Source organism: Mobula birostris, chromosome 1 (genome assembly GCF_030028105.1).
Source record: "Mobula birostris isolate sMobBir1 chromosome 1, sMobBir1.hap1, whole genome shotgun sequence".
Classification (NCBI taxonomy): domain Eukaryota; kingdom Metazoa; phylum Chordata; class Chondrichthyes; order Myliobatiformes; family Myliobatidae; genus Mobula; species Mobula birostris.
Genome location: NC_092370.1, coordinates 204369096 through 204490991, shown reverse-complemented (window position 1 = coordinate 204490991; position 121896 = coordinate 204369096). Strand labels below are relative to the sequence as shown.

At 41.1% G+C, this 121896-nt stretch overlaps 1 protein-coding gene across 1 annotated transcript; it reads right to left on the bottom strand.

Moving 5' to 3' along the window:
* Positions 1-1017: 1017 nt before the first annotated feature.
* On the bottom strand, positions 1018-104824 carry LOC140203413 (uncharacterized). Its single transcript, XM_072269477.1, has 8 exons — positions 104737-104824; positions 72721-72773; positions 71670-71774; positions 66636-66743; positions 66348-66504; positions 57704-57870; positions 15166-31456; positions 1018-3172 (listed from the first exon to the last, which is right to left on the bottom strand). Exons 4-8 carry the CDS (start codon positions 66648-66650, stop codon positions 2202-2204), a joined length of 17601 nt encoding a protein of 5866 aa, XP_072125578.1. The 5' UTR covers positions 66651-66743; positions 71670-71774; positions 72721-72773; positions 104737-104824; the 3' UTR covers positions 1018-2201.
* Positions 104825-121896: the final 17072 nt, after the last annotated feature.

The window sequence follows — 121896 nt, the reverse complement described above, 5'->3', positions numbered from 1 at the left end:
TGGCCTTCATAAATCAATGTATTGAGTACAGGAGTTGCAATGTTATGTTGAAATTGTATAAGATGTTGGTAAGGCCAGAGTTGGAGTGTTGTATCCAGTTTTGGTCACCTACCTACAGGAAAGATGTAAATGAGATTGAAAGAGTGCAGAGAAACTTTACAAAAATAGTGCAGGGAGTCGAGAACCTGAGTTATAAGGAAAGGTTGAATAGGTTACGATTTTATCCCCCAGAATGTAGAAGATTGAGGGGATATTTTATAGAGGTAAACAAAATTATGAAGGGTTTAGATAGGGTAAATACAAACAGGCTTTTTCCACTGAGGTTGGGTGAGACTACAAATAGAAGTCATGGGTTAAGGGTGAAAGGTGAAATATTTAAGGAGAACATGAGTGAGAACTTCTTCACTCAGAGGATGGTAAGAGTGTGGAACAAGCTGCCAGTGCAAGTGGTGGATGCAGGGTCGATTTCAATATTTAAGAGAAATTTGGATAGGTACATGGATGGGAGGTGTATGGTCTGGGTGCAGGTTGATGGAACTAGGCAGATTAATGGTTCTGCAAATACTAGATAGGCTGAAGGGTCTGTTTCTGTGGTGTAGTGCTCTATGACTATGATTCTTTGACTTGATTTTGCAAAATGCACATTGCTGTCCTGCTGTTAATTTTTATTCCACACTACGAATAATTAGGGTTTGCAATTTAACAAGATTATACTGGATGAAGAAGGTAATTTGGTTATCTCAGTAATCAATCTTGAAATATTTTAACATTGGCCCACTATAACATCAAATTGTCCTCAAGGTAATTCTCAAGCTACTGTAGCTACTATTTCATATGGTGATGATTCTTTGTAGTTTTCCTTATTTGAACTTGCATCCCCTAGTTACACTTCTGGATTACAGTGTAATACACCAAATTAACATTCTTTCACATTATAAATGATGTTTGTCATTTTAAAACAAATGATTACTGTTTGAAATTGAAGAGTTTTCAGATTGTATGTTTATACATCTGATTTATTGATGACACATATACAGAGTTGGCAGATGCATTAACTTTCAGCTAACCTAACAAAACAAAAGTACTATTTCAAATGGGTAATACCTTAAAGTAATCATGGTATATATCAGCAGCTGTTTCAGAATACAAATTGTCAGTGAACTATATTTACAGCAAAAATATTCACACAAATTTTAAAACATATTCAGGATTTCAGTAGAAGAACAAATTAGCTTACTATCCATTGAGCTCCACTGATATGTTGACATTAATCACTTGGAATATACTGTGCATGTATAGTCTTTTAGACAATTTTGTTGATTGGATATGATTCATCTGCATGCATTTGAAATAATTTATGATGCTAATTAATATAAGTGCTTGAGTTCAATTACATGAAATCCAATATAAACATTTCAGAATGATTGTGAAAAGCTGGGTAGTGTAATGGATTAGACATTGATTTTTCAAGACAAAAACATAGGCCGAATACCTCTGGGATAAAAATATTCACAAAATTGCTACTAAAATTATTTGAATTGTTAATATTCATTACAAAGTTCTAGTCTGGATTAAGATGAAAACATACAATACTAGTGCAATGTGATGTATGTTTCTACTTGCTGATGCAAAGTGATTCAAAGGAACTTTAACTGTGTATTTGACGATATTTTATATATGTTGCCTTAGTTATAAAAAAAATTATAAAATATATTCTGACTGACTGCAGGTGACTATTCTGAAAGGGTCATATAATGTAATGTCAACAAATGTAAACTGATTGATGATATGTGGTGTGAAATGAAGCTTAGGAAGTAGGAAGTTTTTTTTTTACATTTAAACCAAAAACAGCATTGGAGCAACCTGTACATAAATGTGTAAAATAATGTACAATTTAAATTCAGATCTTAAAGAGAGTTCTATTATATGTGAGCCTGTGATTTTTAACAATAGATGCTGTGTGCAATGTCCTTATTGTTCTGCAGAATATATATTTTGCTAAGAATAATCAAGTAATATTTGATTAAATGCAGAAAACAGTAGATGAATACATTGTAAAAGCATCATTTCACAATTATAAACAAAACTGTAAATATATATCTTGCTCCTTGGTTACAGAATTGTTAATCTGTGTTGTCTCAGATTCAGATACAGAGAAGGCAACTGAAGGAACTTGGGATGTTTAATATAACTGCTTTTCTTCACTCTGATTTTTTTTCCATCTTTCTCTGGAAAACAGTGGATGACCCTTCAGTAGGTGCTGCTTCTAGAACAGTGTCTTCATGTATTTCAGGATTCTCAGGTAAGGTTACCGCAGTTTTGGTAAAATTCTTAGAGAAGGAGTGGCTTTTGAGAGATTCAGTACATTCTGATTTAGATGACTGGAAATCAGCCAGGAATGAAGAATATTCGTTAGTAACGTTTTCTTGTCCAGAAGACTCACTGGCAGCACATTCTTGAATGCTGTATTTCTTAGTGGTATTAGTGGAATGTTCTTTTGGATACATTTGCGATGAATTTTCAGAATATGAATATTCTGATAGTTTGGGAGCTTGAAAAATTTGTGGCTTGTCTGTACTTTGTTCCTTGAACGTTTTTGTTATTTTACTTTCAGTCAAAGTAGTTTGAAGAATTCCAGTTGACGTCTGATAGGTTTGATCTTGGCTTTGATGAGGACTTTCAGACAAGGGCATTTTTCTTGACTTGGATGACTTTATATTCATTGTGAAATCACCTGACTCAAGCAAAGCAAGCTCAGTTCTGGCAGTTGATGTTACTACTTGGCTGGACTTTTTCACATGCTCATCTGTTATGACATCAACATTTTTGCACTTAGTTACCATTTGACCACTGTCATCAGCTGCAACTATATTTTCAACACTTTCATCAACTGCTGCTTTATTTGTAGACTGATGACCATGAGTTGTCATTTCAGTAGATTTGAGACCAAGTTTATGTGCTTCAACACCTAGCACTGTAGCTTCATGTGAAGCTTGTTTCTCTCCATCGGTATTGTGCTCTTTTTTCCATGGTGATGAAAAGCTAATTTTCGGAAATTTAAACCAACTTGCCTTTTCTTTTGGTGTGGAACTATCTTTTGTTTTTAATGCAACATTTGTCAGGGAAACTTCAGGTATAGCTTTATTCAGACCTTCACTCATCTTCCCCAGAACTGAAACATAAAAGTAATAAGAAAAAGGAACATCTGAGAATTCAAATATCACTTTACGCAATCCAATATCATCTCTAAACTTCTCTGCCTTTGTCTTGTCAATGTTCATTTCAACCTAATGTGGTTATCAAAATGCTTCGATTTAAGAGGAATAAATATTTTGCACAAAGAGTTGATGGTATCTGGATTGAGCTGCCAGAGAAGGAACAGAAACAACATTTAACAACCAACTGAACAGTAACTTGAATGAGCAAGTCACTGAGCACTATGAATTTAATACAGGCAAATGGGCTTAATATAAATTGGCATGATGGCTGACACTGAGGTTGTGAACCAAGTTCTATGACTATGACTTCAAAAATGTACATGCATTAAAACATCTAAATTGTTCATATGGACACAAGCATCTTTATATAGTTTAATTTCAATTGTGCATGCTGTGCTTTCATCTTAGGTGTTTTCATATTTAATCAGGTGAGTTTATAGTCTAGCAATTGATGGCAGCTCTTGACTCATAAAGTGAGTGAGTCCTTTGATGACTACAAAAAGATTAAGAATATACTTCAGAGAAATCAAGAGGACAAAGAAAGGGTATGAGATGGACCTGGCGGGCAAGATTAAGGAAAATTACAAAATGTTCTGTAGGTGTATTAATGGTAAAAGGGTGGCTAGGGAAAAAAATAGGTTCCCTTCAAGATCAGCAAGTCTGCTATAACTGGCGCACCAGTTGTGTGTTGGAGAACAGGGCAGGTTCAGGCATAAAAGGAAGGAACTGCCTAGCGGAGCAGTCATCAAAGGAGCGGTCATCCATGGAGTGGTCTGAGTCAGAGTGGTAGGGCTTTGGCTCATTCGGGCTTCGACGAGGTAAGTAGGTAAGTGGACTTCATTTTTTCCTTGCATTTTTTGAGGAATAGAGAAGCATGTCTATAGGGTCAGTGCTTTGCTCTGGGTGTCAGATGTGGGAATCCTGGGAATTTCCAGTCTCCCAGAGGGTCACATCTGCACCAGGTGCACCGAGATGCAGCTCCTGAGAGAGCATGTTAGGGATCTGGAGCTGCGACTTGATGACCTACAGCTTATTAGGGAAAATGAGCAGGGAGATAGATAGGAGGTACAGGGAGTTAGTCACCCTGAGGCTAGAGGAGTTAGACAAGTGGGTGACTGTCAAGGAAGGGAAGGGAAGAGCTCAGATAGTAGAGACCACCCCTTTAGCCATCCCCCTCAGTAATCGTTATCCTGTTTTGGATGCTTTGGGGGGGGAGGTGACCTGACAGAGGATGACCACAGCGACTGGGTCTCTGGCACTGAGCCTAGTTCCATGGTGCAGAAGGGAGAGAAGAAGATGAGGATTGCAGTAGTCATAGGGGATTCCATAGTGAGGGGAACAGACATGAGGTTCTGTCAGTCTGATGGAGATAGCCCCATGGTGTGTTGCCTCCCAGGTGTCAGGGTACGGGATGTCTCGGATCAGGTGCGAAGTATTCTGAAGGGAGATGGTGACCAGCCAGAAGCCTTGATACACGTTGGTACCAATGACATTGGTAGGAAAAGGGAGGAGATCCTAAAGAGAGAATTCAGGGAGTTGGGTAGGAAGCTGAAAAGCAGGACCTCCAGGGTAGTAATGTCAGGATGGCTGCCAGTGCCACATGCTAATGAGCACAAGAATAGCATGATCAGGCATATTAATGAGTGGCTGAGAGACAGGTGCATGGGGCAGGGCATCAGATTCATGGATCACTGAGGCCTCTTCTGGGGGAGGTACGACCTGTACAAAGAGGATGGGTTATACCTGAACCCAAAGGGGTCCAATATCCTAGCAGGCAGGTTTAATAGAGCTATTAGGGAGGGCTTAAACTAATTTGGCAGGAGAATGGGAACCGGATTGATAAGACTGAGGAAGGGGGAAACTGAAATAAATCAGAAGTAGCGTGCAACAGAGATGATAGAAAGAGCAGGCAGGAGATGCGGCTTAATCACAGACAGTGGGATGGTTTACAGGGCAATCGAGGTATGATGCAGTTAAAACAGAAAGCAACAAATACCAGACTGGAAGTGTTATATTTGAATGCACATAGCATAAGAAATAAAATGGATGATCTCGAAATTCAGCTACAGATTGGCAAGTATGACGTTGTGGCCATCTCTGAAACTTGGCTAAAGGATGGCTGCCATTGGGAGCTGAATGTCCAAGGATATACGGTGTATCAGAAAGATAGGTTAGTAGGCAATGGGGGTGGTGTGGCCCTGTGTATAATATTAAATTATTAGAAAGGGATGACATAGGATCGGAAGGTGTAGAGTCTCTATGGGTTGAGTTTAGAAATGGCAAGGGTAAAAGGACCCTAATAGCAGCTGTATACAGACCTCCAAACAGCAGCTGGGATGTGGATTACAAATTACAGCAGGAGATAGAAAAAGCGTGTCAGGAGGGCGATGTCATGATAATTGTTGTGGATTTTAACGTGAAAGTGGATTGGGAAAACCAGGCCAGTACTGGACCTCAAGAGAGAGAGTTTGTAGAATGTCTAAGGGATGGCTTTTTAGAACAACTTGTTATTGAACCCATTAGGGGATCGGCTGTGCTGAATTGGGTGTTGTGCAATGATCTGGAGGTGATAAGAGAGCTTAAGGTTAAGGTACCCTTAGGGAACGGTGATCACAATATGATCGAGTTCACTTTGAAATTTGAGAGGGAGAAACTGAATTCCAATGTGTTGGTATTTCAGTGGAATAAGAGGAAGTACAATGGCATGAGAGGGGAGCTGGGCAAGGTTGAGGAGGAGAAGATGGCACGCGGCCTCTCCGGTGATGATGTCTGTTATCTGTCAAGTAGGGGACCGTGCACAATTCTGATTTGATGGCGACAGACGTCAGAGTACGGAGGAACATCTGGAAAACTTCTGAAATGCCCGCTTCGCTGCCGCTGCTATTGTGTGGTAGCCAGAATTTCCGGAGCAGAAGGCCCCAGAATCCTCGGCTTTGTTTGTTTCAGCGGCTGGGGCGAGGTCAAAGGCGCTTGGCAGAGGATGGCACTTGGGAGGCTGTATCGGAGGGGCTGGTCGGAGGCTCGAAGTTTTCGGACGGGTGGACTCAGTGTCGGCTGTGGTCAGCTGCTTCCCAGGCATCGGCAAGTTGACGGTGCCTGGAGGGTTATGGCAGGGAGTTTCTCCTTTTTGCCACCTGCTATCAGGGACTCGGGAGTCGATCGACTCGGGGACCTTGAGACATTTTTTACCATGCCCATGGTCTGTTCTTTATCAAATTATAGTATTGTTTTGCACTGCTGTAACTATACGTTATAATTACATGGTTCTGTCAGTGTTAGTCTTGGTTTGTCCTGTTTTCTGTGCTATCACTCCGGAGAAACATTGTATCATTTCTTAATGCATGTATGCATTTCTAAATGACAATAAAAGAGGACTGAGTGTTCTCATAATCTAAATCTAAAGAGACACTAGCAGGAAGGACAGCAGAGCAGCAATGGCTGGAGTTTCTTCAAAAAATGAGAGAAGTGCAAGACAGATATAATCCAAATAAGAAGAAATTTTCGAATGGAAGAAGGAAACTACCATGGCTGACAAGTGAAGTCAGAGCCAAAGTAAGAGCAAAAGAGAGGGCATACAAGGAAGCCAAAGCTAGTAGGAAAATATAGAGGACTGGGAAGCTTTTAAAAACTTGCAGAAGGAAACTAAAAAGATCATTAGGAAGGAAAAGATGAATTATGAAAAGAAGATGGCGACTAATATCAAAGAAGATACTAAAAGCTTTTTTAAGTATATAAAGGGTAAAAGAGAGTTGAGGGTAGCTATAGGACCAATAGAAAATGACGCTGGAGTTTGGACTTGATGCTGCAGGACACTATACAATGGTTGTATCATTTGTTGTTGAAGCCACACTTGGAGTACTGTGGATGGTTTTGGTCACCCTGTTATAGGAAAGATGTGGTTAAGCTGAAAAGTGTGCTGAAAAGCTTTATGATGATGTTTCCAGGACTAAAAGGCCTGAGTTAGAGGTGTCAACTATATCTTTTTTTAAAATTACGCTGCCTGACTTGCTGATTTCATTTAGCAGTTTGCTTTTTGTTCCACACCCCAGTTCCTAGTCTCTTGGGTCTCTCTATATTCTGTTCTAAACCCTCTTTACCTATACCATTTTAAAACCTGAATGTGGTTGTTTCATTTATTTAAACTCGCAATAAACTCCAAATGCTGGAATCTGGGGCAACATACAAGGGGCTAGAGGAACTCTGCAAGTCAAGCAACATCTTTGCACAGGAATGGATATTCATTGCTTTTGAAGCAAGACACTTCATCTGAACGTCTGGTCCAGATAGACTCTCAAAGTCCAAATTGTCCGTGCTGACCAAGTTGCCCCATTCAAGCTAGTCCCATTTGACAGTATTAATTCCATAAGCTTCTAAAGCATTTCAATCCATGTATCTGTCCAATTGTCTTTTAAAAATAGCAACTGTATCTGCCTCAATCACTTCCTCTGTCAGCTGATCCCATATAGATACCACACTTAGTGTAAAATTTTGCCCTTCTGGTTCCTCTTAAATCTTTCTCATTTTAAACCTTAAACCTATGCCATCTAGTTCTGATTCCCCAACCCTGGGAAGAAGACTGGGTGCATCCACCCTATCTGTGGCTCTGGATTTTATACACTTTTATAAGAACACCTTCGAGTCTCCTATACTCTAAGTAACAAAGTCCTAGTCTGGCCAACTTTTCTCTATAGTTCAGTGCCTCAAGCCTTGGCAACATCCTTGTAAATTTTTTTCTGTACTCTTTCCATAGCAGGATGACCAAAACTGAACATAATACTCCGAGTGAGGCCTCACCAGCATCCTACACAACTGCACCATCTTCTCAAAATTTTTATATTCAATGCCCTGAGTTAGGAAGGCCAACATGCCAAAAGCTTCTTCATCACCTTGCCCCTCTGTAATTTCACTTTTAGTGAACCATATAAATGTACTACAAGTTCCCTCTGTTGTACAGTACTATCCACAGCCCTGCCATTCACTCTAAAAGTCTTACTTTGAATGAACTTTACAAAATGCAAAACCTCACACTTACTTGAATTAAACTCCATTTGCTATTCCTCAGCCTACTTAGCCAGCTTGAAAAAAAAAATCCCTTTATAATTTTTGATCACCTTCTTTGTCCACTATACCATTTCTTTTAGATGAAGGGTCTTGACACAAAACGTCGACTGTCCATTTCCGTCCATAGATACTGCCTGACCAGCTGAGTTCCTCTAGCATTTTTGTGTGTTATTCCCTTTAGTTCATCAGTACTAGGATTCTTAATATCAATATAAGTGTCTGGGGGAAAAAACAGTGTGTTCTGTAGTATTCTTTGAATGTTGCTTGTATTTTGCCAATATCAAATTTTCTGTTACAGGCCACTAATCCAGTTTCTCCCCATTTGGAGGGGGGGCGGTGGTGGTGGTGGCTGTGCGTGTATGCAATTTTAATTGAAAGTTAAACTCAGGTGTTTCAATAATGTACAAAGCGGGATAGAGGTGTTGTATTTCAAATTGACCGTTACGGAGAGAATAGATGGATGGTGGAGAGAAAAAAATCTACGTTGAAGAGTGATATCAACATTCACCATAAATTGATTGATTGGTAGCCCTGTGATGAAACATCTTTCTTAACTTCAGGTAAGTTAAATTGGTCTGGACACGTAGTGCACAGTAAAAGTGTTATCACACATTAACTGACTGTATTCATAATAGTTCCATGTTATAAAACCATTACTGTATATAAGTCTCAATCACTTCAGCAAGACTTCATTACCCATAATGTCATTTCCAACTGTGCTTCTTTGGAATTCAACATAGTTAATCAATAAATACTTTGATAAAAATAATATAAATAAGCCAGTTTTTAAATCTGCAGACAAATCATCGCAAACTCCACATTGTCAACACTGTCCGCATCAGAAACTGGAAAAGGGAATGTGTTTGTGTACAATCATGAAATGTACTTATATGCTAATGAAGTAGAGGGTGACAACCTTTCATGCGCACCTTAATTCCTTGGTTCGCTAGTAGCAAAAGATGTGTGCATGCATACACGCACACACTTTAGCCGGAACATTGATTGCTACCTGTGTCACATGCTAGTGAGGCCAAAACTAGGAAAATTATACAGTTTAATACATGGCAAAGAAGTTGGTGTAGGAGGGAGGGCATAACATTTTTGGATCTATGGGCTCTCCTCCAAGGAAGGTAGGACAGAAGGGACAGTTTGCACCTGAACTGTAGGGGGACTAATATCCTAGTGGGAAGGTTTGTTAATGCTGCACAGTGGGGTTTAAACTAGAGTTGCAGGGGGGTGGGAATCAAGTACCAGAACAGTTAGTGGAGTGGTTGTGGAGGCAGATGTCAGCAAGACCTCAGACAAAGTCAGGAATCAAAAGGTTGAGCATGGTGCGACTAGTGTCCTGTGCTGTGTATAGTTCAATGCAAGATGTATCATGGGAAAGGTGGATGAGCTCAAGACATGAATAAACACCTGGAATTATGACATTGTAGCCATTCATGAGACTTGGTTGCAGAAGGGGCAGGACTGGCAGCTCAATATTCTGGGGCTCTGTTGTTTTAGATGTGACAGAATGGGAGGGATTAAACGAGGAGGGCTGGCATTACTAGTCACAGCAGTATTCTGTCAGGACAGACTGGAGAACTCGACCAGTGAGGCATTGTAGGTGGAACTGAGAAATAAGAAAGACATGACCACGTTAATGGAGCTATATTACAGTCCACCCAACAGTCCAAGAGATTTAGAGGAACAAATTTGTAAAGAGATCTCAGACTGTTGCAAGAAACATAAGGTTGTTATAGTAGGTGATTTTAACTTTTCACATATTGACTGGGAATCCCATACTGTAAGAGGACTAGATGTGATAGAGTTTGTCAAATGTACTCAGGGAAGTTTCCTTCATCAGCATGTAGAAGTCTCAATGAAAGAGAGTGTGATACTGGATCTGCTATTAAGTGACAGAAGTTTATGTAGGGGAACACTTTGCATCTAGTAACTACAATACTATTAGTTTCAAAGTGAATATGCAAAAAGATAGGTCTGGTCTATGAGTTGAGATTCTAAATTGGAGAAAGGCCAGTTTTGATGGTATCAAAAATGATTTGGCAAGTGTGGATTGGGATAGGCTGTTTTCTGGTAAAGGGGTACTTGGAAAGTGGGAGGCCTTCAAAAATGAAATTTTGAGAGTATAAAGCTTATCTGCGCAAGTCAGAATAAAAGGTAAAGTTAACAAATACAAGGAACCTCGGTTTTCAAGAGATAATGAGGTCCTGGTTAAGAGAAAAAAGAACGTGCACAGGAGGTATAGGGAAGTAGGAACAAATAAGGTGCTTATGGAGTACAAGAAATGCAAGAGAACACTTAAGAAAGAAATCAGGAAGGCTAAAAGAAGGCATGAAGTTGCTCTAGCGGACAAGGTGAAGGATAATCTTAAGGGATTCTACAGGTATGTTAAGAGCAAAAGGATTGCAAGGGATAAAGTTGCTCCTCTGGAAGAATAAAATAGTATTCCATGTGTGGAGCAAGACAGATAGAGAAGATCATAAATGCATTCTTTGCATCTGTATTTACTCGAGAAATGGATAGAGTCGATAGAAGTGAGGCAAAGCAGCATCAACTTCATGAACCCTGTACAGATTATAGAGGAGGAGATGTTTGCTATCTTGAGGCAAATCAGGGTGGACAGTCCCCAGGGCCTGACAAGGTGTTCCTTTGGACCCTACAAGAAGCAAGTGCAGAAATTGGTGGGACCCTTACAGAGATATTTTAAAAAGCCTTAGTAACAGGAGAGGTACCGGAGGATTGCAGGGTAGCCCATGTTAATTGGAGGTTAGCCAATGGAAAACCAGGAAGTTATAAGCTGGTCAGTCTGATGTCAATTATGGGAACGTTATTGGAAGGTATACTAAGGGACCATATATATAAGTATCTAAATAGACATGGTCTGATTAAAGATAGTCAGCATGGCTTTGTGCGTGGTAGATCATGTCTAAGCAATCTTACAGAGTTTTTCAAGGAAGTTACAAGGAAAGAGGATGAGGGCAAGGCAGTGAATGTTGTCTACATGGACTTTAGCACAAGGGAGCTTGATTTCAATGTTTAAAAGAAGTTTGGATAGGTACATGGATAGTAGGAGTATGGAAGGTTATGATCCCCGTGCAAATCAATGGGAGTAGGCAGTCTAAATGGTTTTAGCATGGGCCATCTGGGCTGAAGGTCCTGTTTCTGGGTTGTAGTTCTCTATGACTCTAAACCTTGTTGGTAGAAACCATAGAAACTACAGCACAGAAACAGGCCTTTTGGCCCTTCTCGGCTGTGCGGAACCATTTTCTGCCTAGTCCCACTGACCTGCACACGGACCATATCCCTCCATACACCTCCCATCCATGTATCTGTCCAATTTATTCTTAAATGTTAAAAAAGAACCCGCATTTACCACCTCATCTGGCAGCTCATTCCATACTCGAAATTAAGAAACTGCAAGGGAAAAAGCCCCTAATGGGAATTATATACAGGCCTCTGAACAGTTGCCAGGATGTGGGATACAAATTAAAATGTGAATAGAAAAAGCATGTAAAAGGGCAATGTTGTGACCATCATGGTGGATTTCAATATGACGGTAATTAGGGAAAATCAGGTTGGTGCTGGATCCCAAGAGAAGAAATTTATAGAATACCAATGAGCTTACCAAGCTTTTAAGAGAAGCTTGTGGTTGAGCCCATGAGGGAAAAGATAAGTCTGGATTGGGTTTTGTGTAATGAACCAAATTTAATTAGAAAGCTTATGATAAAGGAACCCTTGAGAAGCAATGATCATAATATACCAGAATTCACACTACAGATTAAGAGGGAGAAGCTAAAATCAGATGTATCGGTATTACAGCTGAGTAAAGGTAACTACAGAGGCATCAGAGAGGAGCTAGCCAAATTTGATTGGAAGGGAACACAGACAGGGATGGACGGTAGAGCAGCAAATGTTAGAGTTTCTGGGAATATTTTGGAAGACTCAGGATTGGTTCTTTCCAAAACAGAAGAAGCATTATAAAGCAAGGGTTCGCAACCTGGGGTCCATGGATCCCTTGGTCAATGGTAAGGCTCCATGGCATAAAAATGGTTGGGAACCTTTCTAAAGTGAGTGTAAGGTAACCGTGGCTGAAAAGAGAAGCCAAAGACAGCATGAAAGCAAAAGTGAGGGCATGGAATATAACAAAAATTAATGGGAAGCTTTTAAAAACCAACAGAAGACAACTATAACAAAGGTTTTTTTTCAAATGTATAAAGTGGAAGCAGTGGACATCAGACCACTGGAAAATGACACTGTAGAGGCAGTAACAATGATCAATGAAATGGTGGACAAACTGAATAAGTATTTTGTGTCAGTCCTCACTGTGGAAGAGACTAACAGCATGTCAGAAATTTGGGAGTGTTGGGACGGAAGTGAGTTTAGTCACTAATACTAAGGAGACAGTGCTTGAAGGCACATGATAAAATAGACTGAAGTCTGTATGGTTTCTTAAGGGGAAATCTTGCCTTACAAATCTGTTGGAACTCTTTGAGGAAATACCAGGCAGGATAGACAAAGGAATGTTAATGGATGTTGCTTGCTTGGATTTTCAGAAGACCTTTGACAAGATGCCAAACACAAGGCTATTAAACATGGTATACAACAAAGATACCAGCATAAGGCAAGGATATCAGATACTGGCAGAAGGCAAAGAATGGGAATTAAGGGGGGATCTTTTCTGGTTGGCTACCAGTGACTACTGGTGAACCGCTGTGTTCAGTATAGGGTCTGCTATTTTCCACATTGTATGCTAATGATCTAGATGATGCAAGTGATGGCTTTTTGACCAAGTTTGCAAATTATGCAAAGATGGGAAGCTTATGTTGAGGAAGCAGGGAGTCTGCAGAAGGACTTGGACTGAGAATGGGCAAAGAGGTGGCATATGGAATCCAGTGCAGAGAAGTGTTGGGTTATGCACTTTGGAAGAAGGAATAAATGCATCAACTATTTTCTAAATAGAGAAGGGAGGGTGAATTCAGAAATTGAAGGTGCAAAGGGACTTGGGAGATCTAGTGCAGGATTCCCTAAAGATTAACTTGCAGGGTTGAATCATTAGTAAGGGAGGCAAATGCATTCATTAGCATTCATTTCAAGATGACTAGAATATTAAAGCATGAATGCAATGCTGAAATATTGGTCAGACCACATTTGGAGTATTGTGAGCTGTTTTGGATCCAATATAAACACAAAATAATCTGCAGATGCTGTGATCAAAGCAACACTTTCAGTACGCTGGATGAACTCAGCAGGTTGGGCAGCATCAGTTAGAAACGATGAGTCGACGTTTCGGGCTAGAACCCTTCGTCAGGACTGAAGAATGAAAGATGGGGAAGGATTTGAAGAATGCTTGTAGCTTCAGTTGAAAGACCAGTAATTTGAAAGACAAATGGGTGGGGATTAATGCGGTGGATCCAGCACATTATCCTCCGCAACTTCCACTACCTTCAACAGGACCCCACCACTAAGCACATCTTTCCCTCTCCACCCCTCTCCACTTTCTGCAGGGATCGATCCCTCTGCGACTCCCTTATCCACACGTCCATCCCCACTGATCTCCCACCCGGCACTTATCCCTGTAAGCGTAAGTGCTACACCTGTCCCTACACCTCATCTCTTGCAGCCATTCAGGGCCCCAAACAGTCCTTCCAGGTGAGACAACACTTCACTTGTGAGTCTTTTAGGGTCATTAATTGCATCCGGTGCTCCCGGTGTGGCCTCCTCTACATCGGTGAAACCCGACGCAGATTGGGGGACTGCTTCGTCGAGCACCTCCGCTCCGTCCGCCACAACAGACAGGATCTCCCGGTAGCCACCCACTTCAACTCTGCTTCCCATTCCCATTCAGATATGTCCATACATGGCTTCCTCTACTGCCATGATGAGGCTAAACTCAGGTTGGATTAGCAACACCTCATATACCATCTAGGTAGTCTCCAGCCCCTTGGTATGAACATAGAATTCTCCAACTTCCGGCAATTCCCTCCCCCTCCCTTCCTCTATCCCTATTTCACTCTGCCCCCTCCCCCAGCTCCCGCATGGTTCCGCTTCCTTCTTCTACTACCCATTGTTTTCAGGGCTATGACGTCACTGCTTCCCCTCCCCCACCCCTTTGTCTTTCAAATTACTAGTCTTTCAACTGAAGCTACAAGCATGCTTCAAATCCTTCCCCATCTTTCACTCTTCAGACTTGACGAAGGGTTCCGGCCCGAAACGTCGACTCATCGTTTCTAACTGATACTGCCCGACCTGCTGAGTTCATCCAGCGTACTGAAAGTGTTGCTTGGATCCAATATGAAAGGATGTGCTGGCATTAGAAAGGGTGGAGAGTTGGTTTTCACGAATGATCCTCAAAATGAAAGTGTTAACATATGAGGAACATTTGATGGCTCTGGGCCTGTACTCACTGGAGTTTAGAAGAATGAGGTGGGAGCTTATTGATCCCACCAGATATTGAACGGCAAAGCCAGAGTGGATGTGGAGATGATGTTTAAAATAGTGGCATTGTCTAAGAAGAGATGGCACAGCCTGAAAATACTGCAGAAGGATGTCCCTTTAAAGCAGAGAAAAGGAGGGATTTCCTTAACCAGAGGATTGTGAACCTTTGGATTTCTTTCCCACAGATGGCACTGGAGAACATTTAAAGTGACAGTTGTTGGTTTGAAAGGGTATAAAAGCTTACGAGGAAAAGGCAAGGGAATAGGATTCAGAGATAAAATAAATCAGCCATGACAGAAAAGTGGATCGCATTTAATAGGCTGAATGGCCTAATTCTGCAACTACGTCTTATAGTATTAATTCCAATGTTCCATTATGAACCGCTGTGTCTATGGTTGGTAATTCGACTGCAAATTTAAAAATTAGATTATATGAATATCAGTACCTGGTTCTCTGGCAGAATCTGAGTCCTGTAAGGGTGAAACAACTTCCTTTGGTGTTGTAAAGCCAAAGTCCACATCTGGAAATGTAAATGTAGAAACTCCAGATGCTTGCATTTTAACTTCTGGCATTTTCAAGTGATCTCCATTCACTGTGTTAACATCTATTGAATCAGTATCCACACTCAGTCTTGCTGCTTCAACATTAAGGCCTGGGCTTTTGAAGCCCACTGGCAAACTTGTAATCTCACTTGTTGTTGCAATATCAGAGGGAATAATTCCAAATTCTGACAATTTAAATTTCGCAATTTTTATTTTTCCTCTGCTTCCTTCATCTTCCTCAACAGCGCTGTCGAGACAAGCTTCAGATTGCGGCGGCAAGATTTCAACAGTTTCACGTTTAACATTCAAAACAGGTGATATTGCAACAGGTGCAGAACTTTCAACAGGCTTTGTCATTGAAACATTTATCTCTGGCTTTTTCACATCCATATCCACCTCTGGACCTTTAAATTTGGGAAGAGATATTCCAAATGAAGGCATTTTCATGGATGGCATTTTAAACTCACCACCATGACTTTTCATCTTCCCATCAGCGGATTCAATATCCACATCTATTTCAGGTGCCTGGATGTCGGTACAAATGGCTTGAAGGTCCTTTGACATTTCTGGTAAGGAAACATCAACATCAGGCTTCTCTATAGCAACATCAATGTCAAATTTACCTTCCACCTTCGAGAGAGATACATCTATTGATGGCTTTTCAATCTTTGGCATTTTTAGACTGACTTCCGGACCCTCCACATGTATACCTCCGACACCAGTTTCACCTTCTAACTTGCCTGGTTGTATATCGCCTTCTGGAATTTTAATATCAGCATCAAGTTTTGGGAGAGTAATATCAGTTTTAGGCAAGCTGACATCAAGACTCATTTTTGGAGATTTAATATCAGGTGCAGAAACTCCAAATTTTGGGAACTTCATTTTCCCTCTTTTGCGTTCAATATCCACTTGCGATGAATCTACATCAACTTCACACTCTGGAGCGGACACTTCAGGCATTTTGCCCTCTATCTCCACTTCAGGCTTTATCATTGAAACATCAATTTCTGACTTTTTTGCGTCCATATCCACCTCTGGATGTTTGAATTTGGGAAGAGATATTCCAAATGATGGCATTTTCATGGATGGCATTCTAAATTTATCACCATGACTTTTGATCTTCCCATCAGCAGATTCAATATCCACATCTATTTCAGGTGCCTGGATGTCAGTACTAATGGCTTGAAGATCCTTTGACATTTCTGGTAAAGAAACATCAACATCAGGCTTCTCTACGGCCACATCAATGTCAACTTTACCTTCCACCTTTGGGAGAGATACATCTATTGATGGCTTTTCAATCTTTGGCATTTTTAGGCTGACTTCTGGACCCTCCACATGTATAACTCTGACACCAGTTTCACCTTCTAACTTGCCTGGTTGTATATCGCCTTCTGGAATTTTAATATCAGCATCAAGTTTTGGGAGAGTAATATCAGTTTTAGGCAAGCTGAAATCAAGACTCATTTTTGGAGATTTAATATCAGGTGCAGAAATTCCAAATTTTGGGACCTTCATTTTCCCTCTTTTGCCTTCAATATCCACTTGCAATGAATCTACATCAACTTCACACTCTGGAGCAGAGACCTCAGGTATTTTGCCCTCGATCTCCACTTCAGGCTTTGTCATTGAAACATCTATGTCTGGCTTTTTTATGTCCATATCCACCTCTGGACCTTTGAATTTGGGAAGAGATATTCCAAATGGTGGCATTTTCATGGATGGTATTTTAAACTTACCACCATGACTTTTGATCTTCCCATCAGCGGCTTCAATATCCACATCTATTTCAGGTGCCTGGATGTCAGTACTAATGGCTTGTAGATCCGTTGACATTTCTGGAACTGAAACCTCAACATCAGGCTTCTCTACGGCCACATCAATTTCAACTTTACCTTCCACCTTCGGGAGAGATACATCTATCGATGGCTTTTCAATCTTTGGCATTTTTAGGCTGACTTCTGGACCCTCCACATGTATACTTCCGACACCAATTTCACCTTCTACCTTGCCTGGTTGTATATCAGCTTCTGGCATTTCAATATCAGCATCAGGTTTTGGGAGAGTAATATCAGTTTTAGGCAAGCTGACATTACGACTCATTTTCGGAGCTTTAATATCAGGTGCAGAAATTCCAAATTTTGGGACTTTCATTTTTCCTCCTTTGACTTCAATATCCACTTGCAATGAATCTACATCAACTTCACATTCTGGAGCGGAGACTTCAGGCATTTTGCCCTCTATCTCCACTTCAGGCTTTGTCATTGAAACATCTATGTATGGCTTTTTCGCGTCCATATCCACCTCTGGACCTTTGAATTTGGAAAGAGATATTCCAAATGATGGCATTTTCATGGATGGCATTTTAAATTTACCACCATGACTTTTCATCTTCAAATCGGCAGATTCAATATCCACATCTATTTCAGGTGCCTGGATGTCAGTACTAATGGCTTGAAGGTCCTTTGACATTTCTGGTAAAGAAACACCAACATCAGGCTTCTCTACGGCCACATCAATGTCAACTTTACCTTCCACCTTCGGGAGAGATACATCTATTGATGGCTTTTCAACCTTTCGCTTTTTTAGACTGACTTCTGGTCCCTGCACATGTATACCTCCGACACCAATTTCACCTTCTACCTTGCCTGGTTGTATATCAGCTTCTGGCATTTCAATATCAGCATCAGGTTTTGGGAGAGTAATATCAGTTTCAGGCAAGCTGACATTAAGACTCGTTTCTGGAGCTTTAATATCAGGTGCAGAAATTCCAAATTTTGGCACCTTAAATTTTGGGACCTTCATTTTCCCTCTTTTGCCTTCAATATCCACTTGCAATGAATCTACATCAACTTCACACTCTGGAGCGGAGACTTCAGGCATTTTGCCTTCTATCTCCACTTCAGGCTTTGTCATTGAAACATCTGTGTCTGGCTTTTTAACGTCCATATCTACCTCTGGACCTTTAAATTTGGGAAGAGATATTCCAAATGATGGCATTTTCATGGATGGCATTTTAAACTTACCACCATGACTTTTCATCTTCCCATCGGCAGATTCAATATCCACATGTATTTCAGGTGCCTGGATGTCAGTACTAATGGCTTGTAGATCCATTGACATTTCTGGAACTGAAACATCAACATCAGGCTTCTCTACGGCCACATCAATGTCAACTTTACCTTCCACCTTCGGGAGAGATACATCTATCGATGGCTTTTCAATCTTTGGCATTTTTAGGCTGACTTCTGGACCCTCCACATGTATACCTCCGACACCAATTTCACCTTCTAACTTGCCTGTTTGTATATCGCCTTCTGGAATTTTAATATCAGCATCAGGTTTTGGGAGAGTAATATCAGTTTTAGGCAAGCTGACATCAAGACTCATTTTTGGAGCTTTAATATCAGGTGCAGAAATTTCAAATTTTGGGACCTTCATTTTCCCTCTTTTGACTTCAATATCCACTTGCAATGAATCTACATCAACTTCACACTCTGGAGCGGAGACTTCAGGCATTTTGCCCTCTATCTCCACTTCAGGCTTTGTCATTGAAACATCTATGTATGGCTTTTTCGCGTCCATATCCACCTCTGGACCTTTGAATTTGGGAAGAGGTATTCCAAATGATGGCATTTTCATGGATGGCATTTTAAACTTACCACCATGACTTTTGATCTTCCCATCAGCGGCTTCAATATCCACATCTATTTCAGGTGCCTGGATGTCAGTACTAATGGCTTGTAGATCCGTTGACATTTCTGGAACTGAAACCTCAACATCAGGCTTCTCTACGGCCACATCAATGTCAACCTTACCTTCCACCTTCGGGAGAGATACATCTATCGATGGCTTTTCAATCTTTGGCATTTTTAGGCTTACTTCTGGACCCTCCACATGTATACCTCCGACACCAATTTCACCTTCTAACTTGCCTGGTTGTATATCAGCTTCTGGCATTTCAATATCAGCATCAGGTTTTAGGAGAGTAATATCAGTTTTAGGCAAGCTGACATCAAGACTCATTTTCGGAGCTTTAATATCAGGTGCAGAAGTTCCAAATTTTGGCATCTTAAATTTTGGGACCTTCATTTTCCCTCTTTTACCTTCAATATCCACTTGCAATGAATCTACATCAACCTCACACTCTGGAGCGGAGACTTCAGGTATTTTACCCTCTATCTCCACTTCAGGCTTTATCATTGAAACATCTATGTCTGGCTTTTTTACGTCCATATCCACCTCTGGACCTTTGAATATGGGAAGAGATATTCCAAATGATGGCATTTTCATGGATGGCTTTTTAAATTTACCACCATGACTTTTCATCTTCCCATCAGCAGATTCAATATCCACATCTATTTCAGGTGCCTGGATGTCAGTACTAATGGCTTGAAAGTCCTTTGACATTTCTGGTAAAGAAACATCAACATCAGGCTTTTCTACGGCTATATCAATGTCAACCTTACCTTCCACCTTCGGGAGAGAAACATCTATTGATGGCTTTTCAATCTTTGGCATTTTTAGACTGACTTCAGGACCCTCCACATGTATACTTCCGACACCAATTTCACCTTCTAACTTGCCTGGTTGTATATCGCCTTCTGGAATTTTAATATCAGCATCAGGTTTTGGGAGAGTAATATCAGTTTTAGGCAAGCTGACATCAAGACTCATTTTCGGTGTTTTAATATCAGGTGCAGAAATTCCAAATTTAGGCACTTTCATTTTTCCTCTTTTGCCTTCAATATCCACTTGCAATGAACCCACATCAAGTTCACACTCAGGAGCGGACACTTCAGGCATTTTGCCCTCGATCTCCACTTCAGGCTTTCTCATTGAAACATCTATGTCTGGCTTTTTTACGTCCATATCCACCTCTGGACCTTTGAATTTGGGAAGAGATATTCCAAATGATGGCATTTTCATGGATGGCATTTTAAACTTACCACCATGACTTTTGATCTTCCCATCAGCGGCTTCAATATCCACACCTATTTCAGGTGCCTGGATGTCAGTACTAATGGCTTGTAGATCCGTTGACATTTCTGGAACTGAAACATCAACATCAGGCTTCTCTACGGCCACATCAATGTCAACTTTACCTTCCACCTTTGGGAGAGATACATCTATCGATGGCTTTTCAATCTTTGGCTTTTTTAGACTGACTTCCGGACCCTGCACATGTATACCTCCGACACCAATTTCACCTTCTAACTTGCCTGGTTGTATATCGCCTTCTCGAATTTTAATATCAGCATCAGGTTTTGGGAGAGTAATATCAGTTTTAGGCAAGCTGACATCAAGACTCATTTTCGGTGTTTTAATATCAGGTGCAGAAATTCCAAATTTTGGCACTTTCATTTTTCCTCTTTTGCCTTCAATATCCACTTGCAATGAATCCACATCAAGTTCACACTCAGGAGCGGACAAATCACGCATTTTGCCCTTGATCTCCACTTCAGGCTTTGTCATTGAAACATCTATGTCTGGCTTTTTCGCGTCCATATCCACCTCTGGACCTTTGAATTTGGGTAGAGATATTCCAAATGATGGCATTTTCATGGATGGCATTCTAAATTTACCACCATGACTTTTCGTTTTCCCATCAGCAGATTCAATATCCACGTCTATTTCAGGTGCCTGGATGTCAGTACTAATGGCTTGAAGGTCCTTTGACATTTCTGGTAAAGAAACATCAACACCAGGCTTTTCTACGGCTACATCAATGTCAACTTTACCTTCCACCTTTGGAAGAGATACATCTGTTGATGGCTTTTCAATCTTTGGCATTTTTAGACTGACTTCTGGACCCTCCACATGTATACCTCCAACACCAATTTCACCTTCTAACTTGCCTAGTTGTATATCGCCTTCTGGAATTTTAATATCAGCATCAAGTTTTGGGAGAGTAATATCAGTTTTAGGCAAGCTGACATCAAGACTCATTTTCGGAGCTTTAATATCAAGTGCAGAAGTTCCAAATTTTGGCACCTTAAATTTTGGGACCTTCATTTTCCCTCTTTTACCTTCAATATCCACTTGCAATGAATCTACATCAACTTCACACTCCGGAGCGGAGACTTCAGGCATTTTGCCCTCTATCTCCACTTCATGCTTTGTCATTGAAACATCTATGTCTGGCTTTTTTACGTCCATATCCACCTCTGGACCTTTGAATTTGGGAAGAGATATTCCAAATGATGGCATTTTCATGGATGGCATTTTAAATTTACCACCATGACTTTTCATCTTCCCATCAGCAGATTCAATATCCACATCTATTTCAGGTGCCTGGATGTCAGTACTAATGGCTTGAAGGTCCTTTGACATTTCTGGAACTGAAACCTCAACATCAGGCTTCTCTACGGCCACATCAATGTCAACCTTACCTTCCACCTTCGGGAGAGATACATCTATCGATGGCTTTTCAATCTTTGGCATTTTTAGGCTTACTTCTGGACCCTCCACATGTATACCTCCGACACCAATTTCACCTTCTAACTTGCCTGGTTGTATATCAGCTTCTGGCATTTCAATATCAGCATCAGGTTTTGGGAGAGTAATATCAGTTTTAGGCAAGCTGACATCAAGACTCATTTTCAGAACTTTAGTATCAGGTGCAGAAGTTCCAAATTTTGGCATCTTAAATTTTGGGACCTTCATTTTCCCTCTTTTACCTTCAATATCCACTTGCAATGAATCTACATCAACTTCACACTCTGGAGCGGAGACTTCAGGTATTTTACCCTCTATCTCCACTTCAGGCTTTGTCATTGAAACATCTATGTCTGGCTTTTTTACGTCCATATCCACCTCTGGACCTTTGAATTTGGGAAGAGATATTCCAAATGATGGCATTTTCATGGATGGCATTTTAAATTTACCAGCATGACTTTTCACCTTCCCATCAGCAGATTCAATATCCACATCTATTTCAGGTGCCTGGATGTCAGTACTAATGGCTTGAAGGTCCTTTGACATTTCTGGAACTGAAACCTCAACATCAGGCTTCTCTACGGCCACATCAATGTCAACCTTACCTTCCACCTTCGGGAGAGATACATCTATCGATGGCTTTTCAATCTTTGGCATTTTTAGGCTTACTTCTGGACCCTCCACATGTATACCTCCGACACCAATTTCACCTTCTAACTTGCCTGGTTGTATATCAGCTTCTGGCATTTCAATATCAGCATCAGGTTTTGGGAGAGTAATATCAGTTTTAGGCAAGCTGACATCAAGACTCATTTTCAGAACTTTAGTATCAGGTGCAGAAGTTCCAAATTTTGGCATCTTAAATTTTGGGACCTTCATTTTCCCTCTTTTACCTTCAATATCCACTTGCAATGAATCTACATCAACCTCACACTCTGGAGCGGAGACTTCAGGTATTTTACCCTCTATCTCCACTTCAGGCTTTGTCATTGAAACATCTATGTCTGGCTTTTTTACGTCCATATCCACCTCTGGACCTTTGAATTTGGGAAGAGATATTCCAAATGATGGCATTTTCATGGATGGCATTTTAAATTTACCACCATGACTTTTCATCTTCCCATCAGCAGATTCAATATCCACATCTATTTCAGGTGCCTGGATGTCAGTACTAATGGCTTGAAGGTCCTTTGACATTTCTGGAACTGAAACCTCAACATCAGGCTTCTCTACGGCCACATCAATGTCAACCTTACCTTCCACCTTCGGGAGAGATACATCTATCGATGGCTTTTCAATCTTTGGCATTTTTAGGCTTACTTCTGGACCCTCCACATGTATACCTCCGACACCAATTTCACCTTCTAACTTGCCTGGTTGTATATCAGCTTCTGGCATTTCAATATCAGCATCAGGTTTTGGGAGAGTAATATCAGTTTTAGGCAAGCTGACATCAAGACTCATTTTCGGAACTTTAGTATCAGGTGCAGAAGTTCCAAATTTTGGCATCTTAAATTTTGGGACCTTCATTTTCCCTCTTTTACCTTCAATATCCACTTGCAATGAATCTACATCAACTTCACACTCTGGAGCGGAGACTTCAGGTATTTTACCCTCTATCTCCACTTCAGGCTTTGTTATTGAAACATCTATGTCTGGCTTTTTTACGTCCATATCCACCTCTGGACCTTTGAATTTGGGAAGAGATATTCCAAATGATGGCATTTTCATGGACGGCATTTTAAATTTACCACCATGACTTTTCATCTTCCCATCAGCAGATTCAATATCCACATCTATTTCAGGTGCCTGGATGTCAGTACTAATGGCTTGAAGGTCCTTTGACATTTCTGGTAAAGAAACATCAACATCAGACTTTTCTACAGCTACATCAATGCCAACTTTACCGTCCACCTTCGGGAGAGATACATCTGTTGATGGCTTTTCAATCTTTGGCATTTTTAGACTGACTTCAGGATCCTCCACATGTATACTTCCGACACCAATTTCACCTTCTAACTTGCCTGGTTGTATATCGCCTTCTGGAATTTTAATATCAGCATCAGGTTTTGGGAGAGTAATATCAGTTTTAGGCAAGCTGACATCAAGACTCATTTTCGGAGCTTTAATATCAGGTGCAGAAGTTCCAAATTTTGGCATCTTAAATTTTGGGACCTTCATTTTCCCTCTTTTACCTTCAATATCCACTTGCAATGAATCTACATCAACTTCACACTCTGGAGCGGAGACTTCAGGTATTTTACCCTCTATCTCCACTTCAGGCTTTGTCATTGAAACATCTATGTCTGGCTTTTGTACGTCCATATCCACCTCTGGACCTTTGAATTTGGGAAGAGATATTCCAAATGATGGCATTTTCATGGATGGCATTTTAAATTTACCACCATGACTTTTCATCTTCCCATCAGCAGATTCAATATCCACAGCTATTTCAGGTGCCTGGATGTCAGTACTAATGGCTTGAAGGTCTTTTGACATTTCTGGTAAAGAAACATCAACATCAGACTTTTCTACAGCTACATCAATGCCAACTTTACCGTCCACCTTCGGGAGAGATACATCTGTTGATGGCTTTTCAATCTTTGGCATTTTTAGACTGACTTCAGGATCCTCCACATGTATACTTCCGACACCAATTTCACCTTCTAACTTGCCTGGTTGTATATCGCCTTCTGGAATTTTAATATCAGCATCAGGTTTTGGGAGAGTAATATCAGTTTTAGGCAAGCTGACATCAAGACTCATTTTCGGTGTTTTAATATCAGGTGCAGAAATTCCAAATTTTGGCACTTTCATTTTTCCTCTTTTGCCTTCAATATCCACTTGCAATGAACCCACATCAAGTTCACACTCAGGAGCAGACACTTCAGGCATTTTGCCCTCGATCTCCACTTCAGGCTTTCTCATTGAAACATCTATGTCTGGCTTTTTTGCGTCCATATCCACCTCTGGACCTTTGAATTTGGGAAGAGATATTCCAAATGATGGCATTTTCATGGATGGCATTTTAAATTTACCACCATGACTTTTCATCTTCCCATCAGCAGATTCAATATCCACATCTATTTCAGGTGCCTGGATGTCAGTACTAATGGCTTGAAAGTCCTTTGACATTTCTGGTAAAGAAACGTCAACATCAGGCTTTTCTACGGCTATATCAATGTCAACCTTACCTTCCACGTTCAGGAGAGAAACATCTATTGATGGCTTTTCAATCTTTGGCATTTTTAGACTGACTTCAGGACCCTCCACATGTATACCTCCGACACCAATTTCACCTTCTAACTTGTCTGGTTGTATATCGCCTTCTCCAATTTTAATATCAGCATCAGGTTTTGGGAGAGTAATATCAGTTTTAGGCAAGCTGACATCAACACTCATTTTCGGAGCTTTAATATCAGGTGCAGAAATTCCAAATTTTGGCACCTTAAATTTTGGGACCTTCATTTTCCCTCTTTTGCCTTCAATATCCACTTGCAATGAATCTACATCAACTTCACACTCTGGAGCGGAGACTTCAGGCATTTTGCCCTCTATCTCCACTTCAGGCTTTGTCATTGAAACATTTATGTCTGGCTTTTTTACGTCCATATCCACCTCTGGACCTTTGAATTTGGGAAGAGATATTCCAAATGATGGCATTTTCATGGATGGCATTTTAAACTTACCACCATGACTTTTGATCTTCCCATCAGCGGCTTCAATATCCACACCTATTTGAGGTGCCTGGGTGTCAGTACTAATGGCTTGTAGATCCGTTGACATTTCTGGAACTGAAACATCAACATCAGGCTTCTCTACAGCCACATCAATGTCAACTTTACCTTCCACCTTCGGGAGAGATACATCTATTGGCTTTTCAATCTTTGGCTTTTTTAGACTGACTTCCGGACCCTGCACATGTATACCTCCGACACCAATTTCACCTTCTAACTTGCCTGGTTGTATATCGCCTTCTGGAATTTTAATATCAGCATCAGTTTTTGGGAGAGTAATATCAGTTTTAGGCAAGCTGACATCAAGACTCATTTTCGGTGTTTTAATATCAGGTGCAGAAATTCCAAATTTTGGCACTTTCATTTTTCCTCTTTTGCCTTCAATATCCACTTGCAATGAATCCACATCAAGTTCACACTCAGGAGCGGACACTTCAGGCATTTTGCCCTCGATCTCCACTTCAGGCTTTGTCATTGAAACATCTATGTCTGGCTTTTTCGCGTCCATATCCACCTCTGGACCTTTGAATTTGGGTAGAGATATTCCAAATGATGGCATTTTCATGGATGGCATTCTAAATTTACCACCATGACTTTTCGTTTTCCCATCAGCAGATTCAATATCCACGTCTATTTCAGGTGCCTGGATGTCAGTACTAATGGCTTGAAGGTCCTTTGACATTTCTGGTAAAGAAACATCAACATCAGGCTTTTCTACGGCTACATCAATGTCAACTTTACCTTCCACCTTTGGAAGAGATACATCTGTTGATGGCTTTTCAATCTTTGGCATTTTTAGACTGACTTCTGGACCCTCCACATGTATACCTCCGACACCAATTTCACCTTCTAACTTGCCTAGTTGTATATCGCCTTCTGGAATTTTAATATCAGCATCAAGTTTTGGGAGAGTAATATCAGTTTTAGGCAAGCTGACATCAAGACTCATTTTCGGAGCTTTAATATCAGGTGCAGAAGTTCCAAATTTTGGCACCTTAAATTTTGGGACCTTCATTTTCCCTCTTTTACCTTCAATATCCACTTGCAATGAATCTACATCAACTTCACACTCTGGAGCGGAGACTTCAGGCATTTTGCCCTCTATCTCCACTTCATGCTTTGTCATTGAAACATCTATGTCTGGCTTTTTTACGTCCATATCCACCTCTGGACCTTTGAATTTGGGAAGAGATATTCCAAATGATGGCATTTTCATGGATGGCATTTTAAACTTACCACCATGACTTTTGATCTTCCCATCAGCGGCTTCAATATCCACATCTATTTCAGGTGCCTGGATGTCAGTACTAATGGCTTGTAGATCCGTTGACATTTCTGGAACTGAAACCTCAACATCAGGCTTCTCTACGGCCACATCAATGTCAACTTTACCTTCCACCTTCGGGAGAGATACATCTATCGATGGCTTTTCAATCTTTGGCATTTTTAGGCTTACTTCTGGACCCTCCACATGTATACCTCCGACACCAATTTCACCTTCTAACTTGCCTGGTTGTATATCAGCTTCTGGCATTTCAATATCAGCATCAGGTTTTGGGAGAGTAATATCAGTTTTAGGCAAGCTGACATCAAGACTCATTTTCGGAGCTTTAATATCAGGTGCAGAAATTCCAAATTTTGGCACCTTAAATTTTGGGACCTTCATTTTCCCTCTTTTGCCTTCAATATCCACTTGCAATGAATCTACATCAACTTCACACTCTGGAGCGGAGACTTCAGGCATTTTGCCCTCTATCTCCACTTCAGGCTTTGTCATTGAAACATTTATGTCTGGCTTTTTTACGTCCATATCCACCTCTGGACCTTTGAATTTGGGAAGAGATATTCCAAATGATGGCATTTTCATGGATGGCATTTTAAACTTACCACCATGACTTTTGATCTTCCCATCAGCAGATTCAATATCAACATCTATTTCAGGTGCCTGGATGTCAGTACTAATGGCTTGAAAGTCCTTTGACATTTCTGGTAAAGAAACATCAACATCAGGCTTTTCTACGGCTATATCAATGTCAACCTTACCTTCCACCTTCGGGAGAGAAACATCTATTGATGGCTTTTCAATCTTTGGCATTTTTAGACTGACTTCAGGACCCTCCACATGTATACCTCCGACACCAATTTCACCTTCTAACTTGCCTGGTTGTTTATCGCCTTCTGGAATTTTAATATCAGCATCAGGTTTTGGGAGAGTAATATCAGTTTTAGGCAAGCTGACATCAAGACTCATTTTCGGTGTTTTAATGTCAGGTGCAGAAATTCCAAATTTTGGCACTTTCATTTTTCCTCTTTTGCCTTCAATATCCACTTGCAATGAACCCACATCAAGTTCACACTCAGGAGCGGACACTTCAGGCATTTTGCCCTCGATCTCCACTTCAGGCTTTCTCATTGAAACATCTATGTCTGGCTTTTTCGCGTCCATGTCCACCTCTGGACCTTTGAATTTGGGAAGAGATATTCCAAATGATGGCATTTTCATGGATGGCATTTTAAATTTACCACCATGACTTTTCATCTTCCCATCAGCAGATTCAATATCCACATCTATTTCAGGTGCCTGGATGTCAGTGGTAATGGCTTGAAAGTCCTTTGACATTTCTGGTAAAGAAACATCAACATCAGGCTTTTCTACGGCTATATCAATGTCAACCTTACCTTCCACCTTCGGGAGAGAAACATCTATTGATGGCTTTTCAATCTTTGGCATTTTTAGACTGACTTCAGGACCCTCCACATGTATACCTCCGACACCAATTTCACCTTCTAACTTGCCTGGTTGTATATCGCCTTCTGGAATTTTAATATCAGCATCAGGTTTTGGGAGAGTAATATCAGTTTTAGGCAAGCTGACATCAAGACTCATTTTCGGAGCTTTAATATCAGGTGCAGAAATTCCAAATTTTGACACCTTAAATTTTGGGACCTTCATTTTCCCTCTTTTGCCTTCAATATCCACTTGCAATGAATCTACATCAACTTCACACTCTGGAGCGGAGACTTCAGGCATTTTGCCCTCTATCTCCACTTCAGGCTTTGTCATTGAAACATTTATGTCTGGCTTTTTTACGTCCATATCCACCTCTGGACCTTTGAATTTGGGAAGAGATATTCCAAATGATGGCATTTTCATGGATGGCATTTTAAACTTACCACCATGACTTTTGATCTTCCCATCAGCAGCTTCAATATCCACACCTATTTCAGGTGCCTGGATGTCAGTACTAATGGCTTGTAGATCCGTTGACATTTCTGGAACTGAAACATCAACATCAGGCTTCTCTACGGCCACATCAATGTCAACTTTACCTTCCACCTTTGGGAGAGATACATCTATTGATGGCTTTTCAATCTTTGGCTTTTTTAGACTGACTTCCGGACCCTGCACATGTATACCTCCGACACCAATTTCACCTTCTAACTTGCCTGGTTGTATATCGCCTTCTCGAATTTTAATATCAGCATCAGGTTTTGGGAGAGTAATATCAGTTTTAGGCAAGCTGACATCAAGACTCATTTTCGGTGTTTTAATATCAGGTGTAGAAATTCCAAATTTTGGCACTTTCATTTTTCCTCTTTTGCCTTCAATATCCACTTGCAATGAATCCACATCAAGTTCACACTCAGGAGCGGACACTTCAGGCATTTTGCCCTCGATCTCCACTTCAGGCTTTGTCATTGAAACATCTATGTCTGGCTTTTTCGCGTCCATATCCACCTCTGGACCTTTGAATTTGGGTAGAGATATTCCAAATGATGGCATTTTCATGGATGGCATTTTAAACTTACCACCCTGACGTTTGGTCTTACCGTCGGTGGATTCAATATCCACATCTATTTCAGGTGCCTGGATTTCAGCACGAATGGCTTGAAGGTCCTTTGACATTTCTGGTAAAGAAACATCAATATCAGGCTTCTCTACGGCTGCATCTTTCTCAATTTTACCTTCCACCTTCGGAAGAGATACATCTATTGATGGCTTTTCAACCTTTGGCATTTTTAGACTGCCTTCTGGACCCTCCATATTTATACCTCTGACACCAGTTTCACCTTCTGACTTCGCTGGTTGTAAATTGGCTTCTGGAATTTTAATATCAATGTTAGGTTTTGGGTGCGAAATATCAACTTTTGGCAAGCTGCATTCAAGACTCATTTTTGGTGCTTTAATATCATTTGCAGAAATTCCAAGTTTTCGCCCTTTAAATTTGGGGAGCTTTGTAATCCCTTTTTTGCCTTCAGTATCTAGTTGTGGTGCATCTATATCAAGTTCACACTTTGGAGCAGCTATCTCAAGCATTTTTCCCTCTATCTCCATGTCAGTGTCTTTCTGTGAATTGACTAATTTTGGCTTTTTTCCATCTATGTCACTTTCTGGACCTTTGAATTTGGGAATAGAAACCCCAAAGGTTTGTGATTTCATGACTGGCTTTTTGAACTGATCATCATGGCTTTTCATCTTCATGTCATCTGATTCAATGTCTACATCTATTGTTGGAGCCTTCTGATCCATTGATGTTTCTTTTATTGAAATTTCATATTTGGGCTTCTCTATTCCTCCATCGACATCAAGTTTACCTCTCTGCTTTAGCTCTGCCTCAGCTTTTGGGAAGGAAATGCCTTGTTTGGTCTGACTGATATTAAGGCTTCTATTTGGAGTTCCAATATCAGGTGCAGATATTGCCATTTTTGGTCCTTCATGAATGTCAGATAGCTTGGCTTCAATGTTTGTATCCATTTGTTGAGATGGGGAAATTTGATATTTCTGGCTTTTGTTTTTTGATGTTTTTGATTTACTCCCTTTTTTGAGGTGTTTGCCTGAAATTGCTTTTGAGTTCACTGGATGGTTACTACTTTCTGTCATGAGCTCACTGTCCTTGATTTCACCTTGATTGTTGCTCACGGATATTGCACTGTCATTTTGCTTTATCATGATATTCTGTTCCGGTACAATAGTTTGTTGCGCATTTGGTCCACTCTTTTGCTCATTCAACTTGTGTCGTACTTTTTTTTCTTCCATTAATGTAACAGTATATTCACTGCTTGCATGTGTCATGTCATCTTTGATTAGACTGACATCAATGGCAAGAGTAGAAGATGTGGACTCAGTTTGAGAGTTTTTATCTTTTGTTTCATTCATTTCCTGTTCTTTAATTTTCTGCTGCTTTTCAACCTTGGCTGTTTTGTTTTGTATTTCAAAAGCTTGCATTGAAATGTCAGTAACTTCCTTGCTTGTGCTTGTATCATACTCCTTTGGTAATGGTAAAATATCATCAGCCTTTACATCTGTAATGCTTTGTGAAATATCCTGTAGCATTGCTTGAGAACATGTTCTTTCCTCTGGTAATTGATATGCTGTATTCTGTGTTGTTAGAATTGGTTCAGGAAGTACAAATTTAGCTATTTTGAGTTTAGGTATTTTCGCTTTAGATTCACTATTAATATTATCATATTCCATTTGTTCACTCTGATTAGCCAGCAATTGTTTAGTTTGAGTTGTGGTTATCATTATGGTGTTTGATTTTTCTTGTGTACCATGTACATTTGTTTGCAAATTGGCACATTCCACAACAGTGGAATCCTTCATTCCAATCAAAATTTCGTGCTTTACGTCTTCACAAGCTTCTTTGTTCTCTGTGTTTATATCTTTTGTACCCATATGTGGTAATTTTATTTTCCTTCTTGTTTTTTTCGCTTTCTGTGGGCTTTGTACTGGTTTTAAATGGGTTTTGATATCTGTGCCTGTAGCAGTGACATCATCCTGAACATGTTCTCCTGGCTCTGATAAGCTGTGAGATCTGACCAGTTTTTGTGTCTTTGATTTTTTAAAAGCTGGGAATTTGGGGCAGGAAAAGGTGATATCAGGTACATCCGTCTTCTTTGTCTTCCCCTTCTTGATGGTTTGTTGAATTTGTGGTCCTTTTGTATTCAATTCTTCGGCAATACCTCTTGCTTTTGATTTACTTCCATACAGTTTTATGAAAAAGTCTTCATCAGGCCCCTGAGGGAAGATATGGGTAGTTATTTTAAAGGTACTGAATATAAAACTTAGCTGATTTATAAGAAGACAATAAGTATTGCCACCTTTTAATAATTTTATATCTTTTAAATTATTCAATAGAATGTAAATAGCCATTTTTTCCTCAACTGTAACAAAGAAGTATCCATAAGTTTTACAATTTTGTAATGCATGTTTGTGCATTATATGTTATTTTTCCTGACTTGCCCTAATTATTGATAACAGAGTGTACAAACATGTAAGGAAAAGGAAGTAAAATATATGATCAGGAGTAAGTATGAAATATCATTGAGCCTTTTTTCGTGTCTAATATGAGCATAATTGTTCTGATCTATTACCTTCTACTGGCCAATTTCATTTTCCTGCTGAATTGTCCTTGATTCCCCTATGGACTAAAATTTTATCTTACCCTTAGCAACTGAGCAATTAATAGATTTACAACCCTCTGCGATAAGTTATTAGTCCTCATCACAATTTTATCTGGTTGACCTTTAATCTTGAAAATGTATTTCCTAATTTCAGACACAGGTAGGTTTCCTCTGGGTGATCTGATTTCCTCTCACAGTCCAAAGGCGTAGTAGTTAGTAGTGTTGCATAATTAATTTTTAAGTAATATTGTAAATATGTTGTTGATTAAGCATTGTTTGTTTAAAATAATTCATTATGGGTTATATGTAAAAGTATGCAAATTGCATCTGTCATGATGCTACCACATGATACATGCATGCCTTACAAAGTAAAAAAAAATGAAGTTAGACTCACATTATGTTTTATACTCACATTATGTCCATGTTTTCCTGCCAATTAGTTTTATGTTTTGGATTTACAAAACGTAACAGTGACAATGAGAAAGTTTTAAACAAATCTGGGGTGACTACTGTTATGTTTGTACAACTACATATCAATAAATAAAGGGACATACACAGAGGTGATGTTAACTTGTATATTCACTTTGCAGAGAAAGCCACAAATCAATGCACGTAAGTTATCGGTTGATAATTAGTGCTAAGGGGAGTTTTTGCACTAAAAGAAAGAGATCTGTACACAACAACTACCTACCTGTTGAAGTGCAGCAAGATATTCAAGTTTTTAAAAAGCGCATTGAGAAAGAGTTGAGTTAAAAAATACACCGCATGTTTCTTTTTCTTTGGAGAAAAACAGTGAGTGTCAGGTGATAATATTCTTAAAAAAAAAGCAGAGATAGCTGGCTACTTTGGAAAGATTTATTCCACAAAAGGTAACTGGAATATGTATACTGAGCAGTTTGAGCAATATTTCAAAGCAAATGGAATAGCTAATGAGAAACAGGTACAAGTTTTGCTGAGTGCATTGGGTGGAAAAGCATACAGTTTGACTCCTCCAACCAAACCAGACAAAATGAGTTTTACTGATATCTTGAAAGTAATGCAAGAACACTTAGAACTGAAACCATTATTGATTGCAGAATGCTTTTGGTTTCATAAATGGAATCAAAAAGAAGGGGAGTCCATTTTAACATACATGGCAGAATTGAAGATATTGTCTAAGCATTGTCAGTTCAATAATGGGCTTAATGATACACTGAGAGACCATTTGGTTTGTGGAATCTTACAAGAAAGAATTCAAACTGACTCCTAACTGAAGCACAACTTGTTACAGTGGGGGGGGCATAGGGAGCAAGGGTGGACCCAAATGCAAGACACATCTTGTGAGGTTAAATAAATTGAGTTTATTGTTTGATACCAGGAGAGCAAAGCAGAAGCAGGAATAGCGAACTGGACAAGGACTCAGGACTATGACTAGGCTGGGACAAGGGTCTGGGCTAGGACTCGGAATCGGATCCCAGAACTAGAGGCGACATGAAGAGGCTACGGTATGGACTCCGAGCCAGAGACTGGGCAAGGACCCAGTACCTGGGTCATGCCCCGGGCTCGGACCCCAGAACCAGGCGTGGACATGACATGGACTAGGGAGAGGAGGAACATGGCAAAACAGAGCCTTGGTCTCGGGAGAGCAGGTACATGGAACCATGGACACATACACAGAACACAGAGTCCGAAGCCCTCCTTGGGAACAGGACATAGGGCCGGGGACTCACACACAGAACAGAGAGCTGGGACCCCTCCTTGGGTACAGGACATAGGGCCGGGACTCATGACCCCCCGCAGGGCAATGGCAAGATGGCCTGACTTACCCCACGGAGGCGAGGACAAGACACGACAGGACATGACCCCCCACAGGGCAACGGCAAGACGGCCTGACTTACCCCACGGAGGCCAGGACAAGACAAGACAAGACATGACCCCCCGCGGAGCAACGGCAAGAAGGCCAGACTTCCCCCACGGAGGCGAGGACAAGACAAGACCAACACGAAAGAACACCAGACAGTACCTATCTAGCTCCGGCGATAGAACTAGACCGAGGTGCAGGCGAGGGCTGCAGACGAGGGCTAGAGGTGAGAGGGGCAGAGAAGGGATTCAGACGGGGGGGGGGGGTAGGACAGGAATCACAGACCGCCAGGGCCAGGACTTGACTCAGAATTTGGATGCCGCCAGGGATGGGATTTGACTCGGAACTTGGATGCTGCCGGGGCCAGGACTTGACTCGGTACTTGGAACAGTAGACAGCGGTTCTTGATTCCCTCCGGCGGGTTAACTGACGGACCCAGCTCGGTGAGGAAACTTTGCAGGCTTGCTTTGGCGAGGTAACTTGACAGGGTTGCTCCGGTGAGGAAAGGCGAATTACCGGCACTCACTTCCAGCGGAGACTAGGCTTGCTCTGGCCAGATGACATTGGCACGCCGTACCTTTGGTGACTTTGCAGACGCTCCCGCGCCGAACAGCTGAAAGCCGGAGACTATAAACTACCAGTTCAGCCGAGAGTAAATTGCCTCTAATCACCAAGGCCGAGGGACAGGGGAAAACAGGGAACCAAAGGAAACAGAGAGTCAAGGGTTCGGATCGTAACATAAACAAAGTAAATTTAAAGAGACCCCGATCCGGACCATGACACAACTTACATTTAAAAGAGCAGTGGAAATAGTTCTTTGTAGCAAAACAAGAGCAAAAGAAATCATGAGGTAGTGTTCTTGGTTCATTGTCCATTCAGAAATCTGATGGCAGAGGGGAAGAAGCTATTCTTGAAATGTTGAGTGTGTGTCTTCAGGCTACAGTACCCGCTCCTTGATGGCAGCAATGAGAAGAGGGCATGTCCTGGTTGATGGCGGTACTTAATGATGCATGACACCTTTTGAAAGTGCCTTTGATGCTGGGGAGGCAAGTGCCATTGATGGAGCTGTCAGAGCTTACAACTTGCTGCTGCTTCTTCCAATTCTGTGCAATGGCTCTTCCATACAAGATGGTAATGCAACCAGTTAGAATGCTGTCCACCATACAATTTACAAGTCTTCAGTGAAATACCAAGTCTCCTTAAACTCCTAATGAAATAAAGCCACTGTCATGCCTTCATTGTAATTGCACAAATATGTTGGATCCAGGATAGATCTTAAGTGATATTAATATCCAGGAACTTGAAACTGATCACTCTTTTCATTGCTGATCCCTTGAAGATGACTGGTGCATGTTCCCTTGACTTTCCCTTCCTGAAGTCCACAATCAATTCCTTGGTCCTACTTGACATGAAGTGCAAGGCTGTTGTTGCAACACCACCTCGCTCCTGTACTTCTGGGAGTCCACTTTTTTTCCCTCCACATTTTATACCTCACTGATGTTCCTTAAGGTTGCTATAGCCGGGGGTGGTAATGGGAACAAGCTCCCACTACCTATTAAATGCTCCCAATGGCATGTGCCTCAAACAACCAAGTCCAGCTCCTGGCCTTCATGTGTGGCTTAGCTACTAAGGCCGACAGAACCATTTTACTGACAGGAGAAGGGGCAAAGGTGGGTTGCTGGTGCCTTAAAACCAGTCACTTCAGGCAGATAGGGCTCGTCAGGCGTGGTTGACAGCTCATCAAGGAGAAGGAAAACTCTGATCTCAAACCTCTGCTGCCTTGTGGCTTTACCTATTAATGGGAATAGCTTTGGGAGTAAACTCCAAGGGAAAAATCTGGAGCTGGAATCCCTAAGGCAGTCCTACATTGAGTTCAAAGCTGACTGGCAACTCCTGCAACACTGCTGGTACCAAACTGTATCAGTCTCTGCCATTCCTTTAGGTTCATCAGATGCGTGGAGAGGGGGAGCTTGTTACTTGGGCAACAGCCTGCTCTCCGCATCATTCTGCCCAAGCTTGCATATCTAAATGGCTAGGACGCAATATCCATGGTTAACTCCGACCGATGGAGACCTCAGGTAGACAGATGTTATGTCACATCAAACAGGAATGAATACCACTTCACATGTGGTGTTCTCAACCCTATTTTGAATGAAAGTACCAAATTTATACTGATTCTCACCAACACTGAGGAAGAAAGAAGCATACTTGAGGTTTAAGAAACAAGGATCAAACAGGGCTCTAGAGAGCATTCTTAAGAAAAGACATAGGAGAGCTATAAGGGAGGATGAGAAAGCTTTGGTGAGAAGGATTAAGGAAAAACCCAAGGCATTTTACATGTACATGAAGAACAAAAGGATAACTATAGTGAGGGTAGGACCGATCAGGAGTGAAAGAGGAAATAAGTGCCTGGAGTCAGAGGAGAAATGGGAGGTCCTTAATGAATACTTAGCTTCAGCATTCACCAGTGAGAGGGACATTGACAAATGCGAGGACAGTGTAAAGCAGGCTGATAAATTGGAATATGTCAATGATAAGAAAGAGGATGTGCTGGAACTTCTGAAAATAGGAGGATAGGTAAGTTCCTCCAGCATTTTACATGTGTTGCTTTGGATTTTCAGCATCTGCGGACTTTCTCATGTTTGGGACAGGTAAATCCCTAGGGCGGACAGGATATAACCTAAGTTACTACAGGAGAAGAGATTGCTCCGCCTTTGATGATAATCTTTGCATCCTCACTGGCCAGAAGAGTAGTACCAGAAGATTGGAAGATGACAAATGTTACTCCTTTGTTCAGGAAAGGTATTAGGAATAATCCTGCAAATTATAGACAGTGAGCATTAGAGTCATAGAAAAGTACAGCAAATTGGTCCTTCCGCCCATCTAGTCAGTGCGGAACCATTTAAACTGTCTACTCCCATTGATCAACACCGGGACCGTAGCCCTCCATACCCCTACCATCCATGTATCTGTCCAAACTTCTCTTAAACTTTGAAGTTTAGCTTGCATGCACCACTTGTGCTGGCAGCTTGTTCCATACTCTGATGACCCTCTGAGTGAAGAAGATTCCCCTCATGTTTCCCTTAAACTTTTCACCTTTCACCCTTAGTCCATAACCTCTGGTTGTAGTCCCACCTGATCTCAGTGGAAAAAGCTTGCTTGCATTCACCCTATCTCTATCCCTCATAATTTTGTACATCTCTGTCAAATCTCCCCTCAATCTTCTACGTTCCAAGGAATGAAGTCCTATTCTATTTAATCTTTCCTTATAACTCAGGTCCTCCAAACCCTGCAACATCCTTGTAAATTCTCTCTGTACTCTTTCAATGCTATTTACATTTTTCTTGCAGGCAGGTGACCAAAACTACACAATACTTAAAATTAGGCCTCACCAATGTCTTGTGCAATTTCAACATAATATCTTATCTCCCGTATTCAATACTTTGATTTACAAATGCCAATGTGCCGAAAGCTTTCTTTATGACTCTATCTACCTGTGACACCACTTTCAATGAATTATGGACATGTATTCCCACATTTCTTTGGTCCACCACACTCCTCAGTGCCCTGCTGTTCAGTGTATAAGACCTACCCTGGTTGGTCCTACCTAGCTGCAACACTTGTCTCTATCAAATTCCAACTGTCCATTTTTTCAGTTGGTCCAGATCCCACTGCAAGCCATTATAGCCTTCCTCCCTGTCCACTACACCCCCAAACATTCACAAATTTGCTGATCTAGTTAACCGCATTATCATCCAGATCATTAACATAGATGACAAACAACAATGGACCTAGCACCGATCACTGTGGCACTCCACTAGTCACAGGCCTCCAGTCAGAGAAATAATCATCTACTACCTCTCTCTCTGGTTTCTCCCACAAAGCCATTCTCAAATCCAAATGCGACGGAACCTTCTTGACCAATCTGCCATGTGGGACCTTGTCAAATGCTTTGCTAAAGTCCATGTAGACAACATCCACTGCCTTGCTTTCATCAACTTTCCTGGTAACTTCCTCAAAAAAGCTCCATAAGACTGGTTAGACACAATCTACCACCCATGAAGCCATGCTGTCTATCCTTAATCAGTCCATGTCTATCCAAATACTTATATATCCTGTCCTTTAGAATACCTTCCAATAACTTTCCCACTACTAGTGGCAGGATCACTAGCCTATAATTTTCTGGTATATTCTTAGAGACTTTCTTGAACAGCAGAACAGCATTAGCTATCCTCCAGTCCTCTGGTACTTCACCTGTTGCTAAGAATTATTTAAATATCTCTGCTAGGGCTCTGACAATTTCTGCACTTGCCTCCTTCAGGGTTGAAGGGAACCCTGGGGACAAACTCCCTGGGGATTTATCCACCCTAATTTGACTCAGGACAGCAAATACCTTCCTCTTTTGCAATCTGTATGGGGTCCGTGAAGTTGATGCTGCTTTGCCTGACTTCTATAGACTCTGTGTCTGTCTCCTGAGTAAATACAGATACAAAATATTCATTTAAGATCTTCCCTATCTCTTTTGACTCCACACATGGATTACCATTCTGATCTTTCAGAGGACCAATTTTGTTCCTTGAAATCCTTTTGCTCTTAACATTTCTGCTGAATTCTGTAGGGTTCTCCTTCACCTTGTCTGCTAAGTCAACCTCATGCTGCCTTTTAGCCCTCTTGATTTCCTGAAGTGTTCTCTTACATTTCTTGTACTCCATAGTGCCTCATTTGTTCCTACCTGCCTATACCTGCTATGCACCTCCTTTTTTTTTCTTAACCAGGGCCTAAATATCTCTTGAAAATGAAGGTTCCCCACTCCTCTTATTTTTATCTTTTATTCTGACAGGCACATACAAGCTTTGTACTCTCAAAATTTCATTTTTGAAGGCCTCCCATTTACCAAGTACACCTTTGCTAGAAAACAGCCTGTACCATCCACTCTTGCCGGATCATTTCCAATACCATCAAAATTGGCTTTTCTCCAATCTAAAATCTCAACCCATGGACCAGACCTATCTTTTTGCATATTTACTTTGAAGCTAATGGCATTGTGATCACTAGATGCAAAGTGTTATCCTACACAAACTTCTGTCACCTGCCCTGTCTCAATCCCTAATAGCAGATCAAGTATTTCACATTCTCTTGTTGGGACTTCTATGTACTGATTAAGGAAACTATCCTGAACAATCTGCCATACCCTATCCCATCTAGTCCTTTTAGAATATGGGAGTCCCAGTAAATATGGTATTTTGCCTCCCAGGTGCCAGGGTTCGGGATGTTTCTGACTGCATCCACGATATCCTGAAGTGGGAAGGAGAACAGTCAGAGATTGTGCTACATATTGATACCAATGATACAGGTAGGAAAAGGGAGGAGGTCCTGAAAACAGACTGCAGGGAAATAGGAAGGAAGTTGGGAAGCAGGACCACAAAGGTAGTAATCTCGGGATTACTGCCTGTGGCACGTGACAGTGAGTATAGGAATAGAGTGAGGCAGAGGATAAATGCGTGGCTGAGGGATTGGAGCAGGGGACAGAGATTCAGATTTCTGGATCATTGCGACCTCTTCTGGGGCAGGAGTGACCTGTACAAAAAGGATGGGTTGCACTTGAATCCCAGGGGGACCAATATCCTGGCAGGGAGGTTTGCTAAGGCTATTGGGGAGAGTTTAAACTAGCATTGCGGGGTGGGGGTGGGGGGGAACCAAACTGAAGAGACGGAGGAAGAGGCAGTTGGCTCACAAATAGAGAAAGCTTGGAGACAGTGCGAGAGGGAGGATAGGCAGGTGATAGAGAAGGGACGCGCTCAGACCGATGGTTTGAGATGTGTCTATTTTAATGCAAGGAGTATTATGAACAAAGTGGATGAGCTTAGGGTGTGGATCGGTACTTGGAGCTATGATGTTGTGGCCATTACAGAGACTTGGATGGCTCAGAGGCAGGGATGGTTACTTCGAGTGCCAGGCTTTAGATATTTCAGAAAGGAGAGGGAGCAAGGCAAAAGAGGTGGGGGTGTGGCACTGTTGATCAGAGATAGTGCCATGGCTGCAGAAAAAGAGGAAGACATGGAGGGACTGTCTACGGAGTCTCTGTGAGTGGGAGTTAGGAACAGGAAGGGGTCAATAACCCTACTGGGTTTTTTTTTTATGGACCACCCGATAGTAATAGGGACATCAAGGAGCAGATAGGGAGACAGATTCTGGAAAGATGTAATAATAACAGGGTGGTTGTGATGGGAAATTTTAATTTCCCAAATATTGATTGGCATCTCCCTAGAGCGAGGGGTTTAGGTGTGGTGGAGTTTGTTAGGTGTGTTCAGGAAGGTTCCTTGACACAATATGTGGATAAACCTACAAGAGGAGAGGCTGTATTTGATCTGGTATTGGGAAATGAACCTGGTCAGGTGTCAGATCTCACAGTGGGAGAGCATTTTGGAGATAGTGATCAGAATTCTATCTCCTTTACCATAGCATTGGAGAGGGATAGGAACAGACAAGTTAGGAAAGCGTTTAATTGGAGTAAGGGGAAATATGAGGTTATCAGGCAGGAACTTGGAAGCATAAATTGGGAACAGATGTTCTCAGGGAAATGTATGGAAGAAATGTGGCAAATGTTCAAAGGATATTTGTGTGGAGTTCTGCATAGGTACACTCCAATGAGACAGGGAAAGCATGGTAGGGTACAGGAACTGTGGTGTACAAAGGCTGTTGTAAATCTAGTCAAGAAGAAAAGAACTTATGAAAGGTTCAAAAAACTAGGTAATGATAGAGATCTAGAAGATTATAAGGCTAGCAGGAAGGAATTTAAGAATGAAATTTGGAGAGCCAGAACGGGCCATGAGAAGGCCTTGGCAGATAGTATTAAGGAAAACCCCAAGGCATTCCAAAAGTATGTGAAGAGCAAGAGGATAAGATAAGAGAGAATAGGGCCAATCAAGTGTGACAGTGGAAAAGTGGGTATAGAACCAGAGGAGATAACAAAGGTACTTAATGAGTACGTTGCTTCAGTATTCACTACAGAAAATGATCTTGGCGATTGTAGGGATGATTTTCAGTGGACTGAAAAGCTTGAACATGTAGATATTAAGAAAGAGGATGTGCTGGAGCTTTTGGAAAGCATCAAGTTGGATAAGTCAGCGGGACTGGACAAGATGTAACCCAGGCTACTGTGGGAGGCGAGGAAGAAGATTGCTGAGCCTCTGGTGATGATTTTTGCATCATCAATGGGGATGGGAGAGGTTCTAGAGGATTGGAGGGTTGCGGATCTTGTTCCCTTATTCAAAAAAGGGAGTAGAGATAGCCCAGGAAATTATAGACAGTAAGTCTTACCTCAGTGGTTGGTAAGTTGATGGAGAAGATCCTGAGAGGCAGGATTTATGAACACTTGGAGAGGTGTAATATGATTAGGAATAGTCAGCATGGCTTTGTGAAAGACAGGTCATGCCTTACAAACCTGATTGATTTTTTTGAGGATGTGACTAAACACATTAATGAAGGTAGAGCAGTAGATGTAGTGTATATGGATTTCAGCAAGGCATTTGACTAGGTACCCCATGTAAGGCTTATTGAGAAAGTAAGGAGGCATGGGATCCAAAGGGACGTTGCTTTGTGGATCCAGAACTGGCTTGCCCACAGAAGGCAAAGTGCTTGTTGTATTCTGCATGGAGGTCAGTGACCAGTGGTGTGCCTCAGGGATCTGTTCTGGGACTCCTACTCTTCGTGATTTTTATAAATGACCCGGATGAGGAAGTGGAGGGATGGGTTAGTAAATTTGCTGATGACACAAAGGTTGGGGGTATTGTAGATGGTGTGGAGGGCTGTCAGAGGTTACAGCGGGACATTGATAGGATGAAAAACTGGGCTGAGAAGGAGCAGATGGAGTTAATTTTGGTAGGTCAAATATGATGGCGGAATATAGTATTAGTGGTAAGACTCTTGGCAGTGTGGAGGATCAGAGAGATCTTGGGGTCCGAGTCCATAGGACAGTCAAAGTTACTGTGCAGGTTAACTCTGTGGTTAAGAAAGCATACAGTGCATTGGCCTTCATCAATCATAGGATTGAGTTTAGGAGCCAAGAGGTAATGTTGCAGCTATATAGGACCCTGATCAAACCCCACTTGGAGTACTGTGCTCAATTCTGGTTGCCTCAATACAGGAAGGATGTGGAAACCATAGAAACGGGCAAAGGAGATTTACAAGGATGTTGCCTGGATTGGGGAGCATGCCTTTTGAGAATAGGTTGAGTGAACTCAGCCTTTTTTCCTTGGAGCGACGGAGGATGAGAGGTGACCTGATAGAGGTGTATAAGATGATGAGAGGCATTGGTTGTGTGGATAGTCAGATGCTTTTTCCCAGGGCTGAAATGGCTAGCACAAGAGGACACAGTTTTAAGGTGCTTGGAAGTAGGTACAGAGATGTCAGGGGTAAGTTTTTTACACAGAGAGTGGTGAGTGCGTGGAATGGGCTGCCAGCAACAGTGGTGGAGGCGTATGCGATAGGGTCTTTTAAGAGACTCCTGGACAGATACATGGAGCTCAGAAAAATAGAGGGCTATGAGTAATCTGAGGTAATTTCTAAGGTAAGGACATGTTCGGCACAGCTTTGTGGGCTGAAGGGCGTGTATTGTGCTGTCGGTTTTCTATGTTTGTATGTTTCTAATATGTGGAAAGTTAAAATCAGCTGCTATAACAGCCTATTTCTTGCAACAGTCTGCGATCTCTCTACAGATTTGTTCCTCTAGATCCCTTGGACTGTTGGGTGGTCTGTATTATAGCCTTATTAATGTGGTCATAGCTTTCTTATTTCTAAGTTTCACACATAACACCTCACCAAACGAGATCTCCATTCTGTCCTAACTGAGCACTGCTGTGACATTTTTCTCTGATTATTAACACCACCTATCCTCCTTTAATCCCTCCCACACTGTCATGTGTAAAACAATGGAACCCCACAATACTGAACAGCCAGTCCTGCCCCTCCTGTAACTAAGTCTCACTAGTGCCAACAATATTATAATTCCAGGTGTTGATCCATGCCCTGAGCTCATCTGCCTTTCCAACAATACTTCTTGCATTGGAATATACACAGCTCAGAATACTAGTAGCACCATGCTCAACTTTTATACTTTATACTTTATTGTCACCAGACAATTGATACTAGAACGTACAATCATCACAGCGATATTTGAGTCTGCGCTTTCCACTCCCTAGAGTACAGATCGATAGTAAATATTAAAAATTTAAATTATAAATCATAAATAGAAAATGGAAAGTAAGGTAGTGCAAAAAAAACCGAGAGGCAGGTCCAGATATTTGGAGGGTACAGCCCAGATCCGGGTCAGGATCCATTCAGCAGTCTTATCACAGTTGGAAAGAAGCTGTTCCCAAATCTGGCCGTATGAGTTTTCAAGCTCCTGAGCCTTCTCCCGGAGGGAAGAGGGACGAAAAGTGTGTTGGCTGGGTGGGTCATGTCCTTGATATCCTGGCAGCGCTGCTCCGACAGCATGCGGTGTAAAGTGAGTCCAAGGACGGAAGAATAGTTTGTGTGATGTGCTGCGCTGTGTTCACAATCTTCTGAAGCTTCTTCCGGTCTTGGACAGGACAACTTCCATATCAGGTTGTGATGCGTTCTACGGTGCATCTATAAAAATTAGTGAGGGTTTTAGGGGACGGGCCAAATTTCTTTAGTTTTCTCGGGAAGTAAAGGCGCTGGTGTGCCTTCTCGGCAGTGGATTCTGCTTGTTTGGACCAAGTCAGGTCATTTGTGATATTGACCCCAAGGAACTTAAAGCTTTTGACCTGTTCCACTTGCGCACCACCGATGTAAATTGGGTCGTGCGGTCCGCTACTCCTTCTGAAGTCAACAACCAATTCCTTCGTCTTGCTGATGTTGAGGGATAGGTTATTGTCTTCGCACCATGCCACCAGGTTCTTAATTTCCTCTCTGTACTCAAACTCATCATTACCCAAGATACAGCCTACAATTGTTGTGTCATCAGCAAACTTATATATTGAGTTCGATGGAAACTTGGCTACACAATCATGGGTGTACAGTGAGTACAGCAGGGGGCTGAGTACACAGCCTTGTGGGGCACCGGTGCTCAGAGTGATTGTAGAGGAAGTTTGTCCCCTATTTTTACAGCCTGGGTCCTGTCTGTGAGGAAGTTGAAGATCCAGCTGCAGACTTGAGTGCTAAGTCCCAGGTTCCGGAGCTTAGGAATCAGTTTATTTGGAATGATAGTATTAAAGGCAGAGCTGTAGTCAAGGAAAAGGAGCCTTATGTATGCGTCTTTATTCTCCAGGTGTTCTAAGGAGGAATGTAGAGCCAGAGAGATGGCATCTGCCGTTGACCTGTTGCTCTGGTAGGCGAATTGCAAAGCGTCGAGGTTGACCGGTAGGCTGTGGTTGATGTGTGCCATAACCAATCGCTCGAAGCATTTCATAGCAATTGATGTCAGAGCCACAGGTCGATAGTCATTCAGGCATGCCACCCTGCTCTTCTTCGGCACCGGGATTATCATTGCCTTCTTAAAACACAAGGGGATCTTAGACTGAAGCCAGGAGCAGTTGAAGATGTCAGCAAACGCTCCAGCTAGCTCGTTTGCACAGGCCCGGCGAACCCGTCCTAACTTTTGATTCATGACTTTGTCTGAGGTCTTAATAACATCTGACTCCACAACCTCTACACTAACTATTTTACATACACTGTAAAAGAGAGGTGAAAGTGGATACTGGATCACTGGAAAACAATGCTGGCAAGGTAGTAATGGGGGACAACAAAATACCAGATGAACTGAATAGGTATCTTGCATCAGTCTTCTCTGTGAAAGACACTAGCGGTATGGTGTAAGTTTCAGCGGTATGGTGTAAGTTCCAGCAGTCAGGGGTTATGAAGTGTGTGAAATTACCATAACTAGAGAGAAAGTCCTTGGGGAACTGAAAGTCTGAAGGTAGATAAGTCACCTGGACCAGATGGTGTACACCCGAGAGTTCCGAAAGGGGTTACTGAAAAGATCGTGGAGGCATTCGTAATGATTTTTCAAGAATCACTAGATCCTGAAATAGTTCCATAAGACTGGTAAGTTGCAAATGTCACTCCACTCTACAAGAAGGGAGAGAGGCAGAAGAAAGGAATGTATAGGCCAGTTATTCTGACCTCAGTGGCTGGGAAGATGTTGGAGTCGATTGTTAAGGATGAGGTCTCAGAGTACTTGGAGGCACATGATAGAATAGGCCATAGTCAGCATGGCTTCCTCAGGGAAAATCTTGCCTGACAAGTCTGTTGAAATTCTTTGAAGAAATAACAAGTAGGATAGACAAGGAGAATCAGATGATGTGTACTTAGATTTTCCGAAGGCCTTTGACAAGTTGCCACACAAGAGGCTGCTTAGCAAGCTACGAGCCCATGGCAGACATCCCACCCTGCAAAAACTCATTTCAAGGGGGTAGCACCGTCAATTTGCGGGAGACTCCCGGAACTTCCGGGAGAGGTGGGACATCTGCCATGGTAGTACAGAAAAGATTCTAGCATGGATAAAGCAGTGGTTGATTGGTAGGGGGCAAAGAGTGGGAATAAAGGGAGCCTTTTCTGGTTGGCTGCTGCTGACTAGTGGTATTCCACAGGGTTCTGTGTCGGGTCCGATTCTTTTTACATAATATGTCAATGATTTGGATAATAGAATGGATGCTTTTGTTACAACATTTGCTGATGATATGAAGATAGGTGGAGGGTCGGGTAGTTTTCAGGAAGTAGAGAGGCTACCGAAGGACTTAGACAGATTAGTTAAATGGGCAACGAAATGGCAGATGGAATACGGTGTCAGGAAATGTATGGTCATGCACTTTAGGTGAAAAAATGAAAGGGTTAGCTAGTTTCTAAATGGAAAGAAAATACAAAAAGAGATGCAAAAGGACTTGGAAGTCCATGTGCAAGAGTCCCTAAAGGTTAATTTGTAAGTTGATTCTGTGATGGGGAAGGCAAGTGCAATGTTAGCATTCATTTCAAGAGGAATAGAATATAAAAGTAAGGATGTAACTTTATAAAGATATGGTGAGGCCTCACTGGGAGTATTGTGAGCAGGTTTGGGCCCCTCATCTTTAAAAAGAGACGTGCTGAAAATGGAGAGGGTTCAAAGGAGATTCCCGAAAATGATTCCAGGATTGAATGGTTTGTCATCTGAAGAGAGGTTTTGATGGCTCTAGGCCTGTATTCACAAGAATTCAGAAGAATTAGGGGTGACTAAATTCAGCTTAATGATTAAATTTGGCTTTTTTGACACTGATCAACAGAAAAAGACTTTTTCATGTCAAGGTGAAAACAAATCTCTACAAAGTGATCTAAATTAATTACAAATATAAAACACAATATAATTGATTGCATAAGTATTCACCCCCTTTAATATGACACACCAAATCATCACTGCTGCAGACAATTGGTTTTAGAAATCACATCTTAGTTAAATGGTTATCACCTGTGTGCAGTCATGTTTCAATAGATTGTAATAAAAATACACCTGTATCTGGAAGGTTCACCCGCTGCTAAGTCAGTATCCTGGCAAAACTATACATGAAGATACAGGAACTCTCCAAACAACTCCATGAAAGGATTATTGAAAAGTACAAGTCAGGAGATGGATACAAGAAAATTTCAGTCACTGAATATTCCTTGGGTACAGTTAAGTCAATCATCAAGAAATGGAAAGAATATGGCACAGCTGTAAATCTGCCTAGAGCAGGCCATCCTCAAAAACGGAGTGACCATGCAAGAAGGGGACTCGTGAGGTACGCTACCAGGAGACCTATGGCAACCCTAGAGTTTCGAGCTTCAGTGTCTGAGATGGGAGAGACTACACATACAGTAACTTCTGCCCATGTGCTTCACCAGTCACAGATTTATGGGAGAGTGGTAAAGAGAAAGCACTGCTGAAAAAAAAACTCACATTAAATCTCAGCTAGGATTTGCCAGAAGGCATATGGGGGGACTCTGAAGTCAGCTGGAAGAGGGTTCCAGTGTCTGATGAAACCAAAATTGAGATTTATAGCTATCAGTCTAAACACTAACATCACACATCATCAAAAACACACCATCCCTACTGTAAAGCATGGTGGTGGGTGCATCATGCTGTGGGAATGAATACAGGAAAATACAGGGAAATCCTGGAGGAAAACCTGATGCAGTCTGCAAGAAATCTACAATTTGGGAGATTTGTTTTCTAGCAGGATAATGACCCTAAGCATAAAGCCAAAGCTACACGGGCATGGCTTAAAAACAACGAAGTTAATGTCCTGGTGTGGCTGTCAGAATCCAGATCTCAATCCAGCTGAGAATTTTTGACCGGACCTGAAAAGGGCTGTTCACTCACGATCCCCATGCAACCTGACAGAGCTTGAGCAGTTTTGTAAAGAAGAATGGGGAAGAATTGCAGTATCCAGGTTTGCAAAGCTGATAGAGACCTGTATACACAGACTCAAGGCTTTAATTGCTCCCAAAGGTGCATCTACTAAATATTGACTTGAAGGGGGTGAGTAATTATGCAATTAATTATCTTGTGTTAAACAATTGTAATAAATTTAGATCAATTTGTAGGAATTTGTTTTCACTTTGACATGAAAGAGTTTTTCCTGTTGATCAGTGTCCAAAAAAGCCAAGTTAAATCCACTGTGATTCATTGTTGTGAAACAATAAAACATGAAATCTAAAGGGGTGAATACTTTATATAAATTTATAGGCACTATATATTTAAGGCAGGGGTTGATAGATTCTTGATTGGTCAGGACTTGAAAGGATATGGGGAGAAGGCAGGAGACTGGGGCTGCGAGGAAAATTGGATCAATCACAATGAAATGGTGGAGCAGACTTGATGGGCCAAATAGCTTAATTCTGCTCCTATATCTTATGGTCTTATAATGGCACTCTGGTTCCCATCTGTCTGTAACTATAGTTTAAACCCCACCATGCAGCACTAGTAAACTTTCTTTCTAGGATATTAGTTTCCTTCCAGTTCAGGTGCAAATTTTCTCTTCTGTCCAGGTCCCAGCTTGCCTGGAAGAGAGCCCAGTGATCCAAAAATTTTATGTCCTCCCTCCTACACCAACTCCTTAGCCACATATTAAACTGTATAATCTTCCTATTTCTGGCCTCACTTGCAAGTGGTATGGGTAGCTATCCTGTGATCACAACCCTGGAGGTCCTGCCGTTTTTTAACTTAGCACCTAACTCTCTGAACTCATTTGCAGAAGCTCGCCCCTCTTCCTATCTGTGTCATTGGTACCTTCATGGACATGACTTCTGGCTTTTCACCCTCTGACTTAAGAATGCTGAGGACTTGATCTGAGATGTCTTCAATCCTGACACCTGGGAGGGAACACACTATGGGGGAATCTCATTCTTGTCCGCAGGACCTACTCTCTGTTCCCCTAACTAACAAATCTCCTATCAACACAGCTCACCTCTTTTCCCCCCACCCCTTTGCTTCTGAGTTGCAGAGCCAGAATCAGTGCCAGAGACATGACCAGAGTGATTTTCCTCTGTTAAGTCATCTCTCCCAACAGTACCCTCAACCTGATGTTGAGGGAGATGGCCACAGCGGTACTCTACACTGGCTGTTTAACCCATTCCCCTTCCTGACTGTCACCCAGTTTCCTGTGTCCTGCACCCTGTGTGTAACTATCTCTCTATATGTCCTATCTATCACTCCTCAGCCTCCCAAATGATCTGGAGTTCATCCAGTTTCAGCTCCAACTCATTAACATGGTGCGTTAGAAGCTGCGGCTGGATGGACCTTGCAGGTTTAGGACACTGAAGGTCTCCCTGCCTTCCCACATTCCACAAGAAGAGCATTCCACTATCCTGCCTGGCATTTCTTCTGTTCTAACTGAGCAAATATAAAGAAAGTTAATGGTGGGCTAACTATTGGAGTGGATTCTTAGAGACAGGATTTATGAGCATTTGGAGAAGCATAGAATGATTAGGGATAATCAGCATAGCTTTGTGAGGGCAGGTTATACCACATAAGCCTGATCAAATTCTTTGAGGTGGTGACAAAACCAGTTGACCAATGTAGAGCAGTGGATGGACCATATAGACTTTAGTAAGACATTTGACAACGTTCGCCATGGTAGGGTCATTTAGAAATTCATGAGGTGGGGGATCCAGGGAAACTTGGCTGTGTGGGTTTAGAATTGGTTTACCCATAGAAGCCAGAGGGTGGCAATAGATGGAGAGCATTCTTCCTGAAGGTCAGTAACCATTGATGTTCTGCAGGGATCTGTTCTGAAATCGCTGTTCTTTGTGGGGTTTTTTTAAATGAATGACTTGGATGAGAAAATGGAAGGGTTGGTTAGTAAATCTACAGAAGACACAAAGTTGATGGTGTTGTGGATAGTCTCGAAATTTGTCATAGGTTACAATAGGATATTGATCAAATGCAGAGTTAGACTGAGAAATGGCTGATGCATTTCAATCTGGAAAGGTATGAAGTGATCCACATTGGAAGGTTGAACTTGAAGGCAGAGTACGTACAGGGTTAATGGCAGGATTTTAGTAGTATGGAGGAACAGAGGGATCTTGGTATCCATGTCCATAGATCTCGCAAAGTTGGTTTAAAAAGGCATGTGGTGCATTGGCTTTCATTGGTCAGGGGATTGAGTTCAAAAGCCATGAGGTAATGTTGCTGCTTTATAAAACTCTGCTTACTCTACACTTGGAGTATTGTCACAAACGTGAGAAAGTCTGCAGATGCTGGAAATCCAAAGCAACACAGACAAAGTACTGGAGGAGCTCAGCAGGCCAGGCAGTATCTATGGAAAAGAGTAAACAGTCAATGTTTCGGGCCAAGACCCTTCATGGGGACTGGAAAGAGGAGAAGTCTATCAATGTTCCATTGTAACCTATGACCACTTTCTACATTATCCCCAATACCATCAATTTTGTGTCATCTGCAGAACTTACTAACCCTCCATTTCGCCATCCAAGTCATTCATAAGACTTCTCTTCCCTTCCAGTCCTGATAAATAGTCTCGGCCCAAAACATCGATTGTTTACTGTTTTCCATAGATACTATCTGGCTGCTGAGTTCCTCCAGCATTTTGTGCTTGGAGTATTGCGTCAGTTCTTGTCTGCTCATTATAGGAAGGATGTGGAAACTTTAGCAAGGGTGAAGAGGCGATTTCCCAGAATGATGACTTGATTAGAGAGCACACCTTATGAAGATAGGTTGAGAGAGCTAGGGCCTTTCTCTTTTGAGTGAAGAAGGATGGGGGGGGGGGTGTTTTTATAGAGGTGTATAGGATGATAAGTGATATAGATACAGAGGACAAGCATAGACTTTTTTTTCTCTGGTGGAAATGGCTAATACAAGGGAGCAAAATTTTAAGGTGATTGGAGGAAAATAAAGGGGTAGGTTATTTTATACAGAGAGCAGTGGGTGCATGGAATACGCTGCCAGGGAGATGTCAGAGTCAGACACATTAGGGACATTTAAGAGATTCTTAGATAGGTAAATGGATGGAAAAAAAATAAAGGCCTATGTGGGAGGTAAGGGTTGGATTGATCTTAAAGTAGTTTAAAAGGTCAGCACACCATTGTGGGTTGAAGGGTCTGTACTGTTCTGTATTTTTAACACTGTCAATTTTTGGCTGTTAAGATAATCACAGGATGTGTCTGTCACAATGGCGGGGCATTGGGAGCAAGGGTGGACCCAAATGCAAGACACATCTTGTGAGGTTACTTAGGTTTAGTTTATTGTACGATACCAGGAGAGCAAGACAGAAGCAGGAATAGCGAACAGGATAAGGACCCAGGACTTCGACTAGGCTGGGACCAAGGGTCTGAGCTTGGACTCGGAATCAGCTCCCAGAACTAGAGGAGACATGAAGAAGCTAGGGTATGGACTCCGACCCCAAGACTGGGCAAGGACCCAGTACCTGGGTCTTGCCTCGGGCTCGGACCCCAGAAGCAGGCATAGACATGACATGGGCTAGGGCGAGGAGGAACATGGAAAACAGAGCCTCGGTCTCGGGAAAGCAGGTACATGCAACCATGGACACATACACAGAACAGAGAGCTGGGACCCCTCCTTGGGTACAGGACATAGGGCCGGGACTCATGACCCTCCGCGGGGCAACAGAAAGACGACCTGACTTACCCCACGGAGGCAAGGACAGGACAAGACAAGACACAACTCCCCGTGGGGCACAGCAAGACGGCCAGACTTACCCCATGGAGGCGAGGACAAGACAAGACAAGACCAGCACGAATGAACACCAGACAGTACCTATCTAGCTCTGGTGATGGAACTAGACCGAAATGCAGGCAGGGGCTGCAGACGAGGGCTAGAGGCGAGAGGGGCAGAGAAGGGATTCAGACAAGGGGGTAGGACAGGAATCACAGACCGCCAGGGCCAGGACTTGACTCAGAACCGGGAAGCCGCCAGGTACAGGACTTGACATGGTACTTGAACGCCGCCAGGGCCAGGACTTGACATGGTACTTGAACACCGCCAGGGACAGGACTTGACATGGTACTTGAATGCTGCCGGGGCCAGGACTTGACATGGTACTTGAATGCAGGCCGGAGCCAGGACTTGACTTGGAGCCTCTGGGAACAGTAGACAGCGGTTCTTGATTCCCTCCGGCGGGTTAACTGACGGACCCACCTCAGTAAGGAAACTTTGCAGGCTCGCTTTGGTGAGGTAACTTGACAAGGTTGGTCCGGTGAGGAAAGGCGAATTACTGGCACTCGCTTCGGGCGGAAACTAGGCTTGCTCCGGCTAGATGACATTGGCACGCCGTGACTTTGCAGACGCTCCCACGCCGAACGGCTCAAAGCCGGAGACTATAAACTACTGGTTCAGCCGAGTGCTAATTGCCTCTAATCACTGAAGTCGAGGGACACGGGAAAACAGGGAATCAACGGTCTGAATCGTAACATAAACAGGGTAAACTTAAAGGGACCCCGATCTGGACCATGACAGTGCCCTACCTCAACAACATTAATGCTAAGTGCAGGGAACTCTGAAATGAACTGGAGAAGGGAGGCTTGGACATTTTTACGTAGTCAGCTGCTGTCAGAAAAAACGTAAGCAAACGTCCCCTGCAGACAGAAACAGGTGAATTGATTATGGGGAGCAAGGACATGGCAGACCAATTGAATAATTACTTTGGTTCTGTCTTCACTAAGGAGGACATAAATAATCTTCCAGAAATAGTAGGGGACAGAGGGTCCAGTGAGATGGGGGAACTGAGCGAAATACATGTTAGTAGGGAAGTGGTGTTAGGTAAATTGAAGGGATTGAAGGCAGATAAATCCCCAGGGCCAGATGGTCTGCATCCCAGGGTGCTTAAGGAAGTAGCCCAAGAAATAGTGGATGCATTAGTGATAATTTTTCGAAACTCATTAGATTCTGGACTAGTTCCTGAGGATTGGAGGGTGGCTAATGTAACTCCACTTTTTAAAAAAGGAGGGAGAGAGAAACCGGGGAATTATAGACCGGTTAGCCTAACGTCGGTGGTGGGGAAACTGCTGGAGTCAGTTATCAAGGATGTGATAGCAGCACATTTGGAAAGCGGTGAAATGATCGGACAAAGTCAGCATGGATTTGTGAAAGGAAAATCATGTCTGACGAATCTCATAGAATTTTTTGAGGATGTAACTAGTAGAGTGGATAGGGGAGAACCAGTGGATGTGGTATATTTGGATTTTCAGAAGGCTTTTGACAAGGTCCCACACAGGAGATTAGTGTGCAAACTTAAAGCACACGGTATTGCGGGTAAGGTATTGGTGTGGGTGGAGAGTTGGTTAGCAGACAGGAAGCAAAGAGTGGGAATAAACGGGACCTTTTCAGAATGGCAGGCGGTGACTAGTGGGGTACCGCAAGGCTCAGTGCTGGGACCTCAGTTGTTTACAATATATATTAATGACTTGGATGAGGGAATTAAATGCAGCATCTCCAAGTTTGCGGATGACACGAAGCTGGGTGGCAGTGTTAGCTGTGAGGAGGATGCTAAGAGGATGCAGGGTGACTTGGATAGGTTGGGTGAGTGGGCAAATTCATGGCAGATGCAATTTAATGTGGATAAATGTGAAGTTATCCACTTTGGTGGCAAAAATAGGAAAACAGATTATTATCTGAATGGTGGCCGATTAGGAAAAGGGGAGGTGCAACGAGACCTGGGTGTCATTATACACCAGTCATTGAAAGTAGGCATGCAGGTACAGCAGGCGGTGAAAAAGGCGAATGGTATGCTGGCATTTATAGCGAGAGGATTCGAGTACAGGAGCAAGGAGGTACTACTGCAGTTGTACAAGGCCTTGGTGAGACCACACCTGGAGTATTGTGTGCAGTTTTGGTCCCCTAATCTGAGGAAAGACATCCTTGCCATAGAGGGAGTACAAAGAAGGTTCACCAGATTGATTCCTGGGATGGCAGGACTTTCATATGAAGAAAGACTGGATGAACTGGGCTTGTACTCGTTGGAATTTAGAAGATTGAGGGGGGATCTGATTGAAATGTATAAGATCCTAAAGGGATTGGACAGGCTAGATGCAGGAAGATTGTTCCCGATGTTGGGGAAGTTCAGAACGAGGGGCCACAGTTTGAGGATAGAGGGGAAGCCTTTTAGGACCGAGATTAGGAAAAACTTCTTCACACAGAGAGTGGTGAATCTGTGGAATTCTCTGCCACAGGAAACAGTTGAGGCCAGTTCATTGGCTATATTTAAGAGGGAGTTAGATATGGCCCTTGTGGCTACGGGGGTCAGGGGGTATGGAGGGAAGGCTGGGGCGGGGCTCTGAGTTGGATGATCAGCCATGATCATAATAAATGGCGGTGCAGGCTCGAAGGGCCGAATGGCCTACTCCTGCACCTATTTTCTATGTATATTTCTATGTATGTTTCTATGTAAATATCAGTGGACAACTAGCCACCTCTCTGCTGCATTAACAAGGAATATACATTATGTTTTAGAACAAATCAAGGCAATGGCATAAAAAGCTGCAAGTTTCCTTTACTGCATAGATATGGAAAACTAAATGAAATCCTCGGTGAACTTTATTTTTTGTTAAAAGAAAACTAGGCACTGAATAGAACCTATATACAGCAGCAGTAATCAATTTCACTACTAAATGTGGATAATTGAAAATCCAGAGATCTCCAGTAATTGCTTCAATCACAAGGTGATATTTTGCAAGAGAAATAGGTCTTCAGTCCACATTTATTCTGGAATTCTGTCAGCAAAATACTAATTATTTTAAGCAGTAATTTTTGGAACGCATCTACTTGTATTGCTTAATTTGGATAACAAATATGCAGATGAAGGAATGCAGATCGTCAAATAATGACATAACAGCTTTGTCAAATTGGACTGCATGTGCATGTTTAACACAGTAAATCTAACACATTCTTTTGAAATCAAACCCCCTTCAGCTGAGAGTCAAAGTCTAACATCCGGAACATGTTGTAAACTTTAGGGGGTCCCTTGTGCTAGTCACAGGAAAAATACAGAAACTGCTGGAAACATTGAACAGATCACATAACATCAACAAACAGGGAACATAGGAATCAGAAGCTGGAGCGAGATGCTCCACTATTCAGCAAGATCATTGGTGATATGATAGTAACTTGCTTATCAAGAATCTAACTGCCTCTGTCTTAAAATAGCCAAAGACTGTTTTCACTCCCCTTTGAAGGAAACTGTTCCAGGGACTCGTGGCCTGCTGAGAGAGAATAAAAATCACCTCAACTATTTCAAATAAGTGACCACTTATTTTAAAATGATGATCCTTTAAATCCAGGTGTGCCATGAGAACCTTCTCCACACTCACTCCATCAAAACCCTTCGGGACTTTATATGCTCCAGTCTTCTCTTGTTTTTCTGAATTCCACCAGATATAAACCTAGATTATTGAATATTTTCCTCATAAACACATCCACTCATTCCAGATATCAGTTTAGCAACTCTTCTTTGATCCATTTCCAATCAACTTATATTCTTAAATAAGGAGACCAGTACTCCCTTAAGTGAAATTGCATTTCTTGGTCAAAGCCCATTTAGTTTGACTCTAACTCCTCCAAAATATAATAGTATCCCTGGTGCACCTAATTATGGTATTTGTGATGTCTCTACGTCAAGTAGCACTGGGCAGGCATTTTCAGACTGCTGACACAGTGATGAAATTATATCTGAAATACCTAGTGCAAAGCTGAAACCAGAAGCACAAGGCTTGGAAATTTAGTGTAGGTAACATTGTAATAAAAACGTAGAATTTTTATTTCAAACTTGTGGTAATTCCCAAATTTCTGCTAACTGCTTCCCCCTCCCCATTCCTTTTCCAGCTTTTTTCTTTTCTCTCTCTTCCTGATACAACTGGCCTCATTACCCTACCTTTTCTTCCCCACGCCATCTTCCCACCCCCACACGTTCCTCCCACTAGTTCCCTTCACCACCTCCCTCCTTCTATTCCATGCTACATCTTCTTCAATCAGATTGCATCATCTTCAACTCTTTGTCACTTCCATCTATCACCTTCTTGTTTGGGACAATATTCCTACTCGCGCTCTCACTCTCTACCTATTGCTCTTCTCACCTGGATCCACCTAGCACCTGCCAGCTCCTTGGTCCGACCCTTCCCTCCAACTTTTTATACTGGTTAACTGACTTCTTTCTTACACTCCATAAGAGATGTCTCATTCTGAAATGCTGACTGTCCATTTCCCTCCATAAATGTTGTTTGACCCACTGACTTCCTTCAGCACTTTGAGTGTTGCTTCAGGTTCCACCATTTACAGTTTGTGTCTCGGATTTGGTGTCTTCGGAGAAGACTTGATGGGCTGAATGGCCTATACCTGCTCCTATGTTAATGATCTTTATGGTTACAATTGTACAGAGAGGCAATACCTGGAGTATTCTACACAATTTTGCCTCCTTATCTTTGGACTGCCTCCAACAGTCCAAAGGAGATTAACCAGGTTAATTCCTGGAATGAGAGGGTTGTCATAGAAACATAGAAAACCTACAGCACAATACAGGCCTTTCAGCCCACAATGCTGTGCTGAACATGTACTTACTTTAGAAATTACCGAGGGTTACCCATAGCCCTCTATTTTTCTAAGCTCCATGTGTCTATCCACCAGTCTCTTAAAAGACCCTATTGTATCCACCTCCACCACTGTCGCCGGCAGCCCATTTCACGTACTCACCACTCTCTGCGTTTCTAAAAAAAAAACTTACCCCTGACATTTCCTGTGTACCTACTTCTAAGCAGCTTAAAACTGTGCCCCCTATTAAAACTAAACAGTTTGTATTTATATTCTTTGGCATTTAGAAGAATGAAGGGTGACATTATTAAGACATATAAGATCTTGACGGGGCATAACAAGGTAGATGTTGAGATGTTTTCACTAATGGGAGAGTCTTAAACTAGAGAATATAATCATAAGATATGGGGATTGTCATGTTAAAGATGTCTTAATTTATTTTCACAAAGGGTAATGAATCTCTGATATCCTCTTTCCCAGAGGGTTGCTGGAGGCAGTTATTTAGGGTGGAGGTAGATTTTTTTTTTGAAATATTGAGGAATTGATGGCTATGAGGAACTGGTGTGGAAGAGGAGCTGAGCCCAGCATTGATTAGCCATGGAGTTAGCTGAATGGCAGGGCAGGCTTGAGGGGCCAGTTAGAATACTGCTGTTTGTGTGTGTGTGTGTGTGTGTGTGTGTGTGTGTGTGTGTGTGTGTGTGTGTTTTGTTTTCTTTTGTAAATTTCCTTTTACTACTGGAAACACTTGTTTTTACATTAAACCTCAAATTGGCCAGATTGGTCTGTTGGATACTGTTCATTTTAAACATCCTTTTTGATTTTGGGAGCTGAGACCAGACTAAAGGAAAGAGGTGATGATGAGTGTTGCCAGTAAACTCAATTACCCTAAATTATTAATAATACATGAGTGTTGTTTTGTTCTAAATTTGAGTTGGATACCCACTTGACCCAGCATTTCAGGGCGCTTGCTTGTGTACAAATAATAAGACTTTGAAACCTTTGAACTTAATCCTCTTGTAAATCCTTTAACTGCTCATATATTTCTCCCTCTCCTTTTCCAGTCAAATTATTGAGACTTCCCTACTGCTCTTTCAGCAATTTTTCCCAGTAGCTGGCTCACTACACTGACCACTTCTGAAACAATTGATCCTTCACTCCATGAAAACATCTTTGTTCGTCACCCATAGGATCAAACCCTCCTCCAACTGTTTCAGGCAAAATAAACCTGAAGAAACTACTGTATGTGAATAAATGACAACATTTTATTTAACCAGTAAACTTAGCTTTTAAACATTGAAACATCTTAAGACCTTATCAGAACATTCATTTAGAAAATGAAAATACCAAGAACCTGAGGACCTATTCTTTTTGTAAAGCTGGCCCAACTATTATGGATGGATTATAATTAGGTTTAACCTTACCTTCCACAGAACTGGCATGATGTGTAATATAATGTACTCTTTGAACTATTAATAGTTCTAGCCATTTTAAATGATTTTATATTGTTCATTTTCATTAATTATCTTGTCACTGTAGATTTTACAAAATATGGGAATGGGATTAAAAGGTATTAGTTAAAATAAGATATAAAGTAGATTAAATAGACTGAATGGCTCTTGGATTAAAGTTCTCGCCAAAGGCATTAACTAGTGGAATACTAAATGGGTTTGTTCTACTTATGATTTTATCACTTGCTGTCTAATGGAATCCTGAACATGAATAGTCCATCCATACCCTTTAAATACAGTAAAGATAACTGATGATATGTACATGTGAGAATGGAAATGATATGATAATTATTTTAACATTGTGAATGTGTTGTCTGCATACCTGCTGCCAATTCACTTTCTCTCAATGTCTCTTCTTTCCAGTAATACAAGTATTATAAACTGCATGAAAATTATTCTTAATTGCATTGATGAAAGTAAGTTTTTAAGAAAATAATACTGTCAATGTACATAGAAAATATTTGATTTGTTACAAAAATATAAGCTTACCACTGACTTCGTTCCTTTCCCGTCAATAGACTCCAATTCAATAGAGCTGGGTATTCTTCGTTTCAGGCAATATTGCATTTTGTATGGTTCAGAATACTGCAAAATCTTGAGTGCATCTTCATACTTAACATTGTCAAAATAAATTGTAGCACTGATAAGTTGATCACCTGATGGAAAACAAAACCATAAAGTTTGGTGATAGGATCATGAAATGAATTAAAAACTTTCTGTATCTTTGGCAATTTTCCTTAATTAAGGTATAATACATCTGTTAATCTATTCACCAATTTTGGGGATGTGGTAAGAAACTGGAGCTCTTGGGGGAAGTCCATGCAGTTTCGTAGACAATGCACAAATTCCACATAGATGGCACCAGAAGTTGGGATTGAAGCGATTTCAGTGGAGTTGTGAGGCAATAGCATTACCTGCTGCAACACTATGCTGCCCCATGAAGATGATGGCTGGTTCAAAAATTTCTTTTATTTGAGAGGTGACTGGTGAGACCTCACTTGGAGTACTGTGGGCAGTTTTGGTCTCCTTATTTAAGAAAGGATGTGCTGACGTTGGAGAGGGTACAGAGAAGATTCACTGGAATGATTCCGGGAATGAGAGGGTTAACATATGAGGAACGTTTGTCCGCTCTTCGACTGTATTCCTTGGAGTTTCGAAGAATAAGGGGAGACCTTATAGAAACATTTCGAATGTTGAAAGGCATGGACAGTGTGGATGTGGCAAAGTTGTTTCCCATGATGGGGTAGTCTAGTACGAGAGGGCATGACTTAAGGATTGAAGGGTGCCCATTCAGAACAGAAATGTGAAGAAATTTTTTTAGCTAGAGGGTGGTGAATCTATGGAACTTGCTGCCACGGGCAGCAGTGGAGGCCAAGTCATTGGGTGTATTTAAGGCAGAGATCGATAGGTATCTGAGTAGCCAGGGCATCAAAGGTTATGGTGAGAAGGCGGGGGAGTGGGACTAAATGGGAGAATGGATCAGCTCATGATAAAATGGCGGAGCAGACTCAATGGGCCGAATGGCCAACTTCTGCTCCTTTGTCTTATGGTCTTATGGTCTTATGGACTAAGAATCAAACAAGTCTGAGTTGGACTGAAATTGCATGACACCAGATATTTATTTCCATATATTTTATGTTGAATTCATTTTCTTAGTCATGTAGTATCTTATCGCTATTAAATCAGACTTTGATTTACCTACCACCTCACCAGCCTCCGGGTCCAATATATAATTCTCCGTAACTTCTGCCACCTCCAACAGGATCCCACCACCAAGCACATCTTTCCCTCCCCCAACCTTTCTGCTTTCCACAGGGATCGCTCCCTACGCGACTCTCTTGTCCATTCGTTGTCCCCCACCCCATTCCCTCCCACCAATTTCCCTCCCAGCACTTATCCTCGTAATCGGAACAAGTGCTACACATGCCCTTACACTTCCTCCTTCACAACCATTCAGGGCCCCAGACAGTCCTTCCAGCTGAGGCGACATTTCACCTGTGAGTCGGCTGGTGTGATATACTGTCTCCGGTGCTCCCGATGCGGCCTTCTATATATTGGCGAGACCCAACGCAGGCTGGGAGACCATTTCACTGAACACCAACGCTTTGTCCGCCGGAGAAAGCAGGATCTCCCAGTGGCCACACATTTTAATTCCACTGTGGTGACCCACTTTCTACGCAGGCGAACCAGTTCACAAAATGGCGCATGCGTCGGCAGAGAGGCCAGCCCCAAAATGACGCTGGGCCTTGTTCTTCACCAGCAAGGGGAGGAAGCCCGCACGCAGGAAGAGACTTTTGTAAGCACCCCTGATATCATTTCTGCCTGGAGAGGGCGGGAACGGAACTGCGTAAAAGCCAGTGCCACGAAGTTTGAATAAACTAGTCTCAAGTGCAACTTACAGACTGCGTGTCATTATTTCTAGCTCTGTGTGTAGCACATCGCTACACCATGTCTCATTCCCATTCTGATCTGTCTATCCATGGCCTCCTCTACTGTCAAGAAGAAGCCACACTCAGGTTAGAGGAACAACACCTTATACTCCAACCTGATGGCACGAACATTGACTTCTCTAACTTCCGTTAATGCCCCTCCTCCCCTCTTACCCCATCCCTTATTATTATTATTTATATTTTCCCCCTTTCTCTTTTTTTTCTTCCTCTCTTTTTTCTCCCTCTGTCCCTCTCACTATAACTCCTTGCCATCACCATCTTCGTCTGGTGCTCCTCTCCTCCCGTCCCATGATCCTCTCCCTTCTCCAGCCTTGTATCCCTTTTGCCAATCAATTTTCCAGCTCTTAGCTCCATCCTTCCCCCTCGTCTTCTTCTATCATTTCGGATCTCCCCCTCCCCTTCCTATTTTCAAATCTCTTACTATCTCTTCTTTCAGTAAGTCCTGACAAAGGGTCTCGGCCTGAAACGTTGACTGTACCTTTTCCTATAGATGCTGCCTGGCCTGCTGCATTCCACCAGCATTTTGTGTGTGTTGCTTTGATTTCTGGTGCAGTTACAGAGCTGTATACTTAACTACCGATGATGATGATACTTAAAAATAATCAATTCAATACATATCACTTTATGGAATTTATAGAGAACATATGTAACATTGTATAAATGTAATATATTCTATGACTAAGTAAAATGCACTGGTCATAGAATCAGTAAGGTATGAGAGGAAGCTTTTCTGCCCATCAAGTCCAGCTGCTTGTAAGGCAATCCAGTAGTGCATGAAGCAAGTTCCAAATTACAATTATCTTATGCATAAAAAAAGTCTTTGTTTTCTCACATCCCATTGTACATTGTGCTCATCTTTGAATCTATGTCCTCTAGTTCTTGAACTATTTATTACTGACAACTTCATTTCAAATCAGTTTCGGCAAAGAGAAACAATCCCAACTTCTCCTGCAATTTTGTTATTTTTGAATGCACACACTATACAGCTAAGGTAGATGATTTTGTAGACACAATTAGAGTTTGGCAGATATGACATCCTAAGCATCACTGAGTTGTGGGTGAAAGAAGATCATAGTTAGGAGCTTAACATTTAAGGGTGCACTGTGTATCAAAAGGACAGGCAGGAAGGCAGAGGGAGTAGGGTGTTTCTGTTGGTAAAAAATTAAATCAAATCCTTGAAGAGGACACAAAGGATCAGAAGATGTAGAATCCTTGCGGGCAGAATTAAGAAACAGCAAGGGTAAAAAGATCCTGTTGTGAGTTATACAGGATTCAAATAGTAGCCAGGATGTGGAATACAAATTAAAATAGGAGATAGAAAAGGCAACGTTGTGGTGAGGAATGGCAATTTCAATATGCAAGTACACTGGAAAATTCAGCTTGATGCTGGATTCCAAGAAAGGAAATTTGTAGCACTGAGACGAGAAAATCTGCAGATGCTGGAAATCCAAACATACACAAAGTGCTAGTGGAGCTCAGCAGGCCAGGCAGCATCTATGGAAAAATGTAAACAGTCAATGTTCCAAACAGAGACCCTTCATCAGGACTGGGGGGAAAAGAAAATGAGAAGTTGGATCAAGGCAGCAGGGGGAGGGGAGCAAGAGGTACATGGTGATAGGTGGAACTGGGAGGGGGGAGGGGTAAAGTAAAGGACTGGGAAGCTAATAGATGAAAGAGATAAAGGGCTAGAGAAGGGTAGAAAACCAGAAGGAGGCGATGGGCAGGTAAGGATATGAGGTGAGAGAGGGAAACAGCAATGGGGGGGGAAATTACCTCAAAATTCTGGGAATTCCCATTCCCGTTTTCCTGTTTCTCCTATCTCCTGGCCTGCCATCACTTCCCTCTGGTGCACCTTTCCTTTCTCTTTCTTTGATGTGCTATGATTCTATGAATGGGATTGAGAGGAATAATACGAGGGGTGATTGATAAGTTCGTGGCCTAAGGTAGAAGGAGTCAATTTTAGAAAAGCTAGCACATTTATTTTTCCTACATTTACACACTTAGTCCAGTAGTCATGGATCATACGGATCCCTTCTTTGTAGAATTCAACATCTTGGACCTTCGCAAGTGGTCCACAGCAGGGGTGATTGATAAGTTCGTGGCCTAAGGTGGAATAAGAGGAGGAGAAACTTCAAATTTTCTGCAATCAGAGTTGAACTGCACGTGCATATAACAAGAGCTGTATAACTCAACTCCTTCTAGCTTAGGCCACGAACTTATCAATCACCCCTGCTGTGGACCACCTGGAGGTCCAAGATGCTCTCATTATATGCATGTGCAGTTCAATTCTCTCAGTGATAATGCAGAAAGTTTGAAGTTAATAACTCATGTCCTTCTACCCTAGGCCACGAACTTATCAATCACCCCCGCTGCAGACCACTTCTACAAAGAAGGGATCGGTATTCTCCACGACCGCTGGACTAAGTGTGTACATGTAGGAGGGGACTATGTTGAAAAATAAATGTGCTATTGACTCCTCCTACCTTAGGCCATGAAATTATCAATCACCCCTCGTAAATCAGCCATGATAGAATAGTGGGGAAGACTCTGGGTTAAATGGCCTAATTCTGCTCCTGTGTCTTATGGTCTTAAGGTCTTTTGTACCTGAAACTTAAGATCCCAGGATCTATTTAATTGAAGAAAGAATCAAGAAATTTTATTACCATGTCGTAGTCCATGCAACTTTACATATAAAAGAAAGCATTTGAATTACTCAGCACTCAAGTCACATAATGGACTTCAGAAAAGTTTCTGGAGCAACAGATGGAGCTTGGAATTTTTTTGTCCAGTAAAACTGTGATGACTGAATTCTTGCATATATTCAAAGATGAGCTAGTCTTTTCATCTTGTTGGAGGAACCTAGGAATACGGAGATGGGCAGGAAAATGGACCAGAGAAGTCGACTCATCCATGATCTTACAGTGGGGGGAAAAAAGGGGGTTAAGAGGGAAAATAACTAGCCATGGTTGAATGGTGGGGCAGATTTTATGGGCCAAATGGACTAATATTGCTCCTATATTTTATGGTCTTATGAAAAATGCTCAAGAGACTGAATTGCCTCTATTCCTATTATAGTCATAGTACATTTACACATAAATTTATTTTTATTTAATATTTTTCTGTAATATTTCAACAACTGTTTTCGGCATTAGTCTTGCAGTTTTATGCTAGCATTTAAGTTATTCATCTGAAGTAATTTCTATGGGAATTTTAGCAGATATACTAATCTATTTTAAAATATACTTGCAGTGGTATAAGACACTGGTGAAGCTACACCTGGATTATTGTGCACAGATTTGGTCACCTTGTTATAGGAAAGATATCATTAAACTAAAAAGATGGCAAAGAAGATTTACAAGGATGTTACCAAGTCTCAAGGGAGACTGAGTAGATGACTTTATAGAGATGTATAAAATTATGAAGGGCCTAGATAGGGTGAAGATACATAGTTTTTTTACCAAGGTACAGTGGTGTTTATATGAAACAATCTGTCAGAAAGCAGTTAAGTCAGGTTCAATAACAACATTTTTTTAAAAACGGATGAAATAAATGGTTTGGAAGTATATGCTGTGAGGTGAGGTGAGGGCTGCCGTTGGTCAGAGTTAACCATGTATATTGTATCCAAGCTGTCCAGATATGCGAGCCTGGGCAGTACGATATGGAGAGCAAGCTGTTGCCCATGTAGCAAGCTCCCCCTCTCCACGCATCTGATGAACCTAAAGGAACGGCAGAGACCAATCGAGTCTGGTACCACCAGTAAGCATTGAACACAATGTAGGGCTGCCTTGGGGATTCCAGCTCCGGATTTTTCCCTTGGGGGTCTACTCCGGAAGCCTTCCCCATGAGTGTGTAAAGCCGCAAGGTAGTGGAGGTTTGAGATCAGTGTTTTCCTTCTCCTCGATGAGCTGACAACCACAGCTGACAAGCCCCATCTGCCCGGTGACTGGTTTTAAGGCGCTAGTAACCTGCCTTTTCCCCTTCTCCTGTCTGTAGAAACAGTTCCGCCGGGCTTAGTAGCTAAGCCACACATGAAGGCCAGGAGCAGGATTTGATTATTAGAGGCTATTTGAGGTGCCCACCATTGGGAGCATCTAATAACTTGTCCGGTTACCACCCCTGACTATCATAACCTTAATGTAAGTGCTAAACAAGGACAAATGGGACTTGCTTAGGTGGGCACTCTGCGTTTGGCTGAAGAGCCTGTTTCCATGCTGTTTTCCTTTATGACCCGTTCAAATGATGGCTCATGACTTTGATGTTAGCAAGACATCAGCTGGGTTCGGCCATATAGTGTCCATGGGTGCGTGGTAGCATAGCATACAGTGCCAGTGACTTGGGTTCAATTTTTCCACTGTCTGCAAAGAGTTTGTACATTCTCTCCCTGACTGTGTGGATTTCTTCTGGGTGCCCTAGTTTCCTCCCACATTCCAAAGATGTACCGGTTAGTAGGTTAAGTGATCACAGGTGTAATTGGGCTCCACGGACTCATTGGGCTGAAACGGTCTACTACTATGCTGTGCCTCTAAGTAAATAATTAATTAGGTATCTATTTAGTGGGATGATATCTGATCTTCAGTATTACTCCATGCACCCAATGCCCCAATTTCTTAATGGTTTAAGTTATCAAAATTCTATCCACATCAGCTTTGCAATTACCAGTTGTTTCACCATTTGCCTTGTGCTAAAAGGTGTTGGAAACGTTAACTATATTTCACTTGTACAAGTGTTTCTTAGCTTCTGAATGCTTTGCCTTTACTTCTTTGTATTATACCTTTATCCATCCTATCAACTTCCCTTAATGTCTTGAAAGCTTTGATCAAATTATGGCCTTTATTTCAATCATTGTTGAGATCCAGTGAAATCCTGATTTGCACAACATATCCCTGTAGTTCAACCTTTGAAGACTTAATAAATAAACACTATTCCCTTCAAGGTCATTATATCCTTCCTGTGCTTTGGTGCCCAGGCTACTCATAGTACAGATGTTAATGGCCTAATCTGCAAAATAATTTGCTTTGTTGATTATTTTTGTATGTATCTGAGAGATTTTATTCACCTATATTCATGGATGCCTAATTATCTTTCGATCACCATTGTTCTAGCATTTAGAACATTAAAGAGTACAGCATAGGAACAGGCCATGTGGCACATTCTGTTGTGCCGAGCCAGCTAAAAAGCAAATCAAATACACCCAAACACTAATCCCTCCTACCTACACCATGTCCATATCCCTCCATCTTCCTTATATCCATGTGCCTATCCAAGCATCTCTTAAAAGCTTCTAATGTATTCGCCTTTACCAACATACTAGGCAATTCATTCCAGACATCCACGACTGAGTAAAAAAACTTAGACTTCACATCCACCTTGAACCTACCCCCTGTCACCTTCAATGCATGCCCAATGGTATTAGCCATTTCAATCCTGGGAAACAGATACTCTCAGTCCACTCTATGCCTCTCATAATCTTGTAAACCTCTATCAGATCTCACCTCAGCCTCTGACACTCTAGAGAAAACAATCCAGGTTTATCCGGCCTCTTGTGATAGCACATACCCTCTAAACCAGACATCATCCTGGTAAACCTCTTCTGCACCCTCCCCAAAGCCTTAACATCCTTCTTATAGTGGGGTGACCATAACTGTACGTAATATTCCAGATGTGTCATAACCAGAGTTTTATAAAGTTACAACATAACCCCCTGACTTTTAAACTCAAAAGCAAGCATTCCTTAAGCTTTCCTAACATCTTATCGACCTGTGCAGCTACTTTCAAGGAGCAAAGAAGTTGGATCACTCTGGTCAGCAGCACTTTTTACTGAACATCTGGTTTTACATTCCATGTTTTACCTTCTCTCATACTTAGACATTTTGCAGCAGGGGACTCTTTCAGAAAATGTTTAATAAATATCCCATCCTTCTCTCCACCTCCAACACTGACCCTGCCCTTAACAGTGTACTGTCTCCTTGCATTTGCCCTCCCAAGGTGCAACACTTCACATTTATCTGGGTTAAAATCCATCTGCCATTTCTCAGCCCATATCTGCAACTGATCTATATCGTGCTGTATTCTTTGCCAGTCTTCTACACCATCCACAACCCCACCGATCTTGGTATCATTCGCGAATTTACTAACCCACCCATCTACATTTTCATCCAGCCCATTTATACACATTATAAATAAACCTTATTTTATATGTAAAATAAAGAAATCTTTTAATGATGAAACTTATATTACTATTATTAAAACTGTTTTCTGTACATCCATATTTCTAATGTTCCCCTGTCCATAATTTCACAATAACTGATGTTGGATTGGCTGGTTGAAACAACAGATTTCACAATCATACTTGAGAATGATTCTAACTCTGAAAAGCGCCATGGCAGAAGCCGTTAATGGTAGCACCCATTTTGAATAGTGGGATGCATTGATGTTGATGTTTACTTAGGGTGATTTTTCAGAGCTGGGAGTATACACACGGTTTTCCAGCAGAAGGTGAACTTTGTATCTGGAGCCAATGGCAAACTGGTTGAATAACCCTGAAAGAAATTAAACTTTTCTGTACTGCACATCTAAATACTAATATGTAGTCCATAAACTGTTGGAAGAACACTCGGGTTCTTCTGGTGGTGAACTTTAATAACATTTTTACTAAACGGCTGGTTTTACATTCCATATTTTACCTTCTCTCATGCTTAGACGTTTTGCAGCAGGGGACTCTTTCAGAACGTGCTTAATAAATATCCCATCCTTTTCTCCACCTCTAACACTGAAGCCACTTGCACCTTTTTCAACATCTGTGTTCACAACCACTTCCACAATATCCTCTTGTTTTACTTCCTAGAAGAAATGCAAAGTAATTTAAATGCCTGTAAATGGTGTGGCAATTATTTTCATTATTTCTATTCCATTTGTCTTCAGATGAAACACGTGCTTTGAAAATTGTAGACAGTAAAAATAAATGAACCTACCCCCTTGTCACTCATGTTTGCAGGAAATAGTTTTTTTGACAACTGTTCTAATCCTTGCTTATGGTCTGTAATGTTAGTAGATGACTTGGTTGGTATTTCCTCCAGCACCTGCACAAGAGAATTCAGTAAGTAATTGAAAAAATAAGATGCTGTTCCACCTGCTCAATGGTTACGTGATGTTATGTCATGCTTAAATTTAAAGAAGATCCGCTGTTCAGTTTTTGAATCTAGACAAGACTTTTATACATTATGCAGACCATTTTTGAGTTATTTTCAACACCTTTGATTTGTTGTAAAAGTATAGGTGGCAGCTAATAATATATTTTATTATATGATAAAGGTTTTTTTTCTCCCTTTTTTCTTGCTTTTCCTAACAGCTGTAACTTTGGTAGTGGGTTTAGATTTTTTTTCTGTATAACAAAATTATTATTTCAATATTACAATTTAATTTAATTTCTATGAATACAGGGTTTTGTGATTGTAACTGTATTTTTAATAGAATGTATTTGGTACTATTTTATTTTTTTTCTTTTGACTTATATATTTTCTTGTACTCTGTATTCTTCTATGCAGAAACCAATAAAAATATTGAAAGAGAAATAATAGGGCATCTTGAAGCATTTGACCAGGATGTGTTAAAACCTATATGTTAAGAAGTCTTATCATAATGGTTTTCTTACTCTAACGACACTTCAATTTTTAGTTAGCATGAGTGGTTTGCATTAACTTAAATTGCCCTGCATTCAGGGAAAAACACAAATTATCTGTATATTCATTCTACATTATTAACTTTTATGTATTGTCACGTGACCAGCAACAATGAATATAGAATTGAGTCAGGTTTTATAAACAAATAAGCATTTATTAAACTCAGCTCAAAATTAGTAAAAAGATAAACAAACGAAAATCTTAACCGGAAGTAAACTGCTATGCGGCCATTTAACAAACCGCTAAACTCAATACTAGTTCTTAAAGCAATAAATGCAAACTCAGTATTAAAGTGGTAAATTCCAAAACAGTTCTCCGAATGGTAAATTTGAAAGTCCAAGAGATTTATACAGTCAATTAGGAGAGACTTTCCTGAAGTAAAGAATTCCTCGAAGACATGACGTTACTGTCGATTCCAGCCAGAACCTGCCTTGTCCGCAGGATTCACGACGACGGAAATAAAAAGCGGTTTAAAGGCACTGACCTTTTTCCTCCGTAGACTAGATTAGATACTGCACAACCTATTCTGCTTTTTTTTAGCAGAGGTTATCTCATGCAGATCACTCTTGAACGAATTCAATAAGGGTTGATCCTCTCCAAAAAACCATCGAATGACTCCTTCAGGTTCCCGTCTTCACTCTCCAATATTACTGAAAAGGTACATCAACAAATCTGGCAGCTATTGGTGAAACTGCTGGCCCAACACTTCTGTACCTTACAACAGACAGTAACTCCGTTTTAAATTAAACTGCGTCATAAGACTAATATGCAGTGTAGCGGAGTATCTGATTAACGATCTAACTGAAATCTAACTGCATCACCAGGGGTCTACACTTATATACCTGGTGAGAACAGGTCATCACGTGACCTCACATCAGCGGGAAAATTACATCATGTGACCTCCGCAAGACCATTACATCATCCTCATAAGACAGTCACAAGATATCCATGAAGTATGTAATCTTCAACAGACTAATAAACTTAAATAACCACTATGTGTCAACTGTGTTAATATTTCTACATCTAAGAAACTTGTTCAAGCTCAATTCCAAACTCTTGATCAAATTGTTTAATGTAGTACTAGGGAATGAGCATTATGAAAGTTGTTGTTTCTCTGTGGGGCACATTTTCTTTAATGCTAAGATCCTATATTACCTTTGAAGAACACATTTTTTAATGCTAAGATCTTATATTCCCTCTGAAATGGTCATAAAAATGCTTATGACATATTGTAGACCATCAACCAGTTTCTAAAATATATTATACGATAATAAATTCAGCTATAGAATTTTATTATAACTGCCATGTTTACATTCACATTTGATTGCAGAAGTTTCATGCTTTGTAAGGTTCTTGTATCATAAATATATTTAATCAATTGGTCTATTATTCTACCTCTTCTACATTCTTTCATTCTGACATTCTCCCTTGCCCCTCTTCCATCAGGCAGAAGATATATAAAAGCTTGAAAGCATGTACCACCGGGCTCAAGGTGAGCTTCTGCCCCACTGGTATAAGACTATTAAATTGTTCCCTAGTACAATAAGATGGGCTCTTGACCTCATAATCTACCTTCTATTACCTTGCATTTTATGGTTTAGCTGCACTGCACTTTCTCTCTAGCTGTTACTATATTATGTATTCTGTTATTGTTTCACTTTGTTCTACCTCCTGCATGGTGAAATGATTTGATCCATATGAACACTATGCAAGATAGCTTTCCACTGTATCTTGGTACATGTGACAATAATCAGAATTAGGTTTATTATCACCGGCATGTGTCGTGAATAATAAGCCATTTCCAATTTAAAATTCTCCAGAGTCTTATAGCATATGAGGCAATTCATTTTCTCCTGTGCTGTCAGTCTAGTGCACAATTAATTGTTCTTTCAATGGGTACAGTAATGGTATAGTGGATGCCATTAATGGAGGAGAAGATGGCGACGTGACACAATGCACAGCGGCCACTCCGATGAATGATATCTGTTATCTGTCAAGAAGGGTGCTGTGCACAATTCTGATTTGATGGAGACAGATGTGAGAGCATGGAGGAACATCTGGAGAAACTTCTGAAATGCCTGTTTCACTGCTGCTGCTACTGTGTGATCCAGAATCTCCGGAGGAGAAGGCCCGGAATCCTCGGCTTTGCTTGTTGCTCGGCAGCCGGGATGGGGTCGAGGCGCTCGGTGTCAAAAGGCTGGTCGGAGGCTCCAAGTTTTCGGATGGATTCAGAGTCGGCTGTGGTTGGGTGCTTCCAATGCATCGGCAGTTGTTGGCGCCTGGAGGTTTACAGCAGGGAGAATTTATCCCTTTTGCCGCCTGCTATCGGGACTATCAGGAGTCGATCAGAACTTTGAGAATGTTTTTACCGTGCCCATGGTCTGCTCTTTATCAAATTATGGTATTGGTTTGCACTGCTATAACTATATGTTATAACTATGTGGTCTTATCAGTGTTAGTCTTTGGTTTGTCCTGTTTTTTTTGTGATATCACTCTGGAGGAACACTATCATTTCTTAATGCATGCATTTCTAAATGACAATAAACAAGAACCGAGTGTCCTTATAATCTAATCTAATACTAGAATTCAAATTCCATTGTGGCAGCTATGGAATTTAATACTTGAAATGTGAACAGAAGAAGTGTACCTACTTTATAAAGATGACTATTGTAATACAATACCCATCAATATTACAATCCCTGGGTATGTTTTGGCCTACCATCAGAACAAACCCTATAGAGGTAACAGCCCAATGAAAAGTAGGTATGAGGGAGTAGCTCTTGGATTCGACCCTCGAATATTAATACCATCAGGACGAATATGGGCAAGGAAACCTCCTCCTCATTAACATCCCTCTCAGATGATTAATCATTGCTCCCCCCTGTTGAACAACACAAAAAAACTTGTGCAGGATTCACTAAAGGTTAATTTGCAGGTTGAGTCAGTGATGAGGAAGGCAAATGTGATGTCAGCATTCATATCAAAAAGTCTAGAATATAAAAGCAAAGATGTAATGTTGAGGCTTTAAAAGGCATTAGTGAGGCCTTACTTGGAGTATTGTGAGCAATTTTGGGCCCCTTATCTAAGAAAAGGTGTGCTGACGTTGGAGAAGGCTCAAAGGAGATTTGTGAAAATGATTCTGGGATTGAAACGCTTATCATATGTACTCACTGAAATTCAGAAGAATGAAGGGAGATCTGATTGAAACCTATAGAATATTGAAAGGCCTTGATAGAGTGGATGTGGAGTGGATGTTTCCTATGGTAGGGAATCTAAGAACAGAGGATGCAGCCTCAGAATAGAGGGATGTCCGTTTAGAACAGAGATGAGAAGGAATTTCTTTAGCCAGAGAGTGGTGAATTTGTGGAATTCAATGCCACAGGTTGCTGTGGAGGCCAAGTCAGTGGGTATATTTCAGACAGAGATTGATAGATTATTGATTAATCAGGACATGAACGATTGGGGCTGAGAGGGAAATGGATCAGCCATGATGAAATGGCAGAGCAGACTCGATGGGCCAAATGGCCAAATTCTGCTGCTATATCTTATAGTCTTAAACTTAAATGTTTTTTAGAATCTGGAACATATTGTATAGATAATAAAACACTTTCAAAGCATAATTTTCCAAAAGGAATTGAATAAATACTTAAAAGGGAAGAATTGCAGGGCTGTTGGGGGGAAAACAAAAAGCATGGGGTTGGTTAGGCTCTCGAAGCTGCGACATGCACAACAGGCTTAATGATCTCTCTCTCTCTCTCTCTCTCTCTCTGTCTCTCTCTCTGTCTCTCTCTCTCTCTCTCTCTCTCTCTCTCCCTCTTTTATAGGAGAGGCATATTAATCCAGTATGCACCTTCATACAGCTTTGAACCAATAAAAATTAACGAATCAAAAAGAAATCTGAGTAATATAGCTGCTGTTGACTCCTGTGTTTTAGTTCAGATGAACTGTGGTGGCATTTGCTGTCAGCCCAGTACAATCCTCGCTGATTTGATATGACACAAACACCACTTTTCAATGTATATGTGACAAATAAAGCTAAAGCTATTCTTTATTTTTCTTTTCTTGAGGGGACAAACTTTTTAGTCCCCTGAGTATGTTAAAAGTATTTTCTGTACATAATTATTCACATTAATGTGCACACCAGAATCTCACTGCAAAATAATCTGTGAATCTATTTTTCTGGGTAGATTCCATAATCTGATATTTTCAAAACAATTTGTTGTCCATAGAAACAACGTGTAGGAATACGTCGGCAGATAGTCTTCAATTTTATTCAGATTACAGATTATCCAATTTTAATTTATTTCATCTTCATTATTTACATACGTTTTTGTCTTTGTATTCTTCAGTCAATGTGTAGTCATATACTGGTGAAGACCCTTGAGGCCTTGGTCTGACAGTCTCTACAAATCCTGCTGGCAACTCACACACCTGTAAGGAAATAAAGTACCAATACTAAATAATCTAAAATGGAATGAATAAATGAAATGCCAGCTGCCCTCAATAAATAAACATTGTTACACATCATGCAATTGTGATAGTGCAAACAAAATCTTGAAATGATGTAGATTATGAATAACTGAAGCTTTTTATATTCTTCCACCTATCACTTACAGAACAGGCAGCAATGAATTGTCAAGGTTATAAGGAAATGGTGTACATGATTTCTGGAAAGGTGTTAAATATTCAACAAAATAACAGGGTCTGAAATTAGCATTAAAAAACCAAATTGTTTTACCTATGTTTTAGTACGGGATGGCACTGTGGCATAGCTAATAGAATAACTGCCTTATTCCAGGATTCAGTTCTGACTTCTGCTGCTCTCACGTAAATTCTGCATGTTCTCCCTGAGACCTTGTGGGTTTCCTCCCACAGCCCCGAAAAACAGGCCAGTGAGTTAATTGGCTACTGTCAATTATCCTCAGTGTAAATGTATTGTAGGAGACTCACAGTAATTAATAGGTATGTAAGAAAAATGGGTTACAGAAAAATAAAAGGAGGAAGGGTTTGTCTGAGAGCTGGTGTTTACTAATGGGCTAAAGAGCTCTCTTCTGTCATAATGAAATATGAAATGGATTGCTGGATATACTCAGAAGAATTGGCAGCATAATGAATATTTCTGGTTGACATTTGAGTAGTTAGTTTTCTTTCAGATTTTTATGCTGTGTGGTATTTGTCATTAATATTGATATAAATTTATACTGTTTCAATGAATATAACTCACAATAGATATTTTAAATTTTGATTTCAAATTTTAGGATAGATTTTCTGAAACACATATTGTTCAACCTAATTAATTTGTGTAGGATGCATAGTTAAAATTATAAATTATAGCTTTTAGATATCTTGCACTTTTTTTGTAAAAAGTATTACTTACAGAATCATGTTCTCCAGGATCGGTCTCAGCATCTTTTAAGCACTGGACTGAGCCTAAAAAAGCATTAGAAAATCACAGATCTTAATATTCATGTATGGGTACTTTGTCTTGTTTCGAATATGGTTTCTACTTTCTATCTTATAAATCTAGCAGGCAAGAGCTTGTTGATTACAAAATATTGAGGCAATTTACTCCTTTTAAAAAAAAACTGCTTCCAAAATACGATTATTACAATGGCTGCTTGTTTTCACCCTCAGATCAAAGAGTTTATTTCAAGTCCAATGCTAAAATAATAAATGCATGATCGAAGGAGAGGGAAACACCCTTCTGAGATCAAAAGTAGATTAGAGCAGGAGCAATTAAAGGGGGAGGGGTGGCATTACTAGTCAGGAAAGCTGTCACGGCACTGCTCAAATAGGACAGATTGAAGAGCTTGTCTACTGAGGTAATATAGGTGGAACTGAAAACTCAGGGATGACCACGTTACAGTATAGGGATTATGTTATAGACCACCCAACAGTACACAGGATTTGGAGGAGAAAATTTGTACAGAGATTGCAGACTGTTGTGTGAAACATAAGGTTGTGATAATAGGCAATATTAACTTTCCACATATTGACTGGGACTCCCATACGGAAAAGGGCTGAATGGGAACAAATGGAAACAACTTAAGGAGTATAGCAAGTACAAGAGAACACTAAAAGAGGAAATCAGAAGTGCCAAGAGAAAACATGAAGCTGCTCTCGCAGACAAAATGAAGGAGAATCCCGAGAGATTCTACAGATATATTAAGAGCAAAATGATAGCAAGGGACAAAATTGGTCTTCTGGAAGATCAGAGTGGTCATCTATTCATAGAACTAAAAGAGATGAGGGAGATCTTAAGTGGATTTTTTGCATCTGTATTTAATCAGGAGACAGACTCAGAGTCTAGAGTAGTGAGGCAAAGCAGTAGTAAGGTCATGGAACATACTGTATACGGATTGCAGAGGAGGAGGTGTTTGCTGCCTTGAGGAAAACTTAGGGTGGATAAATCCCCATGGCCTGACAAGGTATTCTCTCAGACCCTGTGGGAGGCTAGTGTAGAAATTATAGGTGCCCTAGTAGAGATATTTAAAGCAACTTTAGCCTTGGGTGAGGTACTGGAGGATTGGAGGAAAGCTAATGTTGTTCCATTGTTTAAGAAAGGCTCTAAGAATAAACCAGGAAATTATAGGCTGGTGAGCCTGACATCAGTACTGGGTAAATTACTGGAAGGTCTTCCAAGGGACCGGATATACAAGAATTTGGATAGACGGGAGCTGATTACAGATAGTCAGCATGGCTTTGTGTATAGTAGGTCGGGTCTAAGCAATCTTAGAGTTTTTTGAGGAAGTTACCTGGAAAGGTAATGAAGACTAGGCAGAGGATGTTGTCTACATGGACCTTAGGAAGGTCTTTGACAAAGTCCGGTACAGGAGGTTGGTCAAGAAGCTTTAGTCACTTGCCATTCAAGATGAGGTAGTAAATTTGATTGGATATTGGCTTCATGGAAAACAGTAGTAGGTGGTTGCCTCTGACTAGAGGCCTGTGAGTAGTAGTGTGCCACAGGGATTGGCATTGGATCCGTTGTTTGTCATCCATTATCCAGATCATTGATATCATGTGCTAAACTGGATCAGCAAATTTGCAGATGACAACAAGATTGGGGTGTAGTGGACAGCAAGGAAGACAATCAAAGCTTGGAGCAGGATCTGGACCAGCTGGAAAAATGGGCTGAAAAATAGCAGTTAGAATTTAATGCAGTCTCTTGTGGGGCATTGCACATTGGGAGGACAAATAAGGGTAAAATTTGCACGGTGAGCAGTAGGGCACTGAAGACCTGTGATCATCACAAGAAATAGTTTAACTTCCCTTTGGACCAAATAAGAGACCAGCAATAATAAAAAGAGCAGAGGACAATGAAGGCTACCAGTTGGCTGTGTGTGCCAACATCACCAGCCTCATCTCTTGGCTAAGCAGAGAATACACGTTCTTTGCATAGTCCTATAAGATTCCCTGGCAGACACTTCTGACATTCTGCAAAAGCTTAGCCTTAGTGCAAGCCAAGTGCCCCTTGCCATTCTTCCAACAAGGGTCGGGGTTCAAAGTTCTGGATCATTGAGATCTCCTCTGGGGAAATTATAACCTGTACAAAAAGTAGAAGTTGCATCTGCATCCGAGGGGGACCAATATCCTTGTGGGCAGGTTTACTAGAGTTGTTGGGGAGAATTTAAACTCATTTGTCAGGGGGGTGGGAACTGGAGTGACAGGGCTGAGGATGGGGCAGTTGGTGTACAGGTAGATGCAGTGTGTAGTGAGGCTGAGAGGAAGAACGGGCAGGTGATGGGGCAAAATTGCTCTCAGTGGGATGAGTTGAAGTGTAACGTAGGAGCAAAATTGAAAATGGTGATAAATACAGGCCGGAGGGTGTTGTATTTGTATGTATGCAGTGCATTGTATGTATGCAGTGTATGAAATAAGGTAGATGATCTTGTTACATAATTAGAAATTGGCAGGTACTACTGAGTTGTAACTGAAAGAAGATCACAGTTAGGAGCTTAACATCCAAGGATACACACTGTGTCGAAAGGACAGGCAAGTAGACAGAGGGGATGGGGTGGCTCTGTTGGTAAAAAATGAAATCAAATCTTACAAAAGAGGTGACATAGGATCAGAATATCTAGAATCCTTGTGGGTAGAATTAAGAAACTGCAAGGGTAAAAGGACCCTGATGGGAGTTATATGCAGGCTTCTGATAGTATCAAGATGTGCAGTATAAATTACAACAGGAGATAGAAAAGGCATGTAAAACAGGCAATGTTACAAGAGTCATGGGGGATTTCAATATACAGATAGGTTGGGAAAATAGAAGTCTCAAGTTCCTTTGCACCTTGGATTTTTAAATGTTCTGCCTATTTAGAAAATAGTCTATGCTTTTGTTCTGTCTACCAAACTGCACGACCATATACTTCCCAACACTGTATTCCAACTGCCACTTCTATGCTCATTCTTGTAATCTGTGTAAGTCCTTTTGCAGCCTCCAGCTTCCTCAGCATTACCCACACCTCCACCAATCTTCGTATTGTCTTCAAACTTGGCCACAAAGCTATCAAAGATTCAAAGTACATTTATTATCGAAGTGTGTATGCAGTATACAACCCTGAGATTTGTCTTTCTACAGACAGCTATGAAACAAAGAAACACCATGGAACCTGTTCAAAGAAACCCTCATACACCCAACGTGCAAAAAAGAAAAGAACAAATCATGGAAACAGCAAAATATCAAGCAAGTAACAATGGAATATTGAACATCAAACTGCAGAGTCCTTGAAACAGTCTAGGAATGTTCAGTTTAGTTCAATTTAATCTAGCATTGTTATTTGTTGACTGCAGGCCGCTGAATCAGTTCATCCCAATCAAAATCGCACAAAATAGGAATAATAGTAAAAAAAACAGTAACTAGAAACAAGTATAATATGATCTACAGCATCCTCTAAAAACAAATCCAATCCACAAACCTCACCAATCAAACCTTGCCCAATACCCAAGGCTCCTGCACCTTCCTCCAGCAGCAGTGAAGGAGAGCGAGAGAGAGAGAGAGAGAGAGCGATCGGTCAAATGAAGGCAGACAACACTGAACACTGTTATGTACCCCGTAACTGGGTTGCCAAACCAGCAGAAATGGACCACTAGTTGGAGTCTGGTTTACTAGAAACTAATAAAGTTTTATTAAAGAAATAAGTAACACAGTACTCTAATCGTAAGGATATAAATGCAACAGGTTAGCAATGATAAAACAGACATGTACACAGAACTAGGGTAATAGGAATCAACCAAGCTCTATCGCAGTCTAGGGGTAAAATGATCAGTCTCAAGTGACGCAGAGTTCAGTTCAGCTTAGTACTGTTCGCAGTAATCGCTGTTGTACCGTTGGAGAGAGAGAGAGAATGCAAATTTGATTCAAGCAGACCTTTGATGTTCTTTGCAGTTGGCTTTTGGGCGGACCCTTTTATGTCTTTTGTGGTCACCGACTGTGACCCCTCCGTTCCGGATACGACCGTTCTTCCGCGGTGAACCTGGCACCCAGGCGAGGGCAGACACACACACCAGGTTCCCACCGATCGTACGCTTTTCACCCTGTGCATCTATGGTCGGTTCCCGCGAACCAGACCTCCAAACTGCCACCAACTTGTGGGGGCACACCGCTCTTCCAGGGTCTCGTTATCTCGTGATCTCGTGGTGTGTGTGTGCCTTAGCGAACCTGTTCTTTTTATCCCCCTGCTGGGGTATCGCCTGTCCATCAAACTTCAAACAGTTCAGGTTCAAAGCAACCGGTCTGTCAATATTCTGAATTGTGTCTCTTTTCGTTACCTATCTCTCCTCTCTCATTAACATTTTGAACATTTCTCCATTGTCTCCCTTATATCTCTCCCATTAGCATCAATCTTCTGATAACTTGGTTTTTCGTCACAACACCAACTCATCTTCCGCTCTCATCCTCATTGATTTCAATCTTGCCTGATGCTTTCATCAGTGAGTTGGTCGAGAATTGGAGCCAATCAATGGGTTTGCAGTCCACCATTAGGCCACACAGTCCATTCCCAACCTCACTCACAACCATGCCAAATTCCCTTGGAGATAGCAAAGCGCCAGTTTGCTCAGTCGACCCAAAAACACGTTATTAAAATGTAAATTACAGGCTCACTTCTGTCATCCAAATCATTAACATACAAAATAAAAAGAAGTAGTCCCAATACAGAACCCTTCAGAACACCATTAGTCACTGGCAGCCAACTTGGGAGAACTCCCTTTATTCCCAATCTTTGCCTCCTGCCAATCAGTCAATCCTCTATCCATGCTAGCATCTTTCCTGTAATACCAAGAGTTTTTAATCTTGTTAAGCAGCCTCATCTGCAGCATCTTGTCAAAGGCCTTCTGAAATTCCAAGTACACAACATCCACCATTCTCCTTTCTCTATCCTGCTTGTTATTTCCTTAAAGAATTCCAACAGATTAGACAGGCAAGATTTTCCCTTGAGGAAACCATGCTGACTTTGGCCTGTTTTATCATGTGCCTCCAAGGACCCTGAGACCTCATCTTTAACGATCAACTTCAACATCTTCCCAACCACTGAGCTCAGGCTAGCCGGCCTACAATTTCCTTACTTTGGCCTCTCTTCTTTCCTAAAGTGAGGAGTGACATTTGCAATTTTCCAGTCCTCCAGACCATGCCAGAATCTAGTGATTCTTACCAATCTCTCCACAATCTCCCCTGCCAACTTTTCCAGAATCCTCAGCAGCAGTCCATCTGGTCCAAGTGACTTGTCCACCTTCAGATCTTTCTGCTTCCCTTCTCCCTAGTGATAGCAATTGCTCTCACTTTAATACTGATACGTCCCCCTCAAATTGCAAGGTGAAGTCTATCATAATATGATCACTGTCTCCTAAAGGTTTCTTTCCTTTAAACTCCCTAATCAAAGCCATTTCGTTATACAACATCCAATTCAGAATAACCTTCCCCTAGTGGACTCAACCACAAGCTGTTCTAAAAAGCCATCTCGTAGGCACTGTACCAATTCTCGACACCAACTTGGTTTTCCCACAAGGATTCTACATCTTCCGATCCTATGTCACCTCTTTCTGAGGCTTTGGTTTCACTTTGTTACCAACTGAGCCACCTCACCACCTTTGCCTACCTGCCTGTCCTTTCAGTGCAAGTATATCCTTGATGTTAAGCTCACAACTATGATCTTTCAGCCACATCTCAGTGATGCCCACAATGTCATACCTACCAATCTCTAACTACACTAGAAGATCATCAATCTTATTCTGGGTACTGGGTGCATTCAAATATAACACCATCAGCACTGTATTCATCACCCATTTTGATGTTGTCCCATGTTAGTCCGAAAGTCATCCCACTGACTGCATTTTTGCCCTATCAAAATGTGGAGAGTATTCCGATTGGCTGCATCACCATCTGGTATGGGGAGGGTTCTACTGCATGAGATAGAAGTTGCAGATATTTGTAAAACTAGCTCCATTGTGGGTACTAGCCTCTGTATTATCTAAGACGTGTTCAAGGAGCAGTGCCGCAGGAAGGTGGCATCCATCATTAAGGATCCTCACCACCCAGGACACTGTTACTGTAGGGAGGGAGTTACAGAAGCCTGAAAGCACAGCGATTGTATAATATGTAACTCAGTTTTTTCTCTATATTTATTTATCATGTATTTTGTTGTACTGCTGCCATAAAGTTAACAAATTTCATGACAAATACCAGTGAAATTAAACCTGATTCTGATTCTTTCACCCGCCTTGGATGTCCTTCCTGACAGTCTCACTTAACACTGCATCTAGTTGTATACCAACTGCCCTATCCTCAGCCCTGCCTCTCTATTTCCCAAACCCCTTGAACAGCTCTAGCAAACTTACCCACACGGATGTTGGTTCCCCTCGGGTTCAGGTGTAACCTGGCCCTTTTGTACAGGTCATACCTTCCCCAGAAGAGATCCCAGTGATCCAGAAATCTGAACCCCTGTCCCCTGCACCAGTTCCTCAGCCACGCATTCATCTGCCAAAATATCCTACTCTTGCCCTCACTGGCATGTGGCAATCCAGAGATTACTACCCTGGAGGTCCTGCTTTTGTTAGCTTTCATTTCAAGAGGGCTAGAATTAAGAGCAAGGATATAATGCTGAGGCTTTGTAAGACACTGAACAGACCGCACTTTGAGTATTGTGAGCAGTTTTGGTCCCCTCATCTAAGACAAGATGTGCTGACATTGGAGAGAATCCAGAGGAGGTTCACAAGAATGATCCTAGGAATGAAAGGCTTATCGCATGAAGACCAGTTGATGGCCCTGGGCCTGTATTCGCTGGAGTTTTAGAAGAATGAGAGGAGATCTGATTGAAGTCTATCGAATATTGAAAGGCCTGGATAGGGTGGATATGGAGAGGGTGTTTCCTATAGTGTGTGATCTGGGACTAGAGAGCACACTCTCAGAATAGAGGGACATCCATTTAGAACAGAGATGAGCAAGTTATTTAGTCAAAGGGTGGTAAATCTGAGGAATTCATCGCCACAGGCGGCTGTGGAGGCCAAGTCATTGAGTATATTTAAAGTGAAAGGTGATAGATTTTCAATTAGTAAGAGCATCAAAGGTTACAGGAAAAGGTAAGAGAATATCATGCAGCAGGATAATAAATCAGCCATGATGGAATGAAGGAGCAGGCTTGATGGGCCAAATGACCTAATTCTGCTCCTATGCCTTGCAGAATAATACTATGCACCAATAATCAGCCACATAGCAGACATCCCACCTCTCCCGGAAGTTCTGGGACTCTCCCGCAAATTAATAGTGGCTCCCTGATGCCCGCAAATTATATACAATGTCCCAGAAATTGATTTTTTTTTGAGAGCGAGCGTGAGAGAATGCACAAGAGCGAGAAAGCAAGCGCGAGAGTGAGAGCGAGAAAGCAAGCGCAACAGAGAGAGAGCAAGAGGGAGAAAGCAAGCGCAAGTGAAAGCGACCATGAGCAAGAGAGCGCACAATAGAGAGAGAGCAAGAGCGAGAGAGTTCCAAAAAAAGTCAGAGTGGCAGAGTGTTCCAAAAAAAATATAAAACATACGTCACCTCAGACTACACTAAAGTGTACCCCTGCCTAATAGGGGTCAAAATAATGACAGTGTTTCTCGCTGCACTGTTTGCAACAGTGACTTTTCTATTGACCATGGTGGGTTAAAATGTAAAAGACATGTTGAGGTGAGTTTAACAGGTGTCATTCGTTCATTAGCATAGCTAACGTTATTTAAACTAGCTGAGAGACTGACTGATCTTTTCCACGGATGCTGCCCGACCTGCTGAGTTCTTCCAGCATGTTGTGAGTGTTATTTAAACTAGCTGAGAGGCTGACCGATCTTTTCCACGGATGCTGCCCAACCTGCTGAGTTCCTCCAGCATGTTGTGAGTGTTATTTAAACTAGCTGGCAGGCTGCTAAGGAGCTACTCTACTGCAGACATCCCACCTCCCCCAGAAGTCTCCCGCAAATTGATGATGCTACCTCCCTGAAATGAGTTTTTGTAGGGTGGGATGTCTGACATAGTGCATAATTTTACCTTGCATACCACTCTACAGGTCACCTACTATACAGCAATTATAACCAGTGAATGAATCTGTGATCCAATTAGTACATATCTGTAGTTCCTAATGTGTGACAGTTTGTTTAAAAGCTTAAAACAAAATATACTCTATTCAGAAAATCTCCACTCTGCAAGTGTAAACAATGCTCAAGAACTTTGTGGCTTTGTAACGTTGTCTAGCAATGAAGTTGTTATTCTCTGATGTTGTGCAATTTATGTAATTTACAGTATTTGGATCATACTGACTTGCAGTGGGTAGGGAAATGCATTGAAAAGCTAATATTTCCAAGTCAATGAAGTTCACACTCACTCATCCCTAAGAATCCCTTGTGGAACATTAAAAAGGACAATTTTAATCACTTCTGCAAGTTGACTATTTCAGGATACGATATTGGTAAAGAGCTGAGGTAGAGGCAGCAGGTTTTACTTAACTCCCAACAATTAGATGGAATCAATGTAACAATATGCTACAGAGTATCATGTTTTCCTGTACAAGTGATCACTATTGACTAATTCTTTTGTACCTTTTCCTGTAGATTTAAATCCTGTATTAAAGAGGGTGGTTTGTAGACAGGGAGCAATATGCAACTTCACTCTTGTTTCTCAACTTTTAGGAGGAGTCCTTCTGTTATGAGTTTTCATTCTAAGTATCATAAGTACAGTAACCATAAGAGAGAATCATCATAGACCAGAAATAAGTTCCTCGTTTAGGTTTTTCCTCAATAATTGCCAGAATGTCATGGTAGAAAAAGAAGTCAGTCAGATTAATGCACAATTCATGCAGTGGCAAAATCACTTTTTAAAATTATCCCTCACTTTCAAGTGGCAATCAATGCATTTTCATGAGTATATTGACATGAATTGTGTGACTTTAACAAACTTTCTATGTGAGTCATCCCAAGATGTGCAGAATGCTGGTAGCTGCCTCACTAGTGCAATTAACTCTACATAGTACAGAATGTCTAGAACCCTAAATGAGAATGTATTAGAACAATGCTCTTCTCTTGAAAATCCATATATGAATGTATATAATAATGCGTAGTCAAACAGAATAATGTCATTCCTCTTTCACCTCTTGTAAGTGGGTTTTAATGGCATAGAGTAACATCACAGTGCCCTCTCTAAGGCTGCTGGATGGCTGTTTCCTTTTTCTTTGAGTCCACCTTGGCATCCAGAAGAAAATCTTGCCCTACTCAGCTGGCTTCAGGCTGAAGAGACAATCTGAGACATCTGGCAGCAGTATATGAATGAGAGCTTGGAAAATTGGGAATGAACATTGAAGTCCTGAACCTGCTCGGTGTGTGACCTGAGGGAACTGGGAAGACAGTGCTGTAATAACATGCTGACACTCAGAACACACCACCATTGTTTCAAACTCCCACTCTAAAGCTGATGCAGTTGACAGACCCTGAGTCACAGATGTTTTGGTCGCTGCTTTCTTTACTTTTCTCTTCTGAGCCATTTCTCTGGACAATCTGAGCAGTTCTCTGCAGTGAATAGATGTTTGAGTATAGGTTGGGTGGGGTGGGCATACTGTATCTCCTCTGCAGAAGAGAGATGAGTTACTGCATGCTACATCCTCAAGTATTTGAACAAAATGCTTATGCATACCATCCTTATGCAAATCCAGCTGATTAATTTGTAATAAGCAACAACTGTTTTCATACAGAATGGAGAGTTGCTCATGAATAGCATTTTATGTGCACAATGACCAGCAGTTTAGTCTCAACTAGGATCAGACCGAGTGGAGCTGTATGTAGTGAAAAATTCACTTGAGTCTGCATGACATTTTCTGTGAGACCATTAAGTTTTATTATTGGTGTGCCACTCAACTAAATGTATTTTGAGGTCATGGAACTTCTTATAATGTCATTCCTTTGCCTATGAATATGCACTCTCGGACAAGATAATTGTTGCCCACCTCCTGTTAGGTTGTACTAATGGTGCCCCTAATGCACATGACTTTGCTCTGGCATCTATCTTCGTCATGGGTATTGCATTACCTCCCCCTCTTCCTCCAATATGACAGCTATGATGTGAGCAGCTGCTGTCTGGCCGTCGTTAAAGATTGCTTCTAAGGGTTGCTATTCTTCTTCGATTGTGCTCAGCAAAGTGGTGGCAGCAGCAATGAGATTGTTGTGGCCCCATTATGAACTGTAGTGTTATGTCTTGTTCTGGCAGGAAAACACCCAAATGCTATTGCACAGTTGTTTTTGACCATTTTTTTAAACTTTGAAGGCAACAGGATTTGGTTCTAGTGCTAAATGAAACATATTACAGCACATCACAAAAATAAGTGTAATCAAATTTCCTGACTTAAACATTGGTTTCTGTACTCTGTGCCAAAAATGGACTGATGTCAGTCACTTCAAGGTTCATGTAATATACTAACTATTATTGATTTCATCCTATCACAGAGCCATTCTTTCAATCATTGAATGTGTTATTTAAACATATGGTAGGGTTATATTTTGTGATGGATAATCCAATAAATTTTGAAAACATCTTTCAAATGTGTAGAAATAATGACTGGCAATATTATCTTTGAATTTTGTCACATATGACAGTAATGCCTTGTTGGCTATGGGCGGTAATCACATGGCATGAAATTTATGCAATTGGCAGCATGGGGGAGCTATATTACTTTCCATTGGGACCTCATCACTAATTACATGAATCACTCCCAAGGTGTCAATTAATATTACTCTTCTATGGATCTTATTCTGATTGGGTTTTGATTGAAGAAGTGAACTCTTGTTAAATGTTTTAAAATGAAACACTTGTTTCCTTTTTTGCCACTAGAACTAAGAATAATTAAGATGATCATGTTTGCATCAATCAATGAGATTTTATAAGATCATCTAGAAATAAGAACAAGTGTAGACCATTTGACCTCTTGAGCCTTTTCCATCATTCTGCAAGATAATGGCTGATCTTCTGCTCAACACCATTTTCCTGTCTATCTGCATATCTCTTGATTCTTCTAATGTCCAGCTATCTATTGAAGGAGATCAGTGGCTGATACTCCACTGCCTTTTGGAATCAAAAATTCAAAATTCATCGGTTGAGAATTATCTTCCCATTCCAGTACTAATTGGCACACCCCTTATTTTGAAACAGCGACTCTAAGTTTATTCAATGAGGGGAAACATCCTCCCTATATACACCTGTTGAGCCCTCTAAGAAACATATATTTCAATGTGGTCACCTCCTCTTCTTAAATTTAGAGAATAGAGACTACCCTACTCAATCATATGACAGATTTCCCATCCCAAGAACCAGTCTGGTGAATCTTTATCACACTTCCTCAATAGCAGGAATACACTTTATTATTTAGAGACCAAAATTGAAGGCAATTTTGCAGATGTCTCCCTACAGCCCTATATAATTGTAATTACACATCTTTATTTGTACATTCAAATCCACTTTCAGTAAAGACTGTTTATCTTGTTAACTGCCCAGCATACCAATGTTTACTTCAGTGACATACCATACGAGCCCAAGCCCAGCAAGGTATCTTTGACCATTAGCATTTCTCAATCTCTCATCTTTAGTTTACATTACTTTATGCTACTTTCCTCTCATATGATCCAAAAACATTTCTACGACTGCAAATCCAGCATCATTTTCATTCTTGTATCCATTGTCTTTGATCATTTGATAATATCTTTTCCTGCCCCACTTGTATCATCGACCAATCCATCATAATTAGCACACCTTATTTATCCAACTTCTTTTCCTGCCTTTTCGCATGAATGATATTATCTATATCATAGGGGCAGCTAAGCTGTGTACACTGACAAACTCCCAAATTGAAAAATATTCAAGGTCAATGGCTTAAAATCTTATTTTTAGGATAGTTGTTGGCAGCAACCTGCAGTTTGCAGAATAACTTTTTTTAATTTATTGAGATACAGTGCAGAATAGGCCCTTTGAGCATGCTGCACAGCAATCCCCCAATTTGATTCTAGCCTAATCACAGAACAATTTACAATGACCACTTAGTCTACCAACCGGTACATCTTTAGACTGTGGGAGGAAATCGGAGCACCCAGACGAAACCCACACGGTCATGGGGAGAACTTATAAACTCCTTACAGGCGGTGGTGGGAAATGAACTGGGATCACCTGCACTGTAAAACATTGTCTAACCACTATGCTCTGCTTAAGTCCTTGGTGCCAAGAAAATACAATGTAATTTCGTAACTTTCATGTATCATTACGTAATAGAATAAATAGAAGTATTTTAGCATGATGCTTGAGGGTTTTTGTTACAATTAACCAAATACCAAAACCCAATTCCAACATCAGTTTAGCTTATCAGTTGCTAAGGTGAAACACAGCTTAACTGAAGGCATATTAAGAAACAATTATTCTAAGGACCCAAGGCCTAAAGACCAATTTCGAACCATACGTCTTGCAGTCAACGTTTAAAAAGAGATGTGTGGTAATAAAAATATTCCCTTAAATCATTTGTTTTTCTACCTATTGAAAGAAAAGTGTTCTAAATATTTAACACCAGAAAACAATTTAACTCAGTTATTAGTATGATTTGCATATTCATGAAAATAAATAAATCTAATTTCTCTTCTAAAATTTGTCAATGCAAAGTATTTAATGCATCACATGATGAATGCTACCATTCACAAGTGATAGGTGATAGTTAATTTATTTTTATTTAGGCATTAATTCTTCAGTAATCACTCTGATAATCCATCAGTGTGCTTGGTGAAGAACATGTGGAAATAGTTAAGACCACAAGATATAGGAGCAGAATTAGGCCATTTGGCCCATTGAGTCTGCTCTGCCATTTTATCATGGTGGATCTATTTTTCGCCTCACCACCCAATTTCCCACCTCTTTCTCTCCCCCGCCCCCCAACCCGGTATCCCTTCATACCCTGACCAATCAAGAATCTCTCAACCACGTAAAAACTTGGCCTCCACTGCTGCCTGTGGCAACAAATTGCACAGATTTACTACTGTCTGGCTAAAGAAATTCTTCCTCATCTCTGTTCTAAAAGGACACCTCTCTATATTGAGGCTGTGTCCTCTGGTCTTAGACACTCCCACCATAAGGTGCATCCTTTCCACATCCACTCTATCAAGGCCTTTCACCATTCGATAGGTTTCAATTAGGTCACCCTTCATTCTTCTAACTCCAGTGAATACAAGCCCAGAGCCATCAAATGTTCTTCATATAACAAGCAGTTTAATTCTGGAACTATTTTTGTGAACCTCCCTTGAACCCTTCCAGTTTCAGCAAATCCTTTTTAAGATAAGGGTACCAAAATGGCACAAAATACTCCAAATGAGGCCTCACCAGTGCTTTATAAAGTCTTAGCATTACATCCTTGCTTTTATATTCTAGTCCTCTTGAAACAAACTCTACCAGCAAATTAAGTTTTAGGGAATACTGCACAAGGACTCCCAAATCCCTTTGCACCTCGATTTTTTTGTGCGTTTTTTCTCTCCATTTAGTTAACCCTTTCATTTCTTCTTCCAAAGTGTATGACCATACACTTCCCAACACTGTATCCCATCTGCCACTTATTTGCCAATTCAACTGATCTGTCTAAGTCCTTATGTAGCATCCTATTTCCTCAAAACTACCTGCCCCTCCACCTATCTTCGTATCATCTGCCATCAATTCTGTCATCCAAATTATTGACACATAGCATTAAAAAGATCAGTCCTAACACAGGCCCCTGTGGAGTACCACTAGTCACTGGCAGCCAGCCAGAAAAGGCTCCTTTTACTCCCACTGTTGACCTCCTGCCAATCAGCCACTGCTTTATCCTTGCTAGAATCTTTCCTGTAAAACCGTGGGCTTGTAGCTTGTTAAGCAGCCTCATGTGTGGCAACTTGTCAAAGACCTTCTGAAAATCCAAGTAGACAACATCCACTGATTCTCCTTTGTCTGTCCTGCTTGTTATTTCTTCAAAGAATTCCAACAGATTTGTCAGGAAAGATTTTCCCTGAAGAAACCATGCTGACTATGGCCTATTTTATCATGTGCCTTCAAGTACCCCGAAACCACATCCTTAATAATTGATTCCAACATCTTCCCAACCACTGAAGTCAGACTAACTGGCCTATAGTTTCTTTTCTTCTGCCTCTCACCCATCTTGAAGAGTGGTCTGGCGTTTGCAATTTTCCAGTCTTCCAGAACCATTCCAGAATCTTGTGATTCTTGAAAGATCATTACTAATGCCTCAATGATCTCTTCAGCCACCTCTTGCAGAACCCTGGGGTGTACACCATCTATCCAGGTGACATCTACCTTCAGACCTTTCAGTTTCCCAGAATCTTCACTCTAGTTATGGTAACTTCACATACTTCATGCCCCCTGACATCTGGAACTTCCATTATACTGCTAATGTCTTCCACCATGAAGGCTGATGCAAAATTCATCTTGTCCGCCATTTCCTTGTCTCCTGTTACTACCTCTCCAGCATTGTTTTCCGGTGGTTCAATATCCACTCTTACCTCACTTTTACTCTTTATGTATCTGAAGAAACTTCTGGTATCCTCTTTAATATTGTTGGCTAGCTTACTTTCGTATTCCATCTTTACCTTAATGACTTTTTTAGCAGTCTTTTGTTGGTTTTTAAAAGCTTCCCAATCCTCTAACTTCCCATTAATTTTTGCTCTCTTATTTGCCCTCTCTTTGGCTTTTATGTTGGCTTTGACTTCCCTTGTTAGCCATGGTTGTGTTATCTTGCCTTTCTCTTTGGGATGTATCTATCCCGTGCCTTCCAAATTGCTTCCAGAAATTCCAGCCATTGCTGCTCTGTCATCATTCCTGCCAGTGTTCTTTTCCAATCAATTCTGGCCAACTCCTCTCTTGTGCCCCTCTAATTCCCTTTACTCCTCTGTAATACTGATACATCTTACTTTTTTTTTAGATTATGAGAACACGCAGTCCTCTTTTATTGTCATTTAGTAATGCATGCATTAAGAAATGATACAATTTTTTCCCAGAATGATATCACGGGAACATATGACAAACCAAGACTGAAAAACTGACAAAACCACATAATTATAACATATAGTTACAACAGTGCAAAGCAATACCGTAATTTGATAAGAACAGACCATGGGCACGGTACAGTCTCAAAGTCTCTCGAAAGTCCCTTGAAAGTCCCATCATCTCATGCAGATGGTAAACCTCCGGCGCCGCAAACTTGCCGATGCAGCATCCCGGAAGCATCCGACCACAGTCCAAGTCCGAGTCCATCCGAAAACTCTGAGCCTCCGACCAGCTCCCCGACACCGATGCACCGAGCACCATCTCCGCCAAGCGCTTTGACCCCAGCCCCGGAACAGGCAATAGGCAAGGCCGAGGATTTGGGGCCTTCCCTCCGGAGATTCTTGATCGCACAGTAGCAGCAGCAGTGAAGCAGGCATTTCAGAAGTTTCTCCAGATGATCCTCCATGCTTCTTCACTTCTGTCTCTATCAAATCAGGATTGTGCACGGCATCCTACTTCACAGATACGATATCAATTTGGAATGGCTGCGCGGGCTGCGTCGTGCTGCCATCTTCTCCTCCCTCCTTCACAAGGTGTCTTTAGCTTCTCTTTCTCAAATTTCAGGGTGAATTTGATCATATTATGATCACTTTTCCCTAAGGGTTCTTTTACCTTAAGCTCTCTAATCAAATTCAGTTCATTGTACAAACACCCAAACCAGAATAGCTGATACACTAGTGGGCTTAACCATGAGCTGCTCTAAAAAGACATCTTGTAGGCATTCTAGAAATCCAGCACAAACCTGATTTTTTTCCAATCTATCTGCATATTGAAATACCCCATGACCTTTATAACATTGCCCTTTTGCCAAGTATTTGCTATCTCTATTATAACTTGTAGACCACATCCTTACTACTGTTTGGGGGGATCTGTATGTACCTCCCATCAGGGACTTTTTACCCCTGCAGTTCCTTACTGTATCCACGACTCAACAGCTTCCGACCCTATGTCACCTCTTTATAATGATATAATTTCACTTTTTACCAACAAGTTACGCCACACCCTCTGCCTTCCTATCCATCCTTTTGATGCAATGTGTATTCTTGGACATTAATCTCCCAACTATAATCTTCTTTCAGCCATGATTCAGTGATGCCTACAACATCATATATGCCAATCTGTAACTCTACTACCAGTTCATCTACCTTATTCTGTATGCTGCATGCTTTCAGATATAACACCTTTAATCCCCTATTCACCCGTTTCGATTTTGTCTGCCTTTTATGTTGCAGCTCATCCTGTTGACTTCAATTTTGCCCTATCATCAGCGTCTTCTTGCTAGGAGTCTCAGTACACATTGGCTCTGTTTGTAAACCAAATACATCATCTTCAGCATTATCACTCTGGTTTCTCTCCCCCTACCAAATTAGTTTAAACCCATCCAAGCAATTCTAGCCAGCCTGCCCTCAAGGATATTGGACCCCCTCGAGTTCAGGTGTAATCCATCCCTTTTGTACAAGTCATACCTTCCCCAGAAGAGATCCCAATGATCCATAAATCTGAACCCCTGCCCCCTGCACCAGTTCCTCAGCCACGCATTCACCTGCCAATTCATGCTATTCTTACCCTCACTGGCCAATGGCACAGGCAGCAATCCAGAGCTCACTTCTCTGGAGGTCCTGTTTCTCAACTTTCTGCTTAGCTCCCCAAAATCTTTCTTCAGGACCTCCTTATCTTGTCTACCTAGGTCATTGGTGCCAATACGTACCAAGACTTCCGGCTGCTCACCCTCACCCTTAAGAATGCCATAGATATGATCCGAGACCTCCTGATTCTGGCACCAAGGAGGCAACATACCACAAGGGTGTCTCAATCATGCCCTCAGAACCTCATCTCTGCTCTTCTAAGCCACAGTGCCAGAGATTCAGTCTCCGGGCTCCTCCCAAGTAGGTCGTCCCCCTCTTGCTGATTGGTCGCTCCTCAACTCAGGAAAACTGCCATGAAACTCAGCCTTCAAAATCTTGATCACTGCCCTGATTTTAAAAGTAGCTCTTTTCATACACCCCTGGCATGGATTGTCCAACTCAGAGAAAACTGACTTGGAGTTCTGCTTTTTAAATCTTGAACGTGAACCTGACTGAAAGGTAGCATTTTTTGCACACTGCTGCTTACCGATTGTCACTCCTCAAATCAGAAAAACTGCCCAAAACTCTGCCTTCAAAATCTTGATTGCCACCCTGATTAAAAGTAGCTCTTTTCACACACCCCTGATGTGGATTGTCCAATTTAAGAAGTACAGTGATAAAAATAATAAAAATTGATGCTATGTATAAAATACATCACAATTTGAAAGGCTCAAATTATGCATAGAATTTCTTGATATATTTGTCATTCCTAAAATGTATCATGCTTTGAAACCCTTTTTTTTAAACAGTTCATGCATGTGAAATATTTTGAATATGCTCTGAATTTCGTCTATATGCTTTTACTTGTAGAAACTGAATAATATTGAATGCTGAAATGCACTGGTAGATTTCAAACATCAAGAAATTCTGTGCTTGTGGTGATGCATATGGTTATGCTGAGATTATAACCTAGGGAGCATAATAATTCCTGAATTGTTCATGCTTCTTTCTTATTTTATAAAATAACAGAACACAAAAAAAAAACAAAAATAATATCATCTTGTTTGATTTCTAACTTTTCTCAGTTCTTATGAAAGATCATTGAGCTGGAAAGTGAACTGTTTCTCCCTCCATTGATGATCCTTGGCCTGCTGAGTATTTTCAGTACTTTGTCGTTAGTCCCTCAATAGATATAGTATCCTATGCCTCCATGATTTCATCTGTGAAATACATGTTATTTTTCCATAGGTTTTAATGAAAAATGCATATTTACTTACAGCAATAAATGAGCATTGGGTAAGGTGGCAATTTTCTATTCATCACAATCACCATTTTCATCACCTTCTCTATTGATACATTTTTTTTCTCCAACATGCAGATAGACGGGGTGGTCAAGAAGGCATTCGACATGCTGACCTTCAGTCAGGGCACTGAGAGCAGAAGTTGAGATGCTATAAGACAGTGGTGAGACTGTATTTGGAATATTGTTTTTAGTTTTTGTCACCCTCTGAAGGAAAGATGCCATTAAGCTGGAAAAAGTGCAGAGGAAATTTATGAGGATGCTGCTGTGACTCAAAGAATATCAGAGAGGCGTTGAATCAGTTGCCTCTTTTTTCACTGAAGCAAAGGTGACTGAGGGATGATTTTATAGAGATGCATTAAAATTATGAGGGCCATAGATGGGGCAAATGCACACTATCTTTTCAAAGAGTTGAGAAATCAAGAACTAGTGGGCATAGGTTTAAGGTGGCAGGGAGGAAATGTAATAAGAAGCTGAAGGGGAATTGTTTTCAACCAAAGAGTGGTCAGTATATGGAATGAGCTTTCTGAGGAAGTGGTTGAGGCAAATGCATTAACAATATTTAGAAGGTACACAGATAGGAAAGATTTAGAGGGATGCGGACCAAGCACAGGCTAATGAGACTAACTTAAATGGAAACCTTGCTCAACATAGGCCAGTTGGGCTGAAGCCCCCATTTCTGTGCTGTATGACTCTGTGACTTTATTTTCGGTCAAATTTCACAGCAAACAATATACACAAGTTAAGTAATCTGCTCTTAAACTTTCAGTTTGTCATTGTAAAGCAACATTTCATGAGAGGGGAAAGGTAAATCAGTTTATCCTGGAGATTTTCCTTTTCATTTGTGCGGAAGAACATTATAATATCTCTGCCAGTCATTAATCACTCTACATGGACCAGAACTTCACCATCAGGAGAGTAGTAGGCATCAACTCTTAATCTGTTGAACTTCTGGCAAGGGCATTCATGCTGTCAATTGATGGTGTGGCACTTTATTACATTAACTGGCTACTCTTCCAGCCACATTGCTTTAATATTGCAGTGAAGAAAAAGTCTTTAAAATATGTCTTGTTTATCAGAATCTGCAAAAATTTGATTTCTGATCATGTGAATCACTACAGAGCAATATAATGGCATCATTATCAACATAATAATGGCTTTATTGAAAAATCTTTTTTAAATATTTAAAAGAATTTGATGTTGTGTACTGTACTTAGTTTCTAATTTAGAGGCGTACGTTCCACTTGCATAAAACCAATGAGTAACTCATGGGAAAGTATCCTGTTCTTACAGATTTATCATTGGGCAGCCGAGCACATACCAAGCTAAAAATAATTAGAAGCCCATGTGAGTCACAGGGTGGAAGCCAGCACATTAGCAAAATAGTTTGGAGATTTCTTCTGCCAACTCTGTGGGAAATAGTAGGTTTATTTTTTTATTTTACTCTCTTTAGTTATTTGTTTTATTTTGTTATCTTTAATTACTCTGGTTTTAATTGTTTTATTTTTAATTATTGCAGTCCATTTGAATAATCTTTTAAATGCTTTCCATGATCAAAGATACCTTTTAATCCTTTTTACAGCAGAAAGCTGTCCAAGCTGTTTTGAGGGTAGAGCCTCGGGATTGATGCTCCAAATCTACTCACATCCCTTGCACCCTATTCTTCACTGCAAGAATCTTCTTGGATCCACTGGGTCAATTCTTTCAGCCTTCCACATCCAAAAAATGTGAGCGGACAGGCATTGCACATAGCAAGCCTGGCCTGCAGACCAGATGCAGCGTGATCAAGCCCATTTAGATGTCAGTATTCAGTTCTTAGTAATTTTAATCATAATTTTATGATTAAAACAAAAACTGGATATTGATCACATCAAATCACACTTTATCATGTCACATGCACATAATCACCAAAGTGGATATTAATAAATAAAAATAGCTAAAATCTAAAACAGAAACAAAAAAAATGCCCATATGAAATAAACACACAGCTGGTTAGCCAACATCTGTGGAAAAAGAAACATTTTATCTGGGTGTTCTACAAACCCAGAATTAACATAGTTAATTAGCTATGAAAACATAGTTAATTAACTATGAAAGCATTTTTTTAGACTGATGGTGCCCTTAAAAATAGGTAATGAAGAAATGTTTAAACAGAGATAATAATTTGTACAAAATACAAACTTCTGGAGAAGCACCCGAACTCAGAATGCAGGAGCAACACTTCATATTCTGTCTGGGTAGCCTCCAACCTGACGTCATGAACATCAATTTCTCTAACTTCCAGTAACCACTCTCCTCTCTTTTATCCCCATCCTCTTCTTCTCTCTTTTTCCATTCCCCTCTCATCCCATCTTCCCTGCCCATCACTCCTTCTGGTTCCCCACCTCCTGCCTTTATTATAGAGTCCTCCATCCTTGCCTATTAACCCATTACCTCTTCCACCTATCACTTCCCAGCTTGTTGCAACCCACACCCACCCACCTACCTTCCCTCTCACTTGGTCCCACCTGCCACCTGCCAGCTTGCACTGCTCCCCTCTCTCCATTTTTTAATTCTGTCTTCTGCCCTCTCATTTTCCAGTCTTGATGAAGGACCTTGCCCCAAAACATTGGCTGTTTGTTTATCTCCTTAGATGCTGCCTCACTTGCTGAGTTCCTCCAGCATTCTGTGTGTGGGTTGCTCAGGATTTCCAGCATCTGCAGAATTTCTTGTGTCAATAAATTAATGGAAAAACTCAGTGTATCAAACAGCAGAGGTGGAAGCAAGAGATAGTTCACATTTCAGTCTGAGACCCTGCAGAATAATTTTGTACTCTTCATTGCTGCTAAGATGTTGCAAAGGATGCAGCATACATGGAAAGCAAATCTGTTCTTAAACTGGTCACCAGTGTCTGTAAAATTGGAATATCAGAAAACAATTGATAAAACAAACTTCAAAGCTATTTAAATTGCAGAATAACTACCATGCCTGTTCCATTTCATTCATTTTTTTTGTGTCGGAGGAAGGATTTGGGGGTCAATGTTCCTGTTCCATTTTTGTTCGTTTTTGTGCAGGAGGAGGGATTTGAGGGTGTTGAAGTGCCTGTTCCATTTTGTTCATTTATTTTTGTGTGGGAGGAGGGATGTGGGGTTGATGTGCCTGTTTCGTGTTTATTTGTTTTGTGTGCTGTGAGTGAGTGGATTCCGAGGTTTGATGATTTCTCCTTTCACTCCGTATCGTGGCTATCTAGAGAAGAAGAATTTCAGCGTTGTGTACTTTGATAATAAAATGAACCTTTGATTTAAGAGTGATCATGCAATTGGAACAAATATTTGAATGATATGTATTAATTAAATTTTATGCTTTTAATTTTGTGTTGTAGTAATACATAGCAAGTTTTGTGGTAATATAAAAAGCCAATCATTGTACACATATGATTATTGGCACTAGGTGAGAGGTACTGCGGCAGTTTTCCAAATATGCCTTGGCCTTCAGAATTTAAGTTGTTAAGAGTCAGAGGTGTGCAGCACAGAAATGGGGTCTTTGGCTCAAATCATTAAGCGCAAATGTATATTAATTTATTTTTTTCTCATCACATTCCCATTAACAGATTTTACCATTCACATACTCATTAGGAGCAATTTACAATTGCAAACTAAATGTTTTTGAAATGTGGGATGAAACCAGAGCACCAAGAGGAAACTCATATTGTCACAGGACTCCACACAGTCAGCATCAGAGGTCAGGATTGAAATTGGGCCACTGAATTTGTGATCACTTCTTAAAAAAAAATCCAATACCTATGTGGCGCAGATGAATCTCAGCGACTGCTTGCTGGCGGCCAATAAAACAAAGAAAACATCTAAATACTTTCACAAACAAGAGAAAATCTGAAGATACTGGAAATCCAAGCAACGCACACGAAGTGCTGGAGGAACTCAGCAGGTCAGGCAGCATCTATGGGGAAAAAAGTACTATCAACTTCTCGGCTGTATTTTTTTCTATAATGCTGCCTGGCCTGCTGAGATCCTCAGCATTTTGTCTATGTTATCTAAATACTTTATTAATCACACTGTTTCTGGTAAATGATCACTGCAAACAATAGCTTATAACTTCCCTGGTGGAATTGAGCTTTTGAACCGCCAGTATGACATGGCATTTTTGTGACGTGAACTGAAATCTCGGAGGAGCGGGACGGTTACAACTAGTCTGGACTGGAGAGCAGGGAATGAACTGATGTATGGCCGTTGCTGGAGCAGGAACGAGGCAAGGCAGAGTCGAGACAGAATCTGGGCCTGTGAGTGAGCAAAGGCCTGAGGTTTGATCAAATTAAGTGCTGAGCTGAACTGGAAAGATCAGGTATGGACTGAATCGAGGCAGCAGCACCCAGACCCGAGAGCATATCAAAGAGACGGCCTGGGTTCAAGAGCATATCAAAGAAGCAGGGCCCAGGTCTGAGAGCAAGGAATGACATGAGGTTTGGATGATTTAACCAGCAAGCCAGATTGAAGTGGTCAGGGGGTCAGGGTGTCAGAGTTCAGGCAAGGCACGGGCCAGGTCAGCTCAATGCTCCATGAGGTTTACCCATCACTGCGCTGAACAGAGGCTGTGACATGCAGCTAATGGACTTCTGAATTGGATGTAGTGATGCTTGGCTTCATGAACTTCAGTTCTGAATGTTATTTGCTTACTTTTATTGTTTGCACGATTTGTTTTGTTTTCTCTGCACATTGGGTGTGTGACGGTCTTCTTTTGTTTTAATGTGTTCTATTGGGTTTCTTTGTTTTGTGACTGCCTTTTAACCTCAAGGTTGCATAAAGTATTCTGTACATACTTTGATAATAAATGTTCTTTGAACTTTGAATTAGTATGGATTGTGGAATATCTGTGGGTGTTATCAATACAATAAGGTATGGTTTGAAGATTATTCACTACTCCTTATTTCTTATGTTCTCACTTCATTAGGAACTTGATTCATTGTAATTTATACAGGCTCAGTTTCCTTAATTTTAAAAAATCCGTGATGCAGACTTTATGTTCAAACTTTGCTTCTATGATTCTGAAATATGCTACTTTGCTGATAAATTCTCCTTACAGTAAAATGAAGAGCAAGTTAATTCCTACAACACTGCATTAGATTTTTAAAAAACACCCTTCCCAGCAGCAGAGCACACCTAAAACATTTGGAGCCAAAGAAATGTTTTTGAAGTGTTGTTACTATGATGACATTGATGTATAACATGAATCAACAATAAAGTGAAGCTTAATTTTTTTCTTATAAAAGGGATTATTAGCCCATACTTGCACATTAGGTGCTTCTCCTATATCTGGGTTATATTAAATGCAGGATTCAAGCTGTCAAATACAGAAGTGGGCTGGAATTCCAAAAGAATATTGAACACCTATAGTTGCCCAACAGAGTTGCCAAGTTTTTCAACAGCAGCAAACAGTTCAGAGCAATACAATCTTCATTCTATGTCAGCCTAGTGGTTCTATGCTGTCATTATATTCTTCAGTTCAGAACAAAAGCAGTAACAGTAATACAATTAATTGATGAGAGGAAGATTTAAAGAATATCATTCTAATTAAATACATGTATCTGATTAACAGCTTCATTACTATGAAAAGCCATCAAAGAAAGAATATATTTTTTTTATCAAAACTAAAATCAATGCCATATATTTCAAGAAGAATGAAGTGACCTTCAAGATTCAACAGTCAGACAAACAATGTAAAGGGGTCAATGCTGAAATTCTATTTTGGCTCCTGGTTCCATGTGATGTATAACAAAATATTGCAAATGAAAAATACTCTGAAGCATTCATTGCTTCCTCAATTATAAATCTTAACTTTCTGTAACATGGTTGAATTCACTATACGCTGGTGCGTAGGCATGACTAAAAATATATATTCATACACTTAGATTGAGTTCATCTTTTTAATTCAAAGAAACAAAATAGAGATCAGATTTTAAACTGAACTTTGCCCTTAATTCATAAGATAATTTATACTATGAACCTAATTCACCTAATACACATCATTATAAATTAAAATGTCTTTAACTCATTGTCCACCAGATTATACTCAGAAAAAATGGCTTTAAATGGCTATTTTTATCAGTTGGTTTGGAATAGGGAACCAATTGATACTACAATGCTTAATCAATGTGGGCATATTTAGCTGAGGAAACTTTCTCGTCTGATTCCACTTGTAGGAAAAATTAGCTGCACAAGTGAGCTATTCATTTATCTTTTTAATGTGCAGTTTGTGCAATCATGTAATATTTGTTTCTGTGTATTATTCAAACGGTGCCTGAGACCTTGCATTTAACAAAGCACAAGTAAGCTCAGAGTTAAGTACCTTGAACAAGGATTGATTCAAATGATTACCGACTGGGGTTTGATTCCTGCCACTGTCTGTAGGGAGTTTGCATGTTCTTCCTGTGACCGGGTGCTTAGATTTCCTCCCACATTCCAAAGATGTACTGTCAGATTTAGGAAGTTGTGAGTATGCGACGTTGACGCCGGAAATGTGGTGACAGTTGTGGGCTGCCTAGCGCAGTCCTTGTTGATTTGATTTGTTACAGATGACAGATCTCACTGTATGTTTAGATGTTTCAATGTACATGTGACAAATAAAACTTATCTTTTAAATATTTTCTTTACATACATAGCATATGCATTTGATTCTCTAAAACATGGCAGTGTAAGTACAGCAAAAATACATATTTGTAATGCACCTTTTATGCAGTAAAATAGAGATGTAATCAAACAAAGCTGAAAAAGGTTGGATTGGGTGACTAAAAGCTAGGCAGAAAGAACAATTTTAAGGTATGTTTTGAGATGAAAGATGAAAGGCAGATTTACAGAAATTAGGACCTATCTGGCTTAAGACAATTATAGTAGGTATGTACTTGCAGCAAGGGTTGCAGGAAATCAGGCTTCTTGGAGCTCAGGAGAATGTTACAAATATAGAACTAGTGAGAGACCATAAATTATTTGAATATGAGAATGACAACCAGTGTAATTGGCTGTGACAGAGGTAAGAGGGATTTGGTAGAGGTTAGAATACAGGCAATCAAGTTACAGATTAGAAGGCTTAGGAGGTGGAAAGCATGTCAGGAGAACACTGGAATAGTATTTTCTCAAGCTAGCAAAAGCATGTTTTATAACATGAATGGAAAATTAACAGAATGTTATAGGGAAGAAATTATAGCTCTCTACAATGTAGAGAATATTCGTTTGGTTTGGAAACTCAGCCAGGGGTCAGAGGTTGTGAACTGTCTGGTTCAAACTGAGATGTGAACTAGGGAGGTACTTGGAATTAGTAAATGGCTCATTTGGAATTGGTGTTGGATAAACTTTCTGACAATGGAGAGGCAGAAATGTAAAGTCATGCAAATTGACCAAATTTATAAGTTGATACTACTTAATGAAACAGGGATTGGGAAACAAAATAACCTGGCTTGGCCCCAAGTTTTACTGTTGGTGGCGGAGCTGGCCCAACAGGCTGGATGGCCCACTCCTGCTCCTATTTTTTATGTTCTCATTTCTAATGAATGCAACTGCCCAGAAATGAATATTGTACTTTAGTATTCAATATGTATTGAGTAAATACTAGCTCAGCTCAGATCCCAGCTACCCCATCAGTAGAGCATGAGATCCTTAATGGCAGGGTCATGGGTTTGAGCTTCATATTGGACATGAGGTTTTAGGGCAGGACTGTAGTATAGCAGTTAGTGCCAGGGTTTACAGAACCCTGACGTAAGATCAGGGTTCGATTCCCACCACTGCCTGTAAAGAGTTTGTTTGTTCGACTACGTGTGTTTCCTCCCAGTGCTCTGCCTCCCTCCCATATTCCAAAGGATATACTGTTAGTGAGTAAGTTGTCGATATATGATATTGGCATCAGAAGTGTGACAACACTTGCAGGCTACCCAGGGCAATCCTCTCTGATTTGATTTGACGCGATCGATGCTTTCCAAAAGACCATGAGGCATAGGAGCAAATTAGGCCATTCAGCCCATTGAGTCTGCTCTGCCATTCCATCAAGACCGATATATCCCTCTCAATCCCATTCTTCTGCCTTCTCCCTGTAACTATTGATGCCCTTACTAATCAAGAGCCTATCAACCCCCTTTAAATACACCCAATGACTTGTCTGCTGCAGCCATCTGTGGTAATGAATTCTACAGATTCACCAGTTTCTGGCTGAAGAAATTCTTCCACATCGCTGTTCTAAATTGACATCCTCGTATTCTGAGGCTGTGCCCTCTAGTCTCAGACTCCCCAGCTACAGGAAACATTCTCTCCACATCCACTCTATCTAGGCCATTCAATATTCAATAAGTTTCAATTAGATCCCCCCCTCATTCTTCTGAACTCTAGTGAGTACAGGCCCAGAGCCATCAAACACTTCTTATACATTAACGCTTTTCATTCCCAGAGTCATACTCGTGAACCTCCTCCAATGCCAGTGCATGCTTTCTTAGATAAGGGGCCCAAAACTGCTCATACTATTCCAGGCCTCTCGAAATGAATGCTAACATTGCATTTGCCTTCCTTACCACCGACTCAACCCACAGGTTAACCTTTAGGGAATACTGCATGAGGACTCCCAAGTCCCTTTGCACCACTGATTTTCTGAATTTTCTCCCCATTTAGAAAATAGCCTTTATTCCATCTACCAAAGTACATATCCATACACTTCCCAACACTGTATTCCATTTGCCACTTTGCCCATTCTCCTAGTCTCTCTAAGTCCTTCTGCAACCTTCCTGCTTCCTCAACACTACCCACCCCACCACCTATCTTCATAACATCCTCAAACTTGGCCACAAAGCCAGCAATTCTGTCATCCAAATCATTGATATATAACATAAAAAGAAACAGGCTCAACACTGACTCCTGTGAAGCACGACTTGTCGCCAGCAGACAATCAGAAAAGTACATAACATCCTCTGATTCTCCTTTGTCTATCCTGCTTGATATTTCCTCAAAGAATTCCAACAGATTTGTCAGGCAAGATTTCCCCTTAAAGAAACCATGCTGACTTTGGCCTATTTTATCATGTGCCTCCAAGTACCCCAAAATGTCAGGTTAACAGGCCTATTATTTCCTTTCATCTGCCTTCCTCCCTTCTTGAAGAGTGAAGTGACATTTGCAGTTTTCCGGTCCCCCGGCACTACACCTGAATCTAGTGATTCATGAAAGATCATTACTAATGCCTCTATGATATCTTCAACTACCTCTTCCAGATCTCCTAGGGTGTTGTCTATCTGACCTTCAAACCTTTCAGCTTTCCAACTACCTTCTCCCTTGTCATAGCAATAGCGCTCACTTCTGCCTCCTGACGCTCTCGAACTTCCAGCATACTGTTAGTGTCTTCCACAGCGAGGACTGATGCAAAATACTTATTCAGTTCATCCACCATTTCTTTGTCCCCTATTGCTACCTCTCGAGCATCATTTTCCGGCAGTTTGATATTTACTCTCACCTCTCTTTTACTCTTTGTAAATCTGAAAAACTTTTGTATTCTTCTTGATATTATTAGCTAGCTTCCCTTCATATTTCATCTTTTCCTTCTTTTTGACTTTTTTATTTGCCTTCTGTTGGTGTTTAAAAGCTTTACAATACTCTAACTTCCCACTAATTTTTTTTCTCTATTCTATGCCCTCTATTTTGCTTTTATGTTGGCTTTGACTTCCCTCATCAGCCACAGTTGCATCATTCTGCCTTTTAGAATATAGAGTTCAAGTTTATCATTATTCAACCATACGCACAGACCTCTTCCTTGCTGACAATCAACACAGATGCACCTCAAGAATGCATGCTTAGCCCACTGTGCTGTTCATGATTCTGTGGCTAAACACAGCTCCAAAGCAATCTCTAAATTTGCAGATGACTCCACTGTTGTTGGTAAGATCTCAGATGGGGACAAGAAGGTGTAATGGAGTGAGATAGGTTGGTTCATTGTGTCACAACAACAACCTTCCTCAGCAAGACCGAGGAACTGACTGTACACTTCAGGAAGAGGAAGTCAGAAGGACATGCATTATTCCCCGTTGAGGGTTCAGTGATGAAAAGGGTGAGCAGCTTTAAGTTCCTGGCAATAAACATCTCAAAGGATCTTCTTGGGCACAATCATGAAAAAGGCATCCCAGCCGCTCAACTTTGTCAGGAGTTTGAGGAGTTTTGGTATGCCACCAAGGACCTCTAAATTTCTATAAATATATGGTGAAGAGCATTTGACTGGTTCCATGACTGGAGACTCCAATACACAGAATCATAACTGGCTGTAGAAAATTGTGGATGCATCAAAGGAACAACCTTCCCCACCACTTCAAGAGGTAGTGCTTCAAGAAGGTAGCAACCATCACTATGACTCTCACAAAATACTCTGCAGATGCTGGGGTCAAAGCAACACTCACAACACGCTGGAGGAACTCAGCAGGTCAGGCAGCATCCGTGGAAACGATGGGTCGACGTTTCAGGCCGGAACCCTTTGTCAGGACTGAAGAGGGAAGGGGCAGAGGCCCTATGAAGAAGGTGGGGGGAGGGTGGGAAGGAGAGGGCTGGTAGGTTCCAGGTGAAAAACCAGTAAGGGGAAAAATAAAAGGGTGGGGAAGGGAAGCAGGGAGGGGATAGGCAGGAAAGGTGAAGAAAGAATAGGGGAAAACACAATGGGTAGTAGAAGGAGGCGGAACCATGAGGGAGGTGATAGGCAGCTGGGGGAGGGGGAAGAGTGACATAGGGATAGGGGAAGGGAGATGGAGGGAATTACTGGAAGTTGGAGAATTCTATGTTCATACCAAGGGGCTGGAGACTACCTATACGGTATATGAAGTGTTGCTCCTCCAACCTGAGTTTAGCCTCATCATGGCAGTAGAGGAGGCCATGTATGGACATATCTGAATGGGAGTGGGAAGCAGAGTTGAAGTGGGTGGCTACTGGGAGATCCTGTCTGTTTTGGTGGACGGAGCGGAGGTGCTCGACGAAGTGGTCCCCCAATCTGCGTTGGGTTTCACCGATGTAGAGGAGGCCGCACCGGGAGCACCAGATGCAATAGGTGACCCCAACAGACTCACAAATGAAGTGTTGCCTCACTTGTAAGTACTGTTTGGGGCCCTGAATGGTGGCAAGGGAGGAGGTGTAGGGACAGGTGTAGCACTTGCGCTTACAGGGATAAGTGCTGGGTGGGAGATCCGTGGGGAGGGACGTGTGGACCAGGGAGTCACCTCACCCGCATCTCCTCCATTTCCCGCACTTCGGCTCTCACCCCATCCTCCCGCCACCACAACAGGGACAGAGTTCCCCTTGTCCTCACCTACCACTCCACTAGCCTCCGGATCCAACACATTATCCTCCGCAACTTCCGCCACCTTCAACAGGACCCCACCACTAAGCACATCTTGCCCTCTCCACCCCTCTCCGCCTTTCGCAGGGATCGGTCCCTCCACGACTCCCTGATCCACACGTCCCTCCCCACGGATCTCCCACCTGGCACTTATCCCTGTAAGCTCAAGTGCTACACCTGTCCCTACACCTCCTCTCTTGCCACCATTCAGGGCCCCAAACAGTGCTTCCAAGTAAGGCAACACTTCACTTGTGAGTCTGTTGGTGTCATCTATTGCATCCGGTGCTCCCGGTGCGGCCTCCTCTACATCGGTGAAACCCGACACAGATTGGGGGACCGCTTCGTCGAGCACCTCCGCTCCGTCCGCCAAAACAGACAGGATCTCCCAGTAGCCACCCACTTCAACTCTGCTTCCCACTCCCATTCAGATATGTCCATACATGGCCTCCTCTACTGCCATGATGAGGCTAAACTCAGGTTGGAGGAGCAACACCTCATATACCGTCTAGGTAGTCTCCAGCCCCTTGGTATGAACATAGAATTCTCCAACTTCCGGTAATTCCCTCCCTCTCCCTTCCCCTATCCCTATGTCACTCTGCCCCCTCCCCCAGCTGCCTATCACCTCCCTCTTGGTTCCGCCTACTTCTACTACCCATTGTGTTTTCCCCTATTCTTTCTTCACCTTTCCTGCCTATCACCTCCCTGCTTCCCCTCCCCCACCCCTTTATCTTTCCCCTTACTGGTTTTTCACCTGGAACCTACCAGCCTTCTCCTTCCCACCCTCCCCCCACCTCCTTTATAGGGCCTCTGCCCCTTCCCCCTACAGTCCTGACAAAGGGTTCCGTCCCGAAACGATCTTTTCCACGGATGCTGCCCGACCTGCTGAGTTCCTCCAGCATGTTGTGAGTGTTACTATGACTCTCACCATCTGGGACACATGCACTTTTCTCATTACTATCGTCATTGAAGGGGGATTGGAGCCTGAAGACCCACACACAGCTTTTCAGAACAGCTTCTTCCCCTCTGCCATCAGATTTCTGAATGAACATGAATACTTCCTCATTATTCCATTTTTTCCACTGCACTATTTCTTTTGTCTTTGTAATTTATAGTAATTTTATGATTTTGCATAGTAATACTGCCACAAAACAAAAAAATTCATGTCATAGAAGACAGTGATAATAAACATGATTCTGATTGATTCCGATTCATTACTGTATTGGTGGAGAGAGTTTTTAAGGCAGTGACACACTTCCCCACCTTTCAAGCACAAAGTTACAGCAGCTACCACTGGGTGTGGCTGAAACTTACTGTAGTCATGAGAATGAAAATTACTCTATCAAAATTTTTATGTTACTTTTTCCCAATTTCTTTTAGGGCTGGCCCTTGAGCGGGCAATTAGCATTAAATGCAGAACTCACTTAGCATATCAAATAAGCATGAAGTTTAGCTTCTAGGCAATATATTTTATTAATATTATGTATACACTGTGGAAAGTACTTACTGGAAAATTATTTGAAGTAGTATACAAAATACAAGCAATTTATTTGGTCAATGGACAGATGACCTTTACTCTAGCTTGCCAGTTAATTGATCACAAATGAGAAAATCTGCAGCTACTGGAAATCTAAGCAACACACACAAAATTCTGGAGGAATTCAGCAGGCCAGGCAGCATCTATGGAAAAGAGACAAGTCCTTCTGAAGGGTCTTGGCCCAAAACGTCAGGTGTACTCTTTTCCATAGATGCTGCCTGGCCGCTGTGTTCCCTCAGCATTTTGTATGTGTTGCCAGTTAACCACTTGAAATTCTTATTTCCAGGATTTAGTCTGTCTAACATTGCTTTATTCCTATTAGGTCCTAAGTGTCCCAATGTCTGAATTTTACAATTAACTTAATAAATCCAAATATAAGGGTAGTCCATCTGTTGCTTCTTCTCTGATCTTGTTATAATTTTACTTGTTGAATGACATACAATGTAATTTGGATCATTTTGGAATTGATCAGCATTGCTGTTTTGATTTTCTCTCTTCAATAATTTTAGCCACAGAAATATTAATTTTTAATTTTATTTCAGAATTTTCAAGAAAGGGATATACAGCTTAAATTTTCTTTGTACGACTGAATAAAATTTTAAAGGCAGCGTTTCCACTGTTTGATAATTCTGACCTTGTGTGATACGTAGGCAGCATGGTAATCAAAACCGTTTGGTAAATGCCTGAAGTTCTTGCCCTTCAGAAATGCAGTTGCATGATCTCCTCTTTACAACTGTCTTGATCAGACAGTTTTTTCTAGTTGTTAGTTACTCCCCTTCTTTTCTTAGTCAGGTTTATTTGGCATACTTTCAAAGTAATTACAAAGTATTATAATGTATTTTGATCTTGCACTCTTATTAAGAAGTAACAGGCTGACTCTCTTAGTTATGTCATGGGGACTAGCAAACACATTCAAAAAGGTTGTCTCATGATATAAATATAACAACGAGTGCAGAATAGGATTATAAATCATGGTTTTCAGCAGGACAGAATCCAACAAATCTAAGATTAAGATTTTTGGTTAGGAATAGTTTTACTAGACACTGTTAGCATATTCTATAAAGTAAAAATGGATTGCTAAAACTTACCAGAAAACTTGTAAAGTTCTAATCCCTGGTATCTTGAGAATTTGCAGAAACTAGTCCTGAAGTGAACAAACCATAATCATCAGCCTGACTGCTGTGTTCTGTCAGTGTATGAGTGTCAACTAGGCAAAGTTGTTATGTGAAACTAGTTTTGTCTATGTAAGGATTTGGGGGCGGTCCATTGCGATGGAATTTGACTGTGCTTCCACTAATCAAGCTGCCTAACCAAAGCAGATTTCAAACCCACAGATTTCAAATAACAACTGGGCTGCAGCATTCAGACAGAAGCTGGTCATTCAATTATCCCTTTATTACTAGTGTCGTCACAGTTGTTTAAGAACTATTTTTTTCTGTATCTCCTACATCTTTACCCAAAAATTAACAGCTTATTTTTGTGTTGCCCTGCACCTACCATTCACACCTCCAAATACCAACTGCTATTATCCCGATTTTCACTTCCCCCAGCTCCCACCTTCCACCAACTCCCCAGTCATCATGGACTCACTTCCAAAGAGCAGGTAAGAAGGCTCTGGGGAAACTCAGACACAGCAAAGCATTGGGACCGGATAGTGTGAACCCCAAGGTCCTGAAGGAGTGTGCTGAGCAGATGTGTGGAGCTCTCCAGCGCACTTTCAATCGGAATCTCAGCCTAGAAAGGGTCCCAACTGCATGGAAAACATCATGTGGTCCCAGTACCCAAGGAGGGCCAAGCAAAAGTCTTGAATGACTACCATCCAGTGGCCCTAACCTCACAGATCATGAAGACCCTAGAGAGGCTGGTCCTGGCTCACCTCCAACTCCTGGTCAGATCTGGCCTCAATCCCCTGCAGTTTGCCTGCCAGGAGCACACTGGAGTTGATGATGCTATCATCTACCTGATGAACACGTTTTTTGATTTCTCAAGTGCCTTCAATAGCATACAGCCCTCATTGCTGAGGGAAAAGCTCCAGTCAACGCAGGTTGGCATTTCCATTGTATCCTGGATAATGAACTACCTGACTAGCAGACCACAGCTTGTGCGGCTTCAGTACTGTGTGTCAGACATGGTTACAAGCAGCAACAGGGGACTGTACTGGCTCCCTTCCTGTTTACACTGTATACATCGGACTTTAGATACAACACTGAGTCATGCCATCTGCGGAAATTCTCTGATGACTCAGCGATAGTTGGGTGTATAAAGGGAGGACAGGAGGATGAATACTGGGCCCTGGTGGAGGACTATGTCAAATGGTGCAAGCTGAATCACCTGCAGCTCGACATCAATAAGACAAGGGAGATGGTGGTGGACTTTGGGAAGACCAAGCTTGCACTGCTCCCTGTTACTATCGATAGTGAGGGCATGGATGTGGTGAGAGCCTGCAAGTACCTGGGGTGCACCTGGGCGACAGACTTGAGTGCAGCACAACACAGCAGCTGTGTATAAGAAGGGCCAGAGTTGACTCTACTTCCTGAGGAGACTGAGGTCCTTTGGAGTGTGCAGGCCTCTCCTTCACATGTTCTACCAGTCTGTTATAGCCAGTGCAATCTTCTATGCAGCGGTGTGCTGGGGCAATGGCATCAACACAGGTGATGCCAGCAGGCTCAATAAACTGATTAGAAGGGCTGGCTCTGTTATAGGAGTCAAACCGGACACACTGGAGGCTGTGATAGAACAAAGGAGCGTATGGAAAATCCTGGCAATTCCGGATAATGATTCTCACCCCTCTGCATGCCACCTTGCCTGAACAGAGGAGCACCTTTAGTAATAGACTAAGACAACTGCACTGCTCCAAAGAGCCCTATATGGTGTCATTCTTACCCTCAGCCACTAGGCTCTATAATGAGTCAGCCTATAGCTGGGAAAGTGATGACCCCTTCATGTTAGACTGTTTGAGGTAACTTATTTTTTATTCTTTCTAACTTTTCTTCTAACATTTGTATATCTGTGCACTTGTAAAGCTAGGGTGACACTCTGATTTCCTTTGGGATCAATAAAGTATCTATCTATATAAAATAGAGAAAATTGACCAAAGGAGCCTGACAGATGCATATTCTGATAAAATGGGTACAAGTCCATAAGACCATAAGACCACAAGACAAAGGAGCAGAAGTCGGCCATTCGGCCCATCGAGTCTGCTCCACCATTTTATCATGAGCTGATCCATTTTATCCCATTTAGTCCCACTGGCCCGCCTTCTCACCATAACCTTTGGTGCCCTGGCTACTCAGATCCCTATCAATCTCTGCCTTAAATACCCCCAATGACTTGACCTCCACTGCTGCCCGTGGCAACAAATTCCACAGATTCACCACCCTCTGGCTAAAAAAATTTCTTCGCATTTCTGTTCTGAATGGGCGCCCTTCAATTCTTAAGTCATGTCCTCTCGTACTAGACTCCCCCACCATGAAAAATAACTTTGCCACATCCACTCTGTCCATGCCTTTCAACATTCGAAATGTATCTATGAGGTCCCCCCTGACTATGAGGTCAGAGGAGATGTTTGTAGAAGTGGCATAAAGTAAGACCAAAACACTTAGTTTTACTAAAGGTCTTACAGAAGGATCGAGAACTGGTGAGGCAGAGGTTTCATGTCTAAATTTCAGAGCAGGAGGATGAGGCAGCAGAAGAGATGGCCACCAATGATGGGGCAGAGGTGTCACATCGTTGTTATGCTGAAGGCAAATATTAAGGAGTGGACCAATGGAGTCATGAGGCATTGAAAAACAATCTCAATATTCTCTCACCAACTTTAATTTTGAGTGTCAGCTTTAGCAAGTAGAATATGTTAACTTTAATGTTTACACCAAGGTCCTCTGATGTCAGTTGAACTAGAGTATTTCTTAAATGCAGTCATGCGTGTCAGGTTCAATGAAAAGCCTTTACAAATCAGATTTAGGTGCAAGGGTGTGAGGTAAAGTTTTCTTTCTGGGTTGGCAACCTAGAGAACCAACTGGGGCTGAAAGGAATATTTACTGACTTCCCTAACAAGGGCAATGCTTCTGCTTACCCTCTTCTGTCCCCACTATCACACTCCCCTCTGTCACCTATCTTCCCATGGACACTATCCCTATTGGCGCATAATTTCCTGCATATCTTCAATAATATTATTGCCAGCTTTGGACAGGAGCCAAATATCACAACCTTAATTTAGCAAGGAAACCTCCTTTGAATTTATAAAAATGCAGATTATTCCTCTCCCTTGTTCTTTTTTTCTCATTCACCCTATCCCAAACTAAAGGGCTAACATATTTTCTGTAATTAATGACTTGCCCATAAAACATTCTCAAAAATTGTACTGAATATCAAAGCTTCAAGAACATGAAGTCAATGCAAGAAATGTTTAATGAGAAAGGAAGGACCTAAGAAAGATAATTATTGGTGTTGAAAGAGATTAACCTGAAGAGGGTACTCAATGCCCAAACCTGAACATGTCCTCTTGAACTAACATGGAAGCAGTAATATCCAGGGTGGTTATCTCCGGTTTGCTTCCAGTTCCTCGTGCTGGAGAGGGCAGGATCAGGGAGATAATGGATCTGAATGTGTGGCTGAGGAACTGGTGCAGGAAGCAAGGATTTACATTCTTGGACCACTGGGGTATGTTTTGGGGTAAGGATGAATTGTACAAAAGGGACGGGTTGCACCTTAATAGACGGGAGACCAGCATTCTGGCAGGCAGGTTTGCCACTGCAACACGGGTGTGTTTAAACTAAGTAATGGGGGGGGCGGGGGGAAGGAGGGGACGAACTGGAAATATAAGGATGGAGGTAAAAGGAAAGTGAGAATAAGAAAAGTTAAGAAAGACAACAGAATCAACAGAGCAGAAAGCTCAAGAAGGGATCATACAGTATGGCCAAGTGAATTAGGAATTGATATGAAAGCTGAGGGGAGTAATGAATTAAAAGTTTTGTATATGAATGCACAGAGTATAAGAAATAAAGTAGATGAGCTTGAGGCACAGTTGGAAATTGGTAAGTATGATGTTGTGGGAATAACAGAGACATGGCTTCAAGTGGACAGGGCCTGGCAAATGAATATTCAAAGGTATACGTCCTATCAAAAGGACAGACTGATGGGCAGAGGGGGTGGGGTGGCTCTGTTGGTGAGGAATGATATTCAGTCCCTTGCGAGGGGGGACGTAGAATCAGGAGTCGTAGAGTCAGTATGGATAGAACTGAGAAATTCTAAGGGTAGAAAGACCCAAATGGGAGTTACCTACAGGCCCCCAAACAGTAGTCTGGATGTAGGGTGTAAATTGAATCAAGAGTTAAAATTGGCATGTCGCAAAGGTAATGCTACAGTTGTTATGGGGGTTTTCAACATGCAGGTAGACTGAAAGAATCAGGTTGGTACTGGACCCCAAGAAAGAGAGTTTGTGGAGTGCCTCTGAGATGGATTCTTAGAACAGCTTGTGCTGGAGCGTACCAGAAAGAAGGCAATTCTAGATTTAGTGTTGTGCAATGAACTGGATTTGATCAGGGACCCCGAGGTAAAGGAGCCATTAGGAGGTAGTGACCATAATATGATAAGTTTTAATCTACAAATTGAGAGGGAGAAGGGAAAATCGGAAGTGTCAGTATTACAGTTGTACGATGGGAACTATGGAGCTATGAGGGAGGAGCTGGCCAAAGTTCAGTGGAACAATACCCTAGCAGGGATGACAGTGGAACAACAATGGCAGGTATTTCTGGGAATAATGCAGAAGGTGCAGGAGCAGTACATTCCAAAGAGGAAGAAAGATCCTAAGGGGAGTAAGGGGAGGCCGTGGCTGACAAGCTAAGTAAAGGACAGTGTAAAAATAAAAGAGAAGAAGTATAACATAGCAAAGATGAGTGGGAAGCTGGAGGATTGGGAAACTTTTAAAGAGCAACAGAAGATAACTAAAAAGGCAATATATAGAGAAAAATGAGGTACAAAGGTAAACTAGCCAAGAATATAAAGGAGGATAGTAAAAGCTTCTTTAGGTATGTGAAAAGGAAAAAAATAGTTAAGACCAAAATTGGGCCCTTGAAGACAAACGGGTGAATTTATTATGGCGAACAAGGAAATGGCAGACGAGTTGAACAGGTACTTTAGATCTGTCTTCACTAGGGAAAACACAAACAATCTCCCAGATATAATAGTGGCCAAAGGACCTAGGGTAATGGATGAACTGAAGGAAATTTATATTAGGCGGGAAATGGTGTTGGATAAGACTGTTGGGTCTGAAGGCTGATAAGTCCCCAGGACCTGATGGTCTGCACCCCAGGGTACTTAAGGAGGTGGCTTTAGAAATCGTGGATGCATTGTTAATCATTTTCCAATGTTCTATAAATTCAGGATCAGTTCCTGTGGATTGGGGGGTGGCTAATGTTGTCCCACTTTTTAAGAAAGGACGGAGAGAGAAAACAGGGAATTATAGACCAGCTAGCCTGACGTCAGTGGTGGGAAAGATGCTGGAGTCAATTATAAAAGATGAAATTATGACACATTTAGATAGCAGTAACAGGATAGGTCCGAGTCAGCATGGATTTACGAAGGGGAAATCGTGCTTGACTAATCTTCTGGAATTTTTTGAGGATGTAACTATGAAAATGGACAAGGGAGAGCCAGTGGGTGTAGTGTACCTGGACTTTCAGAAAGCCTTTGATAAAGTCCCACATAGGAGATTAGTGGGCAAAATTAGGGCACATAGTATTGGGGGCAGAGTACTGACATGGATTGAAAATTGGCTGGCTGACAGGAAACAAAGAGTAGCGATTAACGGGTCCCTTTCGGAATGGCAGGCAGTGACCAGTGGGGTACCGCAGGGTTCAGTGCTGGGACCGCAGCTGTTTACAATATACATTAATGATTTAGATGAAGGGATTAAAAGTAACATTAGCAAATTTGCAGATGACACAAAGCTGGGTGGCAGTGTGAAATGTGAGGAAGATGTTATGAGAACGCAGGGTGACTTGGACAGGCTGGGTGAGTGGGTGGATGCATGGCAGATGCAGTTTAATGTGGATAAATGTGAGGTTATCCACTTTGGTGATAAGAACAGGAAGACAGATTATTACCTAAATGGAGTCAAGTTAGGAAAAGGGGAAGTACAACGAGATCTAGGTGTTCTTGTACTTCAGTCACTGAAAGCAAGCATGCAGGTACAACAGGCAATGAAGAAAGCTAATAGCATGCTGGCCTTCATAACAAGGGGAATTGAGTATAGGAGCAAAGAGGGCCTTCTGCAGCTGTACAAGGCCCTGGTGAGACCACACCTGGAGTATTGTGTGCAGTTTTGGTCTCCAAATTTGAGGAAGGACATTCTTGCTATTGAGGGAGTGCAGCATAGGTTCACAAGGTTAATTCCCGGGATGGCAGGACTGTCATATGTCGAAAGATTGGAGCGACTGGGCTTGTATACACTGGAATTTAGAAGGATGAGAGGGGATCTGATTGTAACATATAAGATTATTAAGGGATTGGACACGCTGGAGGCAGGAAGCATGATCCCACTGATGGGTGAGTCCAGAACCAGAGGCCACAGTTTAAGAATAAGGGGTAGGCCATTTAGAACGGAGTTGAGGAAAAACTTTTTCACCCAGAGAGTGGTGGATATGTGGAATGCTGTGCCCCAGAAGGCAGTGGAAGCCAAGCCTCTGGATGTTTTCAAGAAAGAGATGGATAGAGCCCTTAAAGGTAGCGGAATCAAAGGTTATGGGGATAAAGCAGGAACTGGATATTGACTGTGGATGATCAGCCATGATCACAGTGAATGGTGGTGCCGGCTCGAAGGGCCGAATGGCCTACTCCTGCACCTATTGTCTATTGTCTATCCCAACATTGTAAAGCCATTTTAAATAATAATTACACACTCAGTGGCTACTTTATTAGGTACACCTGTACATCTGCTCATTAATGCAAATATCTAATCAGCCAATCACGTGGCAGCAATTCAATGCATAAAAGCATGCAGACATGGTCAAGAGGTTCACTTGTTGTTCAGAATAAACACCGGAAAGGGGAAAGAAATGTGACTAAGATCGTCTAAGTGACTTTGATCATGACATAATTGTTGGTGCCAGACAGGATGGTTTGAGTATCTCAGAAACTGCTGATCTCCTGTAAATTTCAGGAACAACAGTCTGCAGAGTTGATAGAGGATGGTGTGAAAAACAAAAAACTGTCTAGTGAGTGGTGGTTCTGTCATCAAAAATGCCTTGTTAATGAGAGAGGTTGGAAGAGAATGGCCAGACTGGTTCAAGCTGACAGGAAAGCAATAGTAACCCAAAAAACTACGAGTCACAATAGGGGTGTGCAGAAGAGCATCTCTGAATGCAGCACACATCAAACCTGGAAGTGGGTGGGCTACAGTAGCACAAGACCATACCAGATTCCAATCCTGTACTGAGTAAAGTGGCCATTGAGTGTATAGTACAGAATTTATGATGAAGACTTGACAGTTCAAAGTAGAATGATTTTAGATTGTGTCTCAATGTCCAATTTGGTTTCTAATATCTTATTTAATGTATCACAGAAGACAACTTACTTTGCTCTAGCAAAATCAACAAAACAAAATCATATACTCACCAATACTGAAAGACAATTTTGAGAACCACAAACATTTACATGTTTATCAGAATGATATTGTCACGTACAAAATACCCTCTTACCTTGAGACAGCATAAAAAAGAGAAAGGAGGGTAATATATTGCCTATCATCCAGCTAGCTCTGGACAACAGCATTCCAACTAATCTGACAATCCCACTCTTTCCGCTTAACCTTTTTTTCTTTTCAAGTCCCTACTGACCAAATTGCCTAAATATGATAATCCCATTTGTTTGTGTTGGACCTCTAAACTTTTCCTATCCATGTAAGGCTATTGTTTATTGACTACAGCTTTACCTTCAGTACTAGAATTCCAACCAAACTCATTTCCAAAGGTACCTCAGTACTCAACACCTCCCTTTGCAACTGGATCCTTGACTTCCTGACCAACAAACCGCAATCAGTAAGGGTAGGCAGCAACACCTTCACCCCAATAATCCTCAACACAAGTCTGTGTCCTCAGCCCTCTACTTCTATACCATAAGACACAGGAGCAGAATTAGGCCATCTGGCCCATCAAGTCTGCTCCACCATTCAATCACGGCTGATCCTTTTTTATTTCTCCTCCTCAAACCCAGTTCTCAGCATTCTCCCCGTAGCATTTGATGCCATGTCCAATCAAGAACCTATGAATCTCTGCCTTAAATACACCCACTGACCTGGCCTCCACAGCTGTATGTGGCAACAAATTCCACAGATTCACCACCCTTTGGCTAAAGAAATTTCTCTGCATCTCTGTTTTGAAAGGATGCCCTCTATCCTAAGGCTGGGCCCTCTTGTCCTAGACTCTCCCACCATGGGAAACATTCTTTCCACATCAACTTGTCTAGGCCTTTCAACATCCGAAAGGTTTCAATGGGATCCCCCCTCATTCTTCTAAATTCCAGCAAGTACAGACCCAGAGCCATCAAACGTTCCTCGTATGATAACCCTTTCATTCCTGGAATCATCCTTGTGAACCTCCTCTGGAACCTCTCCAATGCCAGCACATCTTTTCTAAGATGAGGGGCCCAAAACTGTTCACAATACTCAAGGTGAGGCCTCACCAGTGCCTTATAAAGCCTCAGCATCACATCCTTGCTCTTGTATTCTAGATCTCTTGAAATGAATGCTAACATGGCATTTGCCTTCCTCACCACTGGCTCGACCTGCAAGTTAACCTTTAAGGTGTTCTGCACAAGGACTCCCAAGTCCCTTTGCATCTCAGATTTTTGGATTTTCTCCCCATTTAGAAAATAATCCGCACATTTATTTCTACTACCAAAGTGCATGACCATACATTTTCCAACATTGTATTTCATTTGCCACTTTCTTGCCCATTCTCCTAATCTGTCTAAGTCCTTTTGCATCCTACCTGTTTCCTCAACACTACTTGCCCCTCCACCAATTTTTGTATCATCTGCAAACTTGGCAATAAAGCCATATACTCCATCATCTAAATCATTTATTTACAACATAAAAATAAGTTGTCCCAACACTGACCCCTGTGGAATACCACTAGTCACTGGCAGCCAACCAGAAAAGGATCCTTTTATTCCCACTCGCTGCCTCCTACCAATCAGCCCATGCTCTAACCATATTAGTAACTTTCCTGTAGTAACATGGGCTCTTAACTTGGTAAGCAGCCTCATGTGTGGCACTTTGTCAAAGGCCTTCTGAAAGTCCAAATATACAACATCCACTGCATCCCCTTTATCTATCCTACTTTTAATCTCAAAGAATTCCAACAGGTTTGTCAGGCAGGATTTTCCCTGAAGGGAACCATGCTGACTTTGTACTATCTTGTCCTGTGTCACCAAGTACTCCATCACCTCAGCTTTAACAATTGACTCTAACATCTTCCCAACCTCTGTGATTAGGCTAACTGGTCCATAATTTCCTTTCTGCTGCCTTCCTCCTTTCTTAAACAGTAGAGTGACATTTGCAATTTTCCAGTCCTCTGACACCATGCCAGAGTCCAACGATTTTTGAAAGATCATTTTTAATGCCTCCACAATCTCTAATGCTACCTCTTTCAGAACCCTAGGGTGCAGTTTATCTGGTCCGGGTGATTTATGTACCTTTAGGTCTTTTAGCTTTATGAGCACCTTCTCCCTTGTAATAGTAACTGCACCTACTTCTCTTCCTTCACACACTACATCAGGCACACTGCTAGTGACTTCCACAGTGAAGACTGATGTAAAATACTCATTTAGATCATCAGCCATCTCCTTGTTCCCCGTTATTATTTCTCCGGCCTCATTTTCTAACGGTCCTATATCCACTCTCATTTCTCTTTTATTTTTGACATACTTGGAAAAAAAACTTCTACTATCCTCTTTGATTATTATTTGCTAGCTTGCTTTCATATTTCATCTTTTCCCTTCTAATGGTTTTTTTAGTTGCTTTCTGTATGTTTTTAAAAACTTCCCAATTCTCTGTCTTCTGACTTTTGCTATGTTGTATTCCCTTTCTTTTGCTTTTACAACAGCTTTGACTTCCCTTGTTGTCCATGGTTGTACAATTTTACCATTTGAGTATTTCTTCATTTTTGGAATACATATGTTCTGCACCTTCCTCATTTTCCCCAGAAATGAACACCATTGCTGCTCTGCTGACATTCCTGCCAGCAGCTCCTTCCAGTTTAGTTTGGCTAACTCCTCTCTCATACCACTGTAATTTCCCTTACTCCACTGAAATACTGCTACATCAGACTTTACTTTCTCCCTATCAAATTTCGAGTTGAACTCAATCATATTGTGATCACTAGTTCTGAAGGGTTCTTTTACCTTAAGCTCCCTAATCGCCACTGGTTCATTACATAACACCCAATCCAGTATAGCTGATCCCCTAGTAGGCTCAACGACAACTGCTCTAAAAAGCCATCTCTTAGGCATTCAACAAACTCACTGTCTTGAGATCCATTGCCAACCTGATTTTCCCAATCGAACCTGCATGCTAAAATCTCCCATGACCACCATAACATTGCCCTTTTGACTTGCCTTTTCTATTTCCTGTTATAATCTGTGGGCCACCTCCCAGCCACTGTTGGGAGGCCTGTATATAACTGCCATCAATGTCCTTTTACCCTTGCGGTTTCTTAACTCAACTCACAAGGATTCAACATCTTCCAATCCTGTGTCACATCTCTCTACCGTTTTGATGTCATTCTTTACCAGCAGAGCCACACCACCTCCTGGACACTGAAGATTGTGTGACCAGATTCTGCTCGAACTCCCCCTACAATTTTGCAGGTGACACCATCATAGTGAGCTGTATCTCAAATAATGATGAGTCAGAGTATAGGAAGGAGGCAAAGAGTAACATCTGTCACGACAACCTTTCCCCCAATATCAGCTAAACAAAAGAGTTGATCATTAACTTCAGGAAGGAGGATGGTGCACATGCTCCTGTCTACATCAACAGTGTTGAGCTTGAGAGGGCTGACAGCTTCAAGTTCCAAGGAGTGAACATCACCAGTTGCCTGTCATGGTCCACCCACATTGACGAGAGAGCCAAGAAAGCTCACTAACACTTTTAACTACTCAGGAAGTTAAAGAATAATAATAATAAAATAATTCCAATTCTAATACCTGTCTAAATGTCTTTTATATGTCCTCATTGTACCTGCATTCTAGGTCTATTGTAGGCTACAAAGCTGCTGAGGGAAGAAGGGATGGAAATTGCAGGGGCTGTGATCATAATTTTTCATTTCTTTATAGAAAATCTGCAATGTTATTCCCCCATTTAAAAAGTGAAGAATAGTCCTGGTAATCATAGGCAAATGGCCTACATCAGTGTGGGAAAGCTTTTGGAAACAATCGACCAGGACAAATTAGTTGGCACTTGGATGACATGAGAAACATATTTTATATGGTGAGTTGTTGTTATCTGGAATACACTGAACAAATTCAATAGAAATGTTCAAAAGATATTTAGATAAGTATTGGAAAAGAAAAACAAATACATGGCCAAGGATAAGATCAAATAGATGCACCAAGGAATTGGGACGATGTGCCCTGTTCAGTATTGTATTATTCTATGATTCCGTGACATTTCTTAAATGTCATGATGTCATTAGTCCTTTTTGATTCATGGTGTTTCCTGAATAAATAAAACATTTAAATATAACAAAGCTACAGTATTAGGAGTGAAAATTATAAAATGTCAAAAATTTCAGAAGTTCTTCCAAAAATGCCATGTAAAAAGTGTATTATTTTTAAATTCAAAATTAATGCAAATGAAATATTTTTGTTACTGTATTTTGTGAAAAGTGAACTCTTTTTATTATAAATTAATTATTTGCATTGATTGCTATTTATTTGATTGGATAATGGTAAACATATTTGCTTGTCCATTCATAGAGATAATCAGTCTAATGAAGTAGATATTCATCTTTTTATCCAAGATGATCAGATCATGTGATGTCTTGTGATTAATGTCAGCTGACTGAAATGCAGCAACAGCAATCCTCTGCTCTGCATTGTGGTAGCTCTTGAGCACAAGGTCTAATTGTTGAATTTAAATCTAAAGAAACTGCCTTGAATAAAAACAGAAAGACCTAAAAAAACTTAGCCAATACCTCCCAAAAACTTTACAGGTTATTTATACCATTATGGGGTCCTGTTTGTATAAATTGGAGCAGTATGCTTTGGACACAGTCCACTGTCGCATTCCCAGCCAAAGACGGTCCAAAACATTCTGAAAAAAGCCTAATTCAGGGGAAAATGCCAGTGTTCTCTGCGTGTCACAATATCGGTTCCATTCTGCACTACTCTTAGTGTTAAAATATTGGATGAAGTATAACTAAATTCTGAATGGCAATTTTTGTTTGTTTACAGTTCATTTTCAGACTTTGTCCATGTATATGCCGAAGTATTTTGACATGGCCCAGGGTAACATGGTGCAATCCGGGGACACTACCAGAGTAAGAGGCGCACTGCATTGACATACTACCATTTATTCCCTCCCCCCAGTTGCTTTCGAAATCACTGAGCTGACTTGATCCTTCTCCCCAGGCGATTTCTATGAGTGCTAATCCAACCTGTCCACTGAACCCCCTTCCTCCCTCTCCAGTTGGTGGATTTGAGATCTATTTACAAACCTTTAATGGTGTTTAGAGTTGACATTTTCTTATATCTTGTAACATTATAGATCATAGTCTTGGACTATATATCACAATGTTTATAGACGGGTTTTACAGTCATTTCTGAGAATCTTCATAAAGATTATAACTTTATATGAACAGGCTTGAATTGTTTCTCTGAAACTTTACAGAAACTTGCAAAGCAACTACATTTTGTTACTATATACTAGACTAAATCAACTGTTTTTTACAGTAACAAAATATTGTTTTATTACTCTGCAATCAGAGAGTTTTCTTGCTGGAATTTTCAAAAGACAGGCTACAGCATGAACCCAGTACAGAGCGAGGTTGTTATATTTTGTCTGTCGGGTATAAACAGCGAAAGCATATGTAATGGATATAGAATGAGAAATTTAGATACATTTTCACACCAGACTACATTTAGATGTCCGAATATACATGTTGAAATCAACTCTTAAATTAATTAGGCATTCTTCAGCTAAATGGCAGGAAAAAAACATATTGTTCCTTTTACAACAGAAATTCTGCAGATGCTGGAAATTCAAACAACACACATAAAAGTTGCTGGTGAACGCAGCAGGCCAGGCAGCATCTCTAGGAAGAGGTGCAGTCGACGTTTCAGGCTGAGACCTTTCGTCAGGACTAACTGAAGGAAGAGTGAGTAAGGGGTTACTTTTACATTGTTACTTTTAGCTTGAATTTGAGTGTAAAGCTGTGACTTTAAACTAATATCTGCATTTTCATAAAGTTGGCAGATTGCAAAATCTAAATGTCATGGGATTTGAAGTGATGTCTTATGCTTCAAAAAATCTCATGCTTTAGGAACCATGGGTCTGCTCCACTAACATAGGCATCAGGAACTAGGCATTATGCCACAGAAAAAATAACGTATTTCAGGTCCAATGGTCACTCCTTTATATCTCAGGCTTCACCAGAAGATAAAATTAACACAGGATAATGGAACTGTTGGACTTGTTCTACTAACGTCAGGAAGCATGTATCATGTCGCTTTACACAGTATACCGGAGCTGTAGGTCATGTCACAGTGGCTCGGTCTTTAATAGCTATGTGTCTTGTCATTCTAACAAGGTATCAGGAATAATAGGTCATGTCACACTAACACAGGCTTCAGAAGTCACTAGTCATATCTCATTAATTGCTGGATATAGAAGCTATGATATTATCCATTAACTTGGGTTTTAGAAGTACTGTGATATTCCTCACTAACTCACTTCAAGAGTCATAGGTTATTTTGCATTAACTTTTGGAACCAAGGGTTATGCCACTCTAGAGCAGGGGTTCCCAACCTTTTTCATGCCATGGAGCCTCACCATTAAACGAGGAGTCCATGGACCTCAGGTTGGGAACCCCTGTGTCTAGAGGTTTGAGGAACTCAGGGTTATGTCACTGTAAGAGTCATCGGTCATTCTTCTGAACACCTACGTTCATTAGCCATGCATCATGTGGGTTATAGTAGACCGGAATTATTTTCACTAACTGCCACCATCATAGAGGCCAGACTCCAGTAAATTTGATTTATTCCATTTGATATTATAAAATTTCTGGCAGCCCTGGATACACTCCAAATAGCACTGTAGAAGTACCTTGTTTAGAAGGACTGCAGTACTTCTAAAAACAGCTCACTGCCACCTTCTGAAGAGGATGTAGGGATGGACAATAAACCTTGGTCCTGTAAGGAGTGCCCAATTACTGTAAGATGAATTAATAAAGAACATACACCACCAACACAGACTTTAGGAAGCAGGAGTCTAAACTCATTAACTCAGTACTGATGAAGATGTGGTAACTATAGGTGACTACAAAATCATGAAGACAGCATATGTTGGACAAAGACCACACTGCTAGAGGAATTCAACAGGGCTGGCAGCATCTGTGGGAAGAAGGATAGTCAACATTTCAGTTTGAGACGCTACATCTGGGCTGAAACACAGAAGGCTGACTTTCTCTCTGCCTCCACAGATGTTGCCTGTCTTGAGTTGCACCAACAGTTTGTTTTTACCTCTAGGTTCCAGTACCTACAGTCTGTTGTGTCTTCATGAATTCTGAGTTCAAGTTTTTGTTATGTCAAGTGAGTTTATCTAGAATTTAGAAACAAGAAGATATGTCTTAATGCAATATGTTTTAATCTCCAATTAGTAACATAGTTATCAGAAACTATGGGTTATTAATACAGATTTTAGGAAATGGTCAAGCCATCTTTTCCCAGGCTTCAGTGGTAAATGTCACATCACATTAACAAAGACTTCCTCAAGCTTGAATCATAGAGGTTGTAGGTGGGATAATGCAGACAAATAAGGCTCAAAATATTTAATATTTTTCCCAACATACATCTTAATTGAAAGATTAGCTGTCTTCAGACAAAAAGGCTTGCAAGAAAGTGGTACAACAGAGATGGGGTACGGCAGTGAGAACTGTGGCAGTGGATAGGAGAAGATACAGTGAAGTGGAGATAGTGATCCATAGCAGCACCTGTGGAGGCAAAGGATGGAGATAATTGTTATGGGAACAATAGTCTTTGGGGTAGATAGGTGAAGTAGACATTATGATCAGTAAATAGACCATTGGACTAAAGGTAATAATTGGTTTCAAAAGATTAAGGGGGGGAATGGTTTTTTTTGGAGAAACTATTGCAGGACATAATGATCAAACAGTTGAAGGTCATCATCTGTGGAGAAATATGAGGGAGTACAGAGTCCTGGATGACAAAGGTTGTAGATGGAAGGAAAGATTGCAGGACTGGAGAGGGCAGTCAGTGAGGAGAATGATTGTGGATAGTGGAGTGGTAGTTAAGGGCAGATGGTGATGGTGATCATAGGGTAAAGATGATTTTAGGGTAAAGGTGTGAGGTTTTATGGTGTTGCTGTATATGGTGGCCTGTGAAAAGGTCACAGTGGAGGAAAGCTATGGCATTCAGAATGATATGAACATGAAAGCATTGACAAATCTGAGAGGTATTTCAAGGCAGGTAAGTTGTAAATTAAAAGGGTTATTAAAATGGAGTGGAGGTGCTCTTTATGAGGCTTTACAGCTTGATATTACCTATTCACATTCTTCCCTCCATAAAGTATCAGTCCTTGGTGTTACATTTAAATTGACATTTGTGATTTATCCAACATAAAGAACATCCCAGGATGGCTTATATGAAAATATAAGCTTCTTCAAAAAAAATACTCACAGTATTATTATGAAACTGGGCAATAGATTAGAATTAATTTTAGGACTTTAAAGAACAGATTTTAGATTATATTTCACAGTGACTTATAAAGTAACAAATCTCTGGAATGCCTTATACATGGTTGCATTTTTCATCTAGTATTTTTAACATTTTAGTTAAAGTAATAAAAATAGGGTATTGTAATGACTTAATAGCAGTAACAATATCATTGGATTACATGTAGCTGGATTCAACCCATTGCTTGGATTCACCATATGACCCTCACTTACCAGTTCTTTTTTACAGTTGTGGAGAGCCAGGCAACAGTGTTGTTGGAGAGTGAAATTAAATTGCAGTAACACTTTTTATTAGCTAACTTAACAGTCACATGATGAATTTCACACACTTATGCCCTGGCGTCATAAATGCCCAAAAGACAAGAAAGCTCAAAGGCATATTTAACTAGTACACCAACATAAGGTTTCTATTTCTCGATTAGGAAGCCTAAGAGTCTCATCAGAATTCTAGTCTCGTTAGCAAAAACCAAACTCTGCACTGACACTGTATGGGTTTAGTCAGGTATGTTTGGGAACTCTCCATCGTCAATATATTTTCTGTAAAATATGTTAAGTAAAATCATTTTGTACAAAGACAGAATAGGATCAGCCAACAAGTGATGTTTACATACTTACTAAGAGGTGTGAAGCAGCCAAAAAAGATTTTGCCAAGGAAAGATAAATAAGTGAACTAAGTTGTGCACAAAAGTCACGCAATGTGATATAACTGAGATGCTGGAAATTATAAAGTAATCTATCCTTTGAATGGATTATTCTTGATGAGTGAACTAATAATGAAAACTTCTCCCCATTTTCTATTGTTACCCTTTGCAGTTTCAAATCTATCAAGAAAGAAATTCTTCTCCAAGTTTGACTCTGAAGATTAAAAATAAAATTTAAACTAAGTCATCTCTTATCGACCTGAAATAATACAAGACTTAATACATAAATGCAACATTTGGGACTCTGCCCAGAACAAGATGTCAGTACAGCCTTTAATAAATGTTTATTGCTTTCTTTGCGTAGGATTCGCTGTCTTTTTTCAGACTGCCAGGCATTTTAGTTAGCTTACATCAGAAACCATGTCTATTTACTGTAAGATTTTCAAATGCATTGATAAAAATGTTGGCTTTTTGGTTGGCAGTAACATAATTGTAATGAAATATGCAAAGAAAGTTGAGAAAGATTTTTAATTAACAGCTAATTTCATGTTATACTTTTAAAGTCTTAGATTTGTGGAATTGTACCAATACTGTACAGATACAGACCCTTTGGCCCACTGAGTCCATCAGGCACCCA

What these genes read in the sequence shown, in the direction of transcription:
- LOC140203413 (XM_072269477.1), bottom strand. An exon ending in ACGTCTAAGCATGAGAGAAG is followed by an intron (nt 57,871 to 66,347) that starts GTAAAATATGGA and finishes GTTTTCCATCAG; the next exon opens with GTGATCAACTTATCAGTGCT. An exon ending in AGATTCTGCCAGAGAACCAG is followed by an intron (nt 3,173 to 15,165) that starts GTACTGATATTC and finishes TTTATGTTTCAG; the next exon opens with TTCTGGGGAAGATGAGTGAA.